The following is a 144,179-nucleotide window of genomic DNA, read 5'->3' as shown; positions in this document are numbered from 1 at the left end:
CTGCTGCTGAAGGATTTGAAGGTGCAAGTAAGCCTCTCCCACCAACAAACTGAAGCTTTGGAGGAGGCTCAAGAGTGGGCAAGTGACTTTTTAGGAGCCTAAGTGTCTTAAATTGATCAAGTGTTTTTATAATAACTGTTAAAGTTGTATTAGATTTTTGAAAGGCATAGAGATTTTTCTAGTTAATAGAAGACTATAGTGTCTGTTGGCTAGTAGAAATACAGTAATAAACTTTATGATGTGTCAAGCCATTAACATTAACTAAAAAGTTGTCATCTTGACAACCTAGCAGCCACCAAGATATATTGGGGTAGAGCCATGGGACTCTGCATGTCTGGCATACACCTGAAAAGATAAGTAAAGATTGGGTGATGCAATATAAGTGCAGTCACGTTGAATCAGTCACCTATAGTACTTTGCATTAGCTGTGGAGTTTTATACCAGAATTAGTTAGCTAATGAATGCATGAGAGGTGAAAGGGGTGTCAAAGATTGGTATTTTATAATTGTTCCCCCACTGAGACGTGATGCCTGCCACGTATTTCTAGCAAGGTGGTTTGAGTGAAATTGCATGTGTATTTTGTTACTATTACTGACTTTGATTTTCATCTTGTTTAATTTTTGCATGTGAAAATGTATAGCACAACAAGAAGCTTTTTGTGTTTGATGTAATAAATATAACAAATGAATCTGGAATTGAATTTACTTCACCTTTACCTCAGCAGTCTTACGACAATGGCTAAGGCTGCTTTAATGTAGAGCATCAGATCTGAATTTGGATTTAAAACACAAATGGAAAAAAGAAGAGAGGAATAATTCTGTAATAGAAAGATTTGGGACAGAGTGAGAAAAAACTGTTCTGTTTTTGAGCTGAACTTCTGGGGTTTGTACCTGTTATTAATGTTTCTTTTTTATTTCTTTATGCTTTTTAAAAAAAAAAAAAATTTCTGGCATCTTGCTCTAGATCTATTCCCATACAAAATAACTTCTGCTTGTTAATATGCTGTAATCTAAATGATAGTGACAATATGTATTGGAAAATTGTCTGATGAGTCAGCTCTGCATTATGCACACACACGTGTGTGTTTGTATGCGTGCTCACACGTTATTTGTGTTTGTATGCATACAAACTAATAAATATATCATATTAATACTTGTATCACAAACGCAGTCCTTGACCCAAGTATTTTCTTTATGGTCATACAGATTTTATTGATTTTTAAGTACATAAAGAAAAATAATAGTAACAGGAAAAGTATATTCTGTATTAAAAATTTAAAACACTATATAACACAGCAATTATTGAGAATCAGAGTCTTAGAAACTTTTCACATGTTTGGAAACCTGTGTTGTCCTTATCTCATTTTTTTCAACAGAAAAAGGTATCACTCAAAGCACAGCTGCATAGCTTATCTGCTTTTTTATAAAGATTTTATATACAAGTACAATTACTGCAACTTTGAAACAATGGAAAAGTTTACAAGATATTTTATCAATTAAGTTCAATAACTACATTTTTTTTTTCCACAGTATTGAGTAATAATGAAAGTGTTTAAACATCACTAACTTTTTAGCTTCTTATATTACAGGTATCAAAAGCAGTTAAAAATGACTTAGGACATTCTGGAGCAATAAACATCTGAATAACCTGGTTGGTGATATGCAGTTACATGAATTACAGTATGCCAACATACCCAAATTTTTACAAAATAAAATCCTTATGAAAAGCATATTCCTTAAAAAACAGTCACCTCACCATAAAAAAGGCAAAAGAAGAAGCCATTTCTGTCAAGAAGTCAAATTTCGTATATCTTTTCCTGGTTGGAAGCAAAGAGGACATGGGGCTTATTCACAGGGCCAAATGGTGTTAAATATTTAGTCATATTACCAAAATTTAATCAAATTTTAATTTGTGCTGGTGGCAAAGTTCTGAACCATATTTATCAGTTGAAATGATTGGTGATTTTTCTGACAAACTTGTTTTCTGTGTGAGTAGTGCAATATAAGTAGTTTATTAGCAATTTGCTGGTTTATGTATTGGCTCTTATGAAATTATTGTGCCTTATATTGTATTGTTTGAGTTTTCAAGCCTTTGAACTTAATTTTTGCTTTTGTACTTATTCATGCCAGTAAGGCGCAATTACTTGAAAGAATACTGAAAGCAAACATGAAACAGCAATGTTACAGTTTTACTGAAATTTACTTTTGAATTCAAATGGATAGCCAAAGGAATTTAAGAAGATGGGGTTTGCCCATTGTAGCCCCCTTTACACGTTTGAGCAGTGTCAAAGGGTTTTAGATCAAGTTAGACTCCAGCTCTGAACTTTTTTAAGTTCACAGACGTCAAGCTACACCATTATGAACACTTTCCTTTACACATAAATGACTGCCTCTGAGTACATGACTTTCATAAACTTAAAGGCAAAACTTCACAGATGCTGGAATCCAACTTTTACTTTTATAAAAGAGAGAATACTCTCCCATTATTTTTCAAGCATTTTTTCATGACATTGCATAATCATAGAGTGCAACTCAATTAATCACATTCTTTCTAAAGAATAAAACAAATTTCTTTCCATTTTCTGTCTTGGTCTTTTTTGCTTGCTGTCAAGTTTATTGAACCTTTCTCTGAGGGCCTGATGTAAACCCAAAAAAGCCAGTGGGAAAAGTCCAATTAATATAAACTGTCTCTGGATTAGGCTTTTTTCAGAATCCTAATTACAGTTCCACTTCAGTTCTGCCCGAACTGATGATTACAGATGATTGAAAAAAGACTGGAAACCTCAAATTTGAAAGGTTTGAAAATTGATTTGAAACAAACACAATTTTTTTTTTTTCCCTAGAGATTACAATTATTCAATATCTCTGGGAATTCTACACTGCAAATGGAGCTAGCTGTTTTGTCCTTTCCCTGCTAAGCATGCCTAGAATTTACAATATTTATTACTGAATAGCTACAGGAAGATTTACCAGCTCATTGCAGGACTGAATTCACTACAGCTTTCATTCTTTTTACACCTGCAGAAAATCAGCAGAAAATTCTAGAATTTTTCTCCAGATACACTTATCAGACACCTGCCTTAACATGCCAAAAGCTTAGGACCCTGAAAACACTAAATAAATAAACAGACAGACTTTTTTTTTTTTTTCCCCCAAATGTAACAACATTTTCATCTTAAAATTAAGTTCTTTTCCTGCAGTCTGACTAAACTCTACCTAAGTTCACAAAATAAGCGTCACATGCACCTGAGTGCTATGGCTCATTTTGATCACGTCTCAGAGTATGGCTCGTAAAATAGCCTCTAAGATATTGGAGAGCTGAAATCAAGTCCTACTTCTGCTTGAGAGAATTTCAGCCTAAGCTGCTTCTTAGGAGTCTGCCAGAACTATGCCCCTAACATAAATCACTTCCTGATTTTCTGTGGAGAACCGGTCCATTTAACACCATTAAATATTTAAATCCTTAAATAATCAAAGAAAAGAAGAGAGCTTGATTCTTAGCCTGGTGGTTATGATGTATCCTTAGGAGAAGGAACTGTTGGATTTGTCATTTTTCCAATAAATTCTTAAGATAAATGGAAAAATATGGAGTTACTTATTCACTGACACAGTTCAAGGCTACATATCTTAAGCAGCACCCAATATAAGGTGCTTGTGATGTAGAAATATACAAAGATAAAGAAGTCCCTGGTTTGTTTTGCTTTGGTTTGATTTCTGTAAGCTTGGTCAACAGTTTAAGTCAGCAAATTCTTGCGGCCCCCAATCATAAGTTTTCTTCAAGTGTTGCATAGGGAGTACTTGGCGTCATTACTTCTATGAAACAACACCTCAGATGACCACTTGCTAGAACGTGATACCAGGTATTTCTAAGGTCACATATCTTGGCATGAAAGTTCACATTTTTCCACTTTCAAATATATTTGATTATTGCATACTGAAAAGCTAACTCGTCTCATACACTTACATGAGCAGTTAAAAGACCTTGCTGTTTTTCTGCTAGTAAGAGGCAAAATTAGGGATGTACATCAGGCAAAATATTATCTCATCCCATTATCAGATGTTATGTCTACATTATTGCCTCCTGTGCAATAGTCACATAATGGATGGCTGTTGTTCCTTTACATCAGATAAAATGTATTAACTACCAAACAATTCTGAACAAAGCCACAGCTGTATCTTTAAAAAAAACCCAATGGAATGAATGGAAATGCAGCTATTATGATCTCAAACACATTGTTCCAATTAAAAATACTAAAAGAAGCATTTGATGCAGAATTTGCAATCAAAATTATTCATATTTCTTAGGACTTACACAATACTATTTGACAAATTTAGGTTTTTTCAATAATTTATTAATCTTGAAATACTACATTTCTCACTACCTTGAATTAAGATATTTCAGTCTTGAAACACAAATTATGTCACAGTTCACAACGGTGTTAGGCTGCCTTTCCCAGTGGTTAACTGCTGGAGAATCTTGGAGTCCCTGGAAGACTACATTTTTCATCAAATGTTACACGATGGAAGTCATTATGACTAAAGCAGAAGATATCATAAAATCTTGTAAGGGGTAACAAGTCCTGACCTGTAGTGTTAAAAACAATATAGACTAAAATGAAGTCTTCTGGATAAATTCAATGAAGCAAAATGAAATTAAATAAAATTAAAAGTTTTAATTTATATAGTTTCAAATCCTGCCATCTCTATGAACTTTGGTTGTTGTATAGGTAGCTGGGTGCTTCAGACATACTGAAAAATATGTTTAACAAATATATAACCAATTCACAACCTGCCAGTAAGTAGTTCAATATGACTAGAGTCATCAATCATTGTGCCTGAAGAATGCTTCATATGAGAGAAGATGGTCTTGTGTTCCATATCAAAGCCTTCTGGCAAGACCCTGGGAACGCATCGTATTCTTTTCTAGTTCACAGTGCTTAAGTACATAGAGATAATAGTACCATTTTCCTTCATCTTTGTCTCTTGAGATTTTAAACTCTGACAGTAAGAAAATAGGAATGGCTAAGTTGGGAATGTGAAGTCAATTTCTACCTTATAGATGTCCCTGTAAGACAATTGCACATGACAGAAACTCTTGGAAAGATGTTTACATCAAGCTTTATTTTTATTGAGGAAAAGAAGTGATTAGAGAATAAGTGATGAATAGTTAGTTGCTTAACTTCAAGCTATTATTGGTTATGATTTTCTGCTGGAAGACCATATACAATCTAAATAAGTAAAATGTATTAGATCTCTAATGTATTTTAAAATAGCAATTTTTGAAGAGCTAAAACTTTTATGAATTAATCAGAAGGAAGAAAAACTAAATAATAAAAATAATGAATACCTGTGAGAAATACTTAAAAGATAAGTGCAACCAAATCCTTAATGCTGGCTGAAATCCAGGATGAGGTCCACACTTCATCAAGAGGCATCTGAAGATGGCCATCATCCAAATTTGCCTACCGTTACCATTGTTAGGTTAAAAGGACTGCCTCAGGCATAGGGGCTCTGAGAAACTGCACACTCTTTGATGCCCATGTGGGCAAGCCACAATGGGGCATGTTATCAGTACAGATCCCCTTATGTCTCTGATGCTCTTTTTGCTAACTGTGTGCAAGAGAAACTAACCCAGCAGTTTATAAAAAAGCTAGTGATGAGATGTCATTTGGACTCTAATCTGCCTGTGTTTCTGACTCAAAGTACTCAGGGACATGAAGGATCCGGTTCCCAAAATCTGCACCCTTTTCAAAAGCTGCTCTTCTCTCAGGTACACAGAGCATATCTAACAGTAGACAAAAAAAGCATATAAAGAACAAAGAGCACTGAGATATTATTTTGTTCATATGTTCATCACAGCACAGTTTTCATCAGAGATGCTACATATATGCATTTTAACTCACACAAAGAGAAAACAAATTCTACAGAATTCTTACCAGTTGCAAGATTGTTCTTTCCTTTTGTTCAGCTTCAAAATTAGAAAAGCTCAAGTAATGGGAGTACCCAGCTCCAAGAGAGTGCAGCCACAAAAGACTAGTTCATTAAAATTACAAACCACAGCACAGCTTAAGAGTTTGCTTGATGGATACTGACTTGGGAATCACAAAGAGTATCAGTTAGTCTTCAGTTACAATGACAGCATGCAGAAGTCTCCTACTCACAAAGCACCCTGGTTCATGACAGTTTATTATTTTCCTGTCTATAAATACACTGAATTTCCTATTTATGCAGTATGACCATTAGTTTCCTGAATACTCACTGTATGTGAATGAGCCATACTGCTCTTTTTTTACTATCTTTAGTACATGTAATTGGTGCTGCCCCCGTGAACCTGCTTGATTCCTTGAGAAAATTAGATGGCTTGTGAAGACAAGATAGGTCAGTGTCACTGATAATATCAGCATGACAAGGCCAGACCCAGAGCTGGAATATCACCATAGCCAAGGTAAGTGATTAGGAGAGACCAAAGGCATGAACATCGCAGAAATTCTGAATTAAACAGAAAGAGACAGTTAAATTCTTTTGGCAGAGAAAGTTTTTTCATGAAGTTGTGGGTAACTTGAGTTTGCAGGCACCTCTGTTTAAATAGAAAATTGCTTCTGCTATTTTGTGTCCTAAAGTAAATTGCCTGCCAAGTTGCCTTGGGCAAAATTCCTCTTCATTTGAATCATTAAGGTGTATATTCTTGTGGTGGGTTGACCCTGGCTGGACGCCAGGTACCCCCAAAGCCACTCTGTCACTCCCCTCCTCAGCTGAACAGGGGAGAGAATATATAATGAAAGACTCATGAGTTGAGATAAGGACAGGGAGAGATCACTCACCAATTACCATCACAGGCAAAACAGACTAGACTTGGAGAAAATTAATTTAATTTATTGCCAGTCAAATCAGAGTAGGATAATGAGAAATAAAACCAAATCTTAAAAACACCTTCCCCCCACCCCTCCCTCCTTCCCAGCTCAACCCCACTCCCGGTTTTCTCTCCCTCCTCCCCTGCAGGGGGACGGGAATGGGGGTTGGGGTCAGTTCCTCACACCTTGTCTCTGCCGCTCCTTCCTCCTCAGGGGGAGGACTCCTCGCTCGTCCCCTGCTCCAGCGTGGGGTCCCTCCCGTGGGAGACAGTTCTTCATGAACTTCTCCAGCGTAGGTCCTTTCCATGGGCCAATCTTCAGGCACAGACTGCACCAGCATAGGCCTTCCCATGGAGTCACGGCTGTCTTCAGGCATAGCCACCTGCTCCGGCGTGGGGTCCTCCCCGGGCTGCAGGAGGACAGCCTGCCTCACCGTGGTCTTCCCCACGGGCTGCAGGGGAATCTCTGCTCTGGCACCTGGAGCACCTCCTCCCCTCCTTCTGCACTGACCTGGGGGTCTGCAGGGCTGTTTATCTCACATGTTCTCACTCTTGTCTCTGGCTGCTGATGCACAGTTTCCCCCTGCCTCCTTCTTAACTCTCTTCTCCCAGAGGCACTACCGCCGTCGCTGACGGGCTCGGCCTGGGCCAGAGTCGGGTCCGACTTGGAGCCAGGGAAGCTTCTGGCAGCTTCTCACAGGAGCCACCCCTGCAGCCCTCCCACCAAAACCTTGCTATGCAAACTCAATACAATTGGATATGTTTATGGAGCACAAATGTAAGGACATGGTCAATACCAGGAAGGAAAATATAAGAACTGGATTGAGTTCCTGAATTACCATTAGAATCTGATTAATGCACTTTGGAGTGCAACCTGACCTATACAGTTTGTAACTGCAGCATTAGTAATTTCAGTAAATGCACTCTCTGTTGCAGTTGGTTTGTGTAATTTGTATAACTCTAGGCTAAGAGGAGGTTGGCTGTTCCTATTTGTATCCTGTGACTTGAGTGGAGAAGTGATCAAAGATCTTAGATCAGCATTCAGACTGAATTCTTCTCCCTTCCCCATCAACCTCTATTTATACACACACATATTACCTATATAACGCTTCAAAGTACTCACTTAGTGTCTGTGACAGTCTAGAATCAAAAGTGAAGATTAATGATAAGCCATAATGTATGGGAACAAATTCATTAGAAAAAAGGGAAGATTAGGTGATTTTGGTGCTCTCCTCATCATTGAGATCAGCCAATAGAAGAACATGCTGCAATGTTATATGAGACATTTTGTGACTGTGCATCTCACCCCTTTAATCCTGGTTGTATGTGGGGGTTTTTTATTACACAAACTGTACAGGTAAATACACCCCCTGAAATTCAGTCTTTCCTGGTTGAAAGGTAGCCGTACAAACAATGTCTGATCGCTTCCACACTATTTCCCCTGCAAATCTTCAACCTTTAATGGACACCTTTCTGGTATTGGTCATGTCAGGTGAAAAATCAGAGTGGAAAAGGTAGAGCCAATTTCTCCTTATGTGCTCCGGGGCTTAACTGCTTGTGACATTTCCAGGAAGAATCTCATTGCAGATTCTTTCAGACTATGATGAACTTGGGCATCTCTATCAAGCCTCTCTTCTGGCCAAAACTCTGTTCAGTAATTAGCCAAAATGACAAATCCAAAACCGTATTGCTAAGAGAATCTTTCCAAATTTCATCTCTTCTCCTTCTCCAACAAAAACCACTTTCTTAATGTTTTTATAACTTTTTAAAACTTCAAGTGTTGGCCACAGTTTAGAGCAATTAATGGATGATCTGGATTTAGTTCCTGAATTTCAATCTTTTGTTTTTACTTCTGCATTATGCTTTCAGCAACTAGGTTTTCTGAACCATTTTTCATACGTACAAGTTTATGTCTGATCGTATTCCCAATAAAGTAATGCCCACAGCTCCTCAGCTGTTTCACTGAAGTAAAATTAATCAGATTTCAAAGATCTGCATGGAAACAACATGGTAAGGTGCTTTACCACTGTTAGTGGTACTGCTCTTCTGCTGAGTGTTGTGAGCTTAACACTTCTGGCAACTAGGTGCTTCACCTGTTTCCTTCAGGAAGAATAAAGGGCCAGAGGTGGCTTAAGTTCAGTACTGTGAAAGAAGATATATATGCTGCTTTAGATAGCAGAAAGTCTAGCTGATTTGAACTCAGACTCCCTCTTGCTCCAGTTCCCATTGAACCATAAATGCGTGCCCACGGCAGAGAAATAAGGGAATATGAGGAGGCTGTATTTCAAAGTCATTCTACCTTTACAAAGAAAGAATAGCCACTGATTCAGACACTGATTATACGTGGCAGTTTTGTACTCTAAAAAAAAATAAGAAAATCCCTACAGATTAGATATAGCTACATGTTTTTTTCATTTCCAATAGCCAGGAAACTACGTTGTCCTAGATGATCTGTCTTTCACTTTCTTCCATTCATACCCAGAGCCTGGAAAAAGAAGCAAACAAACAAACAAACAAATAGTCATGGGAATGTCAGCCTTGTCATAATTAATGAAATATCACTTTAAATGTCAGCTAGCCAAACATATCATGAACATTTCTAATCTATCTAAATACTGCCTCATAAATCGTAGCCCTAGGTATCATACTGCCTTGCATTTAGGACAGCAAATATGCCATTGTCTATTGCAGCAGGCTCATCAGCACAAGAGAGGCATTCTGAAGTCTGTTTTATTTTAGTGTGTGCTAGAAATAACCCTAAAGGCAAGTGTCCATTCAAGGATTTCTTTTCAAAAAGGTAGTAGTTTTGTAAACTTCTCTTTCTAACTTAAAACAATGAACACATTGGTTATAGTCACTTGTTCTCTGCACTCTTTCATTGAGTGAATAACAGCTTTTCATCTACAAATAACAGATATATTAGAAACAAAATGGTGTCATCAACCTGTAAGTAGTTCTTCATGTTGGTAGCTAGAAAAGTTTTAAGTCCAGTCCTGCCAACCTTATGCACGTACTTATCTTTAGTTGTATGTGCAGTTCAAATGAAACCTCTACTTTCTGCACCACTCAGTGTGTAATTGGAACTGCTCAGGCAGGATGCAAGATTTTTTCCAGGTGATTTCCTGCCTGAAGAAACAAGGGGTTGTAAGAAGCAGCCATATTCCTGGGCAGCCTACCTTCTATGTCAGTTTTCCGAGTTGTCTTACGGAAAGTAGAAGGCAGAGAAGTAAAACTGTATAGGACATGAACTTGGCCAGGAAATTAGATTTTGCTTTCTTTTCCTTCCTGCACTAGCTTTGTTCTAAATACCAACAGGGACCAGTAGGTAAACCAGAGCTTTAATTTTAGTGTCTAGTAATAGTACATATTTTGCATTTGACATTAACAAAAAAGGCTAAATTCTGTTTCCATTGAAATATGAAATGAACATTATTTGGTTTGGTGCCATATCCATGAAAAATTTCATTTATCCGGTTTCTGAAGGTCTGTTTAAAAAGGATAAAAATTGGTAGGACAGCAGATAGTCCTCTGCACCTACTAACTAATTAAATCCTGCTCGGAGTAGAATAATTATTAAGTGATGACCTTTTGTTTCTATAACAGTCTACACATAAAGCTTGTATAAAACTAGGGATTGGGGATCTCAATATCATATTAAACTAAGGTCTGATTGAACTATGATTGCTGATAGGGGGAACCTTTCCTCTGACTGAGTCAGGCTAGGTTAGTGGCACAAGGCAACCCACTTCAGTAGACATAAGCATAAAATTTTTAGTAGATTTTGTGTTTTTTCTTGAGGGAATTTCCTTTTCAGAAAAAAAGAGCAAACTTATATGAAAGTTTTATTCTAAAAATAATGTTTAGTTTCCTTCGGCTGTTCCTCCCTGAAAAGAAAGTATTCCACTGTATTAAAAAATTGGTGTTGTTCTTCTTTTGTTACACTGTACTCAAAGAATCTGTACTTAAAAGATCTAAGAAACTTAACTTTGTAAGTTAAGATCATTTAAAAAAGGAAGACTATTAATGGAAAAGAGCAATCACCTGTTGCATTACTTCAAAGGAAACAAAGCATTCAACCTACTTATATCCCTTAGGCAGGAAATGTAATAATGTTAGAAGTTACGTAAAGACTGTCAAACAATACAAATTTTAGAAAATTGAAATAATATACAGAATAGGTTGAATTCATCCCAGATGGAACTCTATTGACTTGAATGGGCTTACAGCATCTATTACAATTGCGTGCTATACAGTAATTCAGATGAAATTGTTTGCGCATCAGTTGTTTCTAAGAGCATCTGTACCTGAAACCTCAAGAATGCTGAGGATCACAATTTCATTATTCCCAGCTCTGTTGCTTTCTGTTATGTTTGATGAGAAAGTAACTTGAGTTACATTTCAATGCTGTTACGCATTAATTTCATCGTTAAAATGTATCTCCACCAGAGATAGCAATAAAACCTACGGTGAGAGAGTCCAGCTGCGTTTTCTTAAAAACACAGAAGTACTTTTTATAGTGTTTAGTGAAAAGCCAGGCTGAAATATATACATTAAATCCCTGAAAGAGGTATGCCATTCCCCCCCCCCCCCCGCCCCCAAGGAAAGGGTCAGTGTTCTTATTTACTGTAAATTGGAACTAGACTTTAGCGTAAAGTCCAGATACCTAAAGCTATTTAGGTTGAATTGTTCTCATGGGAGTTAAGACCTTAGACAGCTTTAAAAATTTTCACATAGGAACCCAGGAATCAGTGTGAAGCTGAGAGATTTCCATTCCCTTTGAAGTCAGTAGAAATCAAGCAGTCCTTAGACAACAGTCTGCACTTTGCAGGTTTGAACTGCAAGACAGCATCTCTATTTTTAAAGTTGTCTACTTTAAATAAACTGAATAATAGGAATTACTGCAAAAAAAATAAATTATCAATTTAGGCATGAGTCTATGCAAAGTGTTCTTTAATCTTCCATCATGCTGGAATAGGGAAACACAATGCATTTTGAGCAAGATATTTTATTTCTCTCTAGCTACTGTTTCCCACATCATCCTCATTTTCATAATGTTTCAGTTGCTTTTTGTAACAGGGGGAAAACTAAGTGAAGTCAGAAATTAAGAGAATTTCTGCAAAGGTACCAGTGTCACACAGCTAAATGTTTCAGTAGCAAACATTCTGGCACTCTTGTCACGAAATTAAATCTTTTGCCTTAAACTTGGTGGTCAGATTCCTAAAAAGAACAGGGAAAAAGTAAATAAAACCCTCTATATCAAAGAAAAACATTCACAGGATCTAATAGACTGAAAAATTATGTACCTAAACTAGTCAATAGAAAATGCTGAGGAGATGCATCTATTCTAGACCAGAACACAGTTCAGCCATGTATTTTTTTTCCCCTATTTTTGGAGACTTAAGGTAGGCCAGTGCTGTCTTTCAGAAAGCCCACGATTCACAATACACACAGACTGAGTGTCTGTATCACTAGTATGTTCACCAGGCCGAGGAAAAAGTGAGCATCATTACAGGTTGTTGGCTAGAGTGTTCATTTGGGAAACATGATAGCCTGTCTCAGGACATATACTGTATATAACTGCATTTTTCAGATCCCTCTCACTTCTGGGTTCCAAACAGAATTTTTCCCATCTTACCCAGCCCTATTGTAGTCTTCAGTCTGGAAGGCTAGAGGGGCATCTGTTCTTCCCACTCAAAACACTTCCTGCTAACTGAAATTGGTATTTCTGGCTTAAGGAATGGATTTCCCCTCCCAATGCCTAGGGGCAAAACCACTACTTTAAAAACCACTGCCAAAGGGATTATTGGCAACTGAAAGCTTAATTTTTAAAGTTGCTGGGGCTTCAGGCTAAATAATGCATGAATGTCAAGTCTTGGGTAGCTGTGGTTTTGTTCAGTATCAGAAAAGTAAGTGCTCACACCTACTGAAAGTAATATAAATACACCTAAGTGGAACTTAGATTATTTGGGTGCCTAACACCTTTGTAGCCCTTAAGGTATCAGATATGGGCAGTTTAAGAACAGAGAATTTCAAGGATCTCAGTGATGCCTAAATGTTGGGTTAGGAATCTGCACTGGAACATATACGTTTAAATTACCTTCTGAATTTGGCTCAGAATTATGAAGGAAGGCTAAATTTAATAAGAGACTGAACACAGCTCAGTGATCTCAGTATCAGAGCCCTCAGTTTAGAGACAATTATTCATTGTTTTGGGGGGGTAACCCCAGCTACATACATCAGTTCCCTTCTAGTAGTAGTTGAGCAGTCTCTATCTTTAAGCAATCTATATCTCACTTAGTCCCCCTCTATACATCCTCCATTTGAGTTATTATAAGATTGCCAGTTAGCCTAACAACTAAGCCCCTTTATAAAATGAAAAAAAGTTTCAGCATCTTCTAGCCAGAAACACTGAACAAGTTCCCACACAAACACTGCAGAAACCTTAGCTGACACTTTGGATGGAATTGTTGACACAGAGTATGTGCAGAATGGATCATATACCAGCTTTATATGATGCAACTGATTCATGAGTTGACTTAAATAGAGCTACTGCTTCATCCTGAAAACATTAGGTTTGAAAAGTAGGAGGCCGTATCTGTTATCATCAGATCACTCTCAGGTATAGAAATCAAAATGATTCTAAGCAGCTCAGCAGACACCCCAGCCCTGCGAGGAGCACTGATGTTCAGAACTGAACACGCGTGCAAAGAAAGAACAAGAAAAACATGATTAGTTTTACTTAAATAATTAACAGCAATAAACATGAATACATATTTGAAAATCATTGGCCTGCTTAATGGTCTTTAAAATGAATTAGAAACAGTCTTAAGGGGAAATGCAAATGGAGGCTGTAGATTATCAGTATATTGCAAATAAACTTAATAGATTCTGTTGCTGGAAATTTTTTGAGTGAAGGTGGGATGAATACTACAATGTTAGATCCTCTGTCTCATCTCATGAAACCAGCTATAATTAATTTCTTCATTGAACCTTAATTACAACAATTAAGGGGTACGGGAATATTTTGCACCTCAAGATATTTCTGGGCCACTCTTTTGTGATTACTCTTTGCTTCTGTTAACAATAATAATTCCTTGGCTCTACTCCAATAATACATGCAAGACAGTTGAATTGGATTGAACTCCCAGTTAAAGACACACATTAAAAGTCCTGTCTATAATTTCTGAAGACAATACAACAGCATATAAACACTTCATTACTTCTTCCCACCTCCCCAGTATGCTGTCAGTCAAACTCATAGCATTTAGTAACAAAATCAAAGGGAAGCTTTTCAGCCTAAAATTTCAATATGCTTTTATTAATTAGCAGTTCAGGCTTATAATTGAAGAGTGACAATACACCAAAACAAAATAAGATTATACTTCATCCCTTTAAGCTGATTCTATGAAGGATTTATTGAACAGGATCACATATTTGCAATCCAGCAAGATATCATTTTGGTTTGCACTCAGGATTGAAGGAGTCATGCCTGTGATACCGCATCATTAGCACTCTTCTGTCTTTCAAGGACATGAACTTTCTGGTCAAAGTTAAGATTTTGCTATAGATATTTAACAACTGGCTGGATTTAAGAAAAGGGAGATTTATTCCTGTTGCCTCTAAACAGCTAAAATCATAACTACTCACAAGCCACATGACAGGGAAAAAGAAGCCAATAGTCCTGTATTCTATTCCTATGTTTGCCAGGAGACCAAAATTTATCCTTGACTCTCAAGTTTATTGAAAACAATGACCCTGTTTCCAGGCTCGGCCTTTCAGCTCTTTCAGTCAACCTTTCTGCTAACTTTACTTATTCCTAATTGCTCATACTTTTTCATCTTTCAACTCAATTTATTGAGTTTTTAAACTATATACTTGGAATATGTAATTATATATGCATAAACCTTGAAGTACTGGAGGGTAGGGACCACTCTACTACTTTTTGTTAGGAAATGGGAGGAAGAATGGCCATGGACCTTTTTTGACTGTCACGTATATTCAGAAGTCTAAGCAGCCCCAGATATTAAAAAGAAGTTTGGTCCCATCTGTTGTCAAACAGAGGAAAGCAGAGATACAGTGAAAGTTGGTGTATTAATTTTCTTCAAGGGCATTTCTGAAGATACTGGAACATGAGAACAGCATGTGCAGAATAGAACTGAAAGAGAAAGGGAGAGGAGTTTCCATGTGATGGGAAGGATGTTTTTCTGCATGTTAGTCACTAGACTGCCCTGCTACCAGGAGGACTTTGTCATTCAAGGTAATGCAAAGAAGATTTTTCATATTATTCAATATAGATCTTTGGTGAAGCTGCAGAGAACACATACCGACCCAAGGGACTGAGTACTTGCTTGCTTAAATGTCTTTTGGGATTCTGAGACTGTCCTGTTCACAAGCCCTGAACTGTGAGTGGAGTTTATTGGATCGGTAAGGGAAAAGATATGGATAATGAATATTTTACATCAGAACATGAGAATTTTGGTAATTAAATATTATTACCAGAAATGGGTTAATGTAAATTATTTGTCATTCATGTATTTAGATATATTGCTCCTTTGATTTCCCATCTCAGTACTATTATTTTTTACCTTACTTTATTAGTATTCCTTACGATATACGCTGTATGGGTTTATGAGTACTGAATTACTACTCTTTAATAGTCCCAGGAAAGGAATTTTGCATGCAGGCTAATTGACTAGGTGGTTATGACTGTATAAGGATCCATGTCTTTAGCTTAACTTTTGAATAGATGGCTACATAGACAAATCACATAATGATCAGCATTAGCTAATAAAGGAACCCTCTACTGCCCTTCTCACACCAGCTTTTCCCATTTGTTCTCATTGCCTCTTGCATTCTATCAAAGCTACTGCAAGATAATCGTGTTAAAAATCTCCTTCACACTTAAACTTTCAGAATCCATGCCATCTCCAAAATAATAACAGCAAACACTTTCTAAAGGGTCATCAGATGAAAAGATTGACATGCAAGCAGAAAATGGAAACATGCTGCAGTGTAATCTCAGCCAACGTATTCAATCCCTTCTCCTACACATACTGTTTTTCTCCTGCAGTGTCCTTTCCCACAATTCATAGGTAAGATAGAGCCCTTTCTCCAGACTGACTCTGTAGCTTCACTAAGTAGAGTAAGTGGAAGCAGAAATGAAATTAATCTGAACAACTGTATACATTTGTAACAGATGTTTGCATCTAATCTAATTATCTGCATCCCTCTTACAGTAAAAAGAAAGGCACAGACGGTTCCAGAGGCACTTCCACTTATCCCAAAACAGAAGTCCAACATACATCAAATTAATCATCCTTAGTAGGTTTCTATTCCTCCATTGCTTGTAATGGAATTCAGCCTTGACACCTTTTCCCCCAGAATTCTCCTGAGAAACTGTCTGCTCATGGCTTGGATGGGTATACTCTTCGCTGGGTAAAAAACTGGTTGGATTGCCGAGCCCAAAGAGTGGTGATGAATGGAATTAAATCCAGTTGGTGGCCAGTCACAAGTGGTGTTTGCCAGGGCTCACTATTGGGGCCAGTCCTGTTCAATATCTTCATCAATGATCTGGCTGAGGGGATCAAGTGCACCCTCAGTAAGTTCGCAGACAACACCAAGTTGGGTGGGAGTGTTGCTCTGCTGGACGGTAGGAAGGCTCTACAGAGAGATCTGGACAGGCTGCATCGATGGGCCAAGGCCAATTGTACAAGGTTCAACAAGGCCAAGTGCCGGGTCCTGCACTTGGGTCACAACAACCCCATGCAGCGCTACGGGCTTGGGGAAGAGTGGCTGGAAAGCTGCCCGATGGAAAAGGACCGGGGTGCATTGGTCAACAGCCGGCTGAATATGAGCCAGCAGTGTGCCCAGGTGGCCAAGAAGGCCAATGGCATCCTGGCTTGTATCAGAAATAGTGTGGCCAGCAGGACTAGTGAAGTGATTGTTCCTTTGTACTCGGCACTGGTGAGGCTGCACCTCAAGTCCTGTGTTCAGTTTTGGGCCCCTCACTACAGGAAAGACATGGAGTTGCTGGAGCGTGTCCAGAGAAGGGCAACAAAACTGGTGAGGGGCCTGGAGCACAAGTCTCATGAAGAGCGGCTGAGGGAACTGGGGTTGTTTAGCCTGGAGAAAAGGAGGCTGAGGGGAGACCTTATCACTCTCTACAACTACCTGAAAGGAGGTTGTAGCCAGATGCGTGCTGGTCTCTTCTCCCAAGTAACAAGTGACAGGATGAGAGGAAATGGCCTGAAGTTGCACCAGGGGAGGTTTAGATTGGATATTACAAAAAAATTGTTCACCGAAAGGGTTATCAAGCACTGGAACAGGCTGCCCAGGGAAGTGGTTGAGTCACCAGCCCTGGAGGTATTTAACAGACGTGTAGATGTGGCACTTTGGTACATGGTTTAGTGGTGAACTTGGCATTGCTAGGTTTACAGTTGGACTTCATGATCTTAAAGTTCTTTTCCAACCTAAATGATCTATGATTCTATGATTCGATGATAACAAGACTCACTATAGATGTGTCTATAGAAGATGTTGGAGATTGGGAGGTGAATCCCTTTCTGAACATTTATAATTGTTTCTGTTGAAGTCAGTGGTAAAACACACACTGATGTCAGAAAAAGAGAAGGTAATTTTGATGAGGGTTTTTGAATACGCTATTACTCTTGGATATTTCACTGATAAAATGGCAATGATTACCATATAGCAGTTGAGAAGGAGTCCCTCTACTGAGATACTTCCTCCCTTTTTTCAGCCCGGCATGCAATGGGTAGTCTGCTTTGCAAATCCTGTTCATTAGGAACAAAGTGACTATTATCTGAGTTTTCTGCAAAAAAAAATGAAGGCTTGGGTAAACTGTAAAGGATTCTGTAAGAAAGAGATCTGGCTATTTTGGTTCTGTAAATTTTGAAAGGGAGGTAGAGATATGCTCTGGACAGGCAAGCTTGCTTTGTAATGTAGATTTACTATCTAGGTATTCACAAAACATATTTCATTTTAAATAAAGCATATGTGACAAAATAATCTATTGTCCATAGAATTACATACATTATTTGGGATATATTTATTGCAGAAATTTTGCCCACATCCTTCGTCAAAATGTCTTCAAAGAAAACTTGATCCTTCACTTCACTATGGCACTTTTACCATAGACTTCAGTGGTAGCATTATCAATTTTATGGGTAAGGAAAATTGAGAGCTACCCATTGCATGTGTATACCTGTCAAAATGTTCTCAAAAGAAATACAAACAAAAAAAAAATCACTTTAAAGCAAAAATTTCCATAGCTGTCCTGGTTTCAGCTGGGATAGAGTTAATTGTCTTCCTAGTAGCTGGTACAGTGCTGTGTTTTGAGTTCAGTATGTGAAGAATGTTGATAACACTGATGTTTTCAGTTGTTGCTAAGTAGGGTTTAGACTAATGTCATGGATTTTTCAGTTTCTCATGCCCAGCCAGCGAGAAAGCTGGAGGGGCACAAGAAGTTGGCACAGGACACAGCCAGGGCACCTGACCCAAACTGGCCAAAGGGATATTCCATACCATGTGACGTCACATCTAGTATAGGAACAGAGGGGAGTGGGGGCGGGGGGAATTTACCGCTGGGGGACTGGCTGGGTGTTGGTTGGCGGGTGGTGAGCAATTGCACTGCGCATCATTTGTACGTTCCAATTCTTTTATTATTACTGTTGTCATTTTATTAGTGTTATCTTATCATTATTAGTTTCTTCTTTTCTGTTCTATTAAACTGTTCTTATCTCAACCCATGAGTTTTACTTCTTTTCCCAATTTTCTCTCCCATCCCACTGGATGCGGGGGGAGTGAGTGAGTGGCTGTGTGGTGCTTAGTTGCTGGCTGGGGTTAAATGACGACAACTGGAAGCCTAGAAATCAGCTAATATTGAAAGCTAGCTCAGATCAGTCACACTGTATCTACAAGCTTAAGTGTCACATTAACCACCTGAAAAAGTGTCATGGTTTAACCCCAGCCAGCAACTAAGCACCACACAGCCGCTCACTCACTCCCACCCACCCAGTGGGGTGGGGGGGGAGAATTGGAAGGAAAAAGGTAAAACTTGGGGGTTGAGATAAGAACAGTTTAATAGAACAGAAAGGAAGAAACCAATAATGATAATAATGATAATAATGATAATAACGATAATAATGATAATAATAATAATATGACAACAATAATAAAACAATTGGAATATAAAAAACAAGTGATGCACAATGCAATTGCTCACCACTTGCCAACCGATTCCCAGTTAGTACCCGAGCAGTGATCCCCCAGGCCAACTCCCCCAAGTTTATACACTGAGCATGATGCATCACACGGTATGGAATACCCCTTTGGCCAGTTTGGGTCAGCTGTCCTGGCTGTGTCCCCTCCCAAATTCTTGTGTCCCTCCAGCCTTCTTGCTGGCTGGGCATGAGAAGCTGAAAAATCCTTGACTTAGTTTAAACACTACTTAGCAACAACTGAAAACATCAGTGTGTTATCAACATTCTTCTCATACTGAATCCAAAACATAGTTCTATACCAGCTACTAGTAAGAATATTAATTCTATCCCAGCCAAAACAAAAAGGAACTAAGTTTTCTTTGGTATTGAGCAGCCACTCTTGCCACAAAGTCATCTGAAACTGCTCTCAGCCAAGGTGAATGACATTGTCTGAAGAAACTTCACGGCATCTGCTGAATGCTGCTACTTGATGTTGCCTAGTATAGAAAAGACCTGTGCATGTCTGAATTAGTAATTTTGTTCCACGTTTTAATTTCCCTGAGAGAAGAGCTCTCTCATTCCAGATATTAACAATGCCAGAACTAAGACAAGAGAAGCAAAAGTTATTATTAATGGATGAGTGGTAGAATCACATTTTTTCAATAAAAAGAGAACATTTGCTATGATGTAGATGTTATAAGTAGATATACAGTGTAGCATATTAGTAATTGCATAAGTTTGTATTAATAATTTCTTCTATAACAAGAAATCTTTCATCTTTCAGAACATCTAGAAAGAAATGCAACTATGAAGGTAGATGCACCCTTAAAACTCCTTGGCTATATGAACTGATTGCCTTCTCTATATTTATGTAACTGGCAAATATGCTGCCAGTTGCATTAGCGGTGTAATAAAGCAGCTAATTTATACAGTTCTATACATGCATATGGTACTCAAAATACTGTTTCATCTTAATTATTGAGTAAATCGAAACTTTTAAGACCAAAGTTTAAACCAGTGTACTATTCCAAAGCTGTAAAACTATAACAAGCATATTGATTTTATGACTATAAATTGTTTCAACATATCAGTCAGACTTCCAGCAACATTTGCAAAAGGATAATATTTTGTCTTCCCAAGACACAAACTGCTAAAAAATCTTCTGGTTTTGTAACATAGTTTATTACTATGGTAACTCACGGGAATAATTTTGCAAAATCTATCCCTACAGTTGTACTCCTTACTTTAAAAAACAAAACAAAAGAAAACCAACATCCACTCCCCCACCCCCTTACCCCCAATAAGTTTTAAGTTATGTATGAAAGAACCAGAAATACCCACACTGGGAAGTAATTCAGTGAAATAGGTGTGTACAAGTATATTGTATCCTCTGCAGCTCAAGCCCTATGTGCTCCATGTGTTTTATTTCAGACTAGATATAATGGCGTCTCCTGGGAGGAATATCCCTGCCATACATGTGGGTTGAGACTACTTTGTGTGCATCAGTTGATGTGTGAACCAAACCAATGAACAGGGAATGGAGGCTTCTGTGCTTTCCCTTCAAAAAGAGAGTAATCCTCAGAACCAAAATGCTAGAGTAGATGCAGAGTATTGAGGACCCCTTTCTATTACGAAAGAACACTTCTTATGTCAGGGAATAGTATTATTTTTGCAATAGGTAAAGCTACTCTACTACATTCAGTGAAAAAATATTTACTTGTTCTTATATTTCAATAATTTGAAAATTAAAAAAAAGGAATATTACGGCTGCAAAGTAAAAAGTGAAAAGGAAAAGTGAAAAGGAAAAGTCAGGTTTGCTGCTTTGAGTCTTCTCATTTTAATAATGCTTTCTTTTCTAGTTTCCATGCTACTAAATGAGCTAGGACCATTCTTTAATGGTCCTATATAGCATTAACAGATAACATTAACATAATATTATCTGTTGCTTTCACAGGAAATATATTCAAAGACATGAAAACAGACAATTTGAACAATGTCAGAAAGAGAGAAAATGGACTTTGTTCTGGGATTCAGTAACAGGCAGACAGTCATCAGACACACATCTCCACTTGAGTTAGTGATCTAGGTTCCTTTATAGTGAGCATAGGAAAACATAATCTAGATGTCAAAAAAACCCACCCCAAAACAAAAAAGATGACTCACAACCCAGCAGTCCTGCAAGTTCTTCTCAGATCACTACTTCAGTTGTAGATGTCTTCAAGATAGACACCTAACATTTATGCTTTTTGTGTTCTATGCCTTTATCAGTCTGCATATAAAGTTGATATGATACCCATTTTTAAAATTAAAGATGTTCTTTTACTCAGACATCTTTATTCTGTCAGAACATTTTCTGGCATAGTGTTTTCTGCATCATCTGTATGTAAATCAGTACTGGAAGGCAGAACTGAACATTTAACAGTGGTGACATATTTAGCTATTAAAAATTAATCTCTCTGATGTTAAGGGGGGAGGAGGAGTGAGTTTCTTGATTAAGGTCTTCTGGCCAGCTCAGAAATTTTAATTATTTTTAAAATAATCTTTCTCCTCTTCTCCCAGAAGTGGCGGAATGTGAATAGAAAATTACAGTAAAAAAATTCCTGCTTAGAATTATTTGTACATTAAGAAAAATAAATGCTGACACTTTAATCCCAAAGATAAGGATAATCATATTCATAAACCATTTTTTACACTGCTCAAACAAATTTGTTCATTTACTTCCTTAGTTTTCCTCCTGGTAATACTCTGCTTCAGCCCTTAGCACAACTAAAATTTGTGGGGAAAGCCATTCATTACCTATTACTCTTCAGTTTAGAAATGGAGGTGGTTTTGAAGCTTTCTATACTTATTTAAAGAAATAAAAAAGAACTGATGAATGTTCAGACAAAAAAGGAGAAGAGGTCTAAGTAGGCATTTGCTTCTCCATCCAGCAGCCAAGATTTCTTGAGTAACCTGAAAGGAAGCTGGACCTTGACCTGCTAGATGCCTCTTCATATATTCAAGAAGGGGAGTCCTGATCTGAGAGCTCATGACTTACATGAAGACAAAACCAAAAAAAGGAAAACTATAATAAGCACCAGATATAAATGAATTTTTAATTGTTTCTGAGGCAAATTTGGAAGTACAACAGAAACAGCCAGACATTGATACTCAAGTCCACTAATACATTAGTAACAGGCTGCACAGTCTGAAGAGATCATCCACCCAGCACAAACTCAGCCCTCACGATGTCCTCTTCCATGTCCATGATGGCCCAGCCTCAGCCAAATCTCCATATCTCCTTCAAAATGAGGCAACAAAGCCTGGACTGTTAGCTGACTTGAATGGCACACCTCTACCCCTATATTCAACATTAGAGAACAAGCACTAGCAAGCAGTCATCTCTACTATTAAATTGTTAGGCATGCCTGGCTTGGTTTTACATGGCAGCAAACAATTCCCCAGGAAGTTAGATCCAGGAAACTTCCAAACAGGTAGTTTAGACATGGTCATTTCACCTTGGAAGCTAAGAGCAGATGCAGACCATTCTGTCCCAGGCTTGAGTCCAGAGGACAGATCTTGATACATTTAATTTCCTGTTACAAGTGCAGCCAATAAATCCAAGCCCTGAGAACCCAATCAGATATATGCTCATGTGAGGGAAAAATCCACAAGGTGTTGCCTTTAATATCTTCAGCATTTTAAGTAGTCAACCTGAGATTAGTGGATCAGAAAGCAAAGGTGCTTGCTAAGCAGGAGAAAGGACTAGCATAAGGATTCCAGTTTATATATTTTGTTGAACTATCTTTTTTATTATTATTATTAATTACATCAGTGGACTTTTCTGCTTATAGAAAAGCAACCCATTGTAGTGCAGACTTTAAGGATGCTAAGGAGTAGTAATCTGCATTTTTGTTTTCTTATTTCTGTGGACACACAATGATACTTTGTTTAACTTTAAGATCCAAAGAACATGACCCCTGTACAGCTTCCTTGCTGCCTTCTGAGTAGTTCTGCCTTAGGGTATAATCCAAAGAGCACTTTGTGTGCAATCAGTCTTAATGGACTTTTGACTATACCTACAGAGTCTATGGTCCTGAACTCCAGAAAGTATCCTAAATGTTTTCCATCCACAAAGAAAAATCTCTAGTTCACTTAGGCCTTAGATTAATGCTTGAACTCTGGCCCTCTGGGAATATTTGGTCAGCATATAATACTGCATGGATGTTAAAATTATCTACAATTTTGGACCTGAGCAAGAATATTTTCAGCTTATGTTGCACTCTCATGAGTCATTTTATAGCCAGTGTGTTAAAATTTTGCAGATAGCAATCTACTGTGTATCTTTCACCTTTTCTGCCCTTTCGTACTTCCTAGCTCCCCCGGTGCTAAGTGCTTGCAGAAAATTTCAGTTCCCCTTCTCATACCCAAAGCCCAGAGCTCTGCAGGCAAAGATAGAAAGTGCTAACAAATAACAGCATCACTGGAGGAATTCACATTTCCTGGGTGAAACTCACTAAATGACTTATTCCCAAACACATATTTGTGTTCCTGCAGAACTCACTCTGGCCTGGGGAAAGGGCTGTGGAGACGACCTTTTGGCCCGTGAAATTATCTTCCTGCCTGTGCAGACACATATACACACACACACACACTCAGTTAATCATTGCAGATCTATGGTTCTGTGCCCTGCAGTGATCACTATTGTGTCTGTAGTGGGTGTGGATAATTTCAAGGTGATTCCAGACACCCTACTCTCATGTATAGTCAGACCCATCAAAACATGGCAGGCATGACCTCAGTAGGCAATACTTTAGCAGTTCATCTGTCCTCTGCTCTGGTTTGTGACTCTGACCATCCCAGCAGGCAGTTTCTTGAGATGAGCCTGAACATTGCCTGTTAGCTTCTACCCCTCTTCTCTTCAGGCCCTCACCAGAGACTCCATGGTCCCTGTGTGGAGTAGGCAAGTAGGGCAAGGGGTGAGTGACAAAAGAGTATTTCGTAAGAAATGATGAGAAGCCATAGGCTCTGTACACCTGGCTCCACGCTTGAGCTAGGAGGTCTGGTGTACAGCACACACACAGCTACAAGCGCAGCAGGAGGATGATCCCCAGGTCAACCTGGGGCAAGCACAGCAACGGAGACAGGTTGGTGAGTGACACACTCATTTTACTGCCATGGGAAAGATCCAGGCAACACGATGCCGCACGCGTTCCTGACTGCTGCTGTGAAGGACGGGATGCAGACCTTGCCAGAGGTGGTTGGCTCTCTTCCCTGACCCAGTGGTGGGTCACCAGTGCTGGGAAGAGCTACGTGCCTTCCCTGCTCCAGTGTGCAGGCACCTCTGCTCGCTCAGACCTTACATTTAATTTATCAACAGTGCAAAATGATCGCTGCCAACAAAGACCTGAAATCAAAAGTGCTTTGTCCTCGGTAAGTCAGGCTCTCTTTGCTGTGAGCGTAACATCCCAAATATTTAATATTAATTTTAATGAAGTTGCTTTGTTTGATAAAGGTCAGTGCTGTCAACACAAAAAAATGCTGAAGTTCAAAGTAGCTTGTTTGCTCAAAGGATTGAATTTTTGAATTGATGATATATATTAATAGCACTTAGTGTTCACAGTAAATAAACACTAAGATGAAATTCACTAATCTCCCCTATTTATTAGGTTCTGAAACAAATCATGGAGGCTTTCAGAAAAATGTTTGCGAGGGTTAGTGGTTTGGGAGTATGTATTGCCAATGGTTTATTTCATCATAAACATTATAGCTTAAGTTTCTGTATCATTCTAAATTGCTAGGAGCTAGGAATTAATTTTATAATTCATATATTTGTAACTTTCTGAGTAAGAGTTTTTATAAAGTAGTTGCTATGGAAGATTATACCTGAAAGTCATAAAGCAACTTTTCCTGGTTTAGGTTTTATAGAAATAGAGGCAGGAGACCCCTCATCGCTATCTTGTGATTTCTGGATCCTTCATCCACATGGTCAGATGGTTGGCTGTAGCTCTGTCTTCATCTCAGAATTTCTGATCTTTCTCTCTTAACAATGATGTTCCTCATGAAAGATGGGACTCCAAAAATCTCTGTGTACCCACATCACGCTAGCAGGAGTTCTCAGTGAGGACTGCAAGGCAGGGCACAGAGTAAAATTTAAAAGGTTAAAACAACACAAAAATCTCACAGGAGATTTTAGCAAACTGTTTCCACTAAAACTAATTTACACACCAAGCAAAATTTGCTTGAGCCACAGAAATAAACTACAGTGAGGGGCTCAGTGAAAGGTAAATTGGTTTAATTTTCTGTGAAGAAAATGGGTAGCTATTACTCTAGTCAGTTACAGAGGTCATGGTAGAAAGAGATCATTAGATGCTACACGTGCATCAGAAACTATTAAATTTCATCTGTTTCCCCTTTAATGAAGCCAGTAACTTGTCTTTGATCAAAGCATTACTTGTTTTTTGTTAAATAAATGAACATATGCTTATCACAGATTCAAGGTGTTGGGAACAAAATTAGTTGAGAGGCATCAAAGGGCATAAAATTACAAAAAAACATTTAAATGCTTATTCACTAGAAAACATGATCCTAGATAAAAGATAAGATGCACTGGAATTTCTCACTTAGGAGCACAGATATGATGTATTGGGTAGTATTAGAAATTGGAGACATGATCTGTGTGACTTGGTGTTAAAAATCAATAGGTATGAACCCTTTAAAAGGAACTGATTGGGAAAGTCATTCTGCGTTAAATATGGCATTATCTGTTTCCAAATCACTAATAGCTCAGAAGGAATCATCTTGAATATTTGTGTGTTCTAACATATGAAGTATAGGATAGTAGATATTAGTCTGCTACAAACCACCAAATATCACACTAAAGAACAGGATGTCGGTTTCTCAAACCTTTATCTATGATGTATGGGGGAAAAGAACTGCTTATGTTTGTTTTGGGACTTCAACCTGAATGGCATAGGCTTCAATTCACATGCTGCAGGTACTCAAACAGCCTTACAATATCGAAGTAACATAGCAGTCAGTTTTCAAGTGCAGAAGAAGTTAACAGCCAACAAGCAAAGAGTTTGTATCAAACCCTCTCTTACAGACAAGGAAAATTTGATCAGAGCACTAAAATTAGTGATAGCTTAGGAACAACAAAGGATGATCTCTTTATGTTTGCTCTGATAGTAGGAAAGAAAACAGTGCATGTTTTTGGTGTGCTAAATGTGCCACTTTCCGGTAGTTGGAATCAATCATGGGTAAAATCACTGAAAAGGTTTTGAATTGAAAATTGTAAATTATCATTGTCAATTGAGCATTTTGGCAGCTGTTGTAAAAATCTGAGAATGTGAGAGGCTACGGTAGACAAAGAACCCAATCCATACAACTTAAAATGGAATAAAAACTCATTTTAAAATACCTTCAAAACATTAACTATATTTAAAACGAGAAATTCGATTCTTAAGAAAAGCTTCACAGCTATTTTTTTCTTCAATCACTCTCATGAATATTCCCCTCCAAGTAGCAGTCCTAACCTGCAGTCATTCAGAATAGAGCTTATTCTGAGTCATTTAGCAGATTTTTAACATAAACACACTCATAATACTCAAATGATCATTCCTGCAGTAAGTGGCAGGAGAGGGAGAAAAACCTCCAGCCACAGACAAACTTGTCAGCATAGTAGCTTTTAAGACACTTCCTCAGTATGATGCCTTTCCATCCTACACCTCTGCCAGTCTCACTCAGAATGGTGATCCTTTGGTGATGAGCTGTGTTGCCTAAACCTTCCTCCATATAGAAGACTTTTCACATGATCTTTTACCATTCTTGTTAATATCTTAACTGGAATACGTTCATCTAATGGTAGTTACTAGAGGCTGATAAAATGACATACATTGTCTCTTATGCCAGTTAAAGGGGAGAACTGCAGCCACCTAAGGTTCTTTTTTTTTCCAGATTACAAAAGCACTTTTAGGAGTTTTCTCTTTTCCTCTAGGATTTTTATGGCTTGGTACTTAAATAGTATTCTCTTCCCTTACAAAAAGTATGTCTTTGGTTTATTGATGGGGACAAACGAGTAGGATTTTTTCTAAATAAACATCTTTTGTATTGTTTGGGTGATGATTCATCTACTGAAATCAGGCATCTAGTGCTATGTAAGAAATCTAAATGTTTGCCAGCAATTTATCTCAATAGCAGCCCCACCACCCTATCCGGCATACAGATATCTATAAATCCAAACAGTTACAATAAAACAGCACTATTTTGGGAATCAGCTGTGAAGAGAGAACCCATCAGAAAAATTTACCATAGTTACACTGCATCATTAGAAATCTGAATAAGATAGATTTTAAATTTTTTTTTTTTTTTTTAGGTAAAACTGTGATCCATTCTAAAGAGAGATTAGTGGAAGGCACTCCATACTATGCACAAGGTCAAGATAGGTGACCCTATGGGCATCTTCTAGCTTCAAAAACCATTAACTCCAAGTATTCTCCAAAAATCCTGAAACTTTGAGTTGCAGCATCGGCCTGAAAAGAATCCTTTATTCCCCTTGGTACTTTGTTTCAGTGGTTCATTACCACTGAAATAAACATCTTATTTTTTATTTTAATTTGTCTGTCTTCCATATTCTTTACAGCTTTTATCAATAAATTATTGCCCTTATAGTATTTGATATTTCTTCTTTGTGAAATAACTTTCATTCTGTAATCAAATCACTTTTTCATCCTGATAATCTGAATGAATTGAAGCCTTTTGATCTCCCTTTTGAGTTCTCTCTCCTTTGACTGTTTGGGGGTTTTTTTTGTGAGCCTTTTAAAAGTACAAACTCTGGGAATGGTTACAGTGATCCAATACCAGAATTTATCAGTCCTTACACCATTTGTTTCAAGACTTAATGGCAAAGGTCCATAAAAAACTGTTATTCATGACCCCCAGCCTGCTCTATTTCCATTATTGGTTTTTTTCATGATTTATGCTCGTGTGGAGAAAAAAAAATTATGCGGTGGTGTCTGGTCAATGCCAGAGAAAAAAACCTGAGAAGATGAATAGGAACATCAAATGTATTAGCAAAGCAAATTGAGTTTTCTAGTTTACAGCCTAAATATGTAGTTTTGGCATGGGACATACAGGAATTTCTTCTGGAACTGCACCTTATAAGTAGCAGCCATGAGAAATATTTTTTGCCCTCCTGAGACTTACAGGTAGGAGTTGAGACATTATTCCCTTAACAGTAACATGCCTCATTATAATGCTACTCCAGGCTATACTGTAATCTTTTAAGAAAAAAAGGAGGAAATGTTGAGTCAAGCTCTTTTTTCTTATCATAAGTAGCTCTTCTACTCTTCCACAAAGGAGAACTGATGACAAATTTGTCTGTGTGAACATGAAAAAATGAAGAAGTAAATAAAACTGATCTAGTGCTTTTATTGTAAATCTCCTTTGATGTTACCTGCACGGTGCTGCACCATTGATCCTATTTAAAGTTGCATCAAAGAATTTCATCTCTGCACTGAGGACATTTGCTGAGTTTCTTTTTACATGGCAGTTTAGTTACCACTTTAATAAAATAAACAAGTGAAAGTATCTAGGAACATTGGATTTGCCATTCTGGATCAGCGTACTCACTTATTGAAACCAGTATCCTATCCTACAGGATATGTGATGAAAATAATGGTAACCTTGTAAAAGTTATCATTATATGTGTTCTAAAGAGAGAGTGAACAATAGTACCTAATACAATAGAAATCTTACTGCAATTTGTTCTTTTGAAAGTGACTTTTAAGGACACTTAGCTGTGTGTGCATTGAGCCTCAAACAATTTAAAAAAAAAACCAATTAACAGATATATGTACCTTAATTATTTTAATAGCTTCACAGATAATAAAGACAGCAAGGGCAGTTGTGATCTTTCTAGACTGATTTCTTCTGTAAAATTTCTTATAGTTAATTTCTTGGATTATTTCCCAATTCGAGTTCAACATATACATCAGAAAAATTTCCAAACAGAGGCTAAAAATTTTCACTGAAGGTGATGCCACTAACACTCATGGTAGTTTTTTCATGACTAATTATCCTAATTGCTATGGAAAGCAGTTCTTATTCTTCCTTATTGCTCATTGTAATTTTTCTAGTTTCTTTTTCGAGTGATTGGCTCTCATTATAACTTTCCTTCTTCCATTTCTTATCAACATGTATAAACAACTCTTTGATAAATTTAATGAACAGGGCTCCTAGAATAATTCACTGTAGAGCCTGTTTTTCTATATTTTCAGCAGGTACGTAGCTTTTCTCCAAAATCTTTCCAAGTAGTCAAAAGATTTCTGCAATCATGAATCCCCCAAAAAAAGGCAATGTTCCAGAATCAACATGCACATTATTGTTTGTGCTTTTTTTTACTTAATTGTATTCATAATTGTTTACAAGTTTGTGAAACTGCCTCTCTTACAACATAATTAAATATATGCACTTCATATGTTGCATAGATAGCTAGATAGGTGTGTGTGTGCACATATGTGCATGTTTGTGAGTACACACCCTATGTTTATCTATTGGTTTATAGTAAGGCATAGAGAATTTTACTTAAATTGGGTTTGCTTCTGTAATTAAGATGATCTTCAGTGCAGACCTCCCAGTCAGGAGGTCAGCATGTAGTTCTCTGTGGTAATTCATTTTTTTTTCACCCTTAGTTATTATATATAGATACTTAATGACATTGGCATTACATTCTGTAATATAATTTGAAAATGTCAAGTAAAAAATTTTATAACAACAGCATGATCTAAACCAGCCTCAAAATTAACTTTGTGGTAGGAAGAAGAATAAGCAAGGTCAACTTGGCACCTCTAGAAAAGTAAAGATCTCTGTTGAAAGATTTCTGTAGCACAATCATCAGCATTAAAAAAATCCCCAAAACCAACCAAACAAAAAAACCAACCCACATGGAGTCAAATCCTCAATATTTGTAAAACTGTTAACACATGTATTTTTTTCCATTTAATCAGTGACTTCAGTGGTAGCATTGCCATTATTCTTCCTGATGTCTGAGCCTTCAGACACAAGGGAAAAATAAAGCTGTCCTCAAAGGGCTGATAACAATTTTCCTGGCCAGAAAGCTTCATATCACCTACTTTTGTCTTTTTACATTGAGTTTGGCAGCAGGGGAAATTTATGACAACCTCTGGCTCCTTTAATTCATTTTCAGTGTCAACACTCAAAAATCTTATGATTTCAACACCCAGTCTAGGAACTATTTAGCCACTGATTACCCTCAGAGTTATACCTATAGAAAATTTTCCACTCATGTGAGAAGATATAATTTCACTGGGACTATGTTTTTCCACAGCAGTGTGAAATCTGGACTGTGAGGACTGATAAAATAAAATGCCATGGGAGAGAAAGACCCCCCAACTTCTAATCAACAATATTTCCTCTGTCCTTCATTCAAAATGTCCCTATTTCTTTACCCTTTTTATACTGAAGAAAGACACAGCAAGAAATCCCCAGGAATGCATATAAACCATTAGGATACACTGCAATTCTATTTGTTCATATAGCATGTTAATGGTTAATGGAGCATCTTTAAATTTTTTTTAAATGTCCTGCTGTCACTAGCTGTTTCCTCTGTAATTTAGGGAGCCTTAGCGGTAATAAAGACAGTCATTCCCTATTAATATCCTCTGGTTTACCTTAATACTCACTGATATTCTCAAATAAAAAGAAAACTACAGAAAATAAATTCTTAAGGTCATTTTTACTTGAAATCATTTCAATGTTGGTCAGGTACTAAAAGACCATTTCTAGGACCAGAGTGTTTATGAGTTAGCATAAGACATATGATTTGGTGTTGTCATTATGATGTCTCCAAGTAAGCGTAACATTTATACCATCCCATAAAACTGGAAATACGCAAGTATAAGGCACAAGTTTGTTTTGTAACTAATTAAAACACATATCATAGCAGTGAATTCACTGATCTCTGTTCCACACACAATTTAATAGTATTTAACGAATAATTCAGTGGAGTTTTGATATCTGCTCCCAATATACATGTAAGCAAGTTTTGATAAAATAGGTTATTTGCAACTGACAGCTGTCTGTTTAAGCTTAAAATTAAAATAATACAGGTATTATTTTCACCGTTTTCGTTTGGAGCTTTGCGGGTCATAAGATGCTTCACTGAATCCTTTCTAGATTGAACAGGTAAGTCTGTTTTTTTCCTGTTACCAGGATTAATGTATTAGAACACAGCTAAAGGAAAAAAAAAAGGCACGCTAATTTCCAGTCTTAGTATGAATCTGCAGATCTTTTGAAATGTTGAAATAAAATGAATTTTTAGAGAATATAGCAGGTGCATGGGTTTATCTTTTATGTTGCTTTATGAGGAAAGCTCATTCAAAAATCACTAAATATAAAAAGAATGAGAAAATGTGTTGGTTTGTTCTTCTATTTTTCTAAATCATATATCAGAAGAAAAAATCCTAAAGCCGCATATCCAGTTTTATTCCAGAAAATAGGAGAAATAGCAACTTCATAAAGCACATTTCAGCTGTGACTATTTCTTTATCTTGAAGACATAATTTAGCATAATTTTATTTGTTTTAATGTATATAATTAATTTACTTCTGTCAAGAGTTTTCAATTAAAAAGCAGCATTTATGAATCCCTCAAATTCTCAAGCTGTTTACTGTAGAACAGTGGAGAGATTTGGTGCTTGATTAGCATAGGACAAAATGTTGTAACCAAGTAGTTATTAGTACAGTTGACTCTGCAAGACGTCAGTATCTTCATCAAGCATTGCTCAACTTTTTTAGTCTGTCCAGGCCGTGAACGCCCACTGAGCTGGCACAGCAGTTTAATTTAGTTAAATGAGCGTGTCTCAGATAATTTCCTCTGAGGGAGGTAAGACTTTGATGGTAAGCTCAAAATAATGAATGCCAGCATCCTCATGGGTGTTACTCTCTTTATATTTCCTTTCCTAAAGCTGAGGTAACCCAACCTTTTTTGCCTTACTTGCAAGAGTCTCAAACTAAATAGTACCTAGGCAGAGTTACTGCATAGCTAGAGTTTCTTCCATAGTGTCATGACTGAAATGTGAGCAGGCAAGGTGAGCATTCCCCATCTCCCCTTCAAGTCCCAAGCTGAATCATTAGAAAAAAGATAGAGAAAGTAATTATTCCCTTTTTTTTTCTTTTTAAGTTCAGACATAGAGAACATTGTGACTGTGCATCAGGAAGAAATGAGTTTCAAGCTTTAACACTTCTTATTGCTAAAATCACATAAGCATTCTAGCACTGCAGAACCTCTAGCTTCTTACTCCTACTGCTAATTCCTTTGCTTTGTCAGGGAAATGGTGAATGGCAGACACTTGATTTAGGGACAGCAGCCATTTTAAAAAAAAATATTTTTCTGGAAGCTGACAGTTTCCTTTTGTTTTGTGACCTATCTATATAGTCATGCAGCGTGCCTAGTATGCTGGAATACCTTACTCACCTGGTTAGGTATTACATTTTTATTGTTTCAGTATTAATAGATACATAGCAGTAACCAAATACATAGTTTTCAGAGTCTAATCTGGCAAGCATCTTAAAATGTTTTGTGTTAACTTCATAAACATCATCTTAATGATGAGATTCATCTCAAGTAACATTCGTTTATTGATTGCATCTCAATCAGCAGTCTAGTTGTCTTCTGTTGTCAGCAGGAAGATGTCATTTCCAGAGGCTTACATTTCATTCTCTGTGTGTTATGAATGTCAGTAATGCTTCCAGCAGCTGTCTCCACTGATATTAAAGGAGCCTATCCTGCATCTATTTCTATTATACAAGTAACGGAACTCCTTGTTAATTATGTCTTTCAAGAGCTTGTTTACTTTCTGCTTTAATGAAAACTATAATATAATTAAAGCCATCTAAAATAGTTTTCCCCTGTTAGATTCTATAAATTCTCCTGCAATGCACAGAGCAAAACACATAGACATTCAGGCCTTTCCAGTTCATTGCCAGTGATCCAAGATTCCCATTTTATCCGCTCTTTGTTCAGGTTTTTATTCCAGTTTGGAGTGTACAAGTTAATCTAGAAAACCAGCAATTTTAATTGGCTCATTGCAGGTCCTTCCAATAGTACTATGTCCCATGTATCAGATTTCTTCACTGCTCCTGTCTCAGAGTCTTCCTCTCCCAGCCTCTTCTGTTACTCCTAACCAGACTCATCTTATCTCATATTTACAAGGACTTTTGCAACTTGCTTCTGCCTTTCACCTCTCTTTCCTTCAAGATAAAACCTAAGATAATTCATTCCCAACCCCTTTAGGTCCTCATCTTTTTCTCAGGCTTCCACAGAGGAAGATCCCTGCAGGGCTTGCTTTCCCAGCAACAATTTGTCACAGGAAGCAGAAAATCTAATCCAGACCTATTTGCCTACTAACAGTCTGTTTATCCCAGGTTCCTAGGTGCAGTTTCCAAAATACCTTGAGTCAAACCTTTGACAAACTGTCTGACCTAGAACAGTCTTCCACTGGAAAAGACTATTAATTTCTAGATATCTTAAAAGGAAGATTGATTGATAGAAATGCTATCCTTTTGTTGTTTGTGGCAATTTTGGTATTACCTAAGAAGAAGGAAAGCTACCGCTGTCTTTCAGCTAAAATGAGGTACCTTTGTTTCAGCAAAACCTGCAGAAGAAAAAGCATAAAGCGAAAACACTGACTTGAGAACTTGCAAGGACTATAATATTTAGAACTGCAGTAAGTCAGGTAACTTGGATTTGTAGGTAAGGTTTGACGTGAAACTATTGATTCAAAAATGTTGAACTATCCTCTATTTCCAGTCATTCTTATCTTACTATTACATAATTATTTCCATCCCTCTGTTCATATTCCGGCTCTTTGATTTTTCTGCTTTTACTCTCCTCCTACTTCAGCATTACCTGGATGCTCTGGAAAGAGAATCATTAGCTCAGCTGAAAGCTGCCAAATTGTGCAGTAACTTAATGGTTATATTCTGTAGTCTGAGTTGGACTGGAGGTTGCCACCAGAAAAATACAAGAACAATCTTCTAAATTTGTGTTAATGGACATAGAGACACAACCTGCAATGAAGCTGTGCTATGTGTCCGTGCATGAGAATCTGGCCCTGTGAATCCACAAAAGATATTTTCTCAGCATACCATTTACTCTGTTTTATGTAGAGATGTAGAGATATTAAATGAAATTACATCTAACATAACGTTTCCCACACACCAAATACTACCTTTCAATCTGGCACAGAGTAGATTTTTTAATATTCCTTCATAAATCAATGCTGAGTTTTCATTACACTGTTTACAATTAATTTTTTCAGGTATAATTTGTAGGTATGCAATCAATTGTAGAGTGACTTTTTATCTTCACAAAAATTCCTAGTGAAATACCAGACAACAAAGATATAAAAAAAAAATCTTCCTGTGTCCTGTAGCCAATCCAAAGCTGTAGAAATGTGGAAAGCAGACAGAGAAGGAAAAGGGTAGAGGCTAATGAGATACCACATTGTAAATTTAAAGAGATTGTGCCATACAGTTTTGATTTCATATTTCAATCTTATGGATGCCTATTTTGCGACAGTGTAACTCCAATGATGTGATCATTCATATTAGTGTAAATAACATTGAAAGCACATTTCTTGTCAAAATTATGTTCTTGTATTAACCTATGGTTCTATTTAGTACTTTTTCATTATCAGTCTTTTATGCTAGATTAAATATGCCCATTGATTTTTTTTATATACATCTGAATTTTATCAGATCACAATGTATCTATGCTCATTATAACTTTTCATGGGTAGTAAACACCTGTGTGGCAGGATATGTTCTTTAACAGATGCCCAAGGACTAGCTGAATGCTGTCTTTGGAGTCTATGCTTTTGCTTTACATATGCCATAAAAAAGTCCATAATTAAAGACAAAAAAAAATATATAGCAAAATATTAATTGAGGTACTGGAAATTGTTTCTAACAAAAGAACCTCACAGAATGCATTAAAAATAAATTTTAAATTTAATTATCCCAGTATTTCTGCAAAGATGGCTGTTTATCTGAAGGTAGTCCATAATGAATGACAACATCCATGTTTTCAAATGTAGTTTCTCATTCCGTATCACAGGCAAGTTTATGCTTTCTGTACCATGAGTCTTTTCTGTATGGATTACACAGTTGAAAAGCACTGAACAGGAGGAAAGATCTGGTGTACATCATTTTTATGCTTATTTTCATAGAAACAAGTTAGAAACTAAACAGAAGGAAAAACATGAGCCAAGATAGGGGAACATGTGACTGTGCCTGTAAGCCTGTGCCAATAGTTTAAAACACCTCTTTGTAGCACAACATCTAGTTTAAAGTTCTGCTTTGTCTGGAATTATCTTAGATTCTGTTAGTTGGATATGATCACCTTCTCAAATGCTAAAAAAAAACCCAAAACTACCCCACATTTTTTTCAGCCAAAGAACCTTAGGCTACTTTGCTGGTTCTTTTGCCCCAAACAGGAGGGTGACAACAGGGGGAATAGCATGAGGAAAATAAAAGGAATTATTCAAGATTTCCAGAAAGATCCATTAGTATCACTTCTGAACAAATTAAACAGGGAAAAAATGTTCTCCAGAACTTTGCCTTAATTCTTAGATACATAAGCAGATATGGCCCCCTATTTTCAAAATGTGAAAAAATGGTCTGACAAATTCCAGTAGATTTAGAGGCTTCAAGCATTTGTCACTACTTTACTATATTTCAAAACCAAAGAGCTTTTTCAGCTGTTGCTAGTCATTCTAGTCAATCTGATGACACAGGTCACCATATGACATTACTTTATCTTTGTGAATTCAAGTGATAGCAAGAATACAAGCTGAATCTCAGAAGTCTGTCCTATAAATCCTTTTTTTTTTTTAACAGAAGGCTAAATAGATTTTATATTTTGAGTGTACACTTCTGTTGATATTTCAAATATACCTGACCCAAAGTCTTTCACATAGTGATGAGTTGTAAGAATTCTTTTAAATTTACATAGCAGGATTAGGATTTGAAGTAAAAGTTATTTTCATTCAGTTGATCTCAGAATCTGTTATCAGCTCTGTACTTAAATGTACTTAATACACAGCAAGAGATTGTTTGCTGGCATGTATTGTAAAGTAATGATTTTTCTTGCTATACCTTTTATTCTTGAGGTAATAAAGCACTTATGAAGGTATTCGATTTACTGATAGGGAAGCTAGTCCATTATACAGTTGATTTTAATGAAAAATACGTTCCTTTCTGATTAATAGTGTTCTCAGAGAGAAGGCCCTGTTTCAAACCATTGATTTGATTGATGTGAATTACCCAGTTGTGTTGCCTATCTCTCTTCACTGACTACAGAGGGGGACTACCTAAAGATGTTCCCCTAACTGAGGTGTCTCAGATAGGTGGCTTAATTAGAGGAGTAAATCCATGTGAAAATTTTCTTCACAGCAGCTCTCTGAAGATGATTAATGCCTTTTTTGAGTAGCACTTCCAGGTTGACACAAAGGTTCGATCTTCATCTTGTTAAATGAAGACACTACAGGATTACTATGTTTCAAGCCTTACTAGTGAGGGACACAAAGAAGTTAAGAAACATAAATTGTAGGTTAATTCAATTAAATGGAGCCAATGGAATTCAAGTAAAGTATCCAAAGTTGCAGTCCTACTGCTTCCATTCAGACGTCATTATCTCTGGAGACTCCTATAAGCTCTAAGTGCCCCCACTTTTTCAAAATAAATGGACATGTTACCATTTTGCTTCCAGACATGCACCGAAATGTCAGGCTTGTCATGCTTAAGCAATGCAGTGCTTATCTTTGCCTATCTCACTTGAGGACTTCAGCCCAGTAGCTGAATAAAGGTCTGCTATGAAACTCAGCTCACAAGGCAACAGCAATCATTACATGATTCCTTTTACTATTAAGTATTATAAAGATCTAAAGTGGTGGATGGTCCCAGCTGTAAACTACATACTCTCTACACAGAGCAGATAGAACATGGAAGAAGCAAGTGAAGTGATGTTTGTTATAAAGTAAATATGTGAATTAAGTGCTTTTATCATAGTATTCCCTGTAAAACAGCTGAAAGAGACAGGATAATGTCCAGTCAGGTTATAAAATGTTTTTGTTTGGGTTTGTTTTTTCTTTCTGAATAAAAAGCTAACAAGAAAAAAAAAAACCTTCTGTTTTACTTTTCTTTGTATTGTGTCTAATGCAATATTCATTATGGAAAATGCACTCTTCGGAAGAGTTTTGTTATGTTTATTTTAACATTTGGGTGATACAGCTTGCACACTGCAATACTCCCTGTGGGAATTCTCATATGGTTTTACAGAAAACTACTAGCACATCCTGTGTCTATTCTAATAACAGATGACAAAAAGAAGAGAAGAACAGGCAGCTACTCCTTTAATTTTTATAGATCTAGACAAAGATTATACTAAGCTGGCTGATGTGAATCCCATTTCCTGACCATATTACAGCCTTACAAAAGATGGTCATCAGAAATTTTGAAGCAATGGCTCTCCCTTTCCTGTTGTGTTGGACTTTAAGAACAGTACATGGAGATTCACTACTAGACATTGAGCTGCCGTCAGTTTATAAAAGAACTAAGTGAGATTTTGTAATTAAAAGAAAGAAGGTGTAAGTATTGGCTGAGGTAGAATGGTTTGGGTTGGAAGGGACCTTAAAGATCATCTAGTTCCAACCCTCCTAGCATGGGCAGGGACACCTTCTGCTAGACCAGGTTGCTCCAAGCCCCATCCAACCTGGCCTTGAACACTGCCAGGAATGGGGCAGCCACGACATCTCTGGGCAACCTCTTCCAGTGCCTCACCACCCTCATTTTAAAGAATTGCTTCCTTATATCTAATCTAAATCTACCCTCTTCCAGTTTAAAAACTATGCCTCTTGTCCTATTGCTACAGACCTTGATAAAAAGTCCCTCTCCATCATTCTTATAAGCCCCCTTTATATATTGAAAGGCCACAATAAGGTGTCCCTGGAGCCTTCTCTTCTCAAGGCTGAACCACCCCAACTCCCTCAGCCTTTCTACACAGAAGAGGTGTTCCAGCCCTCTGATTATTTTCCTGGCCCTCTTCTGGACCTGCTCTAACAGGCCCCTTTCTTTCCTGTATTGAGGACCCCAGAGTTGGATGCAGTACTGCAGGTGGGGTCTCATGAGAGCAGAGTAGAGGGGAAACAGAGTAGAAGGGGAGTGGAGTAGAATCACCTCCATCAACCTGCTGGTCACACTTTTTCTGCAGCCCAGGATAAAATTAGCTTTCTGGGATGCAAGTTCACATTGCTGGCTCATAACCAATTTTTCACCCACTAGTATCCTGAAGTCCTTCCCTGCAGGGCTGCTCTCAGTCCATTCATCACCCAGTGATGAATTACTAGGGTGGGGGCAGGGTGAAAAATGTCTGGTTCAAAATCCATCAGAATAAACACAAAGCTTTTTTATTAATTCAAACTTAGCTTTGGAATAGACCCCATCTCTGAGCTGTCTATGCCTCAGTCTCTTGACTGGTAAATTCACTGTTATAATAAGGGTTTAATAGTTTTTATATCAATGCTGTTTAGAGACGATCAAATTAAACCTGTATACAGAAACTTCCTGTAAGTCTCTGCAGCTGAAAATCATAGTGAAAGACTTGAAACCTAGATTAGAATAAAGAATTATTTTGGTCTGATATCTTGATTAAAAATACTTAGTAAACAAAACATTTTGATTTGACAGATTAACATAAAACTACAGCAAATCCCAATTCAGAGAATTTACAAAATAATCAAAGACTACAAGAACATCTTAAATTAAAAAGGAGTTGGAGGGTTGTTTTTCTCTTTCCTCCACATGCTCTCAATGAGCATGGATGTCAATTACAAAGGTAATGCTGTGATGTTTAAGGTTGAAACGGTTTTTCTAATACATACTGCTCAAAGCATTATTCTCTAGAAAACAAATTCCTATGTACCCACTGTGTATAACTCAATCAAGCACTTCCTGACAAGGTGCAAAGAGACAGTGTTTTGATGTTTCCTCCCTTGAAATATATTTTTTAAAGACTTTTTCTCTGTTTCTTGTCTCTGGTTTTCTTAGGTTTGATGCTTTATCCTTTGTGAAATGTTCCTGCCTTTCTGATTCCTTTTAAATCCTATAGTTATTCCATAGGTTTGAGATATTTTCTTTTAATCCTTCTTTTATTGTCAATCACACTATGTGGCTTTGATTGAAAAATACTCATAAGTCGCTTAAAACATGTTCCAACTAGTACCTTCACTGACCATGTTTTTGTTTATATATGAGCCATTTTTGGTTCCATTGGATGTGTTCAGCCACTCTGTCCAAATTCTTTGCTAACAATGTTACAAATTCCCCTAATGATGCTGCGTTTTTCATTGCTGTGTAGTCTTTGTGACTGAAACAGAATTTGTGCAATACATTTCTCTGCTAAAATAACAGCAGACACCTGAATGTATCAAGGGATATATAATAGGATACATGGAATTTTCAACTTTATGACACTGCTTCAATCACCCTAGGTCAGCACTGAACCATTTTTAGCCATTTTTTCATGTCCTAAATTGATGGTCTCAGTTCATTTCTTAGACAACATGTGAGACAGTATTGTGGTACATTTAGTGGTAGGTACAGCTGAAAAGAATTATGTCACCAATCATTGAAATAAGAACATGTTTTTCACCAGTACTGTACAAAGCCACAATGGCTTCATGTCTGCTTGTGGACTTTGCATCTTAATACAATTAGCTACTTCTCCTGTAGAAGTTCAGTGTGGTAAAAAGCTGTCTTGAAACTGAGTGAAAACATTACATGTACAGACAAACTCTAAAAAAGCAGCTACTAAAAGTTATAAAAAAATCATGAGTATGAGTTTAAATACGTACATTAGCCTACACTTAACAAATAGTTAATACAGATATTTTTTGTTTTGTGGAAGTAAGAGGAGGATTCTTCCCAGGAGAATTCATGGTTCATTTGAGTCCCAGTGTAAAGTACCCTAGAACCTTCACAAAGACAAAGCTGTAACAATTTAAATCTGAAAGCATATACAGTATCATTTTAATAAGATAACAAACAAGAAAATTATTGCCTTGTGCACTGAAGACATATATTATGCCTGCAGGGTCAAAATGAAAATTCTATTGTCCTAACATGCTACCATGAGAATTCCTAGTATTTTAGTTATTACTCTCTTTTTCTTCCAAAAAGTGAAGAGATTTACCTATCTGACTGTACACTATTTTGCTGTATGATAGCCTTTTCTTGCTGAATGTGTAATAGATAGAAATAACCTCAGCTATCCTTACATATTCAAAAGTGAAACTTCAGAAGCTCAGCTAGGCATCCTTGGATGCCTTTGTGCTCTGACGGACAATTCATGCTGCATGATCCAGACACGTTAGGATGAGATGAATCACCCTATGATGATGCCCATTTTTCTCTACTGACTATAAAGTCTTCTGTGCTGGTTTTGGCTGGGATAGAGTTAATTTTCTTCATAGTAGCTGGTATGGGGCTATGTTTTGGATTTGTGCTAGAAACAGTGTTGGTAAATCAGGGATGTTTTAGCTATTGCTGAGCAGTGCTCACACAGATCCAAGGCCTTTTCTGCTTCTCCCCCCAACCCACCAGCGAGCAGGCTGGGGGGGCACAAGGAGTTGGGAGGGGACACAGCTGGGACAGCTGACCCCAACTGACCCAAGGGATATCCCACACCATAGGACGTCATGCTCAGCATATAAAGCTGGGGGAAGAAGAAGGAAAGGGGGGACGTTCAGAGTGATGGCGTTTGTCTTCCAAAGTCACCGTTAGGCGTGATGGAGCCCTGCTTTCCTGGAGTTGGCTGAACACCTGCCTGCCCGTGGGAAGTGGTGAATTAATTCCTTATTTTGCTTTGTTTGTGTGCGTGGCTTTTGCTTTGCTTATTAAACTGTCTTTATCTCAACCTATGAGTTTTTTTCACTTTTACTCTTTCAATTCTCTTCCCCATCCCACCAGGGGGAAGTGAGCAAACCACTCTGTGGGCCTTAATTTTCATCTGGAGTTAAACCATGACATCTTCTTTGTCTAACTTTTAGATGTATAAATTAGAAAAGATGCATCCACTCTAGCTCATTAGTGTATGTTGTTTGTTGCCATGTTGATATCTCATTTGCAGACTTTGCATTATGCTGCTTATTCTGCAGCCAAACAAATCAAAACAAATGGTGGTATAACTGCACTGAATTTTGTAAGGTATCTGGTATTTGGCATTTTCTGTATCTCTGCATGTTGCACCTTTTTCTGTCCTCAGGTTATTTTGTCTTCAGAGGGGAAAAAAAGCAAACTATTTGATGGCAGTGTTTAGGTATGGCAACCATTTAGCAGGCCATGAGAGCAATACTGCTAAGAAAGTAATATAAAGTAGAGCAACTATCAGGCATTCTTCCTTTTCCTTCCCCCCACTCTCACCACAGGTTTTTAATTCAAAGTGCCCCTTCATAAATATTTCTCAAATATTTCCTTATTGAAAGGAAAATTATGCATTTTTAAGTCTCTAAAAACAGGATACAATTTTTTTTTCCTCACTGTTCTTTCTGTCCTATATTTGTTACCACTGCAATGCTCTCTGAAATGATTGTCTAAAGAATAAACATTAGAGTTGAAGTGAAAAGTTGTCTCTCTGACTATGTTTCAGTCCAAGATGTAACGAGATTGTCATGGTTTACCCTCACCCAGCCATTAGGCAACATGCAGCCACTTGCTCACTTCCCCCCCACCCAGTGGGATGGGGAAGAGAATCAGAAAAAAAATCAAAACTTGTGGGTTAAGACAAGAACGATTTAATAACTAAAGTATAATAAAATGTAATACTAACAATAATAAAATATAGTAATAAAAATAATTGTAATGAAAATCAATATAAATTAAAAAAAAAAAAAGAAAGAAAAAACCAAGTGATGCACAATGGAACTGTTCGCTACCTGCTGACCAGTGCCTGAGCAGCGATCCACCCCTCCAGCCAACTCCCCCCAAGCTTATATACTGGGCATAACGTCCTATGGTATGGAATATCCCTTTGGCTAGTTCGGGTCAGCTGTCCTGGCTCTGCTCCCTCCCAACTGCTTGTGCCCCTCCTCGCTGGCAAAGCATGGGAAACTGAAAAAATCCTTGACTTAGGATAAGTGCTACTTAGCAACAACTAAAACATCAGTGTGTTATCAACATTCTTCTCACACAAAATCCAAAACACAGCACTGTACGAGCTACTAAGAAGAAAATTAACCCTATCCCAGCTGAAACCAGGACAGAAATAAAGTTGCATCATTGTCATCTTTATGTTACAATATTTAAAGTAAGCTTTGAGAGAGTGGGCATTGTGAGAGACACAGGAGGCATGATGCTTTTCAAATAAATACCTAGATTTGTTCTTTTATATGACGTTATGATTTTACACTTTTACCTTTTATTTCTTACAGGAAAACCAATTGACTGCCTGAACTAGTGCACGTAGGGCAGACCCAGTAAAGTTCCTACTGAACTCCATGTCTTTGCTTGCAGAGACAGTGCACCCTACTCTTAAAATTCAAATTATTCAGAATGTCTCTTGCATAGAAGAATCTTCAGTTAGCTCAAAATTTGAGTTGTGGAGCTCGAGCTCTGACTCTGAAAAAATATTGAAGCTGCAAGGTCTTATGCTCTGAGTAGAAATGCCTACAAACCTTCTGTGATAGACCACCCTGGAAGCTAAATGTATGTAAACAGTCCCTTCCTCCAAACTCTCCCCTACCTGCCTCACAAAACATTCAAGGTGGCCAGTCTCTCAACTTTGCTTCCAGAGCTCTTCAGGTTTTCTTTAAATTTCTTTCTCTACTTATTTAACATCTATATTCCTCTCTGCCCATTCTACAGCTATGGGTAAAAACTTCCCCAAACCTCAGACACCGAAATTTTAAAACAAGCAGAAGGTTGCTGTTTAGTTCATTATCACCAACATAAATCTGGTGAAGAGAACAGATAAACATGAACTATATCTTCCTAAATTTCCTAGCAGGCTTGAAGGAAAAAGAAGCATGCTTTCCCATATCTGCTCATTAGTAGGGTTTGTTAAATTTTATATGCAAAAATACCTACATAACACTTACTGCTTAGTAAGATACATCTTACAACACAATCATAAAATATTTTGAGAATGCAGACCACCATCTAGTTGAATCCTTAACATCATCCTTCTCATAAAAAAGCATCACAGAAATGCTTTTTTTTGAGCATATGTCTTCCAGTTGGGGAAGTATAATCAACATGTTAAGCAAGTATTAAAGCCATACTTTTACTACTGATTTCAAAGGGATGATAAGTCTATACCACAATTGTTTACTTTGTTGTTTCTGTCCTAGCATTTATTGTCCTTCTTTGGTAGTAAGTATACAGTGTAAGGTTATACAGATGTTATTGTACAGAGTGTTGAAAAGCTACCATTTCTAAAATGCATCTTTTGTGAAACTGCAAATGACACATTTTCATTAGTTTTAAAAAATGTTTGTGTATAAACCTCTACTGAGATTTATATGATTACCTGACAACTTCACATATTCCCTCTCTATCCCCCTCTAATTTATACTTTCCTGCCATTTCCTATGTGTATTGGGTGACAGGTTATTTGTAAACATCATATTTATATTATCAACCTCTTTCAGCACTGATAACTTTCACCCAGAAATATTCTCTATCATGCAGCTCCCAATGTAGAAATGTTTACATGTCAGCTAATTCTAAAAACTTAAGGAAGTTCTCAATTACTGTATTATGAAGACACATATTTTATCCTTCTCAAAGATGTTGAAAAATAGTAACAACACAGTAGAACAAAAAGAAAATCCTGTATGAATCCAAGTTGTCCCTATTTATACTGTAGTACCCAGTGGCTTAAGAACCATTTATGATAAACGAGGTAAATACATGTATAAAAATCCTAAACAACCTAAAGATCTTAAAATCTGAACAGCTGCATCTAGTGGTTCCTTCAGATATAACTGTTATTTCACTTGCTCAGAAATATAAAATATGCACCAGCTTTAAAATATTTTGTTAACTGACTCTTTTATTTTAGGCATCTACTGTAACCTAGGTATGACTGGACCATTTCAGAAGAATTTTAACTCTTTAAAAAAATTCCAAATATAAATTGTTTTGTGAAGCAAAAAATGCTTTAAATAGTTTTGAATAATCTAATCCTTGGTTTTATCCATGTCCATTAAGCACCTCCATGGTATATTGGAAAAGATGCATTCTTTTGAGAGGCAAGGCTTAGAAGAGCTTAATAATATGGAAGATAACATCTACCACCCTCATCTCTCTCATTCATAGAACAACAGCAATAACAAGCAAGCAAACAAACATAATTTTTAGACTTCACAGGCACTCAAAGACTTTGCATATTTCAAAATAATGAATCTTTCTTTCAGGAAATTAGTGACAATTCCTGGAAAATTTACTTCATAGCTTGTGTCTGCAAACTGGACAGTGTAAGTTCTTGAGTGTTCTTTTGAAATCACAGGTTGCATTATTCAAGTTTTCAAAGTTTCTTTTGATTTAAATGTGGCTGGTAGTAATCATAGCTCACCCGACTTTCATGCAGCTATACAAAATATTTCTTTGCTGGAAGATAAAGATGTCTCTGTGGGAACTTCTACCTTTACTTTCTATGTAAATTACAATCATTTTATACAACAAAGTGGAGGCATATAGATACTTCCAGTTTTGGGTGCCTATTCCCAATGTGGAAAGTTCAGAAAGGGGATAGTCAGCCTTGAGGTAATATTTTTTAGATCAGTGATTCTTTTTTATGGCTTTCTGAAGAAAAGGAATTCAGTGTTACCACTACTGGGTTGCTCATAATATTACTGGAAATAATTGCATAGTAAATAAATAATAAAAGTGTTACATTTCTTCATATTCCATTTTGTTTCTTCTTGCTATTCTATGTCATGTGTTATGCAGAAGATGCAAATCAGCACTGGGAAAACGATAACAGCAATTTCACTTGTTATTATAGGTAGTCCATTCACAGTAATATGTTTTGAATGTGACTATAATAGAATTTCAGATATAGTTAATTTCATACCAAAAGAATAGCATGTGTTAAGGATTCTTTTTTTCTTGCTCAAGTTAAAATCCTAATTACATTTCCACTCTGAAGTTTGGGAGCTGTCTTACAGTGCTATAAAAGGAAAACAATTAATCTGTACTGTATTGTGAGTTACACTTCATGTGTCCTTGATAGAGAAATCAGTGGAATATGGGCAGGGTTATTTTCCAGCAACGAATGACTGTTCTAGAATATGAAACAGAGAAATAAGACTAATAAATGGAAGCCATAAAATTCAGTAAGATTTTGAATTTGTATTTCCCTGAAAATGGCTACCTATTACATACACATGCATAAACATGTTTTATTTGCTTTCAGAGGACTAACAGTCTGCCTCTGTCAAACGTCACGATAAATCATCTAGATTTGAGCTTTTACACAGCATTCTCTTAAAATATTTAAAAGTGGACTCAGGGACTTAGACTCAATTCAACCTATTCTACAGTGAAGTATTTTTAGACAGGAATACTAAGAAACATTTATCACATATTCTACCATAGCTTCCTTATGTGGAGAAATAACTGGCAGGTTTCTTAACTGTTCAGTTCTTTATACAGTAATTAAGACACTGATTTGCTATTTCACTCTGTACATTCTAGTTTTAAGTAAGCCAGTTTAGCTTCCTCCAGCTGAAAGTGAAAATGCCTATACATCATATTAAAAAATATTAAATTTTATTTTCTATACGTAATTGTCTCTTTTCCTTCTGTCAAAAGTAGACAATCTGCAAGTACTCTGTGTTGCACAGTGTGACCATGAAGGTACATAAGCAGAATGGATAAAGCATTAATAAACTCATATCAGCAAAGAGGCAAGAAGACTGTGCTGGCCAAAGAGCCAATACTTCAACAGAGAAAGTATCTGATGTTGTAGGAATACAAAATATGTAAATGAATGCATTAAGCTTGTCCATCTCTCTCATCATCACTGCCTAACTGCTGTGCAAAATTTTTCTGGTGCTGTATTGCCTGGAGACAAGACAGTTTTTACATTGCATCAGTATAATACTATTTCATTTATGCCTACCTGCAGCAACATACAGATGTTGCTTTTCGGGGTTATCAGTCTAATTCTCCTCCACAGCAATAGCATCAGCAAAAAAACCATGCACCTAATCTTCTTTACATGAGCGGCATGCATTACAGAAGCAACTCAGTTCATCTACAGGCTCTGACTCTTGTGGCCTTTAAGCTGTTGCAAAGCAAAAAGGTGAGAGAGCCTTTCAGGATACTAAAATTGATAAAGAAGCTCTTTTGTAGGAATAATTTTTCCTGTGCCTTTTACTGGGCAGATGTTTTAGACACAGAAGTAGGGCCAATGGAGTTTTTTGTGCAATCTCTGAGCAATTCATTGTTCACAATTCCACACTGCTTGCTTTTTTCTAAGACATCTCAGCGATTTTAAGACTACCTCCAGCTTGGCTTTTTTAAAGTTCTTGAATTTTACTGATTAAAAGTATAACAAAAATGATAATGTAGTTCTTCCAGGAGATCAGCCTGGCAAAACGCAAATTTGCTCTGTTGGCACCAAAGAGAAAGGTACATACTGGTGTTACAAAGGTCATGCTCAACACTGAGAGTCTGGTGGAAGCAGCTGAAATGCTCAGCTCCTCTCTGCCAGGACCAGAGCTTGAAATTTCTCAAGGCCTTTCAGTTTCTTCAGCAGCCCATCATGGAGGAGTTCACCAGGTTCTGAAACTCTAATGCATTCTGCACATCATTGTGGGGCTGAGGAACTAAGTTGGGAAGAGAAAGGGTATTTATCTAATAGATAATTGAAATAGTCATTGGAGCTAATCTTTCAGATAAATTGCAATTTTCTCATTAGCAAATGTATGTAGATATTTTTAAATGCCATTGTATTGGCTTTGTGTGGCAACATTTTGGTAGTGGGGGGGGTTACAGGAGCGGCTTCTGTAAGAAGCTGCTGGAAGCTTCCCCTGTGTTCAAGAGAGAGTGAGCCCATACCAGCTGGCTCTAAGACAGACCCGCCACCAGCCAAGGCCGAGCCAATCAGGGATAGTGGTAAGAAGGAAAAAAAGTTGGGACAGATGGAAACGGCAGCCAGAGGGAGGAGTGAGAACATGTAAGAGAAACAGCCCTGCAGACCCCCAGGTCAGTGCAGAAGGAGGGGAGGAGGTGCTCCAGGCGCCAGAGCAGAGATTCCCCTGCAGCCCGTGGGGAAGACCATGGTGAGGCAGGCTGTCCCCCTGCAGCCCAGGGAGGTCCACGGGGGAGTAGATCTCCACCTGCAGCCCAGGGAGGACCCCACGCCGGAGCAGGTGGGTTCCCGAAGGAGGCTGTGACCCTGTGGGAAGCCCGCGCTGGAGCAGGTTCCTGGCAGGACCTGCGGACACCTGGAGAGAGGAGCCCACGCTGGAGCAGGTTTTCTGGCAGGACTTGTGACCCCGTGGGGGACCCATGCTGGAGCAGTGTGCTCCTGAAGGACTGCACTCTGTGGAAAGGACCCATGCTGGAGCAGTTCATGAAGAGCTGCAGCCCGTGGGAAGGACCCACGTTGGAGAAGTTCATGAAGGACTGTCTCCCGTGGGAGGGACCCCATGGTGGAGCAGGGGAAGAGTGTGATGAGTCCTGCCCCTGAGGAGGATGAAGCGGCAGAAAATAACATGTATTGAAATGACCGTAAACCCCATCCCCATCCCCTTGTGCTGCTGGGGGGGGTTGGTAGAGAAATCCGGGAGTGAAGCTGTGCCCGGGAAGAAGGGATGGGTGGAGGGAAGGTGTTCTGAGATTTGGTTTTATTTCTCATTACCCTACTCTGGTTGATTTGTAATAAATTGAGTTAATTTTCCCCAAACTGAGTCTATTTTGCCCGTGATGGTAACTGGTGAGTGATCTCTCCTGTCCTTATCTTGACCCACAAGCTCTTTGTTATATTTTCTCTCCCCTGTCCAGCTGAGGAGGGGAGTGATAGAGCGGCTTTGGTGGGCATCTGGCGTCCAGCCGGGGTTAACCCATCACAACCATTTTGATAGTTATGCAAGCAATTGAAAATCTTGAATCTTCATTGAATGAGTAAACACCTTGTGCCTGTACACCCAGGATATAACTGTTATGCTGGAAGGTACAATTCTTCCAGAAAGTGTGTTAATGGATGTATGCAAATCTCACATACAGAAGTGTTTTTCTTCTGCTTTTATACTAAATTAAGAAGCAATTAAATGACTTTTTATTTAATCACAGCTGGAACAGGATCCTTTTCCCAAGGTACAGACCACTGTGCCAAAGTCTGAATGGAAGCTCAGCCATGTAGTCTGAAAGGTTTCCTCTGAGACTTTTTGCAATTGTGATGGTTTGGGGATTGTTTTGATTACGGTTGACTGTCTGAGTATATGTGGGATGAACCAGAAAGCAAGCTGACAGTGAGATAAACAGTGTGAGTTTGGTCTTGAGAGAAATAAAGTTCCTTTAAGAACAAGACTGTTCAGAAAGACAGTTTTAATTTCTAAACAAGGAAACTGGGGTTTTCTTTTTCCTTGAAAAATATGTGTTATAAGCTCCCTAAGAGATTCCCTTTTCTTCTACACTAGAAAGCTATGCTAGAAAGTTTTTCTGCTTGTACTTGCTAGCAGAAGACACTCCTTCCTCCTCCTCCTCTGTGTCAGTGGCTCTGTAAATACCTCATTTAGTTAACTGGAAGGGCATAGAGTTTCTCATTGGATACCCTGAAAATAATCCATATGGATCCTAGCCACTGAAAAAGTGCTCCAAAAGCCTACTTAGAAGAATGTTGTATGAAATGAAAGGCCCATTGGATCTGTTTATCACAGGTACTTTGTGATCACCTTTTTAGAAATCAGGTTAAAATGAAAATAAATAAAAGCATTTATTCACAAAATCTGTAACATAACAAGGCTTTCAAGGGCACAGGTGACAAGGAAGAGAGAAACCATGCTTAATTCACTTGGCCAAAGGTCAGTTCCAAAAGGCCTTCCTTCACCCCCATTTTCTGAAAACTGGTAACAAAATCACAAGCATTCAACAACTCAGGTCCTAGTTCATATTCTATATGTACACCGCAGAGAACCTTCAGCTAAGGAAGGTGGTTATGTTTTGGTGGTCCCTCCTCTCTTTTCTTGGGGTTCATTAAAATACAACTTTTCTTTTTCCGAGCTAGGCCTTAACTTACACAGGACACTGTTTGGATCCTCTCTTTGTGGACTTCTTCAGAAGTTCTAATGATACATTGAGAGGCAGGTTAGAGTATTTTACAGGCTTATCTGAAGTATTGGCAAATCACTAGCCATAAAGAGAAAAATCATGGAAGACTAGAATGCCTTTTCCCAGTCGGTAAGATAATGTGTAAATAACAGTGTAAAGTCTTCAACATAAAACTGTAAATTGAGAACCATGATTTCTGCAAATATAAAATGGGAGGACTTCCTGTGATCTTTACCTTCACTTTGGAGTGAGAATAGACTTAAATCAACTGATGGAATCTCCAACCGTACTTTAAGATCTGTCATAACTATCAGGAAAATAGAAATCTTCAAATAAATTATATTTAAATATCTGTGGTTGTACCAAATAAATACCTGACTCATGCTATTAGATTCTTTTGCTATTAAAAATTATGTGTCAGGACCTTGAGCATTGTCCGAGTCCTCGGAGTTAAGGAGTAGACTACCCTGTGTCTGCATTTGTGGAGTGATCCTCTGTACTAAAAGAATAAAGAAGAAATAGCACTAGTAAAGCAGTTTAAAAGGATGTTAGCAAAGCTGTTTGGGAAAACACTCTAGAGACCATATTAAGGGTGAGTTGGATGAGCTGGCAATTGAAACATTCACTACACCCTTTTTCTTTCACTTAGGCACTATCTCCATGACATTCCACCTTACAACTGCCAATTTACACATCCAAGTCAAAGCCAAATAATGTTTTTATTTAAATAGCAGATTAATTAGAGAAGAATTTTCTCCTGAAGTGAAGCAAGTGCTTTTAGATGTATAAGACACTTGGGTTTAACTTCAGAATTCTATAGTGGTTGATCTACTTGCATAAGTGACATGATCTTTTAATTAGGTTTTCAGTAAAAGACAACAAAACACTCAGACATATTTCGGCTGCCTCATAAGCAAACATTTGCTTGCTTTCTGACAGGGATCTTGTTGCAATCAGTTGCACCCAGATGGAAGACATGAAACAAAGAACTGCGAATTACTCTGAGTATGCAGCACTCGGCATATGAATTTTCCGTAAGGCCCTCTTGCTGCGTGCTGATTGCCTATGCTTTATGCTGCACAAACACAAGACCAGAAACATCTGCTACTGTTTCAGACCTTTTGCACATATACATACCAGTGATGTGGTTCGTATTTATAACGTTTACACAACTGACAGAAAGAGGCACTACTCAGGTCCATAAATTTAAACAGGGAAGATAGAATTTCAGGTTAGCCGTGACACTTGATAAGAGACATCAGGTTTGTGAAATCAAAATTGGTTGGAATAAATTAACTAACAATTTCTGTGTTTAGACTTACTCATTGATTCATTCGCTTTTTTCTGTTTGGTCTGTTTGTTTGTTTTCACTGTGAGGGCTTGAGACAAACATATTCATTGCTTTCCAGATAGAACTCATCTTCACTAAGTTTAGATTTATAAAATTTAAATGGTTAGTTGAAGATAATTGTTTAAGCCTCTGTTGTAAGTAGAGGAAACAGATAACTCTAGAGGGTGATTTAGTCCATTCCGAGTGTAAATTTGTCTTAGAATGGGGTGAACTTTCCTCAGAATCTGTCTCTGTCTTTCCTTTGATTAGAAGGGTTGTGTAGTTCATCAACTGGGTTGCCTAACATGGAGACAGTACATCTGGATAAGATAAATACCATCCTCTGTCTCTCTATGATCAATCACTATGGAACACTCTTCCTGCTTATGTCCTGGTAGATCAGTTCTGATTAGTAATTAGGGTGCAGGTGCAAGATCATGTTTCCCATTTTTTTTCCTACTTGTTCCTTCTGACACTTTTTTCTTTCATCCAACATGTGATCAAAGCAGATGAAGGCTTCTTCCAGGAATGGAACTTGACATGTCTAGTTAAGAGAGTAAGGTTTGTGTTTTGCTTCAGGATCTGCTATCAGCTCACAAATTGCTTCTCCTTCCTTATTGAATTTCATGCCTGTAGTTACAGGTTTATTTTAAATGCCTTGTGAAACGTGCATTAGAAACCATTATTATATAAATACATAAATAAAAATCCACATAAGGAATTTAAAAGACTTTAGATAAAATAATATCTGCACAATTTTGCAGGTTTACCTGCTAATTTGTATTGCCCTAAACATTATATGTCTTTGGGATATTTGATCTGAGAGGAATAAGATATGAGCTATGCTCATTTTCTAGTAAATCAGTATTTGAAAGCAATCTTTATTCAAAAGAGTAGTTAAGTTATAAGTTCGTCAAAATAACATTTTGATTTCCCATTTATTGGTGTTGATTTGTCATTTATGGTTATTGTCTCAAGGAAAATGAAAATGTGTAGGTTTATCTAAGAATTAGATCTATAGTAAGATAATAAATATGTTTAAATATCTATAAACTCAAATTTCTGTGCAGGAAAAAAAAATTATTTTGTTTTTAAAGACTATTATTTCTGTATGAATGAGCCAGGCACAAGTGAAATACTCCTCCAATGTGTACGAAACCAAGTTTTCTGGAAACTCATGAGGAAGGCAACTAGAAACACAGAATCAGTTGTGGGAAAATATTTACATTTTTTTTATTACTAGTGTGTGCTTTCAAAATTCTTAGCATAAATGTGCTGTTCTCTTGACTTGTATTACCTGGCCCAGTATAGCAGCACACCAACTTCATGTGGAATGATCCGAATCAGAAATGTAGCACTCTCATACTCAATGCAGTGTGTAGTGTTTTGGCTTACTTTTTCTTTTTATGTCTTATTTTTGGTGCGTCTATACTGCTTTCCAATAATTGCCACATATTAGTCCTTCTTTTGTCTGGCAGCATTACTGAGGCTCTTCTGCAACCAGAGAATCCCAAGGGATTCTTACTTGCTTGCACAACCCTAGCTATGGCTTTTTTTTTTTTTTTTTAAAAGACAACTCTCAGGATGAAAGTTGAAGAGATCCCCCTGAAATAAATAAAATTATAAAAATAGCTCTTTTGTTTTGAAAGTATCTATATAAAACAGACATTAAATACACAGTTGAAGACAAAGTACTGATAGCCTTTCTACTCTGCCCTTAGATGACTGTTTCAGTGTAGTCACAAATACTAAACTGAACACAGAGTGTTAATGAAAGCTAGGTATTGTATAGGCCTGAAGCATACCATTTCACAAATCATTTCTGATTTCTCGGAATTTTGAGAAGTAAAAGAAGTTCTATGAAGACATAGCATTTGATTCAAATGTAGTTTTCTAAGTCTAATCTATCCATTTTACGCTCTCCCTTTATAGCTGATGAAGAAAAACAGAGCATGCACCATTGAATGGATTCACAGATAATATGGAAAAGGGGCCAATTCTGTCTCCTGAGGATACCTTTTCAGGGTAGCAGAGTCGAGGGCTGTCTGGGAAGAACTGAGAAAAGGACCTTTGAATATTAACTCATAGAACAATTTAGTGTAGATTAAATGCAAAATGATGTGAATGGGGAAATAAGAGTCAACTTCACCCACACAGTGATGGTCCTGCAATCTCGGGAATGAAACCCTGGCATTACAATTGGTAATTCTATTAAATGCCTAGTTTGGTGCTCAGTAGTTCCCAGAAAAACATACTAATTGCTGGGGATCATTAGGACAGGAATAGTGAAAAAGAAGAACCCAAACCTAAAAAACAAAACAATATTTTTATTCAATGTGCATTGAAATAACAAAGATCAATTATGTTCAGTGTAACAATTGCAGGGTTTTTAGCTTATAGCTGAAGGAACAAACAGAATTAACACTATTCCTCTGGAAAGGAAGAATGGTCTTTTGCAGTAAACCTAGAATCAGCATCCAGTCTTAGGTTGTCCTGAAATAACGGACTCGATAGCTGTGACATTTGGGTCATTGGCCAGGAATGAATGCAAAAGTTTCACCTGGCAAGGTGGTTTCTGAAAACCTTTTGAAATATTTAATGAAAAGTTTGGAAACATAAAAATTGACCAGCTCTGCTGGGTAATTCTGGCCCTTTCTGAAAGGTCTAATGATTATATCTTTGTCAATTTACACCTTCTAGGTTTGTGTGGCCTTGGAAGTGTGGATTAGGACTTCCATTTGGTGGCACAAAGTGAGATGTATGTCTGGAAAGGCTCAGCGGAGCACTCAAGGAGCTGTCAGCACTGAATACTTCCCATCTGCCTTTGCCTTCAAATTAATAGATTGCATTTACAGAAACTGGAGAGAAGATACGAGTCTTTCTCTTTCCATTCCCATCTGCATGAGTACTTGAACATAGGCTTTGCATTTTTCTCTGATAGATTATCTGAGTGAAAGGGGAGAGAGAGAGGCTACAGAAAGGGCAGCTGCTGTAAAAACAAAGGTGGAAATGGCATCGCCACTAACAAAGTTACAAGCTAGAATGCAGAGGTAAGCAGAGATTTTCCCTTAACCCACAACCCTAACAAAATCTGATGAGCTTCAGGAGAGGACAGAATGGGGAATGGAACAGTTACCCAAAATAGATCATAGCAAAGCCTAAAGGGCATTGCTCCAGGTACCTCAGAGGTAACTGTACGAGCACAAATACGCTGGCTGGTCCTGCCACTACTTCTGCTGCCTATGTAGACAGGCCCAGGAAAGCTGGAAGAAATGCATCTGAAAAGTACCTCTTGTATAGATACGACTCCTGTTCCATGTAAGAGATTCCTGTTGGGACTGAGTGACATGACTTCACCTCTAAAGTATGTATAAGAGCACAGACGAAGAACTAACCTTAAGTTCCTCATGTGGGATACAATGGTAGGTATGACAATAAACACAAGAACAGGATCCAGTCAATACTGTAGCAATATCTGTGTGTGTATATATATATATGAGAGAAAATTAAAATGTATCATACATATCGCTGTCATTCAAAAGCTTTATATAAGTTCCTTATTATCAGGATTTTTGCCACATTTCCACTCACTATCAAAAGTGCATATTCTTTTTCTCTTTCTTCTTCCACAGGATAGAGTATACTTATATTATTCCATGATGTGATTTGTATCAATATTGTTTATGTGGAATGGTTCTCTTCACTCAGAATGTTCTGTTTCTTCGATAACTCTCTGTGCTTGAATGCTCAATGTTGAGGGTTATCTATGGGCTTAACTATGATTTGCAGATTTATACTGTAAATAAAATCAGAGTGTGTAGTTATACAACAGGTGCTTGAATTACAGGTTAAAAACTATTTATCTTGGACAGTTTATGTGCCCATATATTGCCTATAAAATATATTTTTCCCTTATTACATGAGATGCTGTAGCGTCTGTTCTCTAAATGTGCTATGCATAAAATAGAAAAGTTCCTATGATACTAAAGCAACACCCCCAAATTTCAAATGTCAGAATATAGAGCAAATATAGACAAATTCTGGCAAAAAGTATAGTAAACCAGAAGAATGTAATTCAGATGAAGCTTCTGCATAGAAATGAAAACAACTGTAAATCATGTGTTACTGTTTTGCATTAATCCTTTCAGCTCTAATCACCCACAGCAATGATAGGTGGCAGATGAAGATGTGGCGGAGTGGAACTAAGTAGATATAGCGCTCTTATTGATCCTGCTTGATACGGTATGTCTGTCCAGGATTTCTCAATGCCAAACAGCCCATTTGCTGTAGTAATAGTTTTGAATGTGCTGCATGGCTCCCAGAAATTCTAGGCAACTGTCCATTGCATGTACAAGCTGATCTGCAGATCTGTAGTACATTTGATCTGTTCTTTTTCCACTTAGTGTGAATTCTCTGCAAATGCATAGTAGATGACCTGTGCACACTGCCTACTTCTGCAGTACTTGTCATTGAACAGGACGTATGTCCATATTTCTGTTCAGGTTTACCCAGACTTACAGACATCTTAAACCATGTTCTTCCATGACATGTGTCACATATGGAGTTATGCACTTCACTCATAAGAGAGGAGTAGCAATATATTTATTGATATAAAGCAGCGATTTAACCAAGTTTGATAATAAATATGACAGTGGTTTAACAAGATTCAATGGCAAGGTTCACTTGATATTTACTGCACAGAGGACAGGGTCAGACAAAACTGTCGGAGAGACCCTCTTGTTGAGTCACAAGGTTCAGAATGGATTCCCTTGCTTTCCAAACTCCTTCTCAGAGAGCAGTCTAGGTGAGGCTGGATCCACTCCTAGTCCCAGACTTGGTCAATGGTTTTATGTCTAAAGGATTATATATGTGCAATCAATCCTTTATATCTTTTAGCTAAGATTTCAAAGTTTAGCACACTATGAATCATGTACCGAGAATCAGTTGTGGCAAGGAATCTCTCAATCTCGAGCAGTAACCTTGAGAGGTGTCCCTACTCAAGGGGAGATCCTGGTGAGCAGCCTGCTGTCGTGCAGGAGAGCTCAATGGGCCCTGGGCTGTCCACTCTTTATGGATAAGATAATAGACTCATAGTCATATTTACATACTGGCTACAGATGTTAACTTCTTCCAAATTTGGCTTGAGTCGGCCATTGACCAGCACTGTGGTTAGGTGGGTGCGATGTTCAAATTAGCCCTTGGCTATTGTATTGTTACCTGTCTCCTCCGAATCCACTTGGAGCCAGAAGCAGCCATCATGACCAGACACATCCATTATGACCACTACTGGTGTTTATCATTTGAGCAGGGTTACAGGAAATACAGATCAGGTTGGGGGGTGGGGAGAAGGACCACACTGCCACACAATGTGCTCTAATCTATAGCCAATGATCAAGGTACTCCTTTTCTGGGTTGCAGGCACACATATGAAATCGTAAGAGGCAAGAGAATTTGTTTTGCTCAGCCTTAAGAAGCTAGCTAGTTTATTTCTGTCTTCAGCTACCTAATGGAAGGGCACAGAAAATGGAGCTGGCCTTTTCTCAAAGGCACATGGTAACAGGAGAAAAGGTAAAACCCACAACTTGGAACAAGGAAAATTCCTGTTAGGTATAAGGAAAGACTTCACCATGCAAATGATCAAGTATTCAAATGGTCAAATATTGGAGCAGGCTGCCAAGAGGAGTTGTGGAATTTCCATCATTGGAGTTGCTCAAAACTCAGCTGGAGTATGCCCTGAGCAACCTGACCCATTGAGCCTGCTTCAAGCAGGAGGTTGGACTGGGTGACCTCCAGAGGTCCTTTTCAACCTGTATGGTTACGTGATTCTATAATCTGTCTGAAAGAGACTGAAATTGGTTTCTATTGCTAACAGTCTGAAAGTCACACTCTATCACCTTGTTATCTAGATGGTGTCTTTGCTATTGCTCAGTGTAAAGTAAATGCAATATAAAGCAAGCTTTTTGTTTATCTCTTTCCTTTCCAACAAGACAATAATTTATTTCAGAGACTCACTTCATCCTGATAATCATCCCAGGGCTCTATTTCTCTTCTTTCCTTGGTTATTTCCAAGCTCAGAAACCTGTGTCAGATTCAAAGTTGCTTATTCAAATAAAATCTATTGCATTAGAATTACTGTGATCTGCAGTCCTTATAATTTTACAGTTGATTTAGATATAATTGATTATGTTTGTATAAATTAGCATTGAAATAATGATTTGAATGAGAAGTTTTAGAAAAGCAAGCCTTTTTTTATTGATACAGGCTCTTTAGGAAGGACAGGCAGGGGAGATGAGGAGGCGGTGTTGCCCCCTATGTCAATGACCAGCTGGAGTGCATGGAACTCTGCCTGGGGATAGATGAGGAGCCAACTTATGGGTCAGGATTAAAGGGGGGGCAGGGACAGGTGACATTATAGTGGGGGTCCGCTACAGGCCACCTGACCAGGAAGACCAAGCGGATGAGGCCTTCTCATTCACAAGCCCTGGTCCTCATGGGGGTCTTCAACCACCCCAATATCTCTTGGAGGGACAACACAGCAGGGCATAAGCAGTCCGGGAGCTTCCTGGAATGCACTGATGATAACTTCCTTCTCCAAGTGATAGAGGGGCCAACGAGGAGAGGTGCTATGCTGGACCTTGTTCTCACCAACAAGGAGGGGCTGGTGGGGAATGTGAAGCTCAAGGGCAGCCTTGGCTGCAGTGACCATGAAATGGTGGAGTTCAAGATCCTTAGGCTAGCAATGAGGGTGCACAGCAGGTTCGCTACCCTGGACTTCAGGAGAGCAGACTTTGGCCCCTTCAGGGATCTGCTTGGTAGAGTACCATGGGATACAGCCCTGATGAGAAAAGGGGCCCAAGAAAGCTGGTTAATATTCAAGGATCACGTCCTCCAAGCTCAGGAGCGATGCATCCCAACAAAGAGGAAGTCAGGCAAAAACACCAGGAGGCCTGCATGGATGATCAAGGAGCTCCTGGACAAACTCAAACACAAATGGGAAGCCTGCAGAGGTGGAAGCAAGGACAGATAGCCTGGGAGGAATACAGAGAAATTGTGTGAGCAGCCAGGGATCAGGTTAGGAAAGCTAAAGCCCTGATATAACTAAATCTGGCCAGGGACAACAAGAAAAGCTTCTAGAGGTACGTCAGTGATAGAAGAAAGACTAGAGAAAATGTGGGCCCTCTCTGGAAGGAAATGGGAGACCTGGTTACCTGGGACATGGAGAAGGCTGAGGTACTCAACAGCTTTTTTGCCTCAGTCTTCACCGGCAAGTGCTCCAGCCACACTGCCCAAGTCACAGAAGGCAAAGGCAGGGACTGGGAGAATGAAGAACTGCCCACTGTAGGAGAAGATCAGGTTTGAGACCATCTAAGGAACCTGAAGGTGCACAAGTCCATGGGAGCTGATGAGATGCATCCGCGGGTCCTGAGGGACATGGCAGATGAAGTGGCTAAGCCACTATCCATCATATTTGAGAAGTCATGGCAGGCCAGGGAAGTTCCTACTGACTGGAAAAGGGGAAACATAATCCCCATTTTTAAAAAAGGAAAAAAGGAAGACCTGGGGAACTACAGGCCAGTCAGTCTCACCTCTGCCTGGCAAGATCATGGAGCAGATCCTCCTGGAAACTATGCTAAGGCACATGGAAAATAAGGAGGTGATTGGTGACAGCCAACATGACTTCACTAAGGGCAAATCATGCCTGACAAATTTGGTGACCTTCTACGATAGAGTTACAACATTGGTGGATAAGGGAAGAGCAACTGACGTCATCTATCTGGATGTGTGCAAAGCATTTGACACTGTCCCGGAGGACATCCTTGTCTCTGAATTGGAGAGACATGGATTTGACAGATGGACCACTCAGTGGATAAGGAATTGGCTGGATGGTCACACTCAAAGAGTTGCGGTCAACAGCTCCATGTCCAAGTGGAGACCAATGATGAGTGGCGCTCCTTAGGGGTTGGTATTGGGACTGGCGCTGTTTAACATCTTTGTCGTTGACAAGGACAACAGGATTGAGTGCACCCTCAGCAGGTTTGCTGACGACACCAAGCTGTGTGGTGTGGTCAACACGCTGGAGGGAAGGGATGCCATCCAGAGGGACCTTGACAGGCTTGAGAGGTGGGCCTATGCAAACTTCATGAAGTTCAACAAGGCCAAATGCAAGGTCCTGCACATGGGTCAGGGCAATCCCAAGCACAAATAACAGGCTGGGTGATGAGTGGATTGAAAGTAGCCCCGGCAAGAAGGACTTGGGGGTGTTGGTTGACAAAAAGCTCAACATGACCCTGAAATGTGTGTTTGCAGCCCAGAAAGCCAACCATATTCTGGGCTGCATCAAAAGAAGCGTGACCAGCAGGTCGAGGGACGTGATCCTCCCCCTCTACTCTGCCCTTGTGAGATCCCACCTGTAGTTCTGTGTTCAGCTCTGGGGCCCCCAACATAAGAAGGACATGGACCTGTTGGAGCGAGTCCAGAGGAGGGCCATGAAGATGATCAGAGGGCTGGGGCACCTCTCCTTTGAAGACAGGCTGAGAGAGTTGGGGTTGTTCAGCCTAGGAGAAGAGAAGGTTCTAGGGAGAGCTTATAGCAGCCTTCCAGTACCTAAAGGGGACCTACAAGAATGCTGGAGAAGGACATTTTACAAGGGCATGTAGTGATAGGACAAGGCATAATGGCTTTAAACTGAAAGAGGGTAGATTTAAATTAGATGTAAGGAAGAAGTTCTTCACTGTGAGGGTGGTGAGGCACTGGAACAGGTTTCCCAGAGAAGTCGTGGCTGCCCCATCCCTGGAAGTGTTCAAGGCCAGGTTGGATGGGGCTTTGAGCAACCTGGTCTAGTGGAAGGTGTCCCTGCCCATGGCAGGGGGGGTTGGAACTAGATGATCTTTAAGGTGCTTTCCAACCCAAACTGTTCTATGATTCTATGACAATGATATGATCTGGAATTGCCTGCTGGATTTTTTTCCCAATATCCTGATTCATTCAAGTGATTATTAAAAAAAGATTTGTTCAATTTAAATAGTAACAATGCACCTATATTGAGTGTCCTAATAAATCTAAGGTAAGTACTAACAGAATTTAACTCATTGGTTTGCCTTCAATGATATAGCGCTTGCACTCTCTGTAAATAGTATAGAATCATCTTGCCCCTCAAAGAGTAATTGAGCAGTAGGGCATTTTTAGGCACACAGCTCCCAGTGAATTTCAATAGAAAATTATAGCTCTGTGTTTCTGATTAAATGAACACCAACATAGAGAATCAGGATTTGGATGAAAATACAGGGATCAGTTAATTTAGAATGCAGTCTCTCCAATTATTCTCCAATAGCCTTTTTCTTTTCCTTAACACAAATGCCAAATTATTTATTCAGTATAGTGTTAGTGATAACTGAACATAGAAAATACATATCTTTGTACTCATGGTTCTATTTTTCCTTCTGTACAACACTTTTGTGAACAGTGGTTGTTGATACTAGTTTACATTCCTTTTCCAAGGTATACAGAATAGATTCAGAGGGTTTGTTTCAGTTCATGACATTTGGGAAATTAGTCTTAGGTCAACATTGCTAGATTAACAAATATGTACGACGGTACTACTTTTTTAATTATCTTTCTTCTCAGAAAATACACCACAGCAAAGAAAAGGAAAATGCCCAGAGGTTCCTCTCTGTTCTCAGGGAATATTCTGCTGCTTTAGGGCAGATGATACAAACATTGGTAGGAGTCTACACCTGCACAGGTAACAGCAGAGGACATTACTCACTTTGTGTTAGTGGTACTCCTGAGGTAAGTTGCTACATAACAGTCACATCCCATCTCATCACATGGGTTTTTTTCTGAATCTTTGTCATATGCTCCTCACTGACCTATTTAATAAGATAACTTCAAAATTACAAGTGACCAATAATGGAGTCAGCAGTCAGTCTAACAAATACAATTGTTTCTAAGTGTTTCTGTAAAAACAGCTGATTTGGATCCTGATACTGGTTCTTTTTACAAAGGTCTGGGTCCAGATAATTTTTGTTAACACTCGAATTACCAAGCAAGCTTGGCTTAGCCAGAATATTAAGGCAGCAGGCTAGCATTTGCTAGGGATGTATGTAACTTTTGTCATTGTACTACTGTCTCACAGTTACAGTTGTGGTAGCCAAAAGTATGTACAAGCGATGACTCCAAGTGCCACAGGAAACCTAATCAAAAGAACTCAGAAGCTGTGCTTTTGCTTTTGTTTTAATCTAGAGCTTGGGCTAAAATCTGTGTGGTTTTTTGTGCTGTATGCATATTTAGCAGCTGCACCCTGTCAGTACAAAGAGCTCCTCAGGAGTTGTCCACACATTTTGTAGTTTTAGATCTGAAGTACCAGAAAATGTTCCAGCTGTAAATAATCGAGCTGGCATCCTGTCTGGCAGATATAGGCCATAAACTCGTTCTGTCAAATACCTTCTCCTGTTGCCTCATGCTGGGACTAGAACCTGTTCTCAGCCCTGTGTGAAGTTTAACAGCTGCTGGGCCTATGCGAATATGCCTGGGCACATTGAGACATTTGGCCATAGGCTGTCACCCTGCTCACATTACAGGAAGAGCTCATTACAGTTTTGTGTATTGTCTGGAAAGGTGCCCCAAATGGGCAGTTGAGACTTGGCACTGAATAGCTCAGGCCATCTTGCTTCCACCATGGTCATGTAATTTAGTGGCACTTTTCTGCAAGGGTTTTATTTCTAGATGAGGAGACTCAGTGCCTGCTGGAATTAGAGAAGCAGCACAGAAGCACAAATGCTCACTTAAATAGCCATTAAAATGCTGTTTGTATAGCAAACCTTTTTAGCTTATTATTAATAATCAGCATGATGTGATTTATTCTTGATTTGTACAGCTAGAACCCCTATGAACCGGAGCAATGGAGCCAAATTCTGTCGTGTTAGTTCATATAAAAAAAATCAGGAAAAAAACCACAACCAAGAAACCCACATGGTTTCTGCTCTAGCCACTTACAATCTAAGGGCAAGGACAGTTGCAATCTAAGGACAAAACAGAGTATAGAGGAACTGGAGAAGAAAGTAACAGAGAGAAAGTGGAAAAGTTTACAGGAGGTGATAAGAGGGGGAAAAAAAAGCGCTGTCCATTTCTTAGATCCACTCAGGAACACATACAATCAAATGTATATCATGATCTATGTAAGCAACATACCCTGCCTTTTAGCAAAGCTTACTGGGTTAAGCAACACCCTGTACTTCCTGGCTAAACATCCTTAAAGCTGCCTTATATACAGTCAGCTTTGAATCAGGACAGGATTTGAACTTTTTTACATTGTACATAAACATTTACCTATATTTAACATGAAGGCCATAATCTCAGCACCATAGTTATCAAAAAGCAGATCAGAGGAGGATTTAAGCAAGATAATGAAGTAACTGCAGATATCTAGAAGGATTTACAGAGGTCAAAGCAGCTTGTTTGAAAGTGTAAAAAAAGTTTGGGAGAGGCTATTGACCAAGAGTAGGATACTGCCATTTATGGTAATGACTGGAAGGTTAATTTGCCCAGGAGTAAATTGTGAAGGACTGGGAAAGCAAAGACAAAAAGTTAATCTCTGGAAGACAAGGGAACTGGTGGAGGCATGAATGGAGAGGCTTTGCAATATAGGACAAAAATGCAGAAGACCAGTAAAAAAGTTGTTACAGTAACTGAGAGGGAAGATCCTAGGAGCTTGCCTGGAAGATTTATAGATGGGCATCTCAATAGGGTAGATAATTTTTATTAGGCTGGCACTATACTCTTAGCTAGCTTCAACTGTATAAATTCCTGAGTCTTACTGAGCTGTTGCCAAGACTGAACATTTAGTCACCACAGGAGTTTGCAAAGTTGGAAGTAGTAGCTATCACAGTATTTTCAGATTGTACTCGAAAACATGCAGCCAGTTTGATGATTTGACTGCCAAGGCTTGAGCCTCCATGTGCTATCTACTGGCTGCACATGCAAGGATTCTCTCCTGGATCTGTTAGCATGGCCTCTACCCCTAGGGCAGAGTCATTTGGGGATGAACTTGCTCAGCAAAACAATGGCTGAAGCAGAGATTCACATACCCACTATCAGGATAGTAGCGTCGATAGCCTTGTTGGGTGAGGCTATTGGCAGCATGCAAGGCAGAGCACAGAATAATTCAGTAGGGTTCCTAGTAGCGTCAACATTACTCTCTCCTAAGGGAAAAAGGAAAACGTTGAGGAAAGAAGAGGAATGAAAAAAAAAATCAGCCAAACAAAAGAGCCCCTGCAAAACCCCAAAGCATTTATGAGAGTCCTTGAATGGTAAATGGAGAAAAGGTGGATTTCCTGACAATCTATTTGCTTTTCCAGGTCTGTCTGCATATGAAGGAGTGACTAACTCTGTAACCAGCATAACTGAATGAAAGTTATCCTTAAATAGACTTTAATATAATGATGGAGGAAACTCATTATTTGGAAGTTACTTTGAATGGCTTTTTGCTCATCTATAACTTCCTTGAAGTTCACCTGCAAGCACTTACTTTCTTGGTTAAAAGAGGCAGAAGGGATGGAAGTTTACACTCTCTACTGCTGTTTTCTAGTCCCAAATAAAACCTACTCATAGTTTAGCCCAGATAATTTAAATATGTGGGTTTTTTTAAATAGTATTACTTGTTTCCAGAGCGTACAGTGTAACAAGGTTTGGTGTGAAAACCACAAGTCTTGGTGGTAATAATAATAGTAATAATAATAATAAATAATAATGGCAGACAACACTGGCATTAAACTACTGGAAGTGATGAGAGAGTTGAGTCCACATTATAGTATCTATAAAATGTATTGATAGCATGACACAGATCCTAAAAATATCACCAAGCAGATCTGTAGCTCAGAGACTCAAGTTTTCAGCAGAAATTTCTACTCCAGTCCTTTGATACCTTTTCCTGTCTGATAGCCCCCTGTACCCAGCAGGTTCATGCAGTTTAATTCCCTTAGTAAATTCATTCTGTATTTCAACTTAACTGCTTAAGTGCTAAGTAAGGACAATACATAAACTCTTCTTCCTCTATTTTTTTTTTTTTTTACCATAACAGCCTTTCAGGGAGAGGATTACTGTGAAGGGATCCTTCGTTATTTAACCAACAGAGAAGTGAAAAAAAAGAAAAAAAGGAAAAAAAAAAAAGGAATAAAATATCTGTAGAAATTTTAATGATTTTGAATAAAACATCTATTATTTGTGGTCCTCTAATTGGAGAATCCTGCAGATATTTACGAAATGCCCAACATTTTTCAGAGAATAATTTGGATGACGAGTATAATTCTCCTTCTATATCACAACAGTATAAAGGCCTATGCATCATTTAGCTCCCACTCCAACTAAGAAAACAGAGCATTAACATGACTTCAGTGATGCATAGCCTTGTGCAAGTCCTCTGCAGAGGGTGAGTTTCACCCTAAGGGAAGGTTAGGTGGTACATTGTGTATTTAAATAAATAGCGTAGTTTGAAAATTCTCAGAATAACAACACTACAGGCCATTCTATGCAGGAACACATGAAAGCTTATTCATGAACTGGCTCTCTCATAATGAATGAAATACCTACCAGATTTGCATCTCCTTACAATCACCAAGCCATTTCTGCATAGTGAATGGCCATACAAACCTCCAGCCTTCTTTCTAAATCTGTTTCAAAGCATGTATTTTATACACCTGTAGGAATTATACATAATGTTGAGATAGGATTACTTAGGTTTTGCAGTGGGGGTATCCAGCTGGTTGCCTTTGATTTCCTTGACTTGTATGTATAACTCTGTTCAGATTGATACCTTTGTCTCGACCATTGGATACACTCCTGTAGGGCACTGAGTATAGCATGGTCAAAATAACAGAAAAACTGAAGTCTTAACCTTTCTGATGCCAATCTGGGATCTGTTTGCCCACTTATACTGCAGTTATTGTTTCAACTGTTTCATTAATCATATCAGTCTGGCAACAGAAAATAAGAATATGGAATAATTCAGACACAGAAATGCCAGTAGAAATATTTTGATGTGTTCAACTGCTATTACTGTTCTTTTTATTCTTCTGGATTGTCTTCTGTGTGATGAAAATGACAGTGTATCTAGTTTTAGTTGCTGACTGTCCTCATCTGCATTTCGTTGTCTTGATTCTGTGCAAATCCAAGTTAAAGCAAGTTTCAGCATGAATTTGCGACTCTTTCAGGTTCCGTTTCTGAGAAGTAAGTTCATAATGTGAATTTCATTCTTTCAGTGTCAATATAATCTGTTTTCCTGTAAAAGAAAAAAAATGGGAAAATTGGAGTGTTATATTTTACCGTTTCCTTTTTCTTTCTCCAGACCAGGAAATAAAGTAAAACATAACACTTTAACTTTCCAATTTTTCTTTTCACAGAGAAATATGAATGCTTTTTGATATCAGTCTATGACTTCTAGAAGCTAAAATGGTGCCAACAAACTCATTTTCATGTGATGCCCTCAAACAGGAATCTATCTCTTCCTAAACTAATGATAGATACCTCTGATTAAGAACACATGGCTGAGTAGTAAAAAACTATTGCAATTATCAATATTTTAGCTCTAAATGAAACATGGAGATGGGTGAATTTTACTCCCTGATATTGGGGACTGGATTCCTTGTGACTGTTGCACTCCTAGGAGTATAGCTTGTCCCTTCAGGACAGTACTTAAATCCCTTTTACCCTAACTTTTTCAAGGTTAAAGAAACCCAGTTCCCTCAGTCACTTTTCATACGTAGTGTGTTCCAACTTCCTAATCATCATAGTGGTCCTTTTCTAGACACGATCCACTTTGTTATTACTGGACCAAAACTGGACACAGAATCCCAAATGCAGCTTAACAGGTGCTGAATAGAGGGGAATAACCCCTTGCCTTAACCTGTTGGTTATGCTTATAGCAATGAAGTTTGGCCTTCATCCCTGCAAGGGCACATTGCTGACTCACGTACAACTCCTTGTCCACCAGAACCCTCAGGTCCTTCTCCCAGCCAGTAAGTTCCCAGTCTGCAGTGATAAAGAGGGCTATTCCATCCAAGTGCAAGACTTCATACTTGAACTTCCTAAGTTTCCTCTTGGCACATTCCTCCAGTTGTTTAGGCCATCTGAGCAGTAGCCCCAGTCTCCACTGTGCTGCCCATTCCCCCCAAGTCTGGTGCATTCCACAAACTGGCAACTTGCAAATGTCTGGCACTCCTGGACAGCATGCTACTGAAATGTTTCTGAGCATGCTTGGGTGCATATAGGTGGTTAGGGATTTTCAGGATGAGCAGGCGCCTGATTCCATATGAATCACTCTCTTCTGCACAGGCACTTAATCCTGCCTCATTCATAACCTTGCAGCTTGTGTCTTGTGTTTAATCTCCCTGTGCCTCAGTTCCTTACTGGTAGAAAAAGGGATAATAGAAATAATGGAATATTGTAAAGGTAATTATCTCTGTTCTACCAAATGATATTTCCAAAATATCAAAATTACCATCAAATGAGAAATAACAATATCTGCCTCTGACAAGCTATCATCTGAATGAACAATTGAACTAAACTGGGCACCTGATTTGTTCTAAAAGCATCACAAAAAAAGGAAGAGACAGCATTCAGTGCAGTAAAAAGTAATGGACTAATTTGGGAAGGCCTTTTATTGCATGAAAGGTAGCATGAAAGACAATGAAGGAAATCTTGACAAAACTGTCTGCAACAGACTTGACTTTGCCTGAGAAAGTATTTATAGTTATATTACCCATTTGCTTTGTCCAGCAACATACATGAATGAATGGCTGTCCAGCAGAAAAGAAGAACTGATATCTCTTATTACTGGATTCCTATAGGTGTCACTCCAATATCGCTGTGCCATGTTTGTTGTTATACCTCCTTCATCTCTTAAATAAATTTATACAAAATACTATCCCCCACCACAAAAACCTACCAACCAAACAACCAACCCAACTTTGGCTTCCTCATTTCTCTCTAAAAGGTAATATCCCATGTGAAAATGTAGGTTTTGGTGACAAGTTGTGAATATACACAAAATACACAGTAGCTCATATGCTAGTATGAGCGTAGAGGACAGCTGTCTTCTCTTTTTGATGTTGGCTGAAAATTCTCTCTCTTCTGATGTTGTAACTTCAATTTTCCTGCAACATTTCACTACAATAAATCTTTAAAAAAATAAAAATCTGCTTCACTGATATGATTTAACACATACGCTAATCACTTGTTGATAATATTACAATATTGTGTTTTCATTTTTTAGACCATATAATCTGTAGGGCCAGGTGAGTAATTAATTAAAAAAAATCATTCAATTGACTTTCCCATTTTTGCTGTACTTGTATTGTCTGCCCATATATTAAAGCCTTCTCTACAATTTACTTACTCAAAGTTACTTTTTAGAATACATTTAGTAATTAATTCTTGGTCTCTGGATTATTCATGAGTGATGCAAAGAGAATATTGTTCATTTGTACTTTGAAATGCTGACTGTTATTAGTTAGTTTTGAATAAAACTGTCAGCTCTAACAGTAAACTATCATCAGGAACTTTATGAAAACTTTAAAATGCTCTGATAAAACAAATTCATATAAAAATTAAGTCTTCTGATAGTTTATGTCTGTCTTCCTAAGAATATTCAGTACATGTGTGTCATCCATTCAGATTTTTTCCCTCTTTGGAAACTGACTTCACAATAATATTGAACAATTAAAATCATAAATCCTTACACACTTTCTATAAAATTATTTCAGCGAAAGAAAACTATTCAGAGATATGTTTGCATTTACAGGCTATGTGTTTTTGCTGTATGACAAAAGCAAATTTCAAAGCAGTTGTTATTCACAACCAACGCTTCAAGCTGCACCTAAACTGATGAAATAACAGGAGATTTCAGGAAAGGGAGACTTTAATATATGTATGTGGTGTTCTTGTAAGAAAGTTTAATAAGAAAAGCCACTTTTTTATTTCACATCAACCAGTCTAATGTTTTACCCAGCACAAGGAAGAGAACCTGCTGTTTTAAGAAATATTTTCAGATTCCCTCTGCTGGACTTTTAATATTTGTCAAATTGATGAAGGCCACTCAAGGAGCTTGTAATCAGTCTTGCAAATTTCTAGCAGAGTGTAACCCTAATAAGCTCAGACTTCCATCCCAAATCATTTTCTTTTCTATACAGTTGCAAAATCTCCAAAGAAACTTTCTAGCACAATCAGTTCTAAATAAATTATGAGACACCTGGCTGTTTACGAGGAAATTAAAGCACAAGACAGAAAATCTGTGATTTTACAACTATTTAAGTGGTAACTTCAGTGTTGTGAGTGGCAGGAAGTAAAAATGTGCAGTCTAGGAAGTGAAACTCTAACCAGACGTATTTTTAATTTATTTTAGGCTTATTAAATCATGAGGACATTAAACAGCATCATTTTGCTATACCTATTACTAAATATCAGTTGATGATTAAATGTGTCACTTTGCTTGCTTTCTTTGTTGACTTCCAGGGAAATCTTGAGGCATCATTGTTTTAAAATTTCTATTAATACCTATTTTTAGGGCTATTGGCCATTTGCACTTGCCACTAACATTAGCGCTCAGCATTGCTCCGTGTATAGGCTTTATGTGACAAGGTGTTGGCAGCGGGGGCTGCAGAGGTGGCCCCTATGACAAGAGACATGGGGCTGCCCCATGCCAGACAAAGCCACTTCCAGCTGGCTCCAGAAAGGACCCACCACTGACCAAAGCTGAGCCCATCAGGAATGCTGGTGGCACCTCTGTGAAAAGATATTTAAGAAAGCTGCACAGCAGCTAGGGGAGAGAAATGAGAAAACAGTGAGAGAAACAACTCAGCAGACCCCAAGGTCAGTGAAGACAGAAGGGGAGGAGGTGCTCCAGGTCCCGGAGCAGAAATTCCTCTGCAGTTCATGGAGAAGACCACGGTGAACCAGGCTGTCCTCTGCAGCCCATGGAGGACCATGTCAGAGCAGATATCCACACTGCAGGTGGATATGCCCCAAAGAAAGCTGCAGCTCCTGGAGAGCCTACGGCAGAGACGAAGTGTTATAAATTGACCACAACTCCCATTCCCCATCCCCCTGTGCCACTCAGGGGGAGGAAGTAGAAGAGTTGGGAAAGAAGGAGCAAAGACAAGCCTGGGAAGAAAAGGGGGGGGGGAGGAAAGGTGTTTTTACTTTTGCCTTTGCTCCTCACTATCCTACTCTACTTTTAACTGTCAATAAATTAAATTAGTCTTCCCAAAGTTGAGTCTGTTTTGCCCCTGACAGTAATTTGTAAGCAGTCTCTCTGTCCTTATCTTGATCTGTGAGCTTTTTTGTCTTATTTTCTCTCCCCGTCCTGCTGAGGAGGGGGAGTGAGAGAGCAGCTGAGTGGGCACCTGGCAGCCAGCCAAGGTTAACCTACCATAGTCTTGAACAAAATTTGGTCTGTAAGTATTACATATAGCATCTTTATAAAAGCTCAATAGGTTGAATATTGTTTTTCATTTTATTTACTCTAAACAGGTTAGAACTTTCCAGAAACAAAGTGTTAAGTAAAACAGGGAGCTCTGTAGAAGAGGAGAGGGTGGTCCTGTAATTATCGTGCTAGCCTTAGATTCAGAAACCTAGAAACAAACATTTTCTTCATTGATGATATTAGAAAAGTACTATGGATTATGGAGGGAGTGACGGATCTGGTTGTGAAAAATAAGGAAATCATGTCTGTACCTTTAGGAAGAAGGTATGCTAGATACTGTGAAATTACTGGGTATTGTTGCATATTCACTGACGTATTGACAGAAGAATAGGTAAGAGACCAGCTGTGACTTTTGTCTTTTTTTTTTCTTCTTCTTCTTTTGGTTCTTCCCACTTAAAATTAATAATTGCTGGAGTAGCTCAAAAATGTCAGGTTTTATTTAAAAAGCAAAGTGAAAATCCATTACTAGAATTTGATCCTAAACTTAATTTTCTTATAATACATTATAAAGAAAGTAATAACCTTTGCTACAGATGCCTTAGGACAGTTGTCTGCTCTGCAATGGTTTTTGGAGCATTTGGAATTTGCATTTGCATTGCAAATACCATTTACAATGGTATTTGGATTTTCTAAATTTCTTCCAATTTGTCCAAATAGCTATTCCACAGTCTCTAACATACTTTGTTTTCTGAAGTACAGAGATCATTTCCTTATTTTCACAATCCGATCCATCACTCCCTCCAAATTCCTAGAAATAGAAGCTTCATCTTCTGACTTTCAGGCAAGACCTCTAACTTCGTCCTGGTGGGCATAACTTCCTATATTGCCTACTGTGTCAGTGGGAAATATGTAAGAAGAAGGAATGTCCTGTTACCCCCAAGGACAGAAAAGTAAATGACAGACAGAAAAAAAATATATTAGGCTTTTTGCTTCCTGTAAACCTATTTCAGATATGTGAGGGTGCTGGCTATTTACATAAATAGATAAATAAATAAATATTTATACTGTCCAGAATCAACCCAAATTTTCTAGTGTAGTCAGCCAGGTACTAGAATCAGTTTTATATTGACCTGAGTCTCAATGGCTTTATATGTACTACCAGAGGCACTTGGGAAATTTGACTTAACTGAGTATTGGCTGATTTTGGATGACTTTCACTGTATTTTGAAATGGTAGCCTATGTTCAAATATAAAAATAACAAACTGAACAGGGGGTTGAACTTGATGATTTCCTGGGGCCCCTTCCAGTCTGAATTATTCCATGATTCTGACATTTTGCAAAAGTGATGGATGGAAAGAAAAAAACTCATAGATCACATGTCTGTAAAACCTGTAAGTGATGCAGGTTGTCAAGAGAACAAATTTTGAATGTGAAAGCCATCTGCAGAGGTTTATCATAACTCCAGTTCTTTATGGTTTGATGGTGAGGGGATTCTGAAACTAGTCACTGGAAAAGGTTGAGGGAACAGATCTAGAGTAACCTCCTGAGTGATGACCTAATCTCTTTTTGTTCCTTGCTATTGATGGTACTTTAACAATTCTTACTGTGGGCAAGTAAGATGCCATGAATTTTTAACCAGAAGCCCTCATTAATATAAATGGGTTTTTCTACTTAGCAAAAGATAAGACTCTGAGTTTTCACTCTCCCTTCGCTATCCTTTTTTGGGGGGTTGTTTTTTTTAACCCTCCTAAACAGACCTGAATCTTTTTCCCTAATATTCTACTTTTATTTACTTTTGCTTTAACCAATTACTTGATTCATCTCAAATCCATCACCTTGATAGTTGTAACTGTCCTCCCTGAAGCAGTAGTATACTGAAATCTGTACTTCTCATGGACTCTTCGTCCTACTTTTTTTCTTCCTTTCCAGGATTTAATTCTCAGCTCCACCAGTTGTGTTCTCTGCTCTTTTCTTCAATGGAATACATAGCAGAAATATTTGATCGCCCCTATTCATGGAAATAAACTCTTGTCCAAGTTACCTGATTATTCTTCACCATAGATAAAATAAAGTCTTCCACATTACTAAATTTTAAACATATTTACTTAAACTATTATTTGCATCTTTCCATTTTATTTATACTCCGTTTGTAGCAAGATGCCAAATTAGATGGAAAATATCTGAAGTGGGGTCTTATAAATACCGTGGAAAATTCTTTTGAAATACTACTTATAATTTTGCTGCAGAAGTCATTTACCACAGCAGTAGAAAACGAAAATAAAAGTTGTAGCAGAAATGAGAAAGTATGCCACTTTAGGGAATCTCTTCATATGCACTGTAAGTGTAAAGATTATATTACAAACATGTTTTGAATTTTGAATGAAGCTTTACAAGAGTACTCAAGGCATTTGAAAAAATGGTTAAGATTAATACTTACTAGAGCATTAAAAAATATACTCCTTATTGTCACACCATCCTGTTCTGTGATTCTGCTCTCACCACTTCCATCAGTCCACCCACTAGTCGTATCCTTTCTCTCTCCCCTGCTAATCACCCACTTTTGGTACCTTGTGCTATAATGTTACTACCTTGTTCCAGCATTTTCTTACAATTGTGCCTACATATTACTGGAAAAATCATCAGGGAATTTGACTTCCAGCTGACATTCAACCAATAACTACTATGCTTATGTAAATGAAGATTGTTCAGAGGCTTACAACTGGAGTACATATTAATTACATTTACACCAGCGCAGACATCTCTGACATCCAGGCAAACACCTGTCAAAATGTCAAGTCCCATTTCCAAAGCAAGGGAGGTGCTAAGTCTTCTCATTCAAAAGGTTGCAGGAAGGTTTTTTTATTCCACTCACTCCAAAAATTTGCAGGACCTTACTGCACATATGGAGGTTGGAAAGCTGACAAATATTGCTCATGAAGTTGTAAGGATGACCTTGGTTGTATCTTTCATCAGTCCCATGTGCTGTAGTATAGAAATAATAGGTGACTTCACACACCAACAATCTGTAACTTCAAGGAGCAAGTCACTCTGTGGAGTAGCATCACAGTGAGAGTTGTGCTTTCTCAATTCTAGCAGTAGCGAGAACATCCTGTCTTGTTCTAAGTAGAAATCTGCATTGACGTAAATGGGTATTTCTAACTACTAATCGATAAAAATATCTGATTTTCAGTCTTCTCTCTGCTTTCATAGTGTTTATTTTTTCTTTCTCCTGGAGATACAGACTGGTTTTCTAAGCTGCCATTGGCCTCCTGTTTTGAGGCCACTCCACCAGTTTCCCTCTATGACTAATCTTCCCTTCATTTTTCTTTATTTTTTTATCCTAAACTGGTCCATTACAAACTTGTGGTAGTTTCCCCAGAACTGATTAAAAATCTTATTTAAATAGATTACAATTAAACATACTCAGTTTAATAAGTTAAACTCCCACATTTCAGATGTTTCTTTCTCATTGCAAAATATTGTTTACTATTGTCAAAGCTGCAACACTGGTTTTCCAACTTTTTTGTTTCATTTATTAATAACAAATTTACACATAAACTGGACACCAGTGTTTTCTCAACATTAATGAAGGTTTCTTTATCTTGGTACAAAAGTACTGATGAAGGGTGTTACAGAGGTTCACACAATCAGATTAAACAGGTGTTAAACTCAACAAAATTTGTTCTCCAATCAAAATCATTTAGAACTCCAACAGGGTCAATGTTGTAAATTAGTAAACCACAGGGTCAATGATATAGGGGGAAATCAATACTGCACAACTGACTTAAGAATTCTTAAGCTTTAGAAATGATGACCCAAAAAGTGCACATCACTCACCTCAAAGATGAGGGCTCTCAACCTCAGGGTGTTACCTTGGGTGGCATTAAAGCATCATTAAAGAATTGAAAAGTGTAAGAACAAGACTCAGTACACAGCACTGAGAATATAAATTAGGAATGGTCCAAAATCCAAAGGTGATATCATACTCAGACTCTCATGCAGTTAACAAAAAGACTACTAGTATAAAAGCTAGAGCATAATCTACTGTTGGACATATACTCAAGGGAATAATAAAAGGACCTATCTTAAAATAGTATTTCAGGGCAAGAGGGATTGTCAAACTGTACAATATTAGTGCTAACAAGAGCAGGTGATTAATCCAACATATCTGATAACCAAATTGCTTTGTAAAACATTGATTGACCTAAATTGGCTAACGTACAGTGAATGGTAAAAGAAAACTGCAGAAGGATGTTATGTGCAAAACCAACATAATTCTAATTCTCTGAATTCATCCCGTCAGAACTGGGAACATAACTGCTTAATACTGCCTCTATTCCTGGGAATTCCGGGGAATTCACCTCTTTCCCTTCCTTGGACCTACGGAGAACTGAAGCAAGTAACTCACCTCCTAACTTAGATGCTTTAATACCTTTAAAAAACCTACCAGACATAATTATATTCCATTTCTATTCTCTGTCTGCAATGATATCACAAAATTACTCTAACTCTGAATAGAACTGAACAGACAGTTTCCACCTGTCTTTGAATGGCCACAAGAGCTGGATAATGCACGTGATTTACATACTGATAAACCACAAAAGAATTTTTCATGTATGTGTAGTTTTCCTTTGCCCAGATGATGACTTCAGTGGAACTAATGTGAATAGTAAAAGAGCATGATAGAGCAGCCAGTGTTAAAAATGTACAGATTTTTCAACTGCCATTGTCCAACCTGGCTTCCAAAACCCATTTTCAATCAATAAATGACTATTTCTAGTATTATTTTTCAGCTTGCAGTCAAAAATCTTTCATACATTAAAAAAACCTATGCATTCATTTGCAGCTATGCAGGTTGTTTCCAGTGAGTGTCAGACCTCACCATAATTTGTGATATATATTGTATATTGTCTCTGACACCAGTGGGTTTTTTTAAGAGAAATTAAATAACACCAGTTAGAATCAAAGAATGGTTTGGGTTGGCAGGCACCTTTAAAGATCATCTAGTCCAACCGTCCTGCAATGAGCAGGGCCATCTTCAACTAGATCAGGTTGCTCAGAGCCCCATCCAATCTGACCTTGAATGTTCCCAGGGATAGGGCATCTATCACCTCTCTGGGCAACCTGTTCCAGTGTTTCACCACCCTCACTGTAAAAAATTTCTTCCTTATATCTAGTCTGAATCTACCCTCTTTTAGTTTAAAACCATCTCCGCTTGCCCTATCACAACAGGCCCTGCTAAAAATTCTGTCCCATCTTCCTTATAAGCCCCCTTTAAGTAATTGAAGGCTGCTGTAAGGTCTCCCCAGAGCCTTCTCTTCTCCAGGCTGAACAACCCCAACTCTCTCAGCCTGTCTTTATGGGAGAAGTGTTCCATCCCTCAGATCATTTTTTGGCCCTCCTCTGGACCTGCTCCAACAGGTCCCTGTCTTTCCTGTGCTGAGGACTCCAGAGCTGAACACAGTACTGCAGGTGGGGTCTCACGAGAGAGGAGTAGAGAGAGAGAATCACCTCCCTCGACCTGCTGGTCACGCTTCTTTTGATGCAGCCCAAGATACAATTGGCTTTCTGAGCTGCAAGTGCATGCTGCCAGCTCATATCCAATTTTTCACACACCAATATCCCCAAGTCCTTCTCTGCAGGGCTGCTCTCAATCCCTTCATCCCCCAGCCTGTATTGATACCAGGGGTTGCCCTGTCCCAGGTGCAGGACCTTGCATTTGGCCTTATTGAACCTCATGAGGTTCACATGGGCCCACTTCTCAAGCTTGTCCAGGGCCCTCTGAATGCCATCCTGTCCCTCAGGCCTGTCAACCGCACCACTCAGCTTGGTGTCATCTGCAAATTTGCTGAGGGTGCACTCAATCCCACTGTTCAAAGACTTCACTCTACCACAGTCTATCATTTCACACCTTCTTCTTTCCACTACTGCACCCAATTTATGTTTTTAGAAGATTTAGATTTGTACTTCTGAACAATTTTGTAAATATGTCAAATGTATGTATGCGTTCTTGCAAACTAGACTTACCATTACAATTTAAGTCCAAAAGACCAGATTAATTTTAAGATGATTTTCCTTTGCCAGGACAGAGAAAAAAGCAACTGTAACGTGCTGGGGAATCTGGTCTTTTATACAGAAAGATTAAATGTGTTCAACTTTAAAGTTTATGATTTCCTAAGAGAAAAATACATAGGACTTTATAGATAAGGTAGTGGATGCAACACAGCAGATGTTTGTGATGGCCTCAGTATGACTGTTAAGGACAAAACTAAGGTGAATTATTGCTTCCTATGCAAGATAAACTGATCTTAACTTATTAATAAACTTTAACTATTAACTACATCTTAGACTTACATCAAGGGCAATGAAGATGCTAGAAGCAGAGAAGGCCATAATCCAAGTCTAGGAAATGTGAGGAATGCTAAAGCAGTCTGATGTGCTAAGTTTGAGGTCATGCACCACTGATAAAGAAATGTATTTAACTACTCATTGTCATATATGTAAGATTTAAATTACAGAAAGGATAATTTTAGTGCTTTGAAGACTTAGTCCCTAACTTCCACTGCTAATTTTAAAAAAACATATCCTATGTATCTATTGTTCTTGAGGTTGTATGAATGTTCTAGCGGAGGGGACAATTCCTGCTCTGAACATGCAAACATTATGCATGATAATCATAGAATCATAGAATATCTCAAGTTGGAAGGGACCCATAAAGATCATCGAGTCTAACTCCCTGCTCCTTGCAGGACAAGCTAAAACTAAACCATACGACTAAGAATGTTATCCAGACACTCCTTGAACTCTGACAGGCTTGATGGCATGACCACTTCCCTGGGGAACCTGTTCCAGTGATTGACCACCTTCTCAGCGAAGAACCTTTTCCTAAGGTCCAATCTGAACTTCCCCTAATGCAGCTTCATTCCATTTCTTTGTGTCCTGTCAGTGGTCACCAGAGAGAGGAGATCAGCCCCTTCCACTCCACTGTCCCCCTTGAGGAAGGTGTAGACTGCGATGAGGTCATCCCTCAGCCTTCTCTTCTCCAAACTGAACAAACCAAGTGACCTCAGGCGCTCCTTGTAAGTCCTGGCCTCGAGACCTTTTACCATCTTTGTCACCCTTCTTTGCACACACTCTAATAATTTGATGTCCTTCTTGTATGGAGGCACCCAAAACTGCACACAGTGCTTGAGGTGGGGCCGCACCAGTGTAGTGTAGAGTGGGACAATCGCCTCCCTCGACTGGCTAGCTACTATAACTCTTTGAGCCCGACCCATCAGCCAGTTGCTCACCCAACACATTATGGACTTGTCTAGCTGTGTGCTGGACACTTTATCCAGAAGGATACTGTGAGATCCAGTATAATGAGGGACTGCCTTGAAAATGTCAGAACAAAACCCACAATTAGTTATATAATCATAACATCTAGAGTCTACAATAGAAATGTCATTGTCTCATCACATGTTGATGTTGGTTCAGCTGTTGCTTCAGGAAAACTCTTTGCTTCCCTATCATGCTTTGCTCTTATGTTTATAGTTCTTCTAACCATGAACTGTGTTAGGGCCAAATATTTCAATAAAAGCTCATGACCTGACATAAAGAACATTTTTGGTAAGAACATGAATTAAGGCAGGAAATAATATATCTTGCCAGACACTTAGCAAATATCCAAGTAGTACTATTCGCAAAATTTTTGTTCTAGATACCTTATGAGAGAGCTTTTTTTATAACTTACAAAAAATACCTATGTTTTGGAAAATATTTAACTTTACTAAAAAAAAAATAAATTTTGTGGCTGAAAAGCAAAATACTACAGGCTAATCCTCCTTTAAAGCAAGACAGTCTAAGAATGAAAGCTTCCATCACTGGCAAGTCTTCCATGACTTCCAGTGTAATAATAAAAAGGAAGGTACCATGGGAGTTATATCTGGCCATAAGACTGAGCCCAAGAGAGAAAAAGATCCATGAGGCATCAGGCTACAACTCTCAGAAATGCTTTGGCAGCAATTTGGAATTACTACTTCGTGCTGCAAGTGTTTGGTGCTTGTTACTGAATCTAATCATTGATTTCACCTATAGCTAAACTTGAAAAATGCAGGATTTTTAAATGAAGTTTTTACCACTTCTTCCTCTCATATTCACTATTTCTTCTGCTTCATTTCTATCATTTCATTTCTGCTTCATTTCTATCTTCATTTTAGTATATGAACTTGATCAAAGTCATATGAAAACATAAGGAAACATACACCAGTAAAGGTGACAACAAACTATGCAGTGTTCCTAATAGGCCTTCATTGTCTTTCACACGGTTCAGGGGGAAATCAGTAGGACCCAGTGCCTTGTAACAATAACTTTCCTGAGTTACTCTAAGGCACTATATTTGTAAATTCTGCTTTCAAAATCTTTTAAATAAATTGTACTTTGCGTCTGGGTAGCATTCATGAAGCAAATCAGGTAAGAGCCATATTATTGGATATAGTTTTCTGTAGCTTTCTTATTCAATATATGTATCAGCTTATAAAAAGGTAATAGTAGCTCTCTCAAAAAGTAGTATGAAGTACATGATATTAACTGAGAAAAAGAAAGAGGAATCTAAAAACTATCATGACCTCAGTGTTTTATTTAATAGTTCTATGCCAAGAGATAAAAATCAGAAGTACACATAGGCACTGGAAGTCTTTGAATTACACTAAATCTACACAGGTACTATTGTCACGGACAATATTTTTTGTCATTTTTTTATTACTGTATGTTACTTTCCTGCAAAGGGTATGGCTGAGCAACAGAAGGAAGACTGTTTGCTGTGTTTTGGCTGGGGCACCCTAGGCAGACAGAACTCATACAAGGAGATTGACTGTTCCTTGAGATGAAATGTGAGAAATCCCTGGAGGGCTACAGTGTGATACCTCCTTAGGAGGGAACTTGTTGAGCAAGTGCTGACTGACTTGTGAAGCACTGCAGAAGGGCAGGGAGCTGACATGAAGTCAGTCCTTACTAAGACAAGATAAGCACTATTCCTAGAGACTTAGGGGCTCTGTAGATTCTATTGCAAACCAAATAAAAACCCTACTGAAAGTTTCTGAATTGAAATCAAGCTCAGAAGAAGGGATTCTGCAAGGTTTTGTAGAATGTATGGAAGTTTCTCCGTAAATTAATCTAAAATAGGCTGAAAGATATGAGGGTTTGAGAGGACTTTATCTGAAATGGTTTGTCATTCATTACTGTCATTCAACATGGAATGCCTAAGGACCTAGGTAACGAACAGGCATTCTGATCTGCCTGATTGTTTACTGCACTACATTTCTTCTTTTTTCAACATTTTAAGCTTTTACATGTCTAGGTGTTATGTCCATGATTCTTTCATGGGTTTTGTGGTCAGATATGCAAGAGAAATGCAGAATGGCAAAATTGGGAATTAAAATAATAAACAGTGTTGCAAGGGAATTAAATATAAAACATGACAAGCTACTTAAATATATAAAAAGCCAAGAGCTCTGTCAGGAATTACTTGAGCCATCAAGGGATGAGAGGGAAGTTAGTGACAGATACTGTAGCTGACAGCCTGAAAGAATTCTTTGCTTCATTATTCACACAAATAAATGGATGGTCAAATCCCAGAGAGTAAGGAACAGTAAATTTGCCTGTGGAGTGAATTAAAAACTGTAGAACAGGGAAAGTTTAGAGGCTTTATGTCTGTACCAGAGCAGCTAGTTCAAAGTAGTCTATTAAACATGGTAAAGGTATTGAGCCTATATACCTTATAGCTGTGAATGATGATGGAAATAGCAGGGGATCGAGGAAAAGCACCATATAGGCTTTTTGAAAGTGTGTAAACAGCTAGGGAAAGTAGTATCACAGAATTGCTGATTCTGTGTCAGATTGTCCCTGCCAAGAGAACAGCAGTATGAATGGGGAGAGATGGGAATAGAGGGGAACAACTTCTCTTCCTACTGGGCACTGAGTAGAGGCTAAAATAGGGTCCATCATTTGCACTTACTAGAGGACAGAGACTGGTTTGTTGAGGAACAAAGAGTTTTGAAGGACATTAAAGCCAAAATTGTCAGAGTAGTGACAGGGAAGCTCTCTCCATCATTCAGAGCACTCCTGCAACTGCGGTCCCCAAAGGCCTGCCTGTATACTTTCTCCATCCCTCTTTAATTCAATCACTACTGAAACCCCGCTGGTGCTGTGAAATTCTGTGCTGACAGTAAGGAAATTCCCTAGAGTTCTGTTGTGGCTGGCATTCTTTCCCTTTCAGCTCACTGGAGGAATAAAAAACTACATAAAATGAAGCAAAAATGCATAAGAGGAGTGACTGACTCCCTGACGTGGACTAAGAGTGTCTGGAAGGGATTGTGGGGGTGTCCTTAACTTGCAGTCTGTAGTCCCATAGCCGGCTACGTTTGGAGTTTGCATCAGGGAGTGGAGAACTGTGAGAGCCATACCACCCCCACTGTCACTCTGCTGCTTCTCACGACAGCCTTTATTGGTTAGTGTGTATCTCATGATACTGCTTTTGCCGACCCATTTGTTCCAGCTATACCAGCTCAAAGGGGTGGCTCAAAAGGATGCTCGGTAGCATCCAGTTCTGTCACTGGTTTCAGGTGAGACATGAGACATGGTTATGAAGTATGTAGAAATGACATTGTTTTGTCCTGTTTATTTTTTTCTATTTTGTACTGTTTTCTTAGGCAAACTCTCATTGAAATCACAGGGAATTTTTATTTGAATACAGCTTTCCAAATGCTTGCTGTAACTGAGACAATGAATCTAAGGTCTCTTTCATGTTATAGTCTTAGTGTAGTGGCACAAGCTCAGGAGGCACTTGGGATGGTGCTGTAATATTATTGCCTAAAGGTCTCAAATTTAATATGCAATTTTACTTTAATAGGAAATATTTACATCCCTTCTTTGGGTTTTGCTCCAAGATTTCTTTCCTGTATTTTCCTCTTACATATTGTGTTCTATATTTAACTATGTTTGTCAGTCACTGGCATGTATCCTTAAGTACTCAAAAAATTATCTAAATGTGTCACACCCCATTATTAACTTATAGCTAGACTTACAGCCATACTTTAAGTTACCTGGATACATAGACAATATTTGTTTTAGCATTATTAAGTAGCATGCTTAAGGTGAAAAGTGAAAACAGAGGTTCCAGCTTTGCAAACAATTACACCTGAGCTTCATTTTCAGCATATAAATACTCCAAATTCCTTTGTAGGATTATTTATCTGCTCAAAGTCAAACATCTGTTTAACTGATTGCAGAACTAATGCTTCATTCTCTAATAATGTTGGGGTTTCCCTTATTTTGTTTGTTACAGCTTTTGATAATATACTTTCAGTTTTCTATAAAACTGTCTTCTAATTCCACATCACTGTAAAAAAAATGATTAATTTTCTACCATATGGGACACTTTCTACAGATTTTAAAATATTTTAGTGTTATTACTGCAATTCATAATGTGTTTAATAATGTAATTCTGAATAAAACAGTCTCTCTTGTTAAAAATAATTGAAAACACAGTGGGGACCTTTTAAAGGAATTGTCTTAATTAAGAAATCACACATGACAGTGCATTTCTGTTCATTTATTTTACACTCCCTGGATTGTAAAAGTCTCTTGGTTTTCAGTCTGGTAATATTAAATTGAGCTTAAAACAAATGGGCAGAATGCATGGTCTGTATCCATGCATATCCTTACTAATGAAAATAGTTTCATCCCCTGAGAATATGCCCAGCCTCATGTCCTTATGCCCACACTTCTCCTGGTCCCATCCTTATTCCCATTCTTTTGCAGTTTTAGATCAGTGCACTGCCTTCCAGTAACTCACATATTATACATTTTGCCTTCCCCTCCCAAATGAATAAAAATAAAGTAATTTGGGGAATATATTTTAAACAAGACCTTCAGCTAGTGTAAATAACTGATGTCAGTGGAACTATTCTGATTTACACGCAAGGATGATCTGATCCACTCCAATTACTGTTCAGGCAGGACTCAGTGTGGGAGAGGCAAATAAACCCAAAGTTCTTCCTGGGAAAACTGTGGACCAACTTGTCTTTCTGCTAGCAGAACATGTCCCATTTCCTTTCCATCAGTGTCTAAAAAGTAAAGCAAAGCAGTGCTATATACATAAAATGGAAAAGTTGCTAATAAGGGTACAGAATGAAATAACTGCCTAGTTAGTAACATGTTTTGCTGGGAGGAGTTATTTTTGTTTTCTTTTAGGGGAAATCAATATGTTTGGAAGAAAAAAAAGGTATGAGTTCTTCTTAAACATGAATATAAGAGGTTTTGTCTACATACAAGGAAAATTTTTTTTACTGTGAGGCTGACTGACTGCTGGCTCAGGTTGCCCAGACTGGTTGTGGAGTCTCCATCCTTGGAGGTATTCAAAAGGTGGCTGGACAGGGTCCTGGGCAACTGGCTTGAACAGGGGGTTGGGCCAGATGACCTCCAGAGGTCCCTTACAACCACAACCATTCTGTGTTTCTATGAAATGTTTATGGTCTGAAACTCTAATAGACTTTTATATTTTTATTTATATTGGGTAATTTTTAAATGACATTGTTTTTTAATCCTATGTGGGCAACTTCTTTTTTCTATCCAAAATAAATTTGTACATGAGGAACCATTCTTTACAACAAAGTGAATTAAAATATCTTTCATATTAATTTTATTAGAAGTGAAGGAAGTCAATAATTAAATCTCTCTGGATGCTCTAAACTGATTTTTTTTTCTCAGCTACTACAGTCTGTGTAAGATGACAAGCATCAAATCACTGTCTGTTCAGCGTAGCCTGCATTAGCAAATATGCTATTCAAAACCAATACCCAGTAGAAGGGAGTTCTCTCTGTACACCAAAAAAATAATGTGAAATATGAACAAAGTGTGAGTTCTGTAATATATTAACTTGGAAGAAATTGGCAAATCGATCTATAGCAGATCTAATTGCTTTGTTTGAGAGAGTTGAAAATATTTCTTATATATCTGGTTTATAATCAAGGGAATCTTTTAGCTTTTTGTCAGACAGTAAGAAGTGAGCAACTGAAGAGCCATGAAGATGAATTTTTCATCACTCCCTGATGCTGGGACAAAACGTGTAACTTGCAGTGAAGTTCTGTGCACTCAATGGACTGAGAATGCCAGCTCCTCAACTTTGGCTAAGTGGTGTGTTGAGGTAAGGCCCATCTTGTTCATTATCAGAAGAAAATGTCTTAGGTCTAAGTTAAACTACAATTTATCTACGTTGAAGAGACATTGAATGTGCCCCTTTGTCACTTGAGGAGAAAATCCCTCAGCACTCTCAAATGTTGCTCTTAGTAATGATGTCATTAAGAAAATTCATTTAAGAAAAAAATTCCTTTTCTTATGCTGCTTCTCCAAGACAACTCTTACAATCAGTAGGAACATCTGAGACTGAATGTCATGTTTTGGTTTTGCTGCAAATATTCAAGACAAATCAAGACTGGAGTGGGGAGGAATAAATGACAATGAAATGATGAAAATAGGGAGAACTTACCATGCCGATTACTTTAATGCATTCCACTACAACAGCAGCAGAGGTTATTCATAGATGCCAGTTTGATTCCATTTACGAAGGCTTTTCAGTACTCACCTAAGTAATAAACAACTTAATATGCTTCATATGGTTCATTGCTTAAAATCTGAATACTCTAACAAATCCTAATTTCCTTTTTTGTAAATCTCCTTAAATCTTATTACCATTATATACATATATAAAATGCCATTCTGAAGTTTTATATCAAATTTCTTGTTGTGGTATTTAAGTGCTTCCCAGCAATGACTGTTACTAATGTTGTCACAATAGCAATCTTTTTAGTCATTCTCAGTAACACATATGACCATTATAGAATGTCTAAGGGTAATTGCTGATGTTAGTCAAAAACGTTATAAAAGCTTTGTAAGGATAACATTTTCCATAATTTTCAGGAACAGTATGTTCATATTTGGTTATTTTGAAAAGTTAACTAAAAAAGAGCTATCGTATCTCTCCTTAAAAAGTATGCTGCTTTATTCCAGAGATTATTCCTGCTTTGTCAGAAGAAAGAAGGTGACAAATGCAAGTTTTTTTATCATAAAATACAGTTATATTCCCCATTTCCCTCTAAAAAATAGCAAATTGAGATAAGGCAATAAATTTGATCTGACAAAATACTAAGTTGTGCTCAGCTTGCTGCTGCTACTGTATTCCATGGCATACAGTTATCAATAACCTATGCCCTCTGCAACAATATGACATTCAGAATTATGCATCAAATAAGGCTGTACTCTGTCTCAGTGAATAGCTGTAAACCGTGCTGAGATTCAGTGTTATGTTTTGATGTTTGTAAATAAGACTCTCCTCAGAGGTATCACCAAAATACCTAGAAAACAAATCATGAAAATGTAACTAACTGACTGAAAGTGGTCTTTTCTTCATCACAGTGATACTAAGAAACAGCTGTTCTTGTATTTAGCAGATTTGAACTTTGAGAGTTTTAAAGCAGTAGTTTATCTGCATTCCATCTAGTTAAAGCATGTTGTGGTCACATGCACAAAACATATAAGACATCTAAATTTCAGCCATAAGCAGGCAAATAATAATATGCTTTGGTATAAACAGAATAGTGACCAAAGAAAAAGACTGAACTGTGCTGTTATGTGGAGAGCTTGTTTTAATTTGGTAAGTTTTAATATTGAAGCTGTCCTTTAATAGGAAACTATCCATTGCATTTAACACAGAAAAAAGTTTCTAATTTATTAATATAAATTACATACTAAAGTTCACCTTATCATATCTGATATGCCATGTATTTATAGGTTATGAAACAACTTTACCCTTAACATAAAAGGCTAAAGAAAACATCACAGACACACGAAAAATACCACAAGTGCAGTAGCATATCCAATAAATATTCCACCTCTCATCAGTGACGATTAACTTTCAGTGGCTGAACACTTTACTGTCTCTACAGATATGATAATTAAGTCACAACTGTTAAAGCTACTTGCCCTTAATAGCAGAACACTTGAAAGTACTGCATGCTGTACTGGTATAGCATAAACACTGAGATGAACCAAATTCAACTACAGGAAAACAAACATTCTCAAAAACACCATTAGCAAACCTGGAAATATGTAGGCAAATAAAAGTAGACCAGAATTGATAGATAAGATAAGCAGTTCTACCCAATGCAATCGCATCTTTTAAAATGCATATAAGTGGGTTTCAGTCATTAAAAATAGTCAAGACTTAATCAGGTGTCAAAATGCCTGTTTACTCTTCATGAGTCTGTGGAGTTAATGCAATTATGTTTTATCAACAAGTATGCAGTATTAATTCCATTTGCAAAATATAGAATGCCATATTATGTTACAAAAATGTCACTGTGGACTTCATTTATATCTTATAAATACTCCTGATATGTGTATGGATTTATATGTGTATTTTATATTAAAACACACAAAACATCCTTCATGGTAGGAACTGAAATTGTATATGTGCGTGCATACACAGTAGTTTGCAAATATGTCAAAAGTTTACAATGGCCATAAGTATACGTAGTAGTTTTATGTGTTGCTAATCCAGTTAATATGGGAATTATTTGAATGAAATTTTAAAAATTACAGGTCTTGCCCCAGAGAGTTATTTTTTAAGGAAGAAACCTTCAGACTTTGATGAAATAGTTGTATAATCATGATTATGGCCTGCTTAGGAGATTGGTTGACAGAGTCCCTTGGGAGGCAGTCCTGAAGGTTAAAGGAGTCCAGGAAGGCTGGACATTCTTCAAGAAAGAAATCTTAAAGGCTCAGGAGCAGGCAGTCCCCATGTGCCAAAAGACGAGCCAGTGGGGAAGAAGACCAACCTCGCTCAACAGAATGCTTTGGCTAGAAATTGGGAAAAAAATGAGAGTTTATGACATTTGGAAGAAGGGGTAGGTAACTCAGGAGAACTACAAGGATGTCATTAGGTTGTGCAGGGAGAAAATTAGAAGTGTCAAAGCCCAACTAGAACTTAATCTGGCTACTGCTGTAAAAGACAATTAAAAATGTTTCTATAAATACTTTAGCAACAAAAGAAGGGCTAAGGACAATCTCCATCCTTTATTGAATGCATGCGGAAACATAGTGTCAAAGGATGAGGAAAAGGCTGAGGTACTTAATGCCACCTTTGTCTCAATCTTTAATAGTAAGACCAGTTGTTCTCAGGGTACCCAGCACCTTGAGCTGGAAGATAGGAACAGGGAGCAGAATGAAGCCCCCATAATCCAAGGGGAAGTGGTTAGTGACCTGCTACACCACTTAGACACACACCAGTCTGTGGGGCCAAATGGCATCCACCCAGGGTTACTGAGGGAGCTGGCAGAAGTGCTCACCAAGCCACTTTCCATCATTTATCATCAGTCCTAGCTAACCAGGGAGGTCCCAGTTGACTGGAAGTTACCAAATGTGATGCCCATCTACAAGAAAGGCCAGAAGGAGGATCTGGGGAACTACAGGCCTCTCAGTCTGACCTTGGTGCCAGGGAATGTTATGGACCAGATCATCCTGAGTGCCATTACATGACATGTACAGGACAACTAGGTGATCCGGCCCAGTCAGCATGGGTTTATGAAAGGCAGGTCCTGCTTGACTAACCTGATCTCCTTCTGTGACAAGGTGACCCGCCTAGTGGATGAGGGAAAGGCTGTGGATGTTGTTTAATAAAGACTTTGACATCACTTGCCAAGGTGTTCTCCTGGAGAAACTGTCTGTTCATGGCTTGGATGTGTGTACGCTTTGCTGGGTAAAAAAATGGCTGGCTGGATGAGCCCCAAGAGTGGCGGTGGAGTTAAACCCAGTTGGTAGCTGGTCACAAGTGGTGTTCCTCAGGGCTCAGTACTGGAGCCAGTTCTGTTTAATATCTTCATCAATGATCTGGACGAGGGGATCAAGTGCACCCTCAGTAAGTTTGCAGACAACACCAAGCTGGGTGGGAGTGTTGATCTGCTGGAGAGTAGCAAGACTTTACAGAGGGATCTGGACAGGCTGCATTGATGGGCCAAGGCCAATTGTACAAGGTTCAACAAGGCCAAGTGCCAGGTCCTGCACTTGGGTCACAACAACCCCATGCAGCACTACAGGCTTGGGGAAGAGTGGCTGGAAAGCTGCCCGATGGAAAAGGACCTGGGAGTGTTGGTCAACAGCCGGCTGAATATGAGCCAGCAGTGTGCCCAGGTGGCCAAGAAGGCCAACGGCATCCTGGCTTGTATCAGAAACAGTGTGGCCAGCAGGAGCAGGAGGTGATAGTTCCCCTGTACTCAGCCCTGGTGAGGCCGCACCTCGAGTCCTGTGTTCAGTTTTGGGTCCCTCACTACAGGAAAGTCATGGAGGTGCTGGAGTGTGTCCAGAGAAGGGCAACGAAGCTGGTGGGGGGCCTGGAGTACAAGTCTTATGAAGAGCAGCTGAGGGAACTGGGGTTGTTTAGCCTGAAGAAAAGGAGGCTGAGGGGAGACCTTATTGCTCTCTACAACTACCTGAAAGGAGGTTGTAGTGAGGTGGGTGCTGGTCTCTTCTGTCAGGTGGCTGGAGATAGGACAAGAGGAAATGGCCTGAAGTTGCACCAGGGGAGGTTTACATTGGATAGTAGGAAAAATTTCTTTACTGAAAGGGTTGTCAGGCATTGGAACAGGCTGCCCAGGGAAGGGGTTGAGTCGCCATCCCTGGAGGTATTTAAAAGATGTGTAAATGTGGCACTTCGGGACATGGTTTATTGGTGGACTTGGCATTCCTCAGTTAACAGTTGGACTCAATGATCTTAAAGGTCTTTTCCAACCTAAACGATTCTATCATTCTGTGATGACATTTTGTGTCATTCTAAAAGGGTTATAAGTGTTAAACCTATTAAAGCATATAACTCTATGAGATTTAAAGTTTCATAATTTTAACATCAAACCTATATAATGCTGACATAAATCTTGTCCACTGCTTTGTGAAGGTGGATGAATTTTTTGAAAGGTATTCACAGGAAAACACTGAAATTTAAACTGTGATTTCATTTCAGTCCTACTGAGAAGAAGTAAGACTTCAAAAGGAGTCTTCAGGATCCAGAAAATGCTTTTCTTTGTGCTCTGAAGTCTAACGTTTCAAGCAACTTCTGTAAAATACTTTCTACTTTGGACTTTTAGGTTTGAATGTGGTATGGTTTAGGGATTTTGGGGGGAAATTTTTGTGAGGAAATTCAGTATTGCCAACTTTAAGACTTCAAAAATGCGTTTAAAGGAGTTGAAAAACCAATCATGCCCAAGAAAATCACAAAGTTTGCCATTGGGAAAAACTGGGAGGTTCCATTTTCAAGTTTGCCTCCCTGGCATTACCAAGCAGCATTCTGTTCTTAACTAGTATTCCATCTAATAGCTTGATCCTAGTCCCTAGGAGTTTAACAGAAACAAGCAGTTCTATGAGATAGGAGACTGCATTCACAGGGAAAAGCAATGCTGTTTTAAAAAATAACACAAATATTTTGGAAATATTGAAACTTCTGCTATAAGTTCTGAGGCTTTAGTATCAAAAGTATCATTGTAAAGTGTAAACTTAAATTAATCAGAAGTCTATAAAACCTGCAGGTTTATAGAATTCTTGAAATTCTTTAATTTTATATATATCAATGTACCTTGAAATTTCGACATCCTTCTCTCTTGCTGCCACTATCCATCTCTCTTTCTTGGCACTGTCAAAGACCAATGCTATTAAGAAGGGCTATTTAATGGATTTTTGTATTTTCATTTGTGCAGGATGAGCACTGAATGCTTCACACAAAGATATTTACATGATAAGTTATATCAAAAAATTGTTCTCATATTTTCCTCCTAGGGGACTGATAATTACCTAAGCAGTGCACATAAAAATACCTGTACAGGTAGAACACTGTACTGTAAGCAAAGAATTTACACATTGTGGATATATTGGGAGTGAAGAATATTTACAATTCATAATTTAGAATAGGAAAAGGAGCATTCAAGTTGCATCTTTTCTGTAGAAATTTCACAGTCCGTTTAGATCCAGACAGGAGGAGTAGGCAGTTAAGCATAAGCTAAAGAGAACAGAGTGATAGAAAATACTACTTAATATAATGAAGTAAGAAGAATGGAACTTGGGAACTAGGGACATACAGTTGGTCTTCCATTCACAGACCATGCAGAAGAACATGTCCAGTCACCAATGAGCTGTGTTACTGCCCTTTCGATATGAAAGAAAACAAATTATGGTGGTGTCAATTGCATGAGGCACTGCACATTATGTTTCACAGACAGATGGGAAGATACTATCAAGTCTTTGCTTGGAAGGACTCTGTCACTGTTCTAGACCCACAGTACAAAAACACTTTTAGAAGAAGCTGGCAGGAAAATAACAAATAGATTTCCAGGGAGCCTGAAATAAAACATGACTCCCCACTCATAGATCATTGGTATGCATTACATACAATTGAGACTATAGTATAGCTGGCATAAAGAGCAGCAGGCATCCCAGAGAAAGAAATATGGCAGGATCACAGTTGTATCTTGGCTACAGCAAAGAAGGGTCAGTCGCAGAAGGCGATAAATTTGAACCAGTTTTGGGGCCAAAAGTGGTATACAAATTAATCTGATCCCTTTTGTGGAATTCAGAAGAAGGCAGATGGATCATACAGCCAGTTTTTCCCCCGCAGAAATACATTCAGACTTGAAATCAAAGTCTAGCCCATAATCAACTTATCACTCGTTTTGCTGATTCAGTGACAAATTTTATCATAAATATGCAAAAACTTTACACAGTTTTTTTGCAATTATATCCTCAAAAAATATCCTCATAGTGCCTTATAGAATTGTAGGCGAGTAAACAATTTTTAATCACGCTATTTGCATTATCTCAAGATTTAGCCAGAAACCACTTCCCCCTTTTCTGAGATTGATTATGCCCATTTCCAAGCACAGAAATTTTTGAACATATTTAGAACTGGATTGTGAGGCATGTATAGTTCTACAGTAATACTGCAAAAATGTTTTTCAATGGTGAATTTTACTTTATGAAAATATCTTTTTTTTCCCTAGAAATGTAGAACAGTTGAGAAAAGAAATGATTCATATCATTCAAGAGGAACATTTTGCATTCCCTCATAGACATCATTTAGAAAAATACCTGAGTTCTACATTGTATGGGGAAGAATTGCAAAATATTTCAGTTAGTAGGATTAAGACATGAAAAATGAGTGGTTTTGAAACATTCATGCTTGCCATTGTGAAGCCCTGTCAGCAATACTACTTAAGCAATTCACCATTAAAAAAGAACACTATGGATTTGGACCATGGCTGAACTACTAAGCATCAAAACCAGTGCAGATAAGGAGGACATCAGTACAGCTTCACACAGATGTCTTGCAATTTATAGACACCTGGAGCAGATCTTAATAGCTTTTACATGTAAAAAGGACAATGAAAAAGATATACTTGTTTTACTAAATCTCTCCCCTTTTGCAATTCACAACTTGAGATAAATAGACTAAATAAACAATTAGATAAGATGGAAAACCCCCACACTTTTCCAGTCTGGGCTTTGGGGGCTGGAATTTTTATTTTTTTTCCTCAGCATTTTGATAGAAAACTGATCTTGCAGTAACTGAGTAAGATCAAGGTCTTGACTTTGGGTAATCAGACCTCCAAGAATATTGCTGTCTTCCTGTCTAATATGATCTAAATCTGATTGGGAAAAGTGACATTCATATTAATAAAATGAAGAGGGGCAGATGTGGGTTCTGAAAAACTGCTATGCACCTGTAAAATCAATGGGGTTTTTTTCCTAAAACTCATTTTAATTTTCTCTTTCTTTTTTCCTCTCTTTCTTTCTTTCTTGTAGATGTTTTCAAAGCTGCCTTGAAACCTTTTTTCTCTTCTTACTTTCTCCTAGCCTCTTCAGTGCTGCCTTCTCTCTCCAGGAGACAATATATTCATGGAGGTAATACTGAATTACTGCAGCACTCACACTGATACTTCCGTAAGCTCCACGTGGGTGGAAATCTACTTCTGCCTAGAGCACCACTGACTTCATGGGATGACAAAGCTGTAATATGTTAAGCAAAACAGAAGCATTGCCAATGTGTAACATTTCCTTAGGCTTTCTGAAAAATGAGGACAAAACCTGGTGTCTGAGCTTCATTTGTAATAAATGAGGCTCATAAGCTTTCTTTTCTGGATCTGTGTTAATGGAGGATAAGATGCATAGAATCAGCCCTGCATTTGTTTATTGCATGGCATTTCTAGCCCCAGGCTGCCATAATTTTATACAGGGTTATATGAAACAGTTGCTTTCAGTACTTTGAACTTCTGACAACCAAGAAAAGCAAATTGTACAATGGCTCAAAACCACCCAGGTTCTTCAAAAGGTGTCATCTCATGGCATAGAATAACATATTTTTCTTGTGCTAATTTTTTATCAAATACGACAAGCTCTCTTACACTGTTTGAAGATTTTAAAGCAGACTCAACCCCTTGCAAAAATGTACTCTTGCAGTAACAGTAAATAATTGCAAAATTAATTTGCAAAGCACCTGCTAGCAGATATATTTATGTTCTAGATGCTCTTACACTGCCGTAATTATCAGTTGTCTTTAAAGGGGAATATAACATGACTTCTTCCCAGCATTTTTTTCTAGACTGGAATTTGATACTAAATCTCATCTAAATAAACACTAGACCTTAAGTCATTTTCTTAAAATCTGGAAAGGGGTACATGTAGTTCTTTTAAAATTAATACATAGAAATAATAGGGCACATCAGAAAGAAAATTACTAGTTTTGAAAATAAATAAATAAATAATACATTTGACAGAATCACATTTTAGACCACTTGCTGTGTTCCTGTGGTGTAGCACAAACTTTTCTATACAAGGAAACCTGTAATAAAGAGCTTTAAATAACAGGAAAGGAAAGCTCCAATTCAAATAAAAATGTGGCTTAATAGCTTTCCTGGTTATAATTAAAAGGAGGTTTGTTCAACTTACTGTCCACAGTCCATGTAATTATCACCTGAAATAACATTTCAGTAGAGTAGAACTACATAATAAAGCTTCTTTACCCTGATAATTAACAAGGTTAAATGTCATTTCTGTAGCACCAAAAAAATTATTGTTTAAATACATCCTTAGGAAGATTAAAGCAAATTAAGAGAAATAATCAGCAATAGAAGCATTTATTTTATATGTTCCAATTCCGATGTAAAACAAAAAACTTCTACATATTCCATAGGGATTTTCATAATCACATGTATTCAAAATAACAAAAAAATTATGTTAATATAAGGAAAATTAAATTAAACTACTTCTTTTCAATAACAAGACTTTTTTCCTGTCTGGGCTGTATTTAAGACTATGTACAAATTAATTTCATATGAAAATGAAAAATGCAGATGCTCTATATGGCAGATAAACAGGGAATAAATTTAGCTTTTCACCTTATAGTTTGAAGGCACAGTATTACATTATCAAATGAGTTCATGTTATCCTTTTATTTCAGATCTCAACATTCTTTGATCACTCCCATTAAGGGTCTTTTTAGACACCCCCTAGTTGCACAAGTGACTTCCACTTTGAGGAAGAACTATTTTCTCCAAAATTAAAATTTTGGCCCTGTACCACCACTGCTTTCTCATTCCCACATCCACTTATTAACCATTTCTCTTTTTTTAGAATCTGGGTCAAAAATATAACCCTGGTTCTCTGTGATATTTCATGAAAGCTATCTTTAATTAGCTTATGGCAATTTTTTAAAATTATGTAACATTTTCTCAAATAAAAATAAAGTTTGACATTTCCTAGGATACTATGGCTTAGTATGCAGTCTTCAAAGTACAGGCAAATGAATAATCCTAAATGTCTGACTAGCATTCTCTGTGTATGGGTAAGCATACCTATAGGATATTCCTTGGATCAAAGTCAGTTCCTCAATACTTTATAGAATTAAATGCAAATTTCTAAATTGGGGGGTTTCATCTCTAATATATAAAACTTCACATGAACAGTGGGACATTGGGTATTTTTTCAGGCATTGTGGGATGTTTATGTATATGCATGAACTACAGACAGGATTTTCCAAAAATCCTTTGGATTAAATTCCATTATTTCCTCAATATCTTCTATTTCAATTGAGCCCCATAATCAAACCTATGTATCAGCTCTCTATAATAGCAGCAACTGGCCACCTTAAAACCCAACAAGAACAGAACTAAATTTTGGATTATATTATTACAGGAGATTGGCTTTCCCTTCCTCAGATCATCTGCAAACAAAATTTACATGGTATTGCTTCAAGTGTAATCTACTGAAATGCACACCAGTACTGAGACATCTAAATTATCTGAACTACTTCTGAACAGAACAGAAATTTTTGTCTGCCCAAAATAAGAATAAAAAAAAAAAAAGAGGCTTGTCTAAAAAAGTGGATTATAAAATTCAAACCCTTTTATTTAGGGACAGTGTCTTACTGTTATCGTATGAAAGAAAAATAAGGAAATGTAAGGACCTGAAAAGAAGAGAACAATAGAAGATATGCTTTTTAGCTGTTAAGTTTTTTTCTTTAGTCTTACTATCACATTCTCTTTAATATTGTTGACTCTTTTAGTCTGCGCAAAATCATATTCTTTATCTTATATCCCAGGAGCTGGCAGATGGCAAGTGAATGTAGCTATGCCTAGAGTTCAAAGCTGCTGATGCCTGATTATTGTTGCACAGAGATGGTGAATAAAGTTACTTGTCTGCCTGTACTATCCTGGTTACTTTTAAGAAGTTCAAATAGCACTCTGATTATTAACTAGTAAAGTGGAATCAGATTCCATTACAAAGAAAAAAGGGCTTTCAACATTTTGGAGGAACACAATACAGTTATTTTTATATTTTTAAAATACTTTTAAATTATTTTACCCTTTTCTATGGGGCAAAAGCATTTTCCATCTTCTTTTGCTCAGGGTTATAAAACTGAGATCTGTGTATGTGAGACTGAACTGTAATTGGGGTCAGGGATGGTACAAAATGATCTGGAAAATAAGACCAGTGGGGGAACATAAGAACTGCTATATTCAGTCTGGAAGAAAAGAGACAAAAGAGGGGAAATAACTACCCACAAAGACAGAAGAGGGTGATGTAAGGACTCTTTGACAAGGTTCAGCTACTTCTGTTACTGAACTGCCACTAAGAGAAACAGTGAGACAAAACTATAGCCAGCTGCATTTAGGTTACATATTTTTGAGGCCAGGGTGGGGGGAGTCTCTGTGCATCAGGCAGCAAAACAAGTGAATGAAAGATCATTTAGAAACAATTTCGATAGATGTGCAAGTGTGATCTAGTCACCTGTCTGACAGATGTATTCTAAAATGAATCAAGTCCATTCTGTTACAATGCAGAAAGATGGACAAAGTACCTATTCCTTATCTCAGACTGTTCTCTAGCTTTCATTTATGTGTAATAACAAAAAAGATGAAAAGCTCTCTCACTTATTTTGTAAATACTGAAGTGGACACTGCAGGTATTACAAGAAGGTACACACTACAAAATAGATCTAGATAGGAGATATTGGGTGAGAACAGAATGACAATGCATCTCCCATTCCAGACTCTCACTTTCATTGTCTCCCAAATCCCAACTTCCTGTGCTCTGCTGGCTAGATCCTTGTAGCACGGATGTTCAGTTCCTGGCGGTTTTGGGAAGTGTTACCGAAGAAGAGTGTGAAAGGCTTCTACAGTAGTATTTAGTAGTATATTTCTGATGAGAAGCCAAAGACTTTTTTCCAAGGCCTGAGTTGGAAAACAAAGTCCTAGGTGAGGGACTCTAAGGGGAAACCTAATAAGCCAACTTGAATAAGTAATCTAATCTAAGTCATTGTCTCATAGAAGTTTGAGAAGGGACTATTTCAGTAAGTAAAATTCCTGAAAAATGAGGCCTCCTCTATCCAGTCTACTCATCCACTTACTGAGGTGAGTGATAATAAAAATTCCCTTTTATATTTGAAAAACTCTGTACTGCATGGCTGATCTTTCAAAAAGTGAAAAAGTCATCTAGCTTAAAACTGATACAAAGGCCAGTCTTTCCCTTACCCTGGAAAAGCAGCAACTCTAACCTTGGCTTGCAGATATCTGTGAAATTCTGAGTTTGCTCAAGCCACAGAACATTAGAAATGTAAAACTAACGCCAGTGCCATCGAGCAGGTGTAAAGTCTGATAAAAACATGATGTCATCTAAGGACTGATGGTGTCATTGGTCATGCGTAGACGATCACCGACCTGCAGAAATGAGGGGTGTACTCTTACAAAACAATCCTGGAAACTTAGTAGCCCAGCCAGACACTCTGTGCTACTTTAGGCATGAAATGAATGAGATGTTCATTGTCAATGACAGTGTACACCCATCTCCCTACCAGTAACAGAAGAAACTTGGTGACTGCTAAAGACACAGAAGAAATTCAGGTTCTCTCTGGAACTTTTAAGTGAAAATTGCAATTTAGTATTTGTGGAGGGAGGGGTTTTCTGAAAAGTAGCAAGCATATTTTAGCAATTTCTATTGTGTAATAGGTGTCAAGGGGTTACATGGTAATACACAGGTTTTTTCAGCCATTTTAATAAACTATCTATACTTAGGGTCCAAAGAAGAACAAAAAATAAGAATATTCTCAAATTCTTGAGTTCAGTGCCTTTTGTAAAAAGAATCTTTTTTAACCAACAATAAAATAGTCATTAGCAAAAATGAAAGCATTTTCCAGTGAAACACAGAATGGGGAACTTAATGACATAGCATTATTTGTTCAACTAAGCCAAAAAAGACTGCTCTCCTCCTTTTAATTATGGAAGTAGCTGTCATTTTAGGGACTAGGCCTGCAAGGTGCTCTGTACCATGGGCTTGGTGATAGGCCTGTTCAATACAGTGGCAGAAGCAGGGAAGGAGTCATGTTCTGAGACTGTTTATTACAGTGGGTTTGTCAGATTTAACAAAAACAAATAGCAGTATAGGAATGAGTTGAAAAGTCAGAGCTTCTGCCTTCTGATAATTACAGTAAGACTCTAACAAAAGCATTTCTGTGTTCAAACCACATTCTTACAATCATTTTAAATATAGTTTGCAGTACTAGACAGATAGCTCTTCATATAAATGTTACATGTAATTGAAACGAAAATGGTAAATAATGCAAAAGTAAATTTGGTAAGCTTGGGGAAAAGTCTATTTACTTCAGACTGCAATAACAGAGTGTGATGTATTGTTTTATCAACGTTCTTTCTTACAAAAATGAAAAACATTATGCCTTTGGCATATGTACTTTCAGTAAGGATGGTGACAGATGGGAATTAGTCTATACTACCATGTTTAAAAAAAATTAATTTAGCTATATTGTCTACCAGATGTATCCTGTACTAGAATGTGCTGCGTATTAGGACATTTATTATTACGTCAGTTATTTAAGGGTTTTAATTTTGACATATTACTTAGCAAGCTGAGCACAGCCAAACAATTAAGATTTATGCAATATCTCTGGCACACAATGACCCAGCCACTGGCCACCATCTGTGACGTTACGAAGTGCTCTGAAGAATTAGATAAGAATACCAGCATTACGAATGGAAAACTACTGTAAAATTTGGCTAATCTTTAAAAAAATGTCACTCTTTACACTATTTGTGTACTTTTTAAAATAGACAGTTTGCCTAAGGAAACCTGTGTTCTTTTTCATTCTCCAGGGATATCTGTTGTATCTTTTTCTACCCTTCTTGCTAGATTTTTTATGAGAACAGAATCAAAACTAAAATGTCTCATCTGTTTGGTTTTTGGTGGTTTTTTTCAACACTGCTAGATGGAGCTGAGCTAGCTCTGACTAGAAACAAGAGTTTAAGCTATTTGTTGTTCATCACACACATTATTTATAAGGCATTCATCTATAGCTCAGATACAGCAAGTAGGCATGTCTCACTTCTTGTCAAAATGCCACACTCGCTGTCAATTACATGAGCTCTCATACCTTTTGTGAAGGAATGGATCATATACCTGAAACCAGGACATCCTCATCCTGACGGTTCAGCTGGGGAACATTTATATTCACTGATTGCTGCTATCACAGTCTCTACTTTGAAGACATGCACACACGCGCGCGCACGCACACACACGCACACACACACAGAGGAAAGGCTGTAAGACTAACCTACAGGCATGACCTGAGCCATATGATGTCTTATGCCTGCTTCTCCAGCTAACGGCTTGTACCGAAACACAAAAAAAATTTATCCCAGGGATTAACAGCTCATAAAATGTTCGAAAAGTGTTTTATATTTTTAGCTTGTATAATTGATCAGACATTTACAGTATTGGCAACATTGAGCATTTGAAAATCAGGAGTCATTCCTTGAAATATCAGATGTTAAGCTCATTTTCAGCAAAATGCTCCTTTTTGTCATACAACATGTCAGGATATCTTAAGCTCTTCAAGAATCCTCTTGCAGCAACAAGGGAATGGGAAATCTGTTTTATCTTAATATTTTTAAGAGAGAGATGAGATTGTGACATCATTATATGATTCCAGGAGTGAGGGATTTAAATGAGATCCCAAATACTGTAAGAAAATAAAATTAGACAGTTATCAAAATAGACAAGCAGCAAAAAAGTAGAACAAAGAAAATGGTATCTTTTTTTGTTATTAGTAGAACCAGTTGAGGAAATGAAAACAGGGATGAATCTTCCTACTCTCTAATTGGAGGAGGAAGCAGAAGGTGTGAATTCAATCTAAGGAGGCAGTGCCAAGGAAAAGCTGCCCAAAATACAATTATGACAGATAAAGCAGGATGTCATCCCCACCATGTAGGCACTGCAAAATCCTGGTAGAGAATCCTAATATATAGTGCTCAGGGGTACGTTTACCAAGAGGAAGAAGGTAGCAGTAATGCCTCTCCCTGAGGTAATATCACTGTGCTGAGCTGTCCTGTATGTCAGGTGAGGGCAAAGGTGCTGTAGCAGAGCCCAGTGCTTCAAGCCTTACACTGCTGCCATCACACCATCATCTGGGACACCTAAAGCCATGTGTACTGGGGAAGGAAGGTCATTTTGTCCCCAGCCAGTCATGGTCTCTTGGGACATCTCATGGACAGTTTAAAATAACTGTCTGCCCAGCAATAACTAATCTTTTGTGAACCTCCATGTCCTTCAGAGGGTGGCAAGTAGAGGGAGAGGCCAAAAATTCCTCTCCATGAGCTGCACAGGCACCTACCTGAGTGCACAAAGTTACTGGCCTTTGAAATGCATTCAAGAAATTAATTACATGCACTTATAATTTATTAGACATACATTAATAAGTAAAAGGTTCCCATTAGTTAAATGGTCAGTCAGCTAATCTTGGAAAAATAAGGGATGCCTGTAATCCTATTATAGAGTCCGCACTTTCAGACCTTGCGAGAGACATGCTCTAAAATCACACATGGCAATAACTTCTAGGTCAGCTGCAGGGACAGGCTGCATTTGGAGGCAGCTGGGGATGTGCCGTAGCAGCTTGACGCAGGGCTAGGATGGTTTGCATGTTTTTTCCCTCCCGTGGCTCCCCCATAACTAAGCCATTAATAGCAGCACGGTTGCCCCAGAGCAGAGAACCTTCTGGAGGGGCAGGCTGGGAGCACCCCATGGCAACAGCCAACTGTCAGGTGCCACAGGAATTCCAGCCAGTTAGAACCTCGGTATTGGGTATTCTCTGCCCAGTCCCATAAGCGATAGGGTGGCTGGGGACACCCAGCAGAGAGCCCACGGGAAGCGACTTCAGTGTCCAAGGGCTCATGGCAGAGGAGGCCAGGAGGCCGCAGCCCTGCCTATGGGCCAAGACCCCTGCGCGGACTCTACCAGCACCCTCCTGGGCTGCCCCATCCACCTGCCACATGGCAGGGAGGTTGTGTGGGGACCCCTGTGCTGGCTTCTCTCCTGGAGTGGGCATCTCCCCCAGTGTGTGACCTGGGTGTTGAGTCCCTTGTCAACATTAAACATGTCCATGACTAAACATGCTTTGGTACCTGAGCCCATTTAGTTCCCACACTGTCAATTCCATCTCACACCACAACAGATGCCAACGTCACAAGGCTTGGAATGGGCACTGCCACACTGATGCCAGGGTGCTTGTTCCTGCAGTGCCAGAAGTCCCCTTGCTGGGCAGGGAAGCACCCCATCCCATCACATTATCATGCCAGTTCCCATTTCTTCATCCTCCTTTCTGGCACGCTTGTACCTCCCTTTCCCCACACCAGGCCCATCCCAAATAAACAATCTGCCCTCTAAATACTTTTTTCTGCATTGGTCCTATTTTTGCTACATCTGTACCAAAATTTGGTATTTTCTATATAATCACACAAATAATCTTGGGTTTATATATTAAAAAAAGTACTACTGTTTTGGTTACCCAAGTAGTATTAGCCTCACAAGTGTCTATTACCCTGCAGATCCCCGGTACTCCTCTTCAAGTACTTGGGAAGTACAACTGCTTCTCATATAACTCCCCCGTAACCACCTTTGAAATTCAGATATCCCTCGTGACACTACCTGTAACTTCTGTCAGGTTCTTGCATGGTTATCTGTCGTGTCTGGCAATTTCTCATGTCATTCCTCGTTGTATCTTATGTCCTGTTCAGTTAGATTAACCTTAGACCAGAGACTAGTCAGTGGCTTAGTCACCTGCCTGCACCCCTAGCAGTACACATCACCTAGTTTTTGCATCAGAAAAATAAATTGGAAATTGAATTACACAGGAGGTTCAGGAAGACTCTTGACAGAAAAAAGATATTAGAATGATTTCTATCAAGAAATTATATCTATCAAGGTATGGAGTTATGTATATTTGTGTCAACAATCTTGAAAAGTAAACCCAACCAAATAAATATTTTATCCACTGCACTTGAGTGAGTGTTTGAAACTGACATTTAAAAGACAAATAGATACCTGCGTGCAATTCTGGAAATTCATCTGTTTAGTAAAGATGCGTTCTCTTACAGATCCTGAATCCTACAGTACAGGCAGAACTTTTTCCATCTCTACAATAAAACTGCCTTTCTTCAATATTTTTAAAGCCATTTTTAAACAGTCACTTTCATAATCAAGCATAATTGTGGGCCTGCTACCTTTTATCGAAGCACTTCCCATGTATTGCACTTTCACTTTTATTTTTTCAGCGTGGGCAGACTAACAGAGGTGAGCTGTTCTCCAGCAAAGGTTTTATACTGATGCCAAATAGTCTTTCATTTTGACATTACATTTCCTATATTCTTCTCTTATCAACAGCTTTTTTCAGTTTGCCTGCCCTTTATTACTCTAACCCCCAGTCACTCATCTCTTTCACTGTATATTATTATGTCTTATATATGGTTGGATATATTTTATTTAAATGAATAAAATAAAGGATGTGTTTGAAAGTTGCTACTTGTTTTTTTCCAAGGTACTGAGTTAAAATTCTTCACACTCATTCTAAAACCAGTGTTTGTCTACTAAAAAGAAACAGAACAAAGGGAATTTGTGCTGTGTTTTTAAAACACTTCCATTCATTAAACTGAGTGGGAAGGGATTTACTGACATGGATAGAAACTTGTAATTAGAGTAGAAGCATGTTCTGACAAAAAAGTGCCCAGCTTTGCCAGAAGAATATGAGATTTTTTTAAAATGTACTGTGAGGTTCATATTGCCCCACAGGTGGAGGTCTATTTAACTATTAACACAGACAAATCATTGAGTTGCAGGGCCTTGGCAGGTTACCACACTTATAAAATGAGTTACAGTGACTCCAAAGTCATCTGAGAGACAGTAATTGTGTGCAAACTCTTATCCTGTCCGATAGATATTATTGCCCTTAAGCACAAAACTTGAGTACCTGACACATAAAGTTGATGACAATAGTACTTTCTTGCAGCTTTTTCTTTTTCATAGCTAAGGCTCTACTAGGACTAGTATTTTTTTTTTTTTTTTACATAAAATGCATTTTTAGATTTCTTTGAGGCATTTTTTTTAACTTTTCTTTCACATATGTTGTTACTAACTGTTTACTGAGCAGAACTAGATAGCAATGGAGAAAGCAGAAAGACCATTCTGAGCTCGTTTTATAAAGTCCTGCAGAAGCTGGTCTGATTCTGGTCTTGAACGATCTTAAAAGAGTTCATCTTCAGTTTTGTTCCACTTTTTATAAAAGTAAAATACCAAGTTTCTTGTTTATCTCAGTATAGCACATGGGTCATACTCTACCCAGAGGTGGGTAATAACTGGAATTACTCGAGGGTCCATCCTGGGGACCTGTCCTATTTAATGTCATCAGTGACCTAGCAATGGACTGGGCAATGGGCACTGGAACACACTCTGGTCAGGCTGGCAGAGGACAACAGTCTGGGGCTTGCAGGTGACACTCTCGAGGGCAGGGCTGCCACCCAGACAGCCCTGGAGAGGCTGGAGGAATGGGGGAACAGGAACCAGATGAAATTCAGCAATGACAAATGCCAAGTCATGCTCCTGGAAAGGAAGAACTGCTGGCAACAATACAGACTGGGACCTGTCTGACCGGGGAGCAGCTCTGCTGAAGAGGCCCTGGGGGTCCTGCTGGGCAGAGAGCTGAGCATGAGCCAGCAGTGGTCCCTGGAAGCAGGGATGGCTTGCAGCATTCTGGGCTGTGCTAACAGAAGGACGGACAGTAGTTCAAGACCATGTCTATAATACCACAGCCAGTTTGGACCCCATAGTACAAGAAGAACATTGATAAACAGGAGACAGTTCAGTACAGGGCCACCAGGATGGTCAGATCCTGGACTAGTTGCCCTGTGAGAAGAGGCTGAGGGACTTAGGCATGTTCAGCCTGGAGAAGAGATAGCTTTAGGTGGGACCAAACAGCAGCCCCCAGTACCTACAAGGAGGTTATGAGGAAGACAGAGCCAGACCCTTCACAGTGGTTCATGGCAGCAAGCATAAATTCTCATAGGAGAATTTCTGACAGGACATGAGGAGAAACATCTTCTTCATGTTGACAGTCCAGCAGTGGAGCAGGTTGCTCAGAGTGCTTGTGCAGTCTCCAACCTTGGAGGTTTTCCAAATGAGACTGGACAAAGCCCTGAGCAACCCGGTCTGATCTCATAGCTAACCCTGCTTGGAGCAGGAAGCTGTACTAGAGACCTCCTGAGGTCACTTTCACCCTGAATTATCCTATGACTCTGTGATTTTCTTGTGAATAAAACAGAATCTTTTAAATTGCTAAAAGCAAAAAAGAAAACAGTACAGATGTAGTCAAAGTGCAGCTCTGTGTTAATCATATGCATCCCTTGGAGGGTATTTTATTTCACTTATCCAGGTAGTATGCTTGGCCATCATCCTGTCGTGCTTTAACCCCAGTTGGCAACTAAGCCCCACACAGCCGCTCGCTCACTCCCCCTGGTGGGATGGGGAATAGAATCAGAAGAGTAAATGTGAAAAAACTCATGGGTTGAGATAAAGAGTTTAATAGGAAAAGCAAAAGCCACGCACACAAACAAAGCAAAACCAGGAATTCATTCACCGCTTCCCATGGGCAGGCAGGTGTTCAGCCATCTCCAGGAAAGCAGGGCTCCATCACGCCTAACAGTGACTTGGGAAGACAAACGCCATCACTCCAAACATCCCCCCATTTTCTTCTTCTTCCCCCAGTTTTACATGCTGAGCATGACGTCATACAGTGTGGGATATCCCTTGGGTCAGTCGGGGTCAGCTGTCCCAGCTGTGTCCCCTCCCAACTCCTTGTGCCCCCCCCCCCAGCCTCCTCGCTGGGGGGGTGGGGTGAGAAGCAGAAAAGGCCTTGGCTCTGTGTGAGCACTGCTCAGCAATAGCTAAAACATCCCTGATTTATCAACACTGTTTCCAGCACAAATCCATAACATAGCCCCTTACTAGCTACTGTGAAGAAAATCAACTCTACCCTAGCCAAAACCAGCACACACCCTTTGTGACTACATTAGAAATACCCTAAAACCCCTAACTGGGTCAACTTGCCACTTAAATGTGGGATAAAATATACATAATCATCTTGGTACTGGTGTGTTCTTCAGCTGCTTTCTGTCCAGTGCTGAATTTAGCACTTATCACAATTTTGGCTTTGTGTAGCTCAGAGACCACCCACATAACCAGAGAGTGCGATGAGCCTCATTGTGCCAATCTCGACGGTTGAAGCAACCATGAAAGGCATCAGCCTGAACTTCTAGAACAAGAAATGTTAAGCTGAGTGAGACCAGTTTATCCTTCTGGTTACTTTGCTTATTTCAATGAGCTGAATAAGGCTTTAATAGTCTCAGCATTAGACAAGAAAAAAGATTTGTAAGCGGAGGTTACATCTACTTACAGAGGTAGCCAAACCACCAGTTACATACAGAAAAAAGAAAAGCTTTTGAGCATACATCCTTTTATTACAAAAAAAAATCTCATCTTTCCTTACAAACTGTGTTTTGCTATATCCAGAGCCCATCGCACTCACAGAAATGTACTACTCCTTAAATATTATTCCATTTTGGAAATAAAAGAAAAAAATTTCTACTAATGCAAAATACAATGTTTTGGAATAACATGCCATTTCTCTAAGATTTGTAAAACAAATCTTGAAAAGATTTATTCACATGTGAATTATTGGGAAGAGCAAATCTTTTGTTCCCTGAATTTTCTCAAGGATTTGTAAACTTAGCACTGAGACATTAAGACAGCACTGAATTTTTAACAGAAGTTTTACGTAAATTCTCCGTAAATGTAGTGTGAAACTCCACACAGGGACAGTCTTTGTGGAACTGAGATCTAAAGACATGGTAACTGCATCAAACTACAGGCTGGAGAACTCAAGGGCTGGGTAGGAAGGTAGGGAAAAGTAAGGATGAGTATTTGTGGTTTGCCAATGCTCTCCAACCAGTTAGTGCTGGCTTACATTTTAACTGAGTACGGGGCAGTCATACTATGTCACTGTTCAAAAACAACACTCTTTCCTGGGGAATGACTGAAAAATGCTCTGTGCAACAAAACCACTTCTATTATAGTCTTAAGTATAAGAAAGATATGGCAAAACACAGGCATTGGTGCATTTTAAAGTGTGTAGATAAGGGTACTGATTAACACATTTGTTTTCAATTCTTGCTTGAAATTTTGATATAACTAATCTGCATGCTTTTTGCAAGCTATGAGGTCTTCAATGCTGCCTGCTTCATTTTCATTATCTGTAAAATCTCATTTATTAAAAAAAAATAAAATTAAAACAGATAAATTATTGCTTTGCAGTTAGGCCTTTTGTCTATCAACAGACAGTAAAAGCATCTCAAGAAAATTTAAGATGTAATTTTTCCTAGAGTTATTACTAATGCCAGAGTGAGAGAGTTTAACCAATAGAAATTAATAGTTTTTCAAGCAATACAAACATAACTTCTTTTTCCCCTTCCCAGCTAAATATTTGTAAACATACGTGTATAAAATATGTCCATTCTTAATAGAATAAGTATACACTCACATGGCAGCATCTTTTACTACTTTATTTTCACACTTCCTTTTTTTTGAATACCTTGAATATAACTTTCTCAAAAAATTAATTGCAGAAATTTTTTGTAAGCAACAAGCTCTACATAGTTTACCAGGAAAAAGGCTGTTAAGAAGACAAAACAATTTTTGAAATATTGAATCTTAGAGATACACGAAAGCAAAAATCTGTAGATAGGAAATGCAGTGGTTATGCAGCTAGAGGCTGAACTGAGCTGTGAAGATTCCCTCAGGAAATATAAAGAGGCTTTTAAAATTTCTGTATGCAAATGGATTTCCTATCACATTTTTCGACATTTTAAAAAAAAAAGAGCATCATTTGGCACAAATGAAGTAGACCCATACAGAAGAGCTATTTTCTCTCCACAGAGGAGTACAGTAAGAAAACTGAATTGTAGAAAATCCTCTCTAATACCTGCTGTGCTGGTTTTGACTGGGATAGAGTTAATTTTCTTCATAGCAGCTGGTATGGGGCTGTGTTTTGGGTTTGTGCTGAAAACAGTGTTGATAAATTAGGGATGTTTCTGTTATTGCTGAGCAGTGCTCACACAGAGCCAAGGCCTTTTCTGCTCCTCCCCCCACCCCACCAGTGAGCAGGCTGGGGGGGCACAAGGAGCTGGGAGGGGACACAGCTGGGACAGCTGACCCCGACTGACCCAAGGGATATTCCAGACCATAGGGCGTCATGCTCAGCATATAAAGCTGGGGGAAGGAGAAGGAAGAGGAGGATGTTCAGGATGATGATGTTTGTCTTCCCAAGTAACTGTTACATGTGATGGAGCCCTGCTTTCCTGGAGATGGCTGAACATCTGCCTGCCCATGGGAAGTGGTGAATGAATTCCTGGTTTTGCTTTGCTTGCGTGCGTGGCTTATGCTTTGCCTATTAAATTCTCTTTACCTCAACCCATGAGTTTTTTCACTTTTACTCTTCCGATTCTCTCCCCCATCCCACCAGCTGGGGAGTGAGCAAGTGGCCGTGTGTTACTTACTTGCCATCTGGGGTTAAACCACGACACTTGCTCTATGTTTGATTTTAAAGGGTTGATTGCATGAATGAGAAAAATCAGAATTTCTCAGTGCCTGTTGAATCATTTTTCTGAGAATGAAAATCTTTCTCATAATGTAGATGACAGCAAGTGACTTTTTTCTTTTAAAAAGTATCTTGGCCAGTCAGAAATGGACTAATATTACAAATTAGATTGTACATAAATCACACTGTTATGATCAGAGAATAACAGCTGTTAATGTATACCAACCAGAAGGGGGTTTGACCTCTTGCACTACGGCTGAAATGTTCTGTAAATCCTTGCCCTTCCCCAGACTCTCTTTATTCCTTTTTAATTTTCCAATGACAATGTAAAAATGAAAACCAACATATTAATAAAGTTCATTTTTTTATTTCTCAGTACACTTATGTAAATATATATTTTTCAAATCAGTGGTAAAGTAGAGGTGGGAAAATGTGTGTTCATATTTTGAGGCATCTCAGTTCAAGTGTTCATCTAATGCTAGAAGTACTTGGAAACAACATTAGGTTTGACTGGTAAACTCCTCCAGTTTCGGAGTTTTTCCAGACATACTGCAGCTGAGCCATGTTTCTAGCTGAAACTACAGAAATAGGATAAAGTCACTAGTAGCAGTTATTTCAAAGCTCGTATAAGCCAGCAAAGGAAGAAAAGGTCAAGAAAGTAAATACTGGAGACAAAATGTTTAGTTGAAGCTGCCTCTTTCACTTAATTTCTCACCTTAATGACATGTCAGCATGCTAGCACTTTTTTTGCTTTTTACTAAGTTCATTTAGGTTTTCGTTTGTCTTCAGTGACCACTAGTACAGTTATAAGCAGGAAAACTCATCTCTTTCTCATCATAGAATCTATGCTCATAAATTGTAAAGCATAAGACTTAAGATGTGCCCTACTGAGTTCTTGGGTCCAAATCTATTGTGTCCAAATGATCTCTGGAAATACTGCATATCCTAAACCTCCATATTAACAGCTAAGGTGTCCGGCAGATTGCAGACAGCACCTTTCAGATCAAATTTTTACAACAAAATACTACCTACAGAGTCAGCAGATGATAAACAGAAGGTTCATAGGTGAGATCTGTCCAGAAGGAAGCATTTTTTCTCTCAACTTGAGAAGAAAAAATGTGCAGTTTTGCAGCCTTTTACCACCGACACTCAGAGATAAGTTGCCTTTGGTGTGATGGTTCTTCTGAATCCTTTCCTGAATTGTGACTAGTTCTCTAAAGCTGCAGAGATCATACCAAGCTACACACGAATCTATTGGAATACAAGGCAGGACTCACCGTTATCTTCCACAGATCCTAACAACAGCCATGTTCTTATTCATTTACATGGCATGGTCATTAATCCTCCCACTGATCTTACTGGAGTCTGATTTTGGCCCTTGGCTTTAAACTGTATGAGGATGTGTGTGAGATATTTACTTTATTTCTAATGAACTAAGAAGTAAGAAAACCCAAATAATCTTGGTGCAGCATTTTTAACTGCACTGCAGAAAGGCCAGAGCTCTCTGTCCTTGGGAGCCTTCTTCAGGAAATGTTATAGCACTGTGCAAAAGTATGTTGGGCTCCAATCACCAAGTGAAGAAGTTGCATCGAGGATGTGCTCTCCCTAGGAAGCTTAGCCATCTTTTCTGCAATCACCTTTGCCAAGCTAAATTCCACCATGCTGTTGGCAGAGAAATAAGAGGAGATTCTGAGCAAAAGGCAGAATGCCGGAAAGCATGAGTATGTCAGATGAGCAAGGATTATTTGGCCTCAGAGGCAATCGCATTAGCAACTGCCAGGATAGATATGCTATTCTGAGTTAAATGAGCTGGGATACTGGACTGCTGTGCTTTAATTTGAGAAATGCACACAAGAGTCACCAGCCAGATCTTGTCCACTGGCACTTCTGTCTCCTCTCTTATCTCATCCAGTTGTGACAAATTAGAGAAAATCATTGGCAGGGACAGCTATAGAGTCATCCAGCTTTTTAATATGAGTCTGACTTCATCTGTGTTCAAGTGGTTTAACTTTAAATCATTTTTTGACTAAACAGGTATAAAACACACATTCAGACACTTTCATTCCGTATCAAGAGCAATGTATTTTGATTCTTTTAAAAACTTTCTTAAGTGTTCTAAGATAAATTGAAGAAGCCTTTTTTTTAAAAAAAAAAAAGAAGTGATAATATCTATTTGTTCCAGGCACAGACTTACTGTGCAACTGTAAGATTATGAGGAGGGTGTATCAGAGTGACTTAGTCTCTATTTTAGCATTGCTGGCAGGTGATGGTCGTACAGTGGGACTGCTTATGATACTGTGCAGTTTGGGCATTAACATCAAGGCTATATTCAGTTCTGCACACAAGAATTTCTGTTCCTAATGGAGAGATGTGAGAAGACATGCTATTCCTGTCCCCCCATCTGCTATTCTCCCCACATTTTAAAAAAGATGGGCATTCACCCCATACCTTTTTCAGAAGTGAATACTCTACTCAGAATCCCTCCCTGCAGGAACATGGCAGGTTCAGTCTCTTTCCTCTTTAAAGCGAATGGCTCCCACACAGCAATTCCCAGTTCGTTCTGAATTCAGCAGGAGCTGTAAGAGCTCAGGGAGGCAGTAATACAGTTCAAAACTCAGCAGGAGTCTTGCACTCTCACAGAGTCAAATAGACTCTTCAAAATGCAGCCCTTCCTGGTTTCCAGCTCCTGCTGAGTGCTATGAAAGGCCACCTCTTGCTAAGCTGGAAGCCATTACCCCATCTTTTTGTTATCTCAAGCTTAGCTCAGAGGTATTTCAATACTTACCTTCACTTCAGCCACAGCACATTTCTTGTGGTAAGATTTCTCCAGATAGGAATAGGAACAAGGCTTGCAAACTGTTGCATACATTGGTCTTTGCACTCATATTTAACAATAACTTTCTAAATTATATAGCTTTAAAGCCAGTAACAGATCCCAAAGTATGAAGCATAATGTAATTACACTTAAAAATGAGAGAGAAAAGTATATCTTAAAAAAAAAAACAAAGCAGAATTTTCCTTAATGTGCATCTGTCATTCTCCAATTCACAGCAGAATTTGTCTTTTGGTGTTTATACATTCCAATCATAGTTTCAAAGAAATAGTGTTATGTGTTTTCATGGTGAATCTGATATAATATTCTAATCTCAACTAGAAAACCATTTAAGAGAAAAGAGTAAATCTCTCTTTTGAGAGAGGAGAAGGGGATTTCAAAACTAATTTTATTCTTATGCTACCACTGTTGGGAGAAATAGTATGGCACCACAGCAGCAGTTACTCCCACCTTTTTGTTAGCATGTGTCTAGACTCAGAAGGAAATGTTCAGCTACTGGCTTTAAGGAAAAGGATGTCTTTTAATGTCATTTTGAAATAATGAATAATAGGATGGAATCCCTTGCTCTAAAAAGCTCAGAGCTACTTTAAAAATGTGCGATAGAATCACAATCTTCTCATGAACCACATGCAAATTCAGAAGCAAATTCTCTAACATGAATAATCTATCTCCTGCTGACATCACTTTGACAGGATCAGTAAATGGTAGTTTCACCAAAGTGTATCATATGTAATGTTCAATGAGATCAGAGACATTGAAATGCTAAGTGTGATTTGTAAATCAAATCCAGATGGTATGATGGCATGATATAAATGTCTTTTCTATCCTGAAATTCTATCATATCTTCTATAATCCACCTGGCATAAAGACAAGTGTTTGATAATTTAATTTGCTGCCATACGTTTAAGATCAGATCAATCTCCAAGTTTTTCACACTGATCCATTTCATTGTTTCCAGAGCTCTGTGGAATTCCATTTCAATGATGGCTCATGGTGAAAGGCTGGAAAAGATTGTCTATCCCATTCTTAAAGACCTCTGGAATCTCCAGAAATACAGCTATCAGAAATAGCATCATTGATACTGTGCTGAAACATAATTAGGATCCAGACCAAGCATTAGGTAACCTTCTGAGAGTCCTTCAGCTCTCCAATTTCCTTCTTATATCTAAGGCAACTTCTTATACCTACAGCAACTGATGTAACAGTCAGGACCTCCATATGTGATTTATAACAAACAGCTATACAAAGCATTTTCTGCAGAGTAAAAGCAAGTCTCATTTATTGTGTGTGTGAGACAGGGACATCCAAGCACACTTTGTAGTGACAGAACTTTAATAAATTCAAGTTCACTGTTGAATTTTTTTTCTACCCCTTCAAAACCTCTTTCCTAAGATTTTTCCCTTTCCAGGAGCTTCTCTACTTTCCTTTCTTCATTCAACAGAAGCTTATGTTTCCTAAGAACCATTTCCAGTACCTGGAAGTTAGAAAACCCCTTGCTTCTACTGGTCAGCAGTTGTTCTCTTGCAAGTCCTTCAGCTTCAATGCCCAATCCATTCAAGTACTTGCTCAGTGGGATTCTAGAGTACACAGCAAATTCTACGTTAGGAAGTGGTAAACTGGGACATTTTTCTTGCAAGATCATATTAGCATCAGAAAAATGGAAAACTTGTTTTTCAGTAACTACCTAAAAAAGTTTCCAGATTGTCTCAGTAAGAATATCCTCTTCCAAGAACAGAAGGAAGTTTTGGTTTATGCCTTTATTACATGTCTTCTGCAACAAACATCTAGGAAGATATTAAAAATTTCTATCTAATTTAGATAGATCTATCTAAAAAGTAACACTAAATTGGGCTGACTGATTTCACAATAAAATGACTTAATGTTATTCAAAGTTCTTCTTTCATAATGTAGTAAGTTTAACAATAACTATGGGAAATTCAAATCATACTGTCAATAAGACACAACTGTTTTGTTATAAACTCCTTTTTATTATAAATATTAAGGAGAACAGCCATTGCTCTGTCATAAAAAGTCTCTTCTTTCACTAATACACAAAGGATTAACATATATGATTCAAGTGAAAGACATTTGGATAGATCCCTGTGCATCTATAGGAAATAATTACTTAAAGCTTTGATCCTGCAAATAGCTCAGCATAATTTTATTCCAGGTATGTGAAAAGTTTCACAGACCATGGTGCAAGATCAAGAACTAAATGACTAACAAACAAAGATAAACTCATGTTTCATTGTAAAAACTGAAATGAATTATTAAAATATTTTTTAATTAAAATATTTTTTGTCAAGCAAAATCAGGAGGAAGACCTAAATTTATCTCATTTTTTGTTTATTTAATATGCAATATAAACCATCAAGGTTCAGGGTTACAATACACATAGAAATGTTTCAGCTTACAAAGTATTCATAAAATAGCATACTCGCAATTAGATTACTTCATATTGAAGTATTTTAAGAAACTGTTTTAATGCAAGATCATTCTCATCTCCAAGCTGTATTCTTGTGGTGGGGTAGTCCCCAGTTTCCTACCTTAAACACGCAGTGAGAAAGCTGTATTTTTAAAATGTTGGTTTACATTAATGTTTATGGTATGTCTTTAATTAAATATTTTTCTCCAATGGTATCTGAAAATTTGTACTACTATTTGGCCATATTTCTGAAGAACAGATAAAAGCATCACCATATAAAAAAGAAAATCAATTTATATCTCACTGTGACTGTAACTTCACTACTGCCTGAAAAGCAATAAAATGTTTCTGATTTTTGTGAAAGAACTACAGACTAGCACAAAGCTGCTTAAAAGATTGAATTCAGTGTATGGCTTACTGAATTGACTTACTTATGTAAATCTTACTTGCACTTTTTTTAATACTCAGAGTATCAATTCATAAAATTTAGTGGCTGCTATTAGCTCTTCCTAACACCGTAATCTCTCTCCTGAACATTTATATCTTCCTCACCAACGTAAAATCCACTTATCTACCAAAATATACAAGAACTCATGAATGTTGGTTAAGTGCAGTTTCTGGGCTACAGAGATAATAGAAATAACAGCAATAAGGAAGGTGTTCCAAAGAGAGTAAAGACCTATTGATGCCCACAAACCTGTTTTGCCAGACATTACAAGTATAGACTCAAAAATAATCCAGGTTCTTCCCATATGTTAGCAAGGTAGGGGAAAACGTTGTGTTATAGCACCACAGAGCTGCACAATAATGTTGTGTAAATTCAAAATTGGTGAAACTACTATGCATATACCCTTGTGCAACTGAGAAGAGTAAGACCAGGCAACAAACAATAAGAAATTTACCACAATCTGTTGATCAAAGACAGTGCAGCCACAAAAAATAATGTCACTGTGATTCACAAATTTCTGTCAAAATCGGACTCCAGTATGCCCTGCTTGTTTGCGTTGTTACTCCATCATCACAAGCAGCTTCAAAAGGCTGCTCCTTACCCTAACTGTCCCTGCCTGGCCAGTCTCTGCCAGGTGTTAGCACTCAGCACCAGCATCCCTCCGGACCCAAGTGCTGTTCAGAGGACCATCATAACTTCTTAATAGAGTATTTGCCAGAACAGAAGGAAGATAATGTTGCCAATCATTTTTATGTTTTCCTTGGTGTGGAGCTGGTTTTTAGGGAAAAGTTGCAAAGTGAAGAAAGTGAAAAATTGTGTGCCAGCATCTAGGCAACTGAAGATGAGGGAGACATGTGGCTTCAGCTGACTTTTTACCTAGAGTTACAGGAGGTTACAGTTGAACCCTTTATCTACCATCAGCTATGCTCCCTACACTGGTTGATATAAAATCCTCTCTGATTTCATTTCCATCAGGATTTAAAAGCTACCTGAAATGAGACATTTGGGGTTGGGGTTGTTTTTTCCCTCACATTGAACTAACCATTTCTTCTACCTTGCAAAGAAAAGAAAAAAAGACAGCAAAAAAGTCCATTATTCTATCCCACTGAAAAGGAACAGTCAAAAATACATTATCACCTCTGAGTGAAGGGTTACTAGTTTCACAGAGGGGATATAATACATTTTTAGATGTAGTAGTTTGTAGGAGCCAAATGTTTGGGTAGGAATTCTGGTCCCGATCAGAAACTGTAGTCTAGAAACAAATTATTGTCAGCAGCAAATGTAAATCAATGAAATAACAAAGAAGGAGTTGTGTTTCAGTGCTGTATATCTGAGTCAAAATGCTTCCCAGGCTAGCCTTGCCTCTGTATAGCACATGCACAATCCTTTCCTCACAGCTGTACTTTAAAAGCATTCTAGCCAATGTTGGTTTATGACTTGTCCTAGTCCCCATTCAGGTACCTGTTCAACACTTATTACCACCTGCACACAGCCTGTCAGAGGCATTTTTGATTAAAGTGGAAAACTGAACTCACAAAAAAATGAGCAAAGACCAATAAGATGTATATAATATCCCTTGAAAAAGTGTTTTTTATGAAGATCATGTTGTCAGTACTCCTTAAGCTGTATCTCTCCCTTATTGTTTGAAAGTTCCAATGGTGGCCTATTTGAAACATCTGACACCTAGAAAATGGAGGGGTAGCATAATTTTTGGTATGCCCTTCTAGGAACTAAAGCTATGTCTTAGACTGTGATAAAGTGCTTATTGATCATTATAGGGTCTAACTCTTCTTGGTTGCACAGAGTTATATATGAACTAGTTTCACTGATGTTGAATTTACAGAGGTGCAGGTGAGCAAATGTAGATCTTAGCTTTTAAAAGCTTTTCCTTCCCTGAAATGTGTAAGCAAATTAGGAGCACATATTTTGCTATTTTCTGGAGATAGTATCACACCTCTCATTTCTGCAGTTCAAGTCAAATGCAAGCTTAAATAAATGTCAATAAAATTTGGACAAGTGCTATGTAGTTTCTAATTAATGAATCTGGTTTGCACTAAAATACCTTAAGACCACTGAGGGTATAATTCAACTATTGTCTGTTCAGTATAATTTTCTGCTCCTACATGATTTGATGTCTTTTCCCTCTTTAATATAAAGTATAATATTTTAGGCAATGAATTTTAAAATCCAAAAGTACTATCTGTTTTTTTCACATAAATATAATAAACCAGCAATAAGGACAAACTTTTAATTTCTTGGCAAAACTAAGTATTCTTATTCCCTGTAGCTAAAAGATAGGTAACAGGGATTGCAAAACTTCAGCATCTTTTCTGTCTGATTCTGGAAGTAACAGAGCATCTTTTACAGCTAGAACTATCTGCTGGCATGCCTTGTGATACGTAGCACCATGCAACAGTAGAACACTGTCTAATGGCCTTATTGACAAATATACATTCCAAAACTCTATTGGCTACTAAGGAAAACATTGGCAGGGCTTTAGTTACACCAATACACTATATTCAAGGTCCAAAATAAATCTTAAAGAATTGTCTTTTTAAGGACATGCTTGTACTGACACATACAAATGGAAATACTTACACATTTTAAGTATCATCCATCTCATGGGATTAGCGCAGTGGCCTCTAGATTCTGGAAAACTGAATACCAATCACAAGTAAAAATAGGTTTGGTTCCATATATGTGCTGCTTACTTCAACAAGCCACTCTTAGAATGTATTCCCAGAGCACTATCACTATTAATACAATTGACAATACTGATTAGAGATTGCCTATACCTTTTTTTTGCAGATGCCTGCTGATGAGGCAGTCTCAAGCACACACTCGCCCACTGCAGCAGGGAGTGGCAGGGCAGGGGTGTATATAAGCAGTAGGCAAGAGCACAGCTCCCACAGTACAGCAACCAGAGGTACAGCTGGGATGAAATGGGACAGCTCACTTGACTGCAGTGCTAGTATAGGTGGACACAAGCTCTTCAGAAAGAACAGGATGGGAAAGCAAGGATGGGGCAGTGGTTGCCCTCTGTGTGAAGGAGCAGCTCAGACTTATGGATGTCTTGTATGGGACTAGCTGAGTGATAGCTTGGGGGTCAGATCAGAGGAAAGGGTGGTGTCTTGGAGGGAGTGTATTACTGATCGCCCGATGTGGGGGGTTGACCCTGGCCAGATGCCAGGTGCCCACCAAAGCCATTCTATCACTCCCCCTCCTCACCTGGACAGGGGAGAGAAAATATAACAAAGAGCTTGTGGGTCAAGGTAAGGACAGGAGAGATCATTCACCAATTACTGTCACGGGCAAAACAGACTCAGCTTGGGGAAAATTAACTCAATTTATTACAAATCAACCAGAGTAGGGTAATGAGAAATAAAAACAAATCTCAGAACACCTTCCTTCCACCCGTCCGTTCTTCCCGGGCACAACTTCATTCCCGGATTCTCTTCCTACCCCCTGCAGTGGCGCAGGGGGATGGGGAATGGGGTTTACTCATCACACGTTATTTCTGCCGCTTCATCCTCTTCAGGGGGAAGACTCATCACACTCTTCTCCTGGTCCACCATGGGGTCCCTCCCACGGGAGACAGTCCTCCATGAACTTCTCCAACGTGGGTCCTTTCCACGGGCTGCAGCTCTTCACAAACTGCTCCAGCATGGGTCCTTTCCGTGGTGTGCAGTCCTTCAGGAGCACACTGCTCCAGCATGGGTCCCCCACAGTGTCACAAGTCCTGCCAGAAAACCTGCTCCGTGGGCTCCTCTCTCCACAGATCTGCAGGTCCTGCCAGGAGCCTGCTCCAGTGCAGGCTTCCCACAGGGTCACAGCCTCCTTCGGGAACCCACCTGCTCCGGCGTGGGGTCCTCCCCGGGCTGCAGGTGGAGATCTGCTCCCCCGTGGACCTCCCTGGGCTGCAGGGGGACAGCCTGCCTCACCATGGTCTTCACCACGGGCTGCAGGGGAATCTTTGCTCCGTTGCCTGGAGCATCTCCTCCCCCTCCTTCTTCCCTGACCTGGGGGTCTGCAGGTCTGTTTCTCTCACATGTTCTCACTCCTCTCTCCGGTGGCTGTTTCCGTCTGTCCTAACTTTTTTTTCCTTCTTAAAAATGTTATCACAGAGGCGTTACCACTATCACTGATTGGCTCAGCCTTGGCTGGCGGCGGGTCCATCTTAGAGCCGGCTGGTATGGGCTCTATCTGTCTCGAACACAGGGGAAGCTTCCAGCAGCTTCTTACAGAAGCCACCCCTGTAACCTCCCCCACTACCAAAACCTTGCCACACAAAGCCAATACACCCAATCAGTGTGGGGAACTGCACAAAGACTTTTTTAAACAACTCAGCCTGGAGAAGAGAAGGCTTTGAGGGGGTCCTTATAGAAGCCCCCCGGTACCTACAGGGAGGTCATCAGGAAGATGGAGCCAGACTCCACAGAGCCTGTTGTGTGTGCTGAAAGGATGGGTGACAATGAGCACAAGTTGAAATGAGAGGTTCAGACTGAATATAAGAAGAAACTTTTTCCCCATAAGGACAGTCCAGCAGCTGAGCAGGTTGCTTGGAGTAGTGCAGTCTCCACCTCGGGAGTCTGCAAGACCAGACTGGATAAGGCCTTACCCACAGCAACCTGCTCTGATCTCATAGCTGACTTCGCTTTGAACAGGAGGCTGGACTAGACACCTCTTGAGGTCTTATTGACCCTGAGTTACACTGTGATCCTGTGAAAATGGCCTGCTTCTATAGCTCCATTTATTTCACAATCGTGAAAGCCTTTGCAGTAATGCTTAATAGGAATATGACATATATGATACTTGTTATACCCCTTCTGTTTCATACTTGTCAACATAGGAGACTAGATAACAGAAAACAGAGCAGCTCCAGCGGCACAAATAGTACAGATTTTATTACCAGAGAGATAAGAGTCTTTTCAGGATACAGAAAATAAATATGACAGATATACAGTGGTCCAGAGCTCTGGGGTTTGCAGTGTTTACCCCAAATGAACTGCTGACAATGAGTGTGAAGTTCATACAGAACCCAGAGGTACACGGATTTTACAGGTCAATACGCTGCAATGAAGAAAGTCTTTGACCATTCATGCCAGCAGCACATGTAGCTTTTCAAGTCTGACTCAAAGGTCAGTGGTCTTAACTAAAGTGTTTGATTTTGTAAAGGGAACTAGGCCTTAAGCCTCATTGTTTCTAAGAGTATTCACATCAGACATATAACTAATGATTAGAGATTGTTTTAGATGTAATTAGTAGAATGCAGGTGCTTATAAAACAAGATGCATAAGTTGCTTATTTGTCCCTTGCGTAGCCCTCACCATGGCTGCCTTAAAATCCAGTCAAGCTGAATCAACAGAAAAAGGACCATACATCTTAGACCTAAGACATAAGAATAGATAAGAGTAAGTGATTAACTTTAAAGTAAGATGAATTAATAAAACAACCTGAGTGATTCTCAGAAATTCAAAGGTGATCTTAGATGTGTAAGAAGATAAGTGACTGTGGTGACCAGAGACCTTCTGCCTACGACCACTAACTTCAGAAGAACTGAGATGAGACAATAAGAATCAGTTGAGACAGGAAAATGTATTGGACTTTTGAAACCACTGGAGAATAGAGAACTGAGAGTTTGTGGAAGAACACCTAGAACTTCTTTTGATAAATCATCAATTGCATATTGTTTTGTAAAATCGTATATATATAGAAGGCGTTTTTGAGTTATCTTTTGCCATTCACTGCGGTGGTGGCCCAATTCTGAGTTGTTAATAAAGCAAACCTAGAGAAACCCATGACTGAAAAGCTTTAACAATATTTATGGCTGGTCTTAATTGGAGTCTTTAATTCTCATGGACACAGAGTAAATTCCAGCACTTTCATCGGTCTAAAGGGAAGCATAGGAGATGAGGTAACACAAGTTGTTTACTTAAACTTCCTAAAATGCAGAGTGTTTATAAATAGTGTCAGTTTTCCACTTAAGTAAAAAGATTGCACAAGCACTTAAATATAGAAACAGAAAAAAAAAATCATAATGGAATCCAGATCTGTTTGAAAGATCTCAGAAAACCACTGGAACTCAGAGGAAAGCCAAGTTCATGTTTATGGATTTCAATTTGTAATACTTTAAAAAAGAAAAATCAGTGTTAGGCACTTGGGACTATAATTTAAAAGTACATCTAAATAAAAGAATAAAGTAGAAGCTATTAATTGACCATAAACCATAAAACTAGGCAAGAAAGGTAAAGAAGGAAAAGTATTCAAAGTGCTAGGGAAATACAGGGCCAGGATTATCTCTGGGAATAATAACAAAACTGACAACCTGTAGTTTCACCAGGAACATTTTGTTATTTTTACTGTGATAGCAGGTACCACAAACCCTGACCCCACTGTGTTTCATGCTTTCCCTTACTTTAAAAGACTCTTGCTGTCCCAAAGAGCTTACAGTCTGAGACAACGTGTGAACATGGCTGGAAGAGGTGTGAGTGGAGGAATGGGAAAAAGCAGCATAATAACAAGCTAACACTGATTGTTACACATTGTCCCTAACACACTTAATCACTGATGTGATTTCTAAGAATCAGATTGTGTGGTCTTTGTTTGAATACTAATTGCAAGATTTGACCCTAAATGGATTATTTTTTAAAGCCTGTTCCCCAAATGATAGAAAGCATAAGTAAACATATAGGAAACATTGTAGTTGTTGATAATCCTACGGTATTTTTGCAAAGTACTCTGGAACATTCAGCTAAAGAGCTAGTCTGAGTGTTGTGTAGTGTTATGCCTTCCCATAAGGTACCAATGTGTTTACTGAAAGGCACTGAACCCTTTTATTGGAACAGAAAGATCAAAACCTTTTGGGGGGATGTAGAAACTACAAAACAAATCAAAGTCATTGCCTTTTCTTTTTTCCAGTTTCTCCACATTTGGCATTTATCTGCCTGCAAAGAAAATGCAACGCAGAAATACAAAAAGAATTCTTCTGTTCCCATAGAGAGTTTCAAAAGAAAGCTTGCTTTTAAAATGTAAATCAACCACTGTGTTAATATTAAGAGAAAAACAGGTGGAGGGAGGCAAACACACACACAAAAAAGGAGATGAAATAAAATAAAATATTTCTTATTATTAGCTAAGGTAGAATGCAAAGGGATCAGTAGATATGCAAATACACAGTATACAAATTCTCCAGCAGGCTCTGATCCTCTGATGAATAGAAAAATACGCCTGGTGTTTCTGAAAAGAGTGTGAATAAATCAGATGTCTCAAGTTATGTAAAAGTAATTTGTGAATCCGGGAACCTGTCAATTGATACACAAATAATGTATGCAGTAAAACAATCCATCTATTATTTATGGCTGTAATTGGGGACAGAAACAGGGAAGAAATGTTTATTCAGACCACAAGACAAAGTGGTTCTGGGTAATGAACCTTAAAAGTACATATGGTTGTGATTTTCAGAAATGACTGTAATAGGGGTATAACTACCATTAATTTTAATGAGTATTGAATGTCTTAATGATCTTAGACAGCCTTTCAAATCTTATATATCTTTTTCCTGTCATAGCTGACTGTTCAAACCAAGACCACAGAGGTAACTTTAAGAGTTTGCACATATCCTCAATGAAATCGTGTTCCTCTCCTTCCCCATTTTTTTAAAGACAGCAGTGAGATGAGGTGTTTCAAGTTTTGAGGATTTAGGGGAAACTCTCCTATTTAACAGCATGAACAGGAATGTCACAGAGGTTGTAAGAATCTCTGAAAAGAACAAGTGAAGGCATGCTGCCTGTGGCAGTAAAAGAAAATTTGACAAATGGCTGATATCAGCTAGCCAGCACAGATATAGGTGCCTTCAAGTCCATGACCAGATCAAGCCTTGTTCTAACATTGCAAATGATTAAGAAAAAGATAGCTGAACACTCAGAGCACCCACAGAAAAACTAAAAGTACTCTCAGTGCTCCATGGGCTAGAGCTGCAGTTCACATGAATTAGCACAACTCCACTGAATCCAACAGAGCTACTCCAGTTTACCCAGCAAAACAGCATCAGTACAAAAATGGGAATCAATAACTAGGAAGACCACGGTATGTACAAGACCCACAAATAACCTGTGCTTGTAGCACAAGACGCATAGTTATAGAAAGCAGTCCATGTGTTCTCTTAAGGAGCACTCACACATCCTGCCTTTTGCCATCTAACCTTTGTGCCTAAGGCCAGTCTCCTTCTGTGGTCAGCAGAGAGCAAGGAGCTCCTCCAGAAGGCAATTCAGTTAACATAAGAGGTCTTCTGCCCTAAACTGAACTCTGGAGGTGCATCTTCCTTCTCTGTGTGCCTACACACAGATGTTACTGCAACCATCCTCCTGCCCTGGATTCCCAAAGTTGTATTCTGTGACTCCGTGCCTTTCCCCGCTGGAGGGCACAGATGTTGTCAAAAGAAACAGTTGCCCAGCACAATTTCCTTAAACTCACCAGCTATTCACCCTAATCCTTCAGAGCACTGCTGTACAGTATTCATCTGAGAAAATTCCACAGAGTCAGCAATCTCCTTTTGTCCTTCCTCCCACAGATCTTAAGCCTTATTAATAGGTCTTTCCTATTTTTTTATTCCATACAAAAAGCCAAAGCAGACTAAATTCACAGGAGGTTTCTCAAAGAAGGATGTAAATTTTACATTTGAAATAAAAAAATAAAATAAAAAAGTTGGAGAAGAGTAAATGGAAGGTATGTGTGGGAGGGATAAAGAACAGGGAAGACTATTAAAAGGTCTGCAGAAGTCTGAAAGTGTATGTGAATCCACTGACGCTAATTCAAACAGAAATGCTTGAAGTTTGTCCCAGTGCAGCTGGGATGGGATACGGAGGTTGTCAGCAAATTTGTGATCAGAATGTTACAGGGTCCTCCAAATGACAAAGGAGAGAGAAAGGGGACAATAAGGAGATAATCCAAAATGTAGTATGGGATAAACCATGTTGGCTGCAGCTGAAAAGAAAATAAATGATTTGGTCAACTGAAAGCTATAAAGTAAAAGGACCTTTGCTTATTCCTACTAAAAACTTATTCAGGTGAAAAATCTACTTATTTTTCCTAAATATAAAAGATGTTAATGTTTCAGAAGAATCACTATCGGCAATGGTGTATATTGTAAATACTTACCTGTTTATTTATTAATTCCATGTGTAGCAAGAGGAATGTGCTAGCATATACAAAACAACAAGATTTTGGAGAATCAAAATGTCTTAGGGACACAGGGCAAAGAAAATATTTTTTTCTTTTTTATTTTTATTTTTATTTTTTATTTTTATTTTTTTCTCTTTCTCTTTCTCTTTCTCTTTTTCTTTATTAGTGGCAGTATCGCAGTTCCCACTAAAATTACCATACTCTTAAAAACAACCCTCTCTACCTAATTGTGCAGGAAAGAGGCAATTATTGGTTACAAAAATACTCCTGAGCACTCATACTTTATATAATCAATTGATTTGCTAATGAGATATTTTGCCAACACCCACGCTTTTCTCTTTCAAATCCTTACTCAAACTTCTTCCTGCTTTTGTTTCTGTTACATATAAAGAAAAAGAACTTATTTTTTTCCAAACGGCCAAAGACATGAACCTGTAAATTTTCAGTATTAAGTCTCTCAAGCAAGTTTTAATTCCTATTCTCATCCTGCAAATATAAACTACCTCAGAATAGAGCTGGATAAACAGCTGATACCTATATTACTGTGGATAGATTAATGTTAGTTTTCAGTTAAAATCATGAGAACTATGTGTTTATCTTTACTTTGAGCATTAGTTAAAAGAAATTCTTCATAGCAAGCTACCCAGGAAACACTTTTCTGCTGTCCTTGATGAGTCTCAAGGTCAGTATTACCAAATAGGTTATTTATTCACCCATGCAATTAATTTCATATGAACAATTCTCATCGCTCCTGTATAAAAACAACTTTCATGCACCACTAAAGATTTTTCTCAGCTTTCATGTATCATATCAAAACTTCATACTCAGATTTTAGTAAGAGACTGTTCCAAATTACTGCAAAGCACGATTTTGCATACTTGTGTAGCACTGTATGCCAGACTTCACTTCAGATCTTGTAAGGGATGTTCAAAGTCAGTCTCTAAGGTATAGAAAAATGAATTTACACACAATTTCTACCAACCACTTTTGTATGATGCTCTGAGTTTATGGAACTCAATCACAGTTTTCAGGCAGATCTTCCTGTACTTTTTTCTTACAGTAAGAACACTTGCAACACCAAAAGAAGCCCTTAAAACTGAAGGTAGGTGTGATTAGAGCAGTAACAAGAGCAACAGTTTTTGTAACAGAAAAAACCCTCAGAGTCAGATATGACAGAAATAAACCCATCATGTGGATATATTGCTCCTTTTTAGGTGAAATCTTTCTGGGGCCTTTACATTCAGAATTTCAGTATTGCAGTAGCTCTTCATCATCAGTAATTCAAAATAAACTGGTCAGCTACCTCTACTAAAAGAAGTCTCAAGTCACACTTAGCAGATGTTGGATTTCTCTTCACTTCCACTATTCCTTAGAATCTGTCCGTAAACAGATAAGTAAACATTGTTTAGACAAATAATTCTGAACATATATTTTCTTTTTAAAAAAAAAGATCCTTTGAAACCCATGGGTCTTTTCCATTTTCAATGCTTTTGAGATAAGGAGAACTTTTTATATCAGAAACTTTCTGTGTCAGGGTCCCCCAAGCAAACATATGAAGTATATCTCTAATTGTGAATACTAATATTCACATGACTGGTAAAGAAAATTTGTAGATTCTCTAGGGCATTCCCTAAGTGTGTAAATTTCAGCTTCACAACCCTAAGCCGGATATTTGGCATCATGCCATGCCTGATCATCCTGCTGATGGACAGTATGATTTTCTTCAAGTTATTGTTGGCTTTGCCTCTTTCGTTTATTTTTTTTATCTTTCTAACCTGCAGTTTTTGAAGTCTTATTGATGTACTTCTGGGTGTGCGGTAGCCTGAACTTGACATACCCATCCAGAACAGACAATATGGACTGCCACAATAGGTCAATAGGTCCTAGACTGAAAGAGTCACAGCTTTGAAACTCATGTTTCTTGGATGGCACTATGATAATAATGGGGGAAAAGTACTAAATACCTTCCTTCCTCTCCTACAGTTTTTGATCATTTGTAAACAAGAGAGCACCTTTATGTGTTATTTCTTTTTGCTTTGCAGTTGACTGCCTCTGTGCATCCTCTTATGTTCTTGAAGGGAACAATTCTTTTACAAGTTATCAGAGATCTCATAAAACCATTGAGCTTGCAGAGGAGCAATGTCACTTTTCCTAACTTTCTGGAAACAGATGCTTTTGCAAACAAAAGCAAAGTCCTGATAGCTTTTCTCTCTCACTGTTTTCATAATTTCCTTGGAGCACTTGATAGAACTAATCTCATCTAAAATAGACTTTAGGTATTTAGAAGTTACACTTATAATCTAAACTAAGCTGTGTGGGGGTCTCTCAGCAACCGAGACACTTTTTTTTTTTTTTTTTTTTAATATATTAATTGCCCACCAGAGGAACCTATTTCTAAAGTAAGCATAGAAAGTATGATTAAGTATGACTGAGTTAGACAAGATGTTGAAGTTAATCTCACCAGCATCCCAATAACACAGTCAGACAGTGTGTACTGAATATTAAATATTGTCTTTGGAGCTTTATGTTCTATAGCGCCTTTGAAAAAGAGAGAGTTGGCCGACACAGATGTGTCTCAGAAGGAATTTCTAGAATCTGGACTCTGAGATAGCACTATCATGACAAACCCTTTTAGTGCTTTGGAAAGCAGCACAAGAAGCCACCAAACTGAGTTTTACCAGAAACTCCAAAGTACTATGGTGAGTCTTGAAGAGGAACTAAGTGTACAATATCTACTAAGCCAAAACTGAAGCCTGCTGACTTCTGATGAGGCCAGGAAAAGCATAGAGGGCAGTATTATAAGCGCCTTATGGTACTCACAGACAATTAACTAGAGAGAGAATTAAATAATGAATACTACACTTGTCCTCCCCCTGAAATGAATCTTTCTGCTGGAATAGCTACTGAAGCATGTTTGGGGAATCTGCTTCTGTCTTCCTAGTGAAATGAGCCCAATTTCTTTTCATTTCAAATTACCAAGCTCAAACTGAACTATGATGAGAATTTCACAAATGTCTGACCATTTTGAAAACATTTCTTATTGTCATTTTAGGGTAATTCTGCTTAAAATAGGATGCATGTGTTTATATACAAGTTTATAAATAAAATATTTAAATACAAGTAATTTTCAAGCTGAATAGCCTGTGCAGTAGACACACAAGTGCTTTGTGATTGATAGTGCTTAGTAATGACAATAGATGGCAAATAGGGATTTAGACATGCAGCTCCTGTTATTGTCACTGAGAAATCTATATCAAATTCTAACACACTGTGCTGAAGAATAATCTCCAAGAATGAGATGTTCTCTCTCCAGATTAGTTTATAATAAATTTGACTTTCATACCTAGCTCGAACAAAAAAGACCCCCTGGCAATGAGAAAAATTGCATAAAAATGATTAGCAATGTCACTCAGGTTAATTTGATTACATTTGTTATCCAGCTTTTTCTAGTGGTCATTTTTACTTTTCATTTCTGTTTCTCCACTACACTCCCTGGTCTTCTGTTGTATTCTGACTTTACAATGGATGTTCTTACCATCCAGTTTAGTACAACAGATAACACCCCAAAAATAATTATTCTCTCATGGCATCTGTCTTTCTGAAAAGTATATATTAGGAAAAGTTCAGAGAAGGGCAGGCAAGACTTTTAGGAAGTTTAAATAACAGATCTGATAAGGAATGATGGAAAAGAGGCAATGCACACAAAAAACAAGAGTATTTTACAAATATTTGAAGATATAAATAACCAGATAATAGAAGAAGCATTTAAGGTATTTGACAATGATAAGCCACATCAAGTTTTGATAGGCAATAATTTAGATAATTCGATAAGTCTTTTTATTTATATCTTGTAAGTTACAAAAAAAAGACAACAGAACCAATAGACTCAAAAAGTCTAGATGTCATTAGTCTAAATGTGTAATCTTCTCTACTTCAAATTTGTTCCATGTTTGAGACCCACAATACACTGCTAACGCATTACTCACTGCTGAATTATTCAGACTGAAGTCTACCCATCTATGAAATGTAGAAAAACATAATAATGATGAAAATATAATCTATTAATACTAAATTTTAAATATCTACATAGGTAGATTAGTATTAAATGTAAGATTAACATTAATATTTTTACTCAAAGGGTGAATTTTCAGTTGGATATCATTATGCTCAAAGTTATTTTAAGAAAACATTAGTTGTGAAGCACATGAAAGAAAATATTGCACATTATATATTTTAAGAAAAAATACTTCATGACTTTTTAAATGTAGAAGAGATTGATTACACACATATAATGTGGAAACCAGCAAGGGCTCCTTTTGGCCTAGTCCTTTTAGAAAAGGCCTGTTTTCAAAGGCTGACACATGATTCTGTTCTCATCCCAGAGCTTCCTTAAGCTGCTTGTGGAATGATAGATTAATATTAGAGGATTCTCTCTTGTAAACATCGAAAGCTAAAAATATTTGTGTAGTAAAACATGTAGGGATTGTCTCTGGTATAAGTATTAGGCTGAATTCAGTATATCTGAGTGACTGTAGCCTTTGTGTGTGCAACTCCACCAGAAAAGCAAAAAAGAAGTGGACAAATCTGAAAGCAGAGTAAGAAGATAAATCTATTACATTAAGGTTATTAAAGCCAATTAAATTTAATTTGAGATAATTACAGGTAAAACTTTCAGCATGCTGTAAAACTGAATTTAGAAAAAAGTTAGTGCAGTAAATTAATGAAATGAATGCAAAGTAACCATGAAACACACATGTTGGGGCCCTGAGGGCACCACCAGCCCTGACCGTCCTTTAAGCCCCGTCATAGCGTCCTCCCAACCTGCCCACGTACCAGGACCCCATGTCAGCCCTCTGGGGTTGTCAGCCCCTGCCCCAGTGACACCGCAGCAGGGCCCGTCTCCAGCTCCCCACAGCCCAGCCCTGCCTGGCCATGGGCCCTGCCAAGCCAGGCCCACCCATGGGCCCACAACCCGGCCCAGCCTCGGCCTATCCCCGTCCCCAGGGAGGTGCCCGATGGCCGGGCCTGGGGCTGCCCCGGTGCCCCCCAGCTGCCCTGGTCCTGGATGGGACAAGCCCTGGCCGCCGGCCCCTGCCCTGCTGGCCCAGGGAGCCTCCGCCACCCTCAGCACACTGACCGTGGGGAGCTGCCAACCTGCACTGCTCCCTGAAAATACACACAGGGAGAAAACTGCAGTATAAAACTTTAAAACCAAATAAATAGTGTGTGAGCCAGGAGTTCATTCTCCTGCAGTACAACCTGATATGAACTTGCACATGTTCCTTAATATCATTCACCCAGAGAAATCTGAGAGCATGTGGCAGAAATAAATACCAGCCCTTCCACCACAGTCAAATGCTGTTGCCAAAGTACATGCAGACTCTCTCATCATCCATAAATTCTTATAATTTCAATCTACAGCTGTCAGCACAGTAGTAAACAGTTCCTCGGTTCATTTTACTGAGAATTCTGGGAATAAAATAGATTACCGACTTCTTAAATACTTGCATTGTTCAATAAGGCTTTGCATTTCTTCTGGTATTAGAGGGTATGAATGTGGGAAAAGGCCTTAAATTCTGCATTTAAGAGAATACAGTACTATTTTACAATACAATACAAACAAATTTATTGTTTCATACAATAAAAATACAGCAGTTTCAGAAAACTTAATGATCAACTTGAGCTATAGAGCTATTGTTCTTTAGCGTAAAGTTTTGATGAGTCAACACCAGATTCCTTAGCTGTTGGTATTCAAAGATGGCCACACTATGACAATGTAACTTTTTCCATTACAACAGTATTTGTGTCAACAAATTGCTGATATTTGTAGTTTAGAAGCACTATCATGTGTTTCTAATCAGTATTTTCATGCCCTTTAATACACCAAAGGACTTCTGCAGGTTGCTTTTCAAGGCTGGACCAACTTCACTGAAAATCCAGTCACAGTGGAAATAGTGATAAATAGTCATCTACTACAATCACTTATTCCTGTGGGTGGACTTTTGGGTGCTTTTTATCTAACCTATCTTTAGATATCTACTGCAGACATACCTACCTGTGACCTTCCCCCTCTATGATCCCTTCATAATTAGTGGAAAGAGATAGACACTCTAGGGCATGATTCATATGACCTACTTTAAGCATCTACTTCAGGAGATGAATTGCACCCTAGAGGTGTCAATCTCTCCTTTGGTTATAAAGAGTTTTAGATCACTAGGCACATGTACAAAGAGATGTCTAGATTTGGCCAGATGAATCTCACCCTCAGTGACATGACTGAATAGGGTTTAAGCCAGGCAAGATTTCACTGAATGCAGCATAGAACTGGCAGTAGCAGAACTGTAAACCATGAATGACCTTGAGACATCCTCTTATTCTAGTCCAGTGTAAAAAAAGGATGTTGGTATCTTTACAGTATTGACTGCATTTTAAACCTTTTCTGTCAGATTAAAAAATGTATATGAGATTTATTGCAGAGTATAATCCACCTTTTTTCTTTGATCATATTTTCAAAAGAGCTGCACTCATAAATCACATAGATGGTGTATTATGTACTGGTTTAATATAGTAACTATTTTTATTCTTGTCAATTTATTTAAGTTTTTTCTTTATAATGAATGTTGCAAAGTTTTTTGATGTTGTTTACAGTGTCTTGTGGCTCTACATGTCATCTCACAGATTACAAACTTTTCACTGTCTAATACTCTGTTGAATGCAAAATACATTTATTCTGTACAATTGCAGTTTGCACTGGGTACATATTACAACCAATTATTCCTCATTACAGTGTAGCTGTCTACTTATGTCAGACCTCATTACTGTGCCTTAGAGTCAGAATTCTGGTACCCAGGAGTTTAAAATATTTGAATACAAAGTAAGAAGCCCACAGATCAACAACCTTTTTTTATTTTTAGTATGCCATTTTCATTAGATTGACATTTTAAAAGAACTTGACTCCAGGACCTTGACTTCCTCGCTCTTGGATAGCTGGATGCTGGTGTTGTGAAATAAAGTATCATGTTTACTGAAACTTTATGCAATTAGCTTGGTGTGTCAAGAAAATCATTCATCACATTAAGTCGAATGAGACTTTTATAGCTCAGAGAATAAGAACAAAAATAATCCTGATAATGTTAAAAAATACAATTTTGGGTCTTACACTTTATGACTACATAAAATACTGCAGTAAAAGGCACCCAGGGAATTTACACTGAATTTTTCTTAAACAGTAGGGATCCAAATATCATGTAGGTGCTCATTGACTAACAGGTTAGGGAACCAAGTTCAAAACTCCCTTTTAACCTAACCTACTCTGAGAGATTCTTGAGATCTCTGAGTGTCCCCCTTCTCAACGCTCTCAGTTTCAAAGTACCTCAAAATCTCCTTCTGGTCATGCCAAAGAGTACCCCAGTCAGAGTACTGCTGTGCAATTAGTCAGCTAGGGGAGGACCCAGGCAAAGCATAAGGGTATCAGCAGTAGCACTTCCAATAATTTTAGAACCTGATTCAAAGGGGTAATCCCAATAAAACTGGGATCTCACCAGAAAACTAAATTGCAGTAACATCTGTAGCCTCCTAAGAAGTCTGGGGTTCACAAAGAAAACATCCTTTCACCAAAATTCCCTGAAAGAGAGTTCTTCCAGAAGCTGTTCTTAGGGTATTCATAAAAAGATGTTGACATCTTTCTGATCTGTACAATACACACTGACTCAAAAACAGGACCAGAAGAGAGAATGCTGACTTCGAGCTTTTGCTATAGAATTATTTAAAGCCTTTACTCAAGAAGGAAAAGTTATCTTCCAAGTTATCTTTAAGTCCATGCCTCATATTCCAGAAAAGTGTTTGGTTTTACAGGTCAGGTCAAGCAGAAGGCACAGCACATCTATTGAAACTTAGCAAAAACACAAAATTCACAACACGGGAGGGAAATCAGGCAAAAAAAGCATCTGGCTTTTATGGTCAAATAGGTATAATCTACTGTGAGAGAAGGGAATAGGGCTGGATTGGTTAATTATTCATTAGCTCAGTACCACATAACACAAAGACTTGTAGTTTATAACTTCATATATTTTAACCACAACAGAGGTTACTTTAGTTTTAGGCACCACCCTTTCTTGGTTAGATTAACATTTCTTTAAAAGCCTCCTTTTTATTTTCAGCTATGAAGTCCATGTAACAGAAAGATCACTTGACACTGCTTTCTCTGCTGAAAGTTAAACTGCAATTTCAAAGCCTGCTTACTGAATACAGGACATACAGAAATGGAATTGCAGTGTGTAACTCCTAAGTATGATAAAATATAGCAGTGGTAAAAATGGGAAACAATAATGGCTTTGCTGTTCCTGAAATACTGTGCTGCCATGGAAAGTCAGTAAGTATTGTAAGACCCAGAACATCCTCTGTTCTGGGAAAGGAACTGTGGTGGTGATGATCTTTTTTCAATATCGTAAAACTGAGTGATTTCATAACCCTATTTAATTAATTAACCCTCATTAATATTTTTGTCCTAATTCAAGTTTATAATTTGAGAAAAGAAAGGAGAGAAAGAGGAACTGAAATATTAAAGTAACTACAGAATATATGCAGAAACTTTTATACCAGACAGCTTCAGCCTCACTGCTAACTATCCAGAGACAACTTTCCACTGGGCTTTCTATTTGCTTCTGCCATACACTTCAAATGTCCCGTCGAAAATTCAGCTCTTCTAACAAATCAAAGTATGCTGGCAATCCGGCATGAGCCAAAGGATTCTTAACTTTGTCAAATCTTCTTTAAGTTATCACACAAAACTGGTGCTGACAGACCTGTTTTATTTACACGGTTAAGTACATCTGCTGATGAATTTCCTAAAAGAAACTTGAAGGCAATTATAGATATTTAATAACTCACTCCTTAACTAATCACCATGATACCAAAGTGCCTTGAATAGTCTAAAGAATTAACCTGTTCCACTATTAATTGTAATGAAAATTATCTTCTATTTCACTTTTTTCTAATGTAGAATTACATTAATCTGCTCTTTCATTTTTATTTCTTACTTCTTTGTCCTGCTTTTGAGGTTTTTTCTTGTTACAATTTATAAAGAAGAAAGGTAAGATAATTTTCAGTTTAAATATAAATGCTTAATAGATTAATCACTGTATTGATATGAATTTGAATGCATACAGTAACTTTGTAAAATAATTGCTATGTATCAAGAAGCCAAAAATAATAAATAATGTATTTTAATATAAGACATTTATTCATACATGCAGTTATTCTAACATTCATTCCCCATATCTCACTGAAAATATGTATGCATTAGTATATTGATAATTTTCAGGGCAACTCAATGCAAAGATGCATATTTATACTTTAGACTACTTAATTTCTAGCTGTCTAGCTATATACTACTATCAAGCTTACTACAAACCAAATTTTGTTTTGGCTTTCTGGATATTTTCCTCTTTGCTTGGATTTGTAGATGTAGAAAAAGAAATAGCTTGTTTCAATTGCCACTGGAGATTGCACGTGGCTAAAAAAGAGATGTATAGACACCAGCATATGCACTGAGCTAAAGCTACAGAAATTATATTAAAAAAGTTTCAAAGGTTAAATTTAGTAACCACCTATGTTTATGACTATGTGTGGATGTGTGGATGTATACACACTTGTGTATGTACATGTGATATAGGTACTATATAGAGAGATAAAAGTTAAGGAAGAAATTCCCATATGTGGAGATCTAAACCAAAGAATCTCAGTGCAGTCATTGTGTATTGATTAGCTCATTATTGATTACTGCACTTTGCTAGGGTGATCCTGGCAATGTTCCATCTGGAGGAAAAATGTTCCCTCATGTTATTCACTGGTGGAAGGGAAAGGATGTTTACTTCATTATCTACCCTGTGAATAAAAGCCATGGATATAAAACATTAGCTCTTTACAAGTTGTTGCAACGAATTATTTCTCTCTAAAGCTCACAGTTTTAATACTCAAGATCATCAGCTTGTGATGATATACGCTAACAAAGTCAGACTAAAATGTCAAAAAAACACAAGCTGCACCAATCACAGGAGCCTGATGCTGCCATCACTAAAACTACACAGATCATGTGTAGGCACTGGAAAATGCTGGAGCAAGGACTTGTAGCTTTTTGACCTTTGTTTTTGTGATAGCTAAAGCGGTTTGTGGGAAGCTGTCCCCTTCCCTGCTGCTCAGGACAGGAGCTCTGTAGGTGTTTGTGGTGTAAAGTCTATCCCACCCAGAGGTACCTCAGCAAAATAGCAGCTAAAGGAAGCATTAGTTGTTTGCCTCAAAATACTAAAACCAGTGCTTTTAAGTGTCAAAAGAAAAAGAAACTGCAGAAGATAAGAGAAGAAACAAGCACTGAATATATCAGTCACAGTGTACAGTCAAGAGTACATGCTTGTTCAGTGAAACACTTTGAACGGAAAGCAAGGATGTAATTGTATATTGCATTACAGTCACTCAGCTGGATATCATACACCTATGAGTATTAACACATACCTGACTTCTTGATGTTTCTAGTGCCTTCCCTTCTCCTTTTATTTTCCTTTCAAGTTTGTTCTTTCACAGTTGATTTAATTTTTATGCTCTGCCTTACATTTCTTATTGTATGTCCATTTGCAGGTTTTTCCTGGTCTTTCCTAGTTAATCTCTCAGATGTTCTGCATTAAGCTATCTTTGGAAAGGATGGAGGTGTTGCATCTCCCAGGAGCCGGTAAACAGAACATTAATAGCTGTCTCAGGCAATGTTGCATGTTCCATATTTTCACCCAGAATAACAATTTTACACTCACTGCTCCACTTAAAGCTATATCACTGAGACAGATCTGACATCTCTCCAGCAAAAAAGCCCAAACTTACAGCAACAAGAAGATGCATAGCACTGTTGTCCTTAATATTAATAAGTTTAGCATCCTCGGAGTGCACAAAGCACCTGTCTCTGGGCATATGGATAGAGTGTACTGCTACCCTGGAGTGCCAAGATGAACGGATAAGGAAAGCAACCAAAGAAAGCTGTGGGCAGAAGAATTAGATTAAAGTAAAAATAAAGAGACGGGGAAAATGGAAAAATTATTGTTCTGGTAAGCTCTGCGGTTCAGTTTCAGGAAAAAAAAACAACACCAAAACTAAAACAAAACCTGCAGTGGTGAAGTTTTTATCATGTACACCTTGTGGAGTCACTGCCCAAATAACTGTTTCCTTTGGAGTCAGTTCTGTCTCCTTTGCTCAAAATGAGGAAAGTATTATAGGTGAGCCATTCTTCTGCAGCTAAAAAATTAAAAAAAAAAAAAAAGACTCAGAAAAACAAGGTGTCTGAAAATCATTGCTGATGTATTATCAGTTTTATGACAAAACATTTTAGCATAGTTTTAAACTATTTTGTTTGATGATTTCGTATTTCCTAAAGAAAAAGGAACCCATGTTTTCACTTAGCTGTGTGAACATTAATCCTGTCATTTCTTACTTTGTTTTATTTTGGCAAGTTCTTACCACTTTCACTGTTTGCCTGGAGGCCCAGTATACTGTTAAAAAAAAAACCACAACACACTTTTTTTCACTGTGTACATTTGTGTTCATTAACAAGTTCAGCAAAATCTATTTTATTTATTTTTAATAAAAGCACTGCTTGCTTTATGAAAAAGAATATAAAACTCTTAATTCTGTGAACCAATTCTCAAGATAGAGGAAGTATAGACTATTACTCTGTTATACCTTTCTGAGGTTGGACTTTGCTACTGAAACATAGAAGCACTTGTATTTATAAAGGTTAAAAAGTATTTTAAAAAAAAATCACATTTGTTTTACTCTAAGCTGCAATAGGATCAAACAGAGTGAGTGTATAGTTGTTAAAAGGCATCCCCTAGGTGTCAAAAAGACTTTTCAGCCACAGCATACGTTAACTTGACCGAGCTTTTATATGCTGGTGTGTCCAAGGCAAGAACCACTATACTTCATGTATGCTACTTATGTCTCAGAAGTAAAATATTTTTCTTCAAAAAGAGTGGGAGACGCTTCCCCTTAGCCTCGTGCCTTTACAGAACAATCTATCAAGTGACCTTCAGAGCACTTTCTGCATTTCTCTCTTCTGTAGGTTTGGGGTCTTCATTTCTCTCTCCATTATCTCATATGACAATGAAGTTCCAAAATATTTCCACGAAATAATCATAATCATATCTATGCTGTTGTACAGTCATGATTACAGATATCATTATGTTTTGCAGAATCCTCACCCTGAGCACAGTATGACACTGTAACAATTTATGTTCAGGCTTTGAGTTTGGGTTACTCAGCGACAACTTTTCCTACTCTCAAACTCTGTTCCTCTCCCACCTATTTAATTTTTGTTCCTCCTCTTTTCTTTTCCTCACAGGAGGGGAATGGGAAGGAGAAAAAGAGCTCCCATGATGGTCTTCCTGCTAAAGAAGACAAGCTCCTTTGATGAAGTGAATGGCTTCCAAACAAAATCCAGACTCTCAGATTGACAGCCACTGGTTTAAATCTTTCTGAAGGCAATTTAACATGTTCAGTATGTTGTGTTACTCTTAGATACTCTAGCTTTACCCTGCATTTTTAAGTCTTAATACACATTTTCATCTTTTGCTCCAATAACTATTTTTTTCCATTCCTTCGTCTTCCTTTCCCTTGCCTTCCCTTGCCTTCGAAGAAGTTTGGACTGAAACCCAACAAAAAGTGTTGACAAAATCCTCCTGGAAAATCCGTTTTATTTTATATGATTGTGTATGCATAAAGTTTATGTCATTCTTGCAACAAGCTTTCCAAACAAATGCTAGTATCACATTTTTTCCCCAATATGTTTGAATTCAAAGGAAATGTTAAAAATAGTATGAAAATCTGCACGAGAAAATCTTCACATAAATATCTCATTAGGAGGAAATAGGTATCCAACCAGATACAGAATTTGTACTGCTAAAATATTCATTAGTATTAACAGCATTGTCTATAGGCAGATCAGTTAGCAAGGCATAAACCTTTATGGGCCAAATGCTAAACCATATTATCTATTATCTGAAAATGTTCTAGTAGCATGTGTTTTACTTATGCAAGTATTTTAGCAAGTATTTCACTTATGCTACTGCCTAATTATTCTCATTTTACGTATTGTAACACACTTGGTGTTCTCATCTACATTGAATTTGGGTTCTGCTGAGACTAATAGTGTTCACTTCCACTGAATAAGACTTATCATCCTCATGAGAAGATACTGTCTTTGTTACACTTACTGTTATTGAATAATTTTCATGCAAACTGTGTGTATTAACATCTATGGTGGCTTACTCATTTATCACAGAATCATCATAGAATCATAGAATGGTTTGGGGTGGCAAAGACCTTTAAAGGTCATCTAGTTGAACCCCCCTGCAATGAGCAGGGACATCTTCAACTAGATCAGGTTGCTCAGAGCCCCGTCCAAACTGACCCTGAATGTTTCCCAGGAATGGGGCATCTACAACCTCTCTGATCAGTTATGAAGACCATGAACTTCATAGTAACAACATAGAATATTGTATGATAAAGTGAACTTCAACTTCTTGAAGAATTCAAAATATGAGCTGAAAATTCCATCTTTTAGTCACTGAGTTTGCCGATAAATTTGATAATTTTGATAAAATAGAGGCAGTAAGTTAATTCTTTGTTCTCTTAAAATACTTGCAATGCAAATAGAATGATTAGACCAACTTACAAAACAGTCTCGAAGAGCCATAATCAAGAAAAATAGTGCTACAGGTATACCTTTGCAACAATATCATGTAAAGAACACCCTAAAAAGCCAGAGATATTTTATTTTCTAGGCCAGATCTTGCAAAGGCCTTCAGTTTTCACAGAAATTGTTATCCACACAATTGATAATTTCTATGATCTCTTAATGCAAGACAGGAGGTTAATATATGAACTGTACATTAATGAGTCCCTTATCAGCAGGTTCCTTTGTCTAGAACTTTTCCCATGGAAATAGCTTTAGCTGAATTGAAAAAATATATACAGTTCTTTGAAAACAGTTTGGGAAACAAAAAGAATGTGACAAGTTTTATAGAATTACAGCTTTCAGTGTTGCAACTACCACAAAGACTCTTCTTCTTCCACATGTTTTAAAGAGATAATGTTGACAACGTTTGTTATGGAAACTGAAGTGTCTGATGTTCCTAAGAGCTATTTATAGTGTAATCACATGTCTAGTTTAAAGAAAAGTCATCTTCATTCTCCACTGGAAGAGAAGCATATTAATCATGTCATAGAGTAGCCTAACACGATGAGAGAAAAATAAATACATAAAACGCCAATTTGAGCTCTTCACTTAAATCATGGCCATCAAAAATGATGCTAGATCTATCAGAAAAATAGAAATAGTATACTGAATTTATAATTCAAAATGCTGTTTTTGTAGAGCTTATCAGGTACTTGTTATCATAACAGGCAATTAGAACAAAACCAAGTTACAATAGCTTTTTCATAGCACATTCACTGAGTGTAATGAATCTACCTTTGCAACAGATGTGATAAATATAAACTCAATATAGCTCAGTGACCCCGCTTTTACTATTTCCATAAAACATGATAAAAAGCTCCAAGATATATCAGAAAAACAGTTTCTCTTCAGTGTTTGAACAAAAAGTGGAATCATCCTACAGTATGAGAAGTAAAATCTTCCAAACTAGATTACCTAAAATAAATCTCTTAAAGGAACTGATATTTCAGAGAAGATGGAACTATTCCAGTATTTTGTTTTAAAGATCACATATATGTTTCTTAAATGAGTTTTACAGATAAGACTGGAGGAAAATGTGCATAGAAAATATACATGACATTTCAAGGGAGCTATTGCTATAGATAAGGTACAGATAAATATTCTGTAAAACTGTCTTATGCAATGTTCCATAAATAGTTTCTATTCAAAATAGCCCATCTACTTAGCAAAGAATTATAGGTGGACTACTACTACCAGTAATAATATACAGTAGGAAGAAGAAACCTGAGTTTAAGATAGTAGGGAAAATTGCTAAATGATTTAAAGACACTATAATTAACCAAAATATGAGAAACCATGGTGATCTTTGAAGGAACATTTTGGAAGGAACTTTTATGCAAGAACAGTGTGGAGGAGTCAAGAGAATGAGTAGGCAAGGCATTAATACTCAAGGCTCAGGTTGAATTTCAGTAATAGGAAGAACGGCTAGATTCTACTGGCCAAACACTTATATGTAACAGTATACATAAAAGATTTTGAGGGAAAGAACAAGAATTTAGTAACAGGCAGTATGAATTTTAATATGGAATTCATTAGAGTAAGCCCAATTTATGCACAAATTAGAAACTTATTTCTTATTGCATACATTGTTGTACATTGCTATTTTAATTTTTAACTGTTATTTTCCATTTATAGCTTTCAAGTTAATGATCTGGTTTGATCAAGTTCATTTTTTGGGGACCTATTAAATAGTCTCCTCTTCCACATAAAGTTCAATATCATTTTGTTATAATGAAATCCTAGTATGAACATAATTAAATCTTAAATTCCACAGTCACAAAATACAGAAGACAATTATGCTGTAAATTTTAGATATTAAAATGACTAAACAACTAAAGAATTTTTAATATTTCCTAGTGCATTCTCTGAGGGTCCATTTCATTCACATGAATATGGAGAGTTGTACAACCAGCCCACAGAGATGCAGTAAATTTTCACTTGAAATCTTAAAAAGTGTTTGTCTTCACAGTTCACTTAATTTAGATTTGCTTTCTTCACATGGAAGAGAATCCTAGATTTATCAGATTCATTTTGAAAGCTAGTTAAGCTTAAAATGAAAATAAGTTTTGATTGAGAAGGAATAGGTTAAGTTTCTGAATGTTTTATAAGATTATAAAATTTGGAAAATTAGAAAAAGGAAAAATAAACCCAAGAAATGTGATTTTTTTTTTTTTTGTTATCCTTAGCCCTTGGATTTCTCACTAGCTGTTCCAGGTTTCCCCAAACTCAAACTAAGATGGAGTGCTGTCTGTTCAATGGCACTCTGACCCCGTATCACTTTAACCTCCTTGACCCTAGGGCAGCTAAATTTTGAGGAGCTTTTCCTCATCTTGTACCTTATCCTCACTTTCTCCAAGGTAGAATTCTTGCTGTCTCCAAGACTGTCGTACTGGTGCCTTTATCATACATTAATGCAGCTTCAGTAACACCAAGCACTATTAACATCCTCGGTCTTCATTCTTTGCTGATGTGTTACAAACTGCTGGTTTAGCAAGTAGAACTTTTGTCCTTCCTGTGGGCTTCTCAAGAAGTACCCTCCTGTTGTGTCCAATAATTACTACTTTCCTTTCAACTTTAATGAGCATAAGATTTGATCTCTCTGTGCTTACCTGTTTCCAAAATCATAGTTTCTGGCTTACTTTGAGACTCTTACAAAGACCACAAATGATGTCTTAATAAGAAATTTGTGCATTGAGGGTATTTTTTCCAATTCTCCTTCACAACTTTTGATAATTCTAGGAATTCATACTATCAGGATTATCTACATAAAATGTATCAGTGGCTACCTTAAATCCCAGCTTTATCAGTCTTTGCAGGCTAAGTGTTATTTCATGGATAGAAATGAAAAATGCAGGCTTTTTTAAAAAACACCAAACAACTTTTTTGTTACACTGCAAACTATTTAGGATCTCCTGAATTAATACATTTTAAAAGTGACTAAATGTTTTAGTTTATTCCAATATTTGACCTAAAAAACTCCCCTAACTTTCAAATTAAAACATTATGAAACTCAGAGAGCTGAAGTAGAAACCAGAGTAACTAGGGAAAAGAGCTAAAAAGTGGGTGAGTGTTATTTATTTCTGGCTTTTCTGTTGCCTATTGTTTCAGATGGCAGTAGAAAATCACATGCTACTACAATAAAACATTAGGTGACCCTAAAGAAGGCATTCGATCTCTTTTTTAATGAAGTGCTCATTAAAATTAATAGGACAAAAGAAATATCCTCTGAACCCAAGCTATTACATCTGTCCAAGAAGGTGCAGAACAAACAGCTCACCTTGATACAGAAGCGTCAGCAAAGCAACGTGCACTCTGCTGGAGCTCTGAGGCAAAGAAATTGTAAAAGCAGGCTTGTTTCCAGAGGGCACAGCATCACTAATTTTAAAAATTCCCTTGAATGAAAAAGTTATCCTTTATATGCTAATTGACTCAGTTCAAAGAACAACTCAGTTGTTAAAAGTATGAATACAAAAGGAAAATCGGGGGGCCGGGGGATCATAAGTCACTTTGTGGAAAGGAAAATAACTGTCAAGGAAAATGCTACCCAATTCTCATTAGAAAACTCTTCTCTCAGCTACTCTGGCTTGAGGGAGGGTATCCAATGGAAGAAAAGAAGATTAGTTTTTGTCACCTCACTGATCATGTCTGACAGACTAGTTTGTCAACACAAAATGTGAAATAGTAAACATTTTAAGGCTTATAAACAACATATAAATGGCTGCTGCAAACAATCTTTCACTCCGAGGGAGCTGGGAGTTTAATTTCTTGCTGTGCCCATGTTTCTATTTTCATTCAATATCAGAATATAAGTTTACCTACACCATATCTGTTGTTACAGCAAATAAATAAGTCCAGTTAGGCTTGGGCAGCCTTTCAAGTGTTAGTAAGTATATTGAAATACGCTTTTATGGGCCTTGTAACATGTAATATCCCATGAATCTGGGCAGTTTTCTCATCCCAGGGACTATTGAAAGAATTCACCTTATAGTGGTGGTGCTTTTGTTATTCCTCTGGGATGTGGAAGACCCCAGACCAAATCCTCTCTCTGTCGCGCTCTAGCAGCATGATGGGATGTACTCATCGTCAGGTGCTGACACTGCAGTTTCTCTGTTCTTCTTTAAAAATTAAAAGGAGGTGGGGGTGTAGTCTTAGATACCATCACTTTTATCAGAGGCAGAGTGAGCTTCCGAATATCTAACTCTTATGTTTATAGAATAGAACACTTCCAAAATGAGAAAGAGAGCACTTCTTGTACAAATAATACACTGCTTAAACGTTATTGACTGGATCCCATGTGCATCTTCAGCGTGCCTCTCCCATTTGCTGGGTGGGGAGCTACCCATTAAGCTAGTAATTACTGGAGTGCCATCCTTTGCCATTTGGACCAGAAAAATCTATCCTGAACCTGAGAAATCTTTCCTTACTTGATTGCTGGTGAAACTGTCACATTTGGGAAAAAAAAGTTTTTGTTCTGTCAGCCTGGCATTTAATCACAGAAATCGGCTAGTCAAAAAATTCTTGACAAGCTTTAAATGGAATTCAACATAGTGTAAAAGTTCAATATTTTCTGACTAGCATTGCTGTAAGAATGAATGTTTAAAAGCTCCCTAAAATGTATTAACACTCTCCATTTTTGGAGATGGTAAGAGGAAAATTCTACAAGAGCTAATGTAGAAGAGGAGTATTAAATACTGTGTTTATTCAGTGTACCCATCTTGCTCCTGATCCTTGGACTGCCCTTGTATAAGATGATAGAGGTGGAAGGGTAACACAGGGCAGATTTAAGGGCTGGATCCTCTAAGCACTTGATCACTAATGGCATCTGTGGGAGGGGAGGCACTCAGCACTGTTCGGGATGAAGGCTTTTGAAACATGAGATGTTCAAAAGACAGATAGGGCACAGGTTACACAAACTGCCATCGTTCCACTGACACCAGTAGTGCCGTGATAACTGGCAGAATAAAAACTTGACCCAGACACCTAGCATGAGCTTTCTACTGCATGAACTTGAGACCAGATCTATGCATGACAACAGGGTGGCCCCATGCTGCCAGTAGGCTAGGTTCCCGGCATGTCACTGGAGTATTGACCCTCCTTTCCTCTAAAAGCCCCAGGACCCTGCCTCTGTACTCCTCCCAGTACCATCCCCCTCTCCCACAGTTGCTTCTGCTCCCAGGCACCTGGTGTCCTCCCTTGTCACTGATTACTCCTGCTTATCTCCCTTCACCACGTTCATCACTGCTGGGGGATGCTGAACACAGAAAAGAAGCAGAAAAAACACATAAGAGTCCTTCCATAGTCAGTTCAAGCCTCGTGCATGAGGAAAGGCTTTATCATTGGTTTGCTGGAGTTTGCTAGACAGTCCTGAACAGGAGTAGGTATCTGTCAGAAGTTTGGCTGAGCAGCTACAGGTGAAAATGTTTGCGATTACTGCAGTGGCATTCAGACACTTCAAATAGCTATTCTGGAAATGACAGAAAACAGGATGGGTGTCCATCCCTGAATCACTTGGAACATGATGTGTAAACACTGGTCTCATCATCTGATGTGGGAAAGTGATCTCTAGCTTACATACTATCAGGTTTTTGTTACAGAGTTGGAGTTTCTTAGACTCGTTGGATGGAATGAAACTGTTCTATTCCCCAATCCAGACAAAAGAAGTTTTGTTTCGTTATCACCAACATGCATGAAGAAACTGCAACATGAACAATATTTATAGCTTCAGATCCCTGAAATCAGAGATCAGATGAACAATGCAATTTAAGAAAATCGAATCATTATCTATATGCCTCCAGAAAAATGGCTGAAACTTTCTTTTCTTTAGATCTTTAACAGAAGTTAAATAAAAGCTATTGAAAGTGAATTATATATTAAAATCTCAACATCCATAAGCAAGTTTCATATATAAAAAAATGTAATTCATGGTTTTTACTGGAACCAGTATTACTGACTTTTATACTTTAAAGACTCAAAAAAATACCCCTGTCACAGTAAATTATTTGCTAAAAAAAAAAATAATTTGTTTATTACCAAGACATTTCCTACAAGGGGAGAGCTGTAAAAATATCACAGACCATTAATTCCTGCCTAATTATAATTAATTATTGTATTACAGTAGAGTAGATATGCAAAAGCATCTCAATGCTCCATTGTATTGGGCATTCAATTCACACACATGCTCACAGAGCAAGAAACAGCCCTTGTCAGGCAGAGATTATGATCTGAACAACACAGAGAAACAGAGGGTCAGAGGAGAGATGAGGAGCTTGTACAAAGTCACATAGCAAAAAAGCACTGGACCAACAACCTGAATCCCAGAACAATTCCTCTTCTGTGCTGCCTTATCATATGTGTGAAATAATTTTTAAGGAACGTTTTCTAGGCATGAAATATTTCCATTATAAATAGATCACTAAATGTTGGTCCATTAATATAGACAGATGAATTGGAAAAAAAAATAAGACTGTGAATGTCTTTTTTTACCTACATCTTTTGGTGCATGTGATTTCCCAGTTTAGAGGACAGGAAATGAGGCTGTAGCGAGCAAAGTAATCATTACGCTTTTATATAGTGTCTTGTTAAAAAGATGTATCATATCAATGACTTTCAATGAGGGTTATACAGGCAGATTTGAACAACTCTGTTGTAAAATCAGACCCATCACAGGACAGTAAGAAAAAAATGGTGTTCTGTTAAGAGAGACTGAAATGCTGACTTGATGTAGTTTTCAAGGCAAGAAATATTTCATATATACAGAGTTTCAAAGTTCTTGTCTGAAGGAATTTATTCAAGGGAATTATCTAATTATGCTATTAAATACGTAGCACATTTCTTATAAAGAAAAACAGAAATATTTATCATTTTCCTTAATGTTACATTGATGCAAACTCCAGGAGGACCATCAATCTCTAGAGGAAAGGAGTCTGTTTTATCAGGTGGGAAATACTAAATGTCAACACAAAAAAACCCAAGGCAATTACATTTATCAGTCTGCTGACACTGATTGGCAGAAATAGTAACAGAGATACTTATTTTGTAATGACCTAAGGGTTCATTTTAGAAAACATTATTTCAAAAACTCAGGGTTTTTGTCTCGTCAATTTATAGCAGTAGGAATAATGAAGTTCTTGTTCCCTGTAATAGAAATACATTGAATCCATGTTCAATGAGGCATGGACACTGTATCTTTCCCCTTGGAGAAAGGCAATTGCAGCAGTGACGTGAAAACTTCTATTTGTTGCTTTCTCACCACAAAGAGCATTTTCTGTGTGTATTTACAGCAGGGCTTGTGCGTCCAAGATGATTGTTAGTAACCCCTCTTTCTGCTTAGCAATTCTTAACTGGTAATGGTAAGAGACAAATTATTTGCTATGGTAAGAGCCAGACAGAGGGGCAATACTGAAAAATATAAAAAAACCAATACTATTTAGTTTGGAAAGAAAAATAAGAGACCTATTACAGAAATATTAAGTGAAGAATTATACAGAAAAAATGAGCTGGGACAAGATTATATGAGGAATTGCCCAGAAGTGAAACTGTGTGCACCACGTGTGGATTCTGACATATTTGTTATGCTCAAAATCCTAATAATGTTCTTGTCATACTATTTTATTTTTTTTTTAACAACTAAGGATGCTAGGCTATATGTCTGGGTTCTGTGAGAAAAGACAGCACTGTAAATGCAATTACTACATTTAAAAAAGCAGATGCGTTTTCACTTCCCTTATAAATATCTAGAGATCTCACAGCAGGGCCAGCTACAGGATGGACAGCAGGCACCCACATCTGTAGAGGAATTCCTATATTCTATATAGTTCAAAGGAAGATAAAAAGAACAAAATATGCAACCCTTATATGAACTTCTCAGAGAATGCCTACATTATTTTCCAGAGCTTAATAACTGGTTTGGCAGACTACCTCTTTTGTTGATAGTTTAATAGATTATTCATTATGTACTTCGCATTCATGTTATAGTTTCTATTGATTGCAAAACATTTTGCCTGTTCTTCCTTCCCTCTGGACAATTTTGAGAAAGTTTTCCTTTTTTCCAACAAAAGGATAAGATATAAACTTTAACATAATGATATTATAAGCATTTTATTCATGTTATGTATGCATATATATTTTGTTAGATTTCTGATGACATTTTTTTCTGTTGAAGGCGTTACATATTTTTCCCAAAAAGGGTATAATGAAAATTACTTCTGAAACAATTTTCAGTGAAACTTTTCAAGGTTCCTAATTTGAACATGCTATTTTTAAAATTGCAAACTTTAAATATATGTATTTTTTTTTTCAAAAATGAGGTGTGAGCCATCTGTTAGTCTAGGAATAGCTTATGAACAAAGCAGGAGAATGATAAAATATCAGACTTCTCCTCCTCTTTATTTCCCTTTAAGAAAAATATAAGCAAGCAAATGCTGCAGCATTTCTCAGCTGAGACCCTAAAATTGATAGGTTTGAAAACCCCTGAGATCCATTTATCTATCAGCAAAAAGAAAATCAAAATACCAGCTTCAGAGCTGTTGTGAAGTTCAAAGCCTTTTGAGGCCTTTTATTTAGAGATATGAAGAATTATTATTCACTGACCAATTTGCAAACATATACTATTGCTTTAAACTATTTTTATTTTAAATGACTGGAGCAGGTAAGCATATGTCTACTAAAATGATTGTTTCTCATATGACCCTCTATTTTCTTTGTAAGACAGTCTGCACTATACCACAAAGAAAAACCTATCAAGATACTATGCCACTACCTCTGACAAATGGGAACACTATGTTTTCCAAAGTTCACTCTTCTTCTACATTCTAAACTTGATCTGAAAACTATCTATTGTACTTACAATCTGAAAGAAGACATTACAAAATATCCTAAAAAAGGCCAGATTGTCTTAAGTTGTCATTACTGTAGAGTAGGGGCATGTTGGTATTTACCGAAAAGAAATCTTCTTTCTTCTCTATGTATCTATGTGTACAAAGGTATTTTCTCACTGTGTGGATTATTTCATTACTTAACCATTCTATTACCTGAAGAGTAAGAAAATACTTCTATTCTGCATAGATGGTAGATAGACTCTAGGTAAACCAGGTCATTTGCCCTAAGCTACTGAAAAACAGGGTAAAATCAAAAGTGCTTCTGTGATCAGAGAACTATTGTGCTCGGAGCACAAAACAAGCTACAGAACCTGCCTTGGAGAATTTACAGAATTTAACCTAGGGGTAAGCTAGACAGACAAGATGAGACTCCAGAGACCTGGAGCATATAAGGCCAGGCAGCAGGCTAGTGGTGGAGAGAGATTTCTTGTATTCCTGCTCCATTTCAAAGGAAACTTTGTCTTCCTACTGTATTTCACTGGACTGTCACCCTGTAAACCTCCTGCACTGTTCATTCCTGCTCCTGTGCAGCATCCCCAGCTGCTGCTGTCTCCTCCTCACCTCTCAGCACCTACCCAACCCCACCAATGCATTGCCCAGAAGAGTTTATTTGGCTTGGCTCCCCTCGATGGTATGCCTCATTATTCAAGTTTATTTGCTTCAGCAGAAGAGAATTACTGAAATAACACTTTTCCAGGCTTACTTGTATATGCACTATTTGTCAATAGGAAAACAGGAAAAGTGCTTGTAGACTGCTATTTTACTGATGTTCATCTGACAGGTGTTTTTACTAACTCCTCCTGGAAGATGCAGATACATCATCCATCTAACTTGGAAATATTCTTAGTGTAGAAAACAGTTCTGGATTTTAATAAAAAAGCTATTTTCTTTCTTTTAATACTGGGGGGGGGGGGGGGAACAGACTTGCTAATTTTTAAAACACTTCATATAACCATAAGGGACAGAGGCTTTGAAAGAAGAGCAACTTTTATTGAAAAGATCAAAGGTCATATCAAACTACAAATGTTTTAAACTGTTCACTTCTAGTATTTTGTACAAGTAGTTTTATTTTATGAGGCAGAATTTAATAACTCCTATTGCTTTTCCTTCCAAACCTCAGGCTACTAGATATTGTAAGTAAAGTCAACCACTATTTTTTAAGAAAGCATATTTCTTTTGATAGTCTACGTTACAATTTGTATTATTTCAGAAATTAATTGCATAGTAGTGGAAAATGCTTCACAGTTCTTCCTGTGTCCCTCCTTTTCCTCCTCCTTCTTTTGATTTATAATAGCAGAATATTTTTTTTCTGAAAGCCCTTGATCTTAGAGAGCATAAAAGCAGACGATGCTTCCTGCAAATCAATTTACCAGGTTTGTCTTCTTACTTCACCTTTGACAACAGATTCTTCCCTTTCCAGCATTTTCATGCTCAGGACAAATATAAAAAATTTATGCAATTCATTATTTTTCATTATATTTTGTATAATATCAACTTTATTCTGTAGTTGGTTGAAAAGAGAGACTTCCTTGGTTAGGTACCTTGTATTGAAGAAATAGTTGATAACCACTTTGTCTGCAGAGAAGTTAAGTTCCTGGATTCACAGAACATTATGTGAAAACTTGTTAACTCATGATGGCTTTGAGTTTCCTTCAACATTACTTGGAACTATTTGTTTTAATAATTATTGTAATCATTACTTTTAATCTATGGAAGAACTTTCTGGAGAAGGTTTCCTAGACCTAGCCAAGTGACCAGGACTTGGTGATTCCCTTGTGACATGAATTTAGAGAGATCACACACAGACTGTCTCTGAATGGCGCAGAAGCAGAGAATGGGTATAAATAATTGTTTTCTGCCCCAGCTGATCCTGCAGAGGCTCCAAATATCCATGGGAAAAGTCTGAGCTGGAAGGAGAGCCATGTGAGCACATGG

The sequence above is a fragment of the Haliaeetus leucocephalus genome, unplaced genomic scaffold (genome assembly GCF_000737465.1).
Source record: "Haliaeetus leucocephalus isolate CR32 unplaced genomic scaffold, Haliaeetus_leucocephalus-4.0 Scaffold217, whole genome shotgun sequence".
NCBI classification, from domain to species: Eukaryota; Metazoa; Chordata; class Aves; order Accipitriformes; family Accipitridae; genus Haliaeetus; species Haliaeetus leucocephalus.
The sequence above is the reverse complement of the archived record's forward strand: the minus strand, read 5'-3'. Positions refer to the sequence as shown.